The sequence below is a fragment of the Delphinapterus leucas genome, chromosome 10 (genome assembly GCF_059928025.1).
Source record: "Delphinapterus leucas isolate spDelLeu-1000000601 "Yukka" chromosome 10, BTC_Dleu_Yukka2, whole genome shotgun sequence".
Lineage (NCBI taxonomy): Eukaryota > Metazoa > Chordata > Mammalia > Artiodactyla > Monodontidae > Delphinapterus > Delphinapterus leucas.
Genome location: NC_143138.1, coordinates 37,200,450 through 37,343,668, shown reverse-complemented (window position 1 = coordinate 37,343,668; position 143,219 = coordinate 37,200,450). Strand labels below are relative to the sequence as shown.

General features: G+C 50.5%; 1 protein-coding gene across 1 annotated transcript; it reads right to left on the bottom strand.

Annotated features, from left to right (window-relative positions):
• Positions 1–59,651: 59,651 nt before the first annotated feature.
• Positions 59,652–117,542, bottom strand: MDGA1 (MAM domain containing glycosylphosphatidylinositol anchor 1). Its single transcript, XM_022581802.2, has 17 exons — positions 117,372–117,542; positions 88,501–88,640; positions 84,356–84,530; positions 83,058–83,254; positions 82,154–82,286; positions 81,643–81,912; positions 79,412–79,741; positions 76,246–76,539; positions 75,123–75,407; positions 73,342–73,493; positions 72,310–72,487; positions 72,043–72,066; positions 70,888–71,040; positions 70,397–70,531; positions 65,646–65,776; positions 65,326–65,434; positions 59,652–64,608 (listed from the first exon to the last, which is right to left on the bottom strand). Exons 1-17 carry the CDS (start codon positions 117,436–117,438, stop codon positions 64,517–64,519), a joined length of 2,865 nt encoding a protein of 954 aa, XP_022437510.1. The 5' UTR covers positions 117,439–117,542; the 3' UTR covers positions 59,652–64,516.
• Between the last annotated feature and the right edge of the window lie 25,677 nt (positions 117,543–143,219).

Here is a 143,219-nt window from a genome sequence, read left to right as displayed (position 1 = left end):
GCCCCCGCGCGGCCACCAGAGGCTCAGCACCTTGCCACGCAGGGGCTGCACCCAGGGGCCTGGGAGCCCAGCTCAGGGCCAAGGGAGGCCAAGGGGAGAAGCGATGAGCGTCTTGACCTATGGGCCTGCCCATCTGTTCATCTCTTGGCACATTCATCACCCGTCCACGTGTCCAGGCTCCTTCAGCTCACCCCCTGTATCCTGCGATCCACCATGGTTACCTGGGCAGCAACAGCGTCTGCGGGTGTAAGGCTCTGCCCATTGTCTTTTCTTTAGTCCCCTCTGTTCAGGAAGCCCTTCCCTGTGTCTATCCATCTGCCTTGTCTCACTAGGTACCGATCCTTCCTCTTATTTCCCTGCCTATCTAGGGTCAAGGCATCTATCACAGATCCTGGATCCTTCCATCCTCCCCTGTGTTGTCTCTGAAACTGTCTCTCTCCATCAATCTATATGTATCTACACATCTATTACTTGGGCGGCTGCCTATACATGATGTGGTCCCCATTATCCATCATTTATCTGCATATGTAACATTCATGCTTCCAGCCATCTATTATCCATCACCTCTCTTGCCATCTCTTTGATGTCATGCATTCCACCATCAGGGGTTAACATTGTCAGACCTGTTTTCCCCAGCCCCAGAGAACAAGGGGACGTGGAGGGAACAGAGAGGCCACTGGGAGGTGGTTAAGAGAGCCGGGGGCTCAGAGTTTAGAGGGGAGTGGAAAGAAGTGGATATGCATCGGATGAGACTGTTCTGCTGGGAATTCTGTTCATTGTCTCTCTGTCCCTCTCTCCTACCTCCCAAAAGATCAAGAGGACATGGGTTTGATTTGTAGTAGGAGAGACCTAGGCTAGACATGGGTGTACTTGCTACTGAAAGGGTGGATGGAGCTCTCTGGAGGGAAGGCTGAATGGAGACGGTCCAGGCTTGGTGAGTCATGGGGTCAGGTGGAGATGGAGCTGTGACCGAGGCCAAGAGGACCTCACCCCCACCCCACACTTCTGGGGTCACAGGATTTTGCAGGAGGAGGCGCTTTCCTTTGGCTGAGGAATCATGACTTAATCACAGCAGCGCAAATCCCTGCGGGGCCAGTGTCTCACATTGGTTTTATGAGCATCACTCCTCATGTTGTTGGTGATACTGCATCTTTTCCCTTTAGCATGGTTTCCTGGAGGAACTGGTAGACTGCGGCTCCTTTGCTCCTCTGGTTTTCACACATCCTGTTTCCTCCCCCGCCCCTTGCCTCCCTGGGCCCCCTCACGCACACACAGAAATTGCAGAAAGGGAAGCAGGAGGGCCCTGTGGACACCTTCAGTTGAGCTCTGTCACATCCATTTCTGTATATTCTGTTCTTAGCTCAACTTTGGCTAGAAACTCACTCAAGGCCAGTTATAGGACTGAAATTTCCCCCAGAGTTTTCTAGCAGCCATCTGACCCTCAGGGCACTTGTCCAGGCCCTGGACCTCCTGAGGTGGTCAGGAATACCTTGTGAGTGAAGAATGGGTGATACTATCACTTCTGTAATCTTCCTTGGGGGTTCTTGGTAGGGAGATACCCCAGGGCTGGGTTTCCAGGGGAGGCTGGTGTGAGGGCCAGATATTATGAGGATGATTTCGCAGCTCACCAACTTCAGACAGGGAGGAGAATGTACCTGTTCCTTTTACCCGGCGGGAAACTGAACACCTCAGCTCCCTAAGCTGCTTTAGTTTATGGGGTTATTGGCATCCAAATTTGCCAGGAATGGAGGGCCTGGGGATGAGAGATGCAGGGGATGGCCTCCTGTGGGCCTCCCTCCTCACAGCTCCAAGGGTTAAAAAGCACTTAGCAGCAGCACATAATAAAAGCAAATGTAAGAGAGAGAATATCCTAAGGATTTAATAAACTGTAAACAAAATTATCACGATTCTTTTCCTAGCCAGTTGAGTTTTCAGTGATTAAGAAAATACAATTTCCTGTAATTAAATCTTAACAAGAAATGTTATTAAAAACACTCTGTCCCAGCTCCTGTAATAATTGCATGCTCTCCTAGAACAGTAAACAGAATTAGACTTTGCAGCGTACATGCTAATCCATGTGTCATTTTGATCAAATTTGTACTAATAACCTGTCTGCTTATTCTGAGACAGAGAAAGGAAACAAGAAGAAGCCAGGCTCAGGGGGCTAAAGCAAATCCTGGTTGGGGAGTGGGAAGCCAGGAGTGCTGGGTTGGGCCCCAATGATAAGTGTTAAATTTATTGAGCACATACTATGTGCCATACTCTCTGCTAAGCATGTTACACATATAATTTCACTCATTCCGCACACAACCTAGAACCATAGTTGCCATCACTTATAGACAACGAGACTGAGGCTCAGAGAGGTTTAGTAACTTACCCAAGATCACTGACAGCTGGGTTAGAACCCTCACAGCCCAGACCCTCAGAGCCATTTGTGTGATATGGCTCTGGAGTGTGGCTAGGGCTCTCCTGGGACCTGAGCTGTACCGTCAGATGGGAACATTCTTTGTCCATGGGAACTGGCCTGCCTGATTTTGCAGGGGATTGTTGCTAGCTAGGAGGAAGAAGTTCCTCACACTGGGACATGCGGGCTGTGGAAGCAAGGGAGACTGTGGCATCTGCTTTGAGAAGTTTCTTTTCCTTTCAAAAAAGCCAAGCAGAGGGAGAGGAGCTTGTGGAGGGCCTGGGTATGAGGGCAGAGGGCTGGTGTGTGTTTGGTGCAGGGTGCCAGCTCTGCCAATGGCCCTGGAGCACAGCTGAGGACATTCTAGCACAGTTAAGAGCTGGGTGTGGAGCCATGGAGGTCAGAACTGCACCTCCTGCACCTGTGCATGCATGCGTGTGTGTACACGAGGGCACAGGAAATGTGGGGGGGGGCAAGTGTGTGAATATGTATGTGAGTGTATGTGTGTGGGTGTGTAAGTGTGTGACACTGGTGTGAATGTGTGTGCATTAGTGTGTGTGTGCATGTGCACAACCCTGGGGCCTGTGGCTGGTGGAGGGGGATGGAGCCAGTCCAGCGCAGGAGCCCTGGCTCTTGTCTGACCACAGCAGCCTCATCCCCGGCAGGCTTCATTCCCCTCGGAAGACCAGCCTGAAGTTATCCTCAGCGCACACACAGGCGCCAGTGCCTCCATCTCTCACTCCCGGTCCACTAATTAGCTCTCCTAATTAACTTCCTGCTGGGATGGAAGGGGAGGGCTTTCCCTTTCCCTGATTCTCTGGGGACCAGGTTATGCTGACCTAGAAGTCTCCACCCGTTACTGGCATTCCCCATTCCCATCCCACAGCCCTCACTCCTGCTCCGAGGAGCATGGATCCCGGGAAGAGGGCGAGGAAGAGGGGTCTCCATGTGTAGGACCCAGCTCAGCGAACACATACAGCCCAACGGCTCCGTGCCCAGCACTGTGCTAGGCGTTACGGGGGAGGAAGTGGGGATAACAGTGGCCAAGACAAGGGGACTTCCCTATTTTAAGCCTCCTTCTCCCAATCCCTCCAGCTCTGAACCTTGGCCACATCCTCCATCTTATCCCTCCTACCACCTCCGGGGCAGCAAACTGCCTCTCCCATCTTATCTCTCTTGTTTCACTGCAGAGACTCCCACTTTGCCAGATGGCCCATGCCTTGGACCACCTGAGCCCTAGCTCATTCCTCCGGCCTCCTTCCTGCTTCTGGAAGTTTTAATCAGGCTGGTGTCTTCTTCAGGGAGCCCTCCCTGACTGCAGCTTGATCTCCCTTCTCTGCACGCCTGCTGGACTCTTGTCTGCTGAGGCCAACCGTTGGGCTTTGGCGTATGCTGTTCACTATGACCGTTTCCCTTTTTACAGGCATTTCCTGCCTTGCTAACTAGAATTTAAACCCTTTGAAATCAGAGGCCCTGTCTTGTGCCTCTTCTTGCAGAGCCCAGCAGCGTGTATAGCGCAGGCAGGGTGCTCCGAGAATCTCTGCGCAGCGACTGGAGAAGGAGGAAGATGGACGGGACAGGGTTCCTGCTCACTTTTCTCACCCCTGGGGAGCTCTGTGCGATGGAGAACTCCTGGCCCCTGAATCTCAGAGTGGATGGGCCTTAGATGTCTTGTCTAAGGTCTCCCCGCAAGTGGAGACTAAGATAGGAATTCTTTGTGGGTGACTTACTGTGAGAGTAGGAGAGCAGGCGAAGCCAAGGTCAGGAGAAAAAGCCAGGTCAGGATGAGGTCTAACCCACAGGAGACTCTGGAGCACAACCAGCACCGCGGAGCTGACCCCTGGGCAAGAGATCAGCTTTTTAAAATTATTATTATTATTTGGCTGTGCCATGTGGCATGTGGGATCCTAGTTCCCCACGAGGGATCAAGCCTGCACCCCCTGCACTTGAAGCACGGAGTCTTAACCACTGAACCGCCAGGGCAGTCCCAGGATCAGCTTTTTATCACCTCCTCCCTGCCCCCAAGCAGGCGGTCATTGGCAGCCCAGGGTGGGGAGGGGAGTAAATGTCAGATATCTGGGCCAGGTGGATCTATTGGCTGAGAGTAATTCTCCTGAAAAAGGGGCAGCTGTGAGCCCTTAGCAGCTGGGGCTGGATGTACCAGCCTGATAAAAACAATCTGGGTGCGCCAATAGCACCCACTGCATCCCCAGAATGCCCTTCATACTAGGTAGCCATGGTTTGAGTCTGTCCCAGAGGTGTGTAGAAGGGAGGACAGAGGGACACTGGTCCCAGACTGTCAGCCTATGGGGGCACCAGTCTGGAGAGTTTTTATGTCAATTTTGCACTGAATTACCCTCTTCCAAATGCATGAATACACCCTATTTCATTATGCATTTGCCCACATCTGGGTAAATTCTATCCCATTACTTTGCCCCAGCTTCATTTGCCCTCACCTGACCTCTGCATGGACCCTTGTAAGGGACAGTGTCCCCACCCTCAGCCCCTGTTGCCTTTGTGCTGTCTGGACCCATGATCCCACCCCTGAGCTTTAGCTACAGTAGGGCTTTGCACTGAAACAGAAGGGGCTGGAGAAGCTAAGGTTTGGGGGAGGGAAGTCATGAGTAGGCGGAGGAATCTGTCAGAGACAGGAGTGCAGGGAAGAGAGAAGCAGTTCCTGGCCAAGAGGAGACCATGCAGTGCAGAGAGGTTGGCTCGGAGGAGCAGTGGTCCATCCAGAGCCCCAGCTGATTCTAGTTCCCTGAGCACTTGGGTTCCTGTGAGATACCCGGGGCTTCCCCGGGGAAAGTAAAAAAAGCCTGTGGCCCATATGGCTGATTACCTACCTGGCACCATCCCGCCTTCTTCCTTAGACTGTAGAACCCTGATTTTGTTGGGGGAAAAACATGCTCAAGGAAGTGGACCCAATCTCTGGCCCCAGGAGATGGAACATGGTTGGTCTAAGCCAACCAAGCTAATCCTATACACTTTTACCAGTTTTTTGTTCAAGGGTAAGCATGTGACCAAGTTCTGGCCAATGAGATGGAGGGGGAAGATTGCTGGGGGCAGGGAGCCTTTTGTGAATGATCCTACTCCTTGATTAAAGGAGATAGGTAAGGAAGCATGCACCTTCTTCCTGTCTTGAATGTGGCTGAGTAAGGGGGTAATGTCTGGAGCTATGGAAGCCATTTTGTGACCATGAGGGAACAAACCTAAGGATTAAAAAGCCTACCATCGTGAGGATGGTGAGGTGAAAAAGTGTAGAAAGCCTGGTCCTCAATGACATCACTGAGCCCACTCAAGACACTGTGACTGCCTACAGCCTCCTCATATGTGACATAATTAAATGTCATTATTGCTTAGGCCTCTGTTTTGTGTGTGTGTATGTGTGTGTGTGTTGTCTGTGCCAGATATCTTCCTCCCTGTCTAGATCCATTGTATATCACTTCCCCCTCCTCCTCTTTGCCTCAGGAGACTTCTGATTGTGTTTGGCCAATAGTGAGTCCTGGCAAAAGACCAGAAAGAGAGAGAATAGTGACAATGGGGTTGTTTATTTCCCTCGCTCTCTACCTGTATGTCAACTTGGGCTGCTTGACGGTCACCGCTCCTCTCAAGGTGACATGTTCTCCATGACTCTCTCTTCTCTGAGTTCCAGTAACCCTCATCCCTTTGAGCTTTGGGGTGGTGACAGCTCCATTGCTGCCAGCCCTGGGTTTCTTCATTTTCCCCTGTGGTCTCCCTAAATCCCACCCATACCTTTGTAATGAATCCCTTTGTAAATAAGCCCTCCTCGAATTATCCTAGCTTGAGTGAGTTACCTACTTCTGTTGAGATCTTGACTAACAGTTTTAATAGCCACAAGCATTCTTAACCGATATGACCCTTTATTCTTGAGTTAACGTTAATGGCTCTCATAACCAGCAGAGCCTGGCTGGAACTTTCTCTACAATAGCTGACCTTCCAGGATCCCCATGAGTCCCTCCCGTGATGGCTGTTCACAGGTGTTGTGGGTGGAGCATCTACTTCGGACGTAGACAGACTTGGACATGAATCCCATCCTTTTTGGGTTTTAGTTGCAGGACTCTCTCTTGGCAAGTCATATATTCTCTTTGGACCCCATATTCACAAAATGCATACCTTGAAGAATTGCTGTATGGTTTGGAGATACTGTTTATAAAAAGACTATCTAGAAAAAGAAGAATCTTTAAATATATCAATCTCTCTCTCTTTCAATGGACAGATCTTTAGGATATACTATGAAGTTTTAAAATCACAGTATCTGGCATTCAGGAAAAATTTGTAGGCATACCAAGAGACAGGACCAGATCACCTTAGTCAAGGAAAAAAAATAGACAATAGAAACAGACCCACAAGTGATTCAGATATTGAGGACTTAAAAACAGCTATGATTAATATGTTCAAGAAACCTGAAGAAAAGACGAAAACTCATTTAAAATGGAATATTTCATCAGATAACAGAATCTATTAAAAATCAAATGGAAATTGTAGAACTAAAAGATAAAATAACTGAAATTAAGAACTCAATATATGGGTTTAATCAGAGGATTAACAATAGAAAGAGAAATATAACAGGCCAATAGAAAATATCCAGACTGAAGCAAATACATAGTCACGTGTATCCTATGTTACGTTTTAGGTAAAGCCAGGTAGGGATAAGAACATATACATATATATTTGTTGTTGTTGTTAATATCTGTCACCATACACAAAAAATTTTTCTTGTGATGAGAACTTTAAAGCAACTTTCAAATATGCTATACAGTATTATTAATTATAGTCACCATGCTACACATTCATCCCCATGACTTATTTATTTTATAACTGGAAGTTTTAACCACCTTCACCCATTTTGCCTACTCCTCACCCGGCCTCTGGCAACCACCAACTAGTTCTCTGTGTCTATGAGCTTGTTTTATTTTGTTTTTTTTAAGATCCCACATATAAGTGGGATTGTACGGTATTTGCCTTTCTCTGTCTGACATATTTCACTTAGCACAATGCCCCCAAGTTCTATCTGTCTTGTCACAAATGGCAAGATTTCATTCTTTTCATGGCTGAATAATATTGCATTATAATATGTATATATATACCACATTTTCTTTATCCATTCATCCATCGATGGTATTAGGATAAGAACATATGTTTTTATTTACATATGAAAGGTTTGGAAGGATGAAAAGCTGTATGCATGAGGATAGGATAACTTGGGATAGGAACAAGCCTTTTCACCATAAACCTTTCTGTGTTGCGTTGCTTTTTGAGCCATGTGTATGTATTACCTGTTCAAAATAAATAAAAATAAGTGCCTTCACTTATTTTTCAATAAACTATAGCTAGCATAATTTCTTTTTGAGGAAGTCTAGTTTGATAACTAGTTTGGTTCCTTATGTTAAACCCAAACCTACCTTTCTATAAGTTACATGCATGATCCTTGCTCATCCCTAAAGAATGGCAGAATACAAGTCCACTCAACCTTCCATGTGACAGTTACATGGCTCCCAGCAATATCTTCTGTGCTCTGGTTAAATACTCTCAGATATTTCTGTTGTTCTCAATCTGACACAGTTTCTAGGAGCTTATATTTCTGACCACTTTCTTCTGACCTGGTTAATGTTTGCCAGTGTACTTATATTAGGCCCAGAACAGAACACAACAGGTGAGCTGGGTTCTCACCACATTGGGACTATCACCTCCTTTGACCCAGTGGTTTTAGTTCTTTTAATGTAATCTAAGAAAGAGTAAGCTTTTATGGCTATCACATCAAATGTTTAGCAGCTGTTAAACTTATGGTAAGCTAAAGCTGGGTCTTTTTCACACAAACTTTTATTGAACTTAACACCCTCACCCTCTTCTGAATTTATGTAGATATTAAACACCAGATCACTTTTTCCCCAATCTTTTTCATCTTTTACATTTCAGCCTGTCAAAGTCTTTTCAAAACTGGATTCTGGCAGCTCTCAGTTCTGAGCAGGTTGGACGAGCTGCTTGAACAAGGTAGCGTGTATCTAAGTGGTGTGATGAACGAATACTGAAACTTTTTATTAACGTGTCCCAGAGTCTCTTTCAAATTTATTCAGTGGGGGTTATCTTCCCCTGACACAAATGAAAACACCGGCAGGCCTATGATTTTTTTCTGCTTTCTTAGGTAAGTGATGGTTCCACAGTCACTTTTTTTTTAAATGACAGCTTTACCGAGATATAATTCACACATCATAAAAGTCACCCTTTTAGAGTGTACGATTCAGTGGTTTTTAGTATATTCAAAGAGTTGTGAAACCATCACCATGATCAATTCTGGAACACTGTCGTCACCCCAAAAAGAAACCCTGTCCCCATTAGCAGTCACTCCTCATTCCCCTTGTCCCACCCCATCCCCTAGGCCACTATTACTCTAATCTACTTTCTACCTTTATGGATTTGCCTACTCTGGGTGTTTCATATAAATGGAATCATACAGTATGTTGACTTTTGTGTCTGTCTTCTTTGACTCAGCATAACATTTTCAAGGTTCATCCGTGATGTAGCATGGATCAATATTTCATTCCTTTTTATGGCTGAATAATATTCCGTCATAAGGATATACTACATTCTTTGTCCATGCATCAGTGATGGACATTTGGGTTGTTTCACTTTTTGGATACTATAAATAATGATACAATGAACATTCATGTACAGGTTTTTGCATGTACATGTTTTCATTTCTCTTGGGAGTATACCTAGGAGTAGAACTGTTGGGTCAAATGGTAACTAACTTTTTGAGGAGCTGCCAGGCTATTTTACAAAGCAGGTACACAATTTTACATTGGCTCTACCAGAGTATGAGGGTTTCAATTTCTCCACATCCTCACCAACCCTTGGTTTTACCTGTTTCTTTTTTTTTTTGCGGTACGCGGACCTCTCACTGTTGCGGCCTCTCCTGTTGCGGAGCACAGGCTCTGGACGCACAGGCTCAGCGGCCATGGCTCACAGGCCCAGCCGCTCCGCGGCATGTGGAATCTTCCCAGACAGGGGCATGAACCCGCGTCCCCTGCATCGGCAGGCGGACTCCCAACCACTGCGCCACCAGGGAAGCCCCTGTTTCTTTTTTTTTTATTATAGTCATCATAGTGGGTGTGACCTGGGGTCTACGGCATAGCAAGAGGCCTCTCCAAAGTAATCTCTTCAACAAATCCTCTCTTTTCTACTATCTGTCCTCTTGACTTGGCTGAGGGTGCTACAAGTTATGAAACATTGAACATTTCCTTGGTAAATTCTGTATGTAAGATCTGACTTTGGAATATCACCTCTAATGTATGTTGGTGACTCCACTGAAAACTCAGTTTTAATATTTTGGTATGTGTGCAGTGCCCAGTGCATGGCAGGCACTTTATAATGGTCTCTTGTCTTCCCTAAGGTTTCTGCCAGCCCAGATAAAAACTGGAAGCAAATGGAGGACAGCTCTCTGTGGTCCACACTCCCACCCATCTCAGTAGATGGGACCGCATGAAAGGCTGTGTCAGAGTCCTTGCCACTGGCAGGATGAGTATGTCTCTGGCGTTGCCCTCATCTGTCCCTGGGGTGGCAAAATAAAATAGAATAACATCAGGGACTCCATTCTGGCTCTGCCACTAGCTCACTGTGGGACCCTGAGAAAGCCAGTTTTTCCTCTCTGTGTTTCTGTTGTTATGTTTACAAAATATAGGGGAGGATTGGATTTGATGAGTGATAAAATTTTAGCTATAAAATACAATCTCTTATACCTGTATTCCAAAAGAAATAAAGATAAACTTGATCCTGGCTTCTAAAAAAGCCTGGTCACGTGGGGCAGGAGTGGGGCTGTGGGGACAGGGCTGCAGGCTGCAGATACAATGCCATAGAGGGGGCGGGATGAACAGAGTGTGCCAGTCAGCTTGGGAGGAATCCAGCGGGGAGCAGTACGTGGGAGGCGGGTGGACACTAGTGGAAGAGTCTCCTAGGATCCTGCAGTCACACAGGCCTCCTTGACCTCAATTCCACCATGGCTTCTTGGGCTCCTGGGTCTCACCTCTGTCCACTGTAGGTGCCATTATGTCACCCAGAGGCATGCTGCCGACCCAGCTGAGGACCAGCTTTTACAGTCTGGAATTGATTGTTAATGTTTCCTTGCCTGGTGATACCACTCACCTGCTGGCAAAGTATGGGAACCCATGGGGAGTTGTCCTGGGCAAAGTATGGGAACCCATGGGGATTTGTCTGTGTGTGTGTGTGTGTGTGTGTGTGTGTGTGTGTGTGTGTGTGTTGTTTCCACCCTTCTTCCAGGACAGTTTTATTCACCCTTGACCTCATCCTATTGCCTTTTGGGAGATACCCCAATGACCTCAGGATACCCCCTACTTTATGTCCCCAGTATTCCCTGAAGTGACAAATTTCAAATTCATCACACTCCGAGCTATGCAGCATCTGCTCAGCTGCTGGGGAGGAATCTGGGGGTCCAAACAGGCAAGTGAGGTCACAAACAGGCCACAGATGGGAGACCGAGAAGAAACTAATGTTTATTGTGCAACTATTATGTGCTGGCCACTGCACAAGGTCCTTCTCATGCTTACTCACTTAATCCTCACAGCAGTTCTATAGAAAGATATAATTCATGTCATTTCTCCAGTGGGGGAAATTGGGCTCAAAAAGCTCAGGATGGGCTTCCCTAGTGGCTCAGTTGTTGAGTCCGCCTGCCGATGCAGGGGATGCCAGTTCGTGCCCCGGTCCGGGAAGATCCCACATGGCAAAATATCCCTGCTATCATGGAGCTCACATTTTAGTGGAGAAAAGCTGATAGGGACAAAAAAATGATTGTGTTACATCATACATTAAAGGCTATGAGTGCTTTAAAAAATAAAGCAGGGTAAGAGGGATAAGAAAGTCTGAATTGGGGTGGAATTACAATTTTAAATAGGATCATAGAGGGTGACACAGACCAAAGACCTGAAGGAGGTAAGGGAGTGAACTCTGCAGATATCTGGAGAAAAAAGCTTTCTAGGCATGGGGGGGGGGGAACAGTGAGTGCAAAGGCCCTGTGGTAGGAAAGCACCTGTGTGTTTGGGGAACAATCAGGGAGGCCAGGGAAGCTGAAGTGGAGTGAATGAGGGGAAGAGTGCAAGGATGTAAAGTCAGAGAGATGATGAGGGGCCAGATTGTATAGAGCTTGTGGCCCATTGTGATGGCTTGTGCTTTCACTCAGCGTGAACTGAGCAGCCCTTCTGAGCAGAGGAAGGACATGACCTAACTTGTGTTTTTAAAGACTACCTCTAGCTGCTGTGTTGAGAGCCGACGGTAGGCAGTATGGAACAGAAGCAGGGAGACCAGGGAGGAGGCTTCTGGAGTCCTCTAGGGCAGAGATGGTGGGGGCTGGACCACGGGTGAAGGGCAGCGGTGAAGGTGTGAGAAGTGGGTGGCTTCTGGATCGGTGTTGTAGGTAGAGCCTGTAGAATTTGCTGACGGGTTGAGGGGGCTGTAAGAGATGATAGAGTCAAGGGCGGTTCCACAGACTTTTGCAATGAGCAGTGGAAGGATGTTGCTGCCATTTACTGAGTAGGGAGAGACTCTGGGCACAGGAGGTTTGTGGAGGAAAGACCAGGGGCTCAGTTTTGGACACGTTGAATTTGAAATGTCCATTAGACATCCTCGTGGAGAGGTAGAGTAATAGGCAGACACGCATATGAGTCTGGAGTTCAGGGAAGAGGTCTGAGCAGTGGCAATCAATTTAATAGTTGTTGATAAACATTTACAGTAAGAGACTGCTGGGACCACTGAGGGAGTGCAGACAGAGCAGGCAAAGGCTTCAGTGACTGAGCCCAGCACTGGAACTTCCAGAGGGCCAGGAGGTGGCGACACGTGGCAAAGGAGGCTTAGAAGGGGCACCCGGGGAGGCGGGAGGAGAAGCCAAGGGAAGGGATTGATGGATTGATACCAACAGGGCCCCTTGCCGCTCAGACCCTGAGTTGCTAATTGGCTGTGGGCCTCACTTCCCTCCTTCCAGGAGTCAGGTCAGAGCTGCCCCCCTTTATTTATTTATTTATTTTTATTTTTTCGGCACGCGGGCCTCTCACTGTTGTGGCCTCTCCCGTTGCGGAGCACAGGCTCTGGACACGCAGGCTCAGCGGCCATGGCCCACGGGCCCAGCCGCTCCGCGGCATGTGGGATCTTCCCGGACCGGGACACGAACTGGCGTCCCCTGCATCGGCAGGCGGGCTCTCAACCACTGCGCCACCAGGGAAGCCCCCCCCCTTTATTTTTATTTATTTATTTCTAATTTTTTTCTTTTCCATTATGGTTTATTGCAGGATATTGAGTATAGCTCCCTGTGCTATACAACAGGACCTTGTAGTTTACCCATTCTATGTATAATAGTCTGCAGGGCTTTGTCATGCTCTAGTCAGCCTGTCCTGACCTTTCTGTTCTTAACTCTCTGTTCCTGCCCCCAGCTCTCCTGGAACCACTCGCCCGTCCCATCCCTCTGAAGTGTTTGCATGGGGCTTGTTGTTCACACAGTCTCAGTCTTAGAGTTAGAGGGGAGCCCTCGGGTGCCCGACAGCAGAGTAGCCAGGTTTGAGAGCCCAGGCTTAGCTCCTTCATGCCAAGTGGGGTCACAACCCCTCACCTCAGCTTCCTCAGCTGTAAATTTGAGTGTGAGACTAGCCACTCACCTTACAGGGCAGTGGATTCTTATGAAATTAGTTAAGTGGGAGGGTCCTGTAAACTGAGTGAGGGTGGGGAGAAGTTGGCCAGGGAGGCTGGGGTCTCATGGACACCCACTGACTTCCCAGTGCCACCTTTCCAAGGCCACCAGCCTCAGTGACTGGAGCAAGGCACCCCAGACCCTCCAGTAACAGGCCTGTCTGTGCCTCCTTTCCTGGGTCCCAGACTCCACCTCCACCCCTGTCCCACCTCTCTGGGGTAAGGGAAAGAGTGGCAGTGCCGACTCTAACTCTAGAGTTAGAGTCCGTATACTCAATCCTCACCTGCAAGTCCACAATGAACCTGTGCGTGTTCACGCTCAGCCCAGGTTTGAGACCCAGGAGAACACAGTGACAGTGCAGTGCACACACCGATGGGCAGACCAGACTCCCTGCGGCCCACTCCTCTCCAAGGACCCCACCCACGCTGCCCGTGCCCCAAGAGTCAGTGCCCCTCCTTCCCCACACCCCACCCCAGCCTCCTAAACTGCCCCAGTATTTATTACTGCATTTTCCATCAGAGTTGGGAGGAGCCTTAGAGGAGATCTGCTCCACCCCGTCTACTCTGCTTGTGGGGAAACTGAGGCCCAGAGAGAGGAAGCAGCTTGCACAAAGACGCGGGGGTTAGTCAGGCCAAACCTCACCTAGGGAGGCCCACAATTCCCCACGCAGTGGTTTCCCGCCATACCTCAGCATCCGTTGCATTCCTGCTTTATTAGTTAAACAGGTCCTGTTTATAGGAGCACTGGGCTAGGTGTCAGAACTCAGGGCCTGTCCTGGCTCTGTCGTAATTGGCGCATGGCTTCAGCCTAAGGGCCTCAGTTTTCTCAGCTCTAAAATGGGCTTTTAAGTTTCCCTTGCAGTTGTCAAAAAACAGTTGCTATTTGAGAAAATACAGATGGTAAACCAGCCCAGGCCCAAACCTCAGCTGGCCGCTAATGAATGACATGAAGACAAAAATATCCTTAAACAACACACCTATTAAATCAGTAAAAATACATTAAAATTGCACCAGCTGATGTTGGTTGGGAGGAAAGAGGAACACTGGCTTATAAATTCCCCCATGGCTCTATTGTTTGGGCTGATGTTTGGGAGTCCAGTCCAGCAAGAGGTAACAGCCGCTATTGCCGGAGAGAACGAGTCACACCCTTCAGCCTGGCAGGTTATCGCACATTTGGAAATAAGTCTCAAGGAAATAACACAAAGGGAGAAAAGCAATTTGCACTAATGTGGTTATCTGGAATGTTGAAAAGCATTAGAAAAGGTCCAAAGTGGTCATTAAACCATGGAATTTATATGTGACGGAGTACCATCCTGTACTGTGGCAGTGACCGCTAGTTGCCTCCCTGGAACCACTTCTCTTTCTACTTTAGAAAAAAAAAATTAGCAGGGTACATGGCTGCCCAGAATAAGTATTTCATTTCCCAACCTCCTTTGCAACTAGATGTGGCCTTGTGACCAAGTTCTAGCCAATGGGATATCATCAGAACAATCAGATGTGATGTCGTTACAGAGAAGGAGCTTCTCCCCTCCCTTGACCCCATGACTTCCTCCTTCCCTCTGGCTGGGATGCAGATATGATCATTTGAGTCTCAGCAGCCATCTTAAGCCATTTGGGGGAAGCCATCTGATGCGAATGGCAGAGTAACACGAAAGGAGCCTAGATTTCTCATTATCACGGGGTCACCATAGCAGCCCCCAGCTGCCTCCCTCTAGGGTTTTTGGGTCTTTAAGCCATTCTTAGTTTGGGTTTTCTGTTGTTAGTAGCCAAAGTGAATTCCCGCTGATGCATACGCGTAGGGAGAAAATATTAAGTGGAAAAGTAGGACAAAAGAGTGGATGCTCTTCATGGGTCACAACTATGTAAGCTGTATGTTAGTGCAGAGATCATGAGTGGGGACTCATCAATGACAGTGTGATGGTGCTGACTGGGTTTTTCCTCTACACCAGTTCAGTTGCTGAATCGGTCAGAGGTTATGCTGAGGTGACAAGTAACTCCTAAATTGCAAGGGCTTAAAACAGCCAAACTTAATTTTCACTCGCTCTTCACGTTCATCAGGAGGTTCTGCTCACTGCAGTCACTGGGAGAGTCAGGCTGAATGAGAAGCTGTGCCAGGGGCAAAGAGCCAATTCTGGAGGGTCTTGCACCAGTAATTAAATGCTCAGGGGCCTGGAAGTGACACTTTCACTTCTGCTCCCAACTCACTGACCAGAACCAGTCCCAGAATCCCACTCACCCACCCTCCCACACTGAGGCCTCCAAGTGCAATTCAACCATGTATCCAGAAGGCAGATAACTGGAAAAATTTGGCCACAGCTGCACTAAGGACTATCACAGATGCATCATGAAGAAACTTCAACAGCATAAACATTCGTGAAATAATTTTTAGAAGCTGTCCTTCCAGATGAAAAAGTTCTATGTTTCTGTAAGTCTTTGTGTTCTCAGTTAGATTGTAAATTCTTTGAGAACAAGCTGTGTTCCTACCTTCTGCATTAGCTCCCGCCTGCCTGTCACAGGGCTGAGCCCATCAGAAGCTCGATAATAGGAATTACAGTCATAACGATGTCAGCTGACGTGCTCAGTATGTGCTATGCACTGTACACTCTGATCACAGCATTTATTAACACACAGGAGAGGTTCTCTGCACCTTATATGAATTAAGACATTGAATGCTCACACACAAAAAAAAAACGCTTTGAGGCTGGTACTGCTATTATTCCCATTTTACAGATGAAGACACTGAGGCACAGAGACGTTAAGTTGACTTGCCCAAGATCACTACTAGGAAGAGGCAGGAATGAATCCAGGTAGCTCCAGAGCCCATGCGATCCTGTGATCCTGCACAAACTCTGGAGGGAGTTTGTGCAGGATCAGCAGCAAGAAAAGACAGGCTTCCCGTCTCAGGGACCTCACAGTCTGGTGCCTGCAGTAGGATACCCTCTGTGGGGCCCTGTGGTAGCTGAATGACGGCACTCGAAGGCAGCTCATTGTCTCTGCTGAGCCACCAGGGGAAGCAGTGGGTGTACCAGCCAGGAGGACAGAGTCACAGGGAGACATTTCAGATACTAGCCCAAGAGGTGGGCAGAGGTAAGGAGCAAGAGAGATGGGAATAGGTGAGGGCAGAGACTCAGAGAGTCAGAGCTGGGGGGAGGCAGCAGCAGGAGGAGGAACTAAGGAGCCTAGACACAAAACAAGCATGTTTGTCTCCTTTATCCACAAACAAGCATGTTTGTCTCCTTTATCCACAACAGAAATGGCGGTGTGTGCAGGCAGAGAGTTAAGTGCACAGCTGGCTTACTAATTCCTGGTCCAGTTGGCTTGTGGCAACAACAAGCGTTCCACATCACAGCAAAAAACCCACGCTCCTTCCGTGGCCTGCAAGGGCTGACTTGCTCTGGACCCTGGCTCTGCCTGGATCTCATTTCCTGTGCCCACCTCTTCACCCACCCACAGTGCTCCAGCCACTCTGGCCTCCGAGAAAGCCCAAGTGCGTTCCCATCTCAAGCCTTTGCAGCTGCATTCCCTCTGCCGTCATGCCCTTCCCCATGACACGTGGCTCTCTTCCTCCTTTCACTCAGGTCTCTGCACAGGTCACCTCCTTAGAGGGGCCTTCTCTGACCACCTTTCTAGAACAGCAGCCCACTACATCACTCTGTAACTTGATTCTTCTCCATAGCACTGGTCATAACCTAGACTGCATAGCTATTTGTTTAATGTCTGTCTCTCCAACTGGAGTATAATATCACGGATGTATCCCAGTGTCTCCAGTGGCCAGGAGGCCCAGGTGCCTATTTACATTTACATTTAACTTGCATTAAAATGAAATGGAACTTAAAGCCCAGCTCATCAGTCACACCAGTCACATCTCCAGTGCTCAGAAGCCACGTGTGGCTAGTGGCTACCCGACTGAGCGGGGCAGATCTAGAACATTTCCAGCATCCTTTGTGACAAAAATCAGCTAATATGAAGCAGGTGGAAACACTGCCTAGGGCACACAAGCAGCTTCATACTGAGCAGGTCTAATTCTGAAGCGCTCCCCTTCCCAGCCTCCCAGGTGCCCCCCGCTCTCCCTCCCGCCTGCCTCCCTTGACTCTTCCCCAGTCTGCCTCCTGCCCTCCTGGGTGTCCCTCCTGGACGTTCTCACACCCTGAGCTCACCCTCCCAACTGTACTCACTGGATTTTTTTTTTTTTTTTTTTTTTTTTTGTAGTGGCTTCTCTTGTTGCGGAGCACGGGCTCTAGGCGTGTGGGCTTCAGTAGTTGTGGCACGCGGGCTCAGTAGTTGTGACTTGTGGGCTGTAGAGCGCAGGCTCAGTATTTGTGGCACACAGGCTTAGTTGCTCCACGGCATGTGGGATCTTCCCGGACCAGGGCTTGAACCTGTGTCCCCTGCATTTGTAGGCGGATTTTTAACCACTGTGCCACCAGGGAAGTCCCTCAACATGTGACCTTTAAAATTGTGGAAAAGATTTTTTGGTGCATATACTCCTGGAAGCCCTGTGCTGCCCCATGGCACGTCCCCCTCACCTCCTGCCATAAAGGACAGGGCCCCTTGGAGAGCCCTGCTGTCTTCCCTCCCTACCTCCTCTCTGGGGTCCTGGCCCAGGTAGCAGAGCTCCAGGTGGGGGCAGGGCAGCAGGGAGACAGCAGGGCCCAGGGTCACATGAAGGGAGGAGAGGAGGCATTACATGGATTATGTGCCCCCCACACCCTCCACTGCCCTCCCCCCCGTCCCTCCCCAGCCTGCTCTATCCCGATTCTGGGCCACCTGGTCCAGCTCCTCAGACCTGAGCAGGAAGCTGCTTTGTAGCTGTTTCCCTGGCCTTCAGCCTCCCCAGATACTCCCACCTAGAGCCCTGGGGGTGGGGGGGATGCCAGCAGGGACAGCTGAGGGCTGAGCAGGTTGGGAACCCCTCTCTCCCTGCTGCACCATGTGCGAACTTAGAGTCAGGAATTACATTTTTCCAGGGAGGGCATTGTCCACAAGCCTTCGAGAACCTCCTGGTTGGAAAGCAGAATAGGCTCGCACGCCAGACACAGGTAGAATTGGTGGAGGTTAGTGAGGGCCAGGGGAGCACCACTGGGGGAGGACTGCGGGGGCTTCCCTCCCTGAGTCCCTGAGATACTGGGAGTTGGAGTGTGTGAGGCTCAGTGCTGGGCTGTCCTACGTGCCTTAATAAAGACACTCCAATACCCTGGAGAGCTGGGTCTCAGGGGATACAGCCTCTCTTGGGCCCAGCCTGGGGAAGGCACTGCACTTGCCCCTCCCCGCCCAGGCTACCAGAGAAGCTCCAGAGCACTGGCTCCTAGGACAGGCACTGCCTGGCATTGCATTCCTATAGCTGGAGCAAGAGGGTCCTCCCTGTCACCAGAGCCTCCTCCTTTGACATGAGAGTGCTCCTTTGCAGGGGAGTCCTCAGGGGGTTTCTCCGTGACATGGGGTCATTCTCTCTCCACCCCACTATAGTCCAGGACAGTAGCAGGACAGACTCAAACCAGAAACCCAGGCTTCCTAAGAGCAGTTCCATTAATTCTCCAGCCTCCTTGCTCATGGCAGAGCTGGACAGCACCTCGGAGAAGCCCCCATTCTACAGATGAGGTGGCTTAGCCCAGAGGGAAGAGGGACTCATGCAAGATCATGCAGTAAGTTAGGTCAAAGTCTCCCTCTGATCAAACTAGTGATAGGGGCTTTAGAAGCATGTGCTGAAACCCGAGTGTGTGTCTTCCTCCTGCATTTGTGTGCGGGGTGTGTGTGTGCTTGTTCGAATGGGTGACTGTGCTCTCCTGTGTCCACTGCATCAGAAACTTGCTTTCTCCCCTCCTTCAGGAGCTTCTGGTCTGACTGAAGTGGGGGCCGTTGAGGAAGCTCCCAAGCACCCAAATGCTTCTCCGGGGAAGTGGATATCACCCATCTGCTGGCCGCCGGGCACCCAAACTCCCTACCTCTTCATGGAATCTTCCAGTGTGAGTCTGGCTGGGAGGCAGAGCCCTGACCCATTGTGGAAGCCAAAGGGGTGCAAACAGGTCCCCTCCCCTGTCCCCGGCAGCTGGGCTGTGGGCACACAGGCCATCTTGGCCAGAGGGTGTTTTTGTCCAGGATTTTATTTTTTACATTAACATGCATGAAATTGATTTAACTTTTTTGGTGTACAGTTCTATGAATTTTAACACAGGTATAGATTCGTGTGACCACCATCACCATCAGGAGAAGTGGGGACCATTACACATTGTTCACAATGTGCCGGGGCCCCGACATGCTGCCGTCCGTAGGTGGCCAGTGGCCAGAGGCAGCAGTGTCCCCTGCCTTAGCTGCGCTGCCCCTGGGTGTGACTCTGCCTGCCTCCCCTTCACCAGCCTTTCTTTCTTCTGGCCAGTTTTCTCAGCCTTCTCATCAATTTAAGAAGCTATGATGTATCCTCCCAATAAATTCCCTCCTTACTTGAGGTGGACAGTTTTCTTGCTTTTTTACAGTTTGCAATGTGATCCTTGATGAGTTCAGGTGGGATTGGGGTCTGGGGTCTGGGGACGGAAACTCCCCGGAGATATACAGGGCCAGAGAGAAACGGGATCTTCTGAGATTTCCTGGGAAGGTGAGATCCTACTCCCGGGCCCTCCCTAGGGACTGGTTTCCTGGGCAGTCATTTCAGGAAGGCAGAACTTGCCCTAGCATCCCGCCCCCAACCCCCGCCTCCAAAGCCCCATTTCTCTCTTGCCTAGGTCTTAGTGTCCCCCTTCTAGTCCTCAGCCAAGAGACAATACCACCTGCTGTCTCCTGAGTGAAGAAGTGGAGCCCTTGCTGGGAAAATGTGAGGGAGGGGGATTATTTTCAGCTTGGGGGCCCCCTGCAGGCTGGAGCAGGGGCGGTGTAGGGGGCAGTGGCGGCTGCCCAGCTCCTCCTTCCCGAGGTTGGTGGGGGAAGGTTTCCATGGAAACAGCAGCTCCGGAGTCTCCGGAGATTTGGGGGAAAACTGGCTTTAAAAAATCACTGCACAGGAAGATCAGCTCGGTGGTTTGTGACCACCTAGAGGGGTGGGATAGGGAGGGTGGGAGGGAGGGAGACGTAAGAGGGAGGAGATATGGGAACATATGTATATTGTATAACTGATTCACTTTGTTATAAAGCAGATACTAACACACCATTGTAAAGCAATTATACTCCAGTAAAGACGTTAAAAAGGGCTTGCCTGGTGGTGCAGTGGTTGAGAGTCCGCCTGCCGATGCAGGGGACACGGGTTCGTGCCCCGGTCCGGCCCGCAGACCGCCAAAAAAAAAATATATATATATATATATGGCAAGTAACAAATAATCGATTATAATAATACACTTGCCATTTGTAACAAAGGAAATATATATGTGATATAAATCGCTAAATGGGAAGATGATTATAAAATATTTTACTATGTTTCAAAAAAAAAAAAATCGCTGTCTTTCTTTCAGGCGGGGAGGGCAGCAGAGCTCCGTGGAGAGGAGAGGAGCTTGAGGGTGACAGGGTCCTGGAAGAAGAGCTGGTGCCCCCCCCTCAGGCCCACTGCTGCCCCCATCAGTTCCTGAACCCCCTCTCCAGGAGGGGAGAACCAGGAAGCCCCTGGTTCTCTCTCTGCATTTCCTGCTGCCCCAAAGAGAGACCTGCCTCCTTCCCTACCCACGGCGCTGATTCCTCACACCACCTCCCTGTTATCTCTCCACCCAGCCCCTCTCCATCTCTTCCTGGTGGGGCAGAGCACTGTCCCTTGTCCCAGAAATGCTCTTCAGTGCCCCCCTCCCTCATGGGCCACAGCTCCCCCTTCTCACACACTGTGAAGATGCCCCCCCCCCGCCAGCTCCCAGCTTCAGTGCACTGCCCCCCATTCCAGCCTTGGGGACAGAGGAGACAGGCGTGGGGACTCTTGCTGGGAGTTAATCAAAGTGTCCACAGCTTCTCGTGTTCCTGTTCCCTCCCTTGGGAGAACGGGGAGGAGGGGTGGCCACCAGTCTGTGTGTGACCGATGGAGGGGCAGCATCAAATACGCCAGCCCCGAGGCATGCACAGACATGAAATCAACTGGAACACTCGCTTTTAAAATGACTTTTCCAGCAGTTTTCTTCTCTGGCCAGGGTCCCTCATCTCTGCCAAGAATCTTCCTGAATTCCTGGTGTCAAAGCGGACCTTGCCAGCCTGTTCCCAGGAAAGGAAATCACCCCTGTCCTTTCCACATCCAGACCCCATCCCACACAAATAGTCATTCATTCATTCATTCAACAATGATCAACTCTGTGCTAATTTTGTGCCAGGCTGTGTTCTAGTGCCTCAGACACAGACGAGATATTGACGGTTGGGGCAGGGACAGGGAGGAAGCAGACAAAAACCCCAGCCCTGTGGAGCTTATACTTTGCAGAGAGACAGAGACAGAGAACAAACAAATAAATAAGTAAAACACATCATAAGTCAAATGTGATGAAATGCTCTGGAAAAAAAAAAGCAGGAAGAGAGATAGAGAAAGTTTGTGTCAGGGTGGGTGGCTTGCATTTTTCAATGAGGTGCTCAGGGAGAGTCTTACTGAAGGGTGATGCTTGCTCATGACCTCCAGAAGGTGAGAGTGAGCCATACAAATTTCTGAGGAAGGAGCACTCCAACCAGAAGGAACAGCACATGCAATGGCCCTGGGGTGGGGGTGTGCCTGGTGTTTGCAAGGAGTAGCAAGGAGACCAGTGTGGCTGGAGTGGAGCAAAGGGGAGAGGAGTCAGAGATGAGGTGTAGGTAGTGGGGCGGGATGGGTGAGACAGATGCTCCAGGCTCTGCAATCCACAGGAAGTGTACTTTGCTAGATTATCAACAGCCCTCTACCATGCAACCATATTTTGTGCATGCTATGGGGCTCCTAAGCTCAGATGGGAAGGACTATAACGATGATATCAGCCTTCCCACATTCTGATCTCCCCAAGTGAAGAAGCATGGACCTCTGCTTAATTCCCTGTATCCCCCTTCCCATTTGGAATGGGACTCTGAAAGCTCAGTATGGGTATGTCTGTTGATCACAATCCAGAGAGGCCCGGGGGCTGTCCCAAGGCCACACGGCCAGGCCGCCTGCCCACCAGTGGGCCTCTACCCTTTATTTTCTCCCTGCCCTCACTGGCACCTGTGGCATTGTGATGCTGGGCGCTGCAGCAGCGTCTGTATAATTACGGTGATGATTTCACATGTGACTTTCCCTTCTCTTATCACCTCCCAGTGCAAAATAAACCGTTCAGTAAATAATTGACAAAGATGAACTTGTTGTCCTCAGCCGGGCTGGGGGGAGGGTGTGGGATGGCCACAGCCTCCACAGGCAGATGCTGTGAGAAGTAATTGCCCTAGGAGAGGAGGCGAGAGGTATTAAGATCAGATTTGCAAGGTCCCTTCCAAGAGCCCGTGGGCACCAGGCGACAGCAACTGCTGGGATTTGTGTTGCTAATTCATCACTAATTAATGTTCCAAATCGGGCCTGACAGGAGGAGAAATAAATGTGGAGGCATCCGCAGAGATAGGGAGACCGAGGCTGGGAACAGAGAGAGACAAAGTAGGGAGGAGACACACAATCAAACACTCAAGTGGTGGAGAGAGATGTTGGAGCAAGTGCACAGGAGCAGAGGTGCTGAGACTGGATTCCAGGTCTATGTTCCCAATGGTGTGTGTGTGTGTGTGTGTGTGTGTGTGTCTACACATGCTCCTTTGCTACCACCCTGTCCAGGCTGCCATTGTCTCTTGCCTGGATTATTGCAACTGCTTCTACCCCATCCCCTCTCTAGTCTACTCTCCACACAGCAGCCAGAGGGATCTTTTCAAACAAGCCAGTTCAAGCCTGTGTCTTTGTAAACCCTTTCATCTCACCAGGGTAAAAACCAAAGCTGTGGTGGAGGTTCAGAAGCCCTACACCTTGTGGCTGCTGTTGTCCACCACAGCCGCACCAGCCTCCTTACTCTTTTTGGAACATGCCAGCCTCTCCCGCCTCAGGACCTTTGCACTTGCTGTTCTCTTGGCCTGAAAACTTCTTCCTCCACATGTCCACATGGTCACTCCTCTTTGTTCAGGTCTCTGTTCTTCTCATCAGAGAAGCCTTCCTTGACCACCCTGTTTAAATGATCAGCCCTCTCCCCTTGCTACCATAGCACTTATCACCATGTGACTATCACTTCTCTCTGTTTGGAGTCCATTACTCCACTCTGGACTGTCAGCTTTCTGAGCAGGGATGTTGTCTCTTTTGTTCACGGCTGCATCCCCAGCACCTGGATCAGGACTGGGCACCAGGTAGGCACTCAGTGAATGTTATGGAAAGAATTCCAGAATTCTGTTTCAGAGAAGGACGGGCAAGACGAGAGAGTGACGGATAAGAGCAGGATGAGAGGGGACAGGGAGTAGGCCATGTGGGAGCTCCGTCCTTTGTTCCCTTGAGGGGGTCAGCAAAAGTGAGCAGGGACTAAGGACAGAACTCGAGGGTGACCACGGACAGGATGACACCTCCTGAGACCAGGCCTGTCCCCAGGCGTCTCCCCAGCTCACTGCTGCTGCCAGTGGCACAGAGATGTTCTTCCTAGGCCGGTTCCTTTAGAAGCCACCACCAGCACAGCACAGGCATCCCGGACGCCTCCCCCTAGTTTAGGAGAGGATGAGAAACCATCCAATTGCTACACAATAGGGGCCAGTTAAGTAAAATGGAGTCTGTCAATAGAGTGGAAAACTAGGCAGGCCTTTAGCAGGCTGAGATGAGAATTCTGTCAAAACCTAGAGCAGTGTATGAAATGTTGTTATGAGACCCAAGGAGGCCGCCACGTTGGAGGCACATGTAGGTCACTCTTCCCACCACATTTATGGAGCGCCTGCTGTGTGCTCGGCACCCTGCGGGGCACCCACAGCCTGGCTGGTAGACTGATGTGCACATGGGCATGCGTCTGTCTCTAGGAGACAGAAGGCCCTACATCAAATCCTGGGCTGGCCTCTCACCAACAAGGAGCCTGGCAAGCCCCTGAGGCCGCTGGAAGATTTCTTCGCCCCTCAGTGCTGTGGGAGGCATCAGCACTGAGTCCAGAGCCTGGAGTAATACTGTGGGTCTTCGTTCAGTATTACTACTGATAATTAATACTGCAAGGATATCTAGGCCCGTGGTTAAAAATGCAGGCTCTGGGGCCAGATGGCCTGAGTCTGTATCTTGGCTCTACCACTTACACAGCTTTAAGCCTCAATTTCCCAAAGTGTAAATGAAGGCGCTAGCACCCAGCTTGCAGCGTCCCAGCAATGCACTCACTCATCCTTGCGAGGAGCTTAATATCCGTCTGTGCTCACTGAGAGCTTAGTGGGGGCATTAGTGTCCTAGGGCTGCAGTTACAAAGTACCACAGACTGGGTGGTTTAAACAACAGAAATTTATTCTCTCACAGTTCTGGAGGCTGGAAGTCTGAGATCAAGGTGTCAGCAGGGTTGATGCCTTCTGAGGACTGTGAGGGAGAGTCTGATCCAGGCCTCTCTCCTAGCTTCGGGTGGTTTACTGGCAACCCTTGGCTTTCCTGGAAGATGGTACTTTCACATCATCTCTCTGCATGTGGCAGTTTTTTATAAGGACACCAGTCACGTTGGATTAGGGACCCATCTTATTCCAGCATGACCTCATCTTAACTATATCTGCAATGACCCTATTTCCAAATAAGGTCACATTCTGAGGTACTGGTGGTTAGGACTTCAATATACAAATTTAGGGGGACACAATTCAACCTATAACACTGAGTGTGAGTAGTGGTTACTGGGGTCTGTGGCGGGGGGAGCAGAGTCCCCTGGGAAGATGGGGGAGGGCTTCCTAAAGGAGGCGGTGCCTGGGTGAGGGCTGGAGGATGAAGAGGACACATCTGCAGGGTGGAAGAGGAAGGGAGATGGGAAGCCTGTCCAGTCGGAAGGCTCATATTAAGATATAGCCGTCAGGCTCCAGAGGATAGCTGGGCTCTTATAAATGGTTAGAAAGGTGATTTTAGTGCATGAGGTTATTTTCATACAGTCTGAAAATCAGGTAGAGATTTGAGACATTTGGGAGAGGTTGCACATGGCCTTCATGTTACTCTGAACTACTTTCTCTCGGGCATCTGACAGCTTCAGTGGCCTTCAGAGTTTGAGAAGTAGGGGAAGGTCAGGCGAGAAGATGGAGGGCTGGGCCAGACTGGGGCACTTTGGGGGACATCAGAGAAGGGCGGGGGCCTAACTAGGAGGTCCTGCTAACTCTGCCTTCCCCTCACCCTCTCGTGTATGTATTTTTCCTGCAGTTTCCTCCCCCATCACCCTTTCCTGCAGTCCCCAGAGGAAGCGAACATGTCAGCATCCCCATGTTGGGTGTAAACAAGGATGACCCTGTCTTCGCTGTGCTGGCTGCCTCATCTTGGGCAAGCAGCCCCCTGCCCCCACCCCCAGCCTCCCAGCTGCAAAGCATTGGATTTTCTGTCCTGCTTGCTGCATAGGAATGCTGGAAAACCCTATGTGACCATCTGCACAAGAGCGCCTCTAACCTGGGTCAGGTGGAAGGGCTCCATTCAGGATGCTTATGGACTCCAGTTGCGTCCATATTCTTTTGTTCTGTCCTTTGAAATTACGTTGAAATCTACCCAAATTATAAGCACATTGGTCCTTTAATTCCCTAACTAGAAAATCATCCTACTAACAGCCTTTCTGTCTTTGATTGGGTTCCCTGGAAACAAACAGTCTCTGAGGCAGAACTTTTCACGCAGGAGGTTTTCTGGGGGAACATTCTGGGGAATGACACCTGTAGGGGAGTGAGAGAGGCAGGATGGGCAGAGGGTGGAGTTGAACTTCCATGCAGATCCCATGGGAGCTCTGGGCTGGGATGGCCCTGCAGAGATGTCCCAGATTGGGGCAGGGGGCTCTTACGATCCAGTTAGTGGGTGTTTATGCCCCGGGCAGGGGCATAGCCTTGGGTGAGGGTCACCTGAGGGCAGTGCCTGAGGAGGTTTGCAGGTGTGAGCTGTTAGCGATCCATGCTCCAGGCAGCTGGGGCAATGAGTGCCCAGTCCCGTTCCTGAAGGAGTCTGAGCAGTGCCTCCTAATATCCACTCCACTTGCCTTCATGAGAAGTGACACATGCATGGGGATGTCTATTGCAGCAATTTATTTAGCAAAAGATTGGACAATGTCCTTCAATAAAAACTTTGTTGCAATAATGATGGTATATCCACACAGTGGAATTCTATGCAGCCAGAAAGAAAGCAGAAGCTACTAGAATACTGATGTGGAACAACCCCCAAGATACAGTCTGAAGTGACAAAAGCAAGGTGTAGAACAGTATAAAGAGTATGCTAGCATTTGCATAAAAATGGGGATATGGGAACCTCACGTAAACCTATTTTTGTGTAAGGATAAAATATCTCTGGTAACAGTGGGTGTTTCCAGCTTGGGGAACCTGGTGGCTGGGGTCAGCAGAGAGCCAGACTTCACCGTATACCATTTCATATCTTCTGAATGTTGAAACATGCACTTGTGTTACCTACTTAAATAAGTTAAATTATATTACCTAATTAAACATGTTCCGTTAAATACTGTAAAAGAAAGCCACTGAAGAGCTCTAGAAGAAGGGATGGGGCCTTCCAGAACCCAGGCACCAGGGTGAGTAGGGTATTTTGGAGGCCAGTGGAGGCCCAGTCAGGGACCTTCCCCTTGCAGTGAGCAGCGAGGTCAGTGGACCCAGTGAGAAGAGGCAATGAGCATCTCTCTCTGAATCTGTGAATCAAGGCTAGTTCCTTACTGGCTGTGTGACCCTGGGCAAGGTTGTCTAGGTTCTCTGAGACTCAGTTACCTCACCTGTGAAGTGGGGACACCATAGAATGCTAAGTTGTAATGAAAAACAACACGCTAGATGTACAGACAGATACAGGGATAGATATTAAACATCTAGTGTTGAGTGGGAAAAAAGAAACAGAATTAAGGTCCATAGCACAATATCATATATGGAAATTAGAAACACGTTGTCGGGCAAACCAATACTACATATTTAACAAGGATAGACATACATATTCAAAGACACCTCAAGCGCATCAGAATGTGTGCTGGTGTCAGGCAGTGAATGAGAGTGGGGGCTAGGGATGAAGGAGAGAAAAGAAAATGAAGATGGGGGGGTCCTTGCACAGACCAACGAAAGTACACCATGAACTGAGGGGTGATTTTCCCTTGCCTTGGCCCCAGGGTCCCCTCCCCAGGGATGTTGCAAGGGCTTCCTGAGAGAATCTCTGAAGAATGAGCACAGAGTAGGTACTTAAGTAAATCTTTCAAAAAATAGGAATCCTTCCATGGGTGTTTTGTTATCTTGCTTTTCATTTTTTTAACTTCAGTAGCAAGACACAAGCCAAAGACTTAGGTGTGAGCATTGGCCCCAGGAAAACAAAAATGACTACAGGCAGTGAGTAGCAGGGCTAGAGTTTACCCCTGGACCACCAGACTCCAAAGCCAGGACTCTTTCCCACCAAACCCACCAACCCCCTCAATCTATTACCAGTGGAAAACCTGAGACTCAGTGGTTAAATTGGGCTCATGATGGTAGAGGCTTGGGCCTTATGGGACTTGGGTCTGGCAGAAGAGGTTGTACATGCTCATCTACAGGGAACTGACATTATAAGGAGGCATGACATGAGGTCTGTCTTCTCTTTGGCTGCTGTTAGGATTTTCTCCTTCTGTTTGATATTCTGTCAGTGAGTTTCTCTTAATAGCCAAGGGCCATCTCCAGGAAGTCAGTTAACCCCAAAAGTTACTAAGGTGAATTCAGTCCTTTAAAAAAACTACCTTGTCTGGGCTTCCCTGGTGGCGCAGTGGTTGGAGTCCGCCTGCCGATGCAGGGGACACGGGTTCGTGCCCCGGTCCAGGAAAATCCCACATGCTCTTCCCACATGCTGCGGATCGGCTAGGCCCGTGAGCCATGGCCGCTGAGCCTGCGTGTCCGGAGCCTGTGCTCCACAACGGGAGAGGCCACAGCAGTGAGGGACCTGCGTACCACCCCCCCCCCAAAAAAAATTGCCTTGTCATTTTTAGACTTTTGTTGCATGATTGTCTTTGCCATTCAACTTTAAATTAAAAAAATTTTTATGCTATTCTTTTGAAACCAGTGTCTAATTATCCTAGTATCTGAACTTCTTGGGAATTCACATCTGTTGCTTATTGTTTCTGCTGGCTCTCACTATGATGGTTCATTTTTGTAAGTGTTTGGTGAACTTTGATCATGAGATTTTTTTTTTTCCTAACCCTAATCTGTGGAAATCCTTGGGGACTAAGTTGATATATTTTCTTTCAGAGAGGATTTGCAGTAGGTTTTTCTGGAAGTCAGGGGATGTGGGCTTGAAGCACTGAGTCTCTACTTTTTTTTTTTTCTTTTTTCTTGCAGGTCAAGTCTGTACTTAAAGCAAGAGTGCCGGGTCAGTTTCCTTGCCTTCCCAGCTGTGGAGCTAATATCAGCATGTTCCCTCAGGGCAGTCTTGAAGAGTCCCCTGACTTCTCCCAAGTCCCACATCATTACATAAGGTTTATTAAGGATTTGAGTGTTTTATAGTCAGAGAGCCCTTTGGCATGTCTAGTCCATCACGTTTCTGCAAGTGGCGTATCTAGATGAGAGGTCCAGGACAAGTGCTACAGGGGTTCAGAGCAGGACAGGTCTACCAAAATCTGGGGCAGTGGCACAGGATGGGGTGAGGGTGTGGGTTATTAAATGAGCAAAGTCCCAGACATCCTCTCCCCCACAGAGTCTTGTCCAATAGATCCAGAGTGGAGTCCATAAATCAGCATTTAAAACCCACTGCCTGGGCTTCCCTGGTGGCGCAGTGGTTGAGAGTCCACCTGCAGATGCAGGGGACACGGGTTTGTGCCCTGGTCTGGGAAGATCCCACATGCCGCGGAGCGGCTGGGCCTGTGAGCCATGGCCGCTGAGCCTGCACGTCCGGAGCCTGTGCTCTGCAACGGGAGAGGCCACAACAGTGAGAGGCCCGCGTACCACAAAAAAAAAAAAAAAAAAAACCCACTGCCTTCTATACATTTCATGTGATTCTGATGCTGATGGTGTAAGCCACTTCAAGAAACTCTAGGCTCTAGTAATCAAGGAAGGCTTTGTGGAGGAAACTGGATTTGACCAGAGTCTTTAAGGGGCTAAGGTGAAGAAGACAGAGACAAGGACAGGGAATAGACAGCCTAGTTTTCCAGAATGTAGAGTCCTGTAGCGAGGCAGGGACGTAGAGAGGGCCCAGATGGTGGAGGTCCCAAAATCTCAGAACTAGGATTTTGGGGTTTATCCTACGCAATCTTGGGAGCCACTGAAAGCTCTTAGGGGAGAAGATGAAGTGAAAAGAGCAAAGAGGGACTTTAGGAAACTCAGTCAAGCATCAGGGAGCTGGATGAATGTATTTCTACAGTCACCCACTTACTATGGAGAATAATTAACTAAATCACGCTCTTGGGACTTCCCTGATGGCGCAGTGGTTAAGAATCCTCCTGGCAACGCAGGGGACATGGATTCGAGCCCTGGTCCAGGAAGATCCCACATGCCGCTGAGCAGCTAAGCCTGTACGCCACAACTATTGAGCCTGTGTGCCACAATTACTGAGGCCCACGTGCCTAGAGCCCATGCTCCACAACAAGAGAAGACATCACAGTGAGAAGCCCACGCACCGCAACGAAGAGTAGTCCCCACTCGCCGCAACTAGAGAAAGCCCGCGCACAGCAACGAAGACCCAACGCAGCCAAAAATCAATCAATCAATGAATTTAGTTAAAAAAAAAAATCACACTGTTATTTTAATAGAGTTGTGTTTTTTTAGAAAGAGGAACCGTGACTAGCTAATGCTCAGTGTTCTGGGCTGTCAGCTCCCGGGGCCTGGGGGACCGGCTGAACAGGCAGAGTGACATGACCTCCACAGGCCCCACCATCCATCTGGCCAGGCTGCATGAACCTTTGGGGATTGGCCCCAGTGGGTTCTAAATGGCTTCCTGAAGATGAGCCTTGGCTCTTAAGAGGAACACATACATTAAGGCCTGTGTTCCTGCCTTGGACTCTGCAACCCCAGAGGGCAGGCAACTGTCATGTCACCCTTGACCAGAGACCCAGGGTGCTACCACCACAGTGAGGTACGTGATAACAGTTAAACTGTAGTAGTAGGCCATTGTGCTTTCTCAGTGATTTTAGGCCTACCAGCTGCTTTCACTGACAGTCTCATCTAACCCTTACAACAATGCCAGGTGCTGGGCTCTCTTCCCTCTGTGATGGATGAGACTCAGAGAAGTTCACTGACTTGCCAGGGGTCACACAGCAAACCAGCAGAGCTAGGACTTGAACCTAGGCCTCCTGGTGGTAGCCCAGAGCTCTGGCCATCGCACTGCTGGTGGTGGAGGAAATGGTGAGGGGCCTTCTCAGTTAGGGTGCTGCTGACGAGGGCAGTAGTGTTCAGGGGAGTGGGGGGAGTTCTATTTTTCCTGAACACCTGGGCAGGGGTTCTTGCTAGACACTCTTCATTTTCAAGGATGGCACTTCCTCAGAATAAAGAAGTTTTGAAAAGTGGCCTGGCCCTCCCGCTTCCGCCATGTGGGATGGCAACTGAGCCTCAAGGGTAAACATCCAGTCAGGGGAGAGGCCCTGCAGCTTGGGCAGATCTCCCCGGGACCAAACCCCACCGTCCCAGTGCCTTCATTTCTCCTGGGTAGGAACTCTTTCCTGCTGTCTGCCTCCAGTTCTCCTGCCATTTCAGTACATTCCCAGCAGAAGCAGAAATCAATGGTTTTCACAAGTTACAATAATCTCCATAGACCTTAGGTCTAGAACCAGGGATCTTTCATATCCCAGCATCTTTAGTTTCTACCTTGTGCAGAGTGACAATCAGCCAAGCTGGGAGCTCCTCTCCCTCAGACTGGGGGCTCCCCAGCATTCTCTCCTCAGTCCAATTCACAGGGGCCAGTTCACAGGGCTCAGTACACCCTGAATGCACTTGGAGCAGAAAACTCTCAGTGTTATCCCTCCGCCCGGGGGCCTGGATCTTCTTCCTACCTAAGCATTTAGACTGTGCTGGGGCAGCTAGGCCAAGAGCGAACAGTGGGAGATTGTCCCTCATCAACAAGGGGGCCGCTGAGTGATTTAACTATAGGGGTGTGTGTGTGTATGTGCCACAGTAAGTGGGCTGACACTGGGGCTGAGAGGCCACCTCTAGGCTATTTCGCCTCCTCTCTGCTGCAGAGCAGGTGCCCTAGACGTGGTGTCCTGTGAGCAGAGAGACTTGCTTCTCCGCTTCTGGAGGTAGAAAGGGCTCCTCAACACCAGCACACCTCCCACCATCGGCCTGCGCTACCCCTACAGCAAGCGCCTGTCTACATCCTCAGCTTGGCCATCGCAGGGGGGAAGGCAGGGTGCTTCCGGCGCTTCTTCTTTGGTATGGGCAGCTGAGGAGTGCTGTACCTGCCCTGGACTATGCAGAGTGCGGGGCAAAGCGGGGCCCACGTTCTAATTCACCGTGCGGCCTTGAGCCCATCCATTTGCCTCCTTGGGCCCCTGAGCTTGAAGCAGTGGACAAGAGCCTTGCTCCCCAAAGAGTGGCTCACTGACCGGCAGCATCAGCATCGTGCGGGGATGGTTAGAAACGCAGAATCTCGGGCCTCACCCCTGACTCACTGGATCAGAATCTGCATTTTAATAGGGCCCCAGGTGATTCCTGTGCACGTTCAAATAGGCAAAGTCCTGGATTCCATAGTCTTGAGGTATCCTCCCAACTCTGCTTATAGAAGTTCCTGGAAGATGGCTTTAGAGACTATAATGAAGAAAGCTCCCGGATTTCTCCTTCTGGCTTCAGAGAACTCTTATTTGGGGGTGGGAAAGGCCCTAAACTGGGAAAGGAGCAGCAGACTGAACCCAGGGGTGGGGCTTGGTTCTGGAGTGGCAGAGAGATTTCTCCAACCCCTAAAATTCCAGAGGCAAGTGGTCTGCCAGGAGTGGCTGTGTTTCCAGGATGCTCACCCACTGCCTTTCCCTGAGGGCAGCTTCTCCACCTATCCATCCAGGTCCGGCTGCCACTTCAGCAGCTCAGTGCAAGTGCAGACAGGCCAAGACAAGCCCTTCTGCCTGGTCACAAGGAGGCCCAGGTTGACGGGACCCAAATGGCCAGAGATGTTGCCCACACCCCAGGCCAGCTCAGAGTGCCCCAGCCTTCCTGTAACAGCAAGGTGTGTTTCGGTGGAGGGGAATCACTGCCTTTGAGGAGAGAGGACATGCTCCCCACCCCCTCAGCAGGTCTACGGACAGCCTGGCCAGCAACTGCAGCCTCTCTCCACACCACCAGGCCAGCTCTGCACCACTCTGCCCTCAACTCACTCTGGGAGACCAGGCTCCAGAGGAAGTTTGTGGGCTCAGAGATTTGTTTCTGTTCCCTGGGGAGAATACTGCTCTCCATTACCCCCTCTCATTCGTGTTCTCCATCACCCCCTTAGGTCACATCTGTACCTCCCGTTATGTTTACCTGCCCTTCCCAGGGACCCATGGGAGCCAGTGATAAGTGCAGTGAGAGACGTGCCCTTGCAGGAGCAGACAACAGGTTGCAGCCCAGGAGCAGAGGGGTGGGAAGGCGATCCCCATGAGATTCTCCGTTTCCCCTCACCAGCCTCTGCAGTAAAGCTATACTGAGTTCCTCCTGTATGCACCCAACCCAGTACCGGGCTCCTTGGACATAGAAGAAGGGGCTGTAGCCATCCAGGAGACAGGACGGACTGAAGAAGAAAGTTGGACATCAGTGCAAAAGGATTGGAAACAACCCAAATATGCATACGTGGTATGATGCTTACATAAAGTATGATACACCCATGTTCCAGTTATCTGTTGCTGTGTAATTAACCACCGTAAGACTTAGTGGCTTAAGACGACAGCAATCAGTTATTTTTCCCACGTATCTGCAATTTGGGCAGGGCTCAGCAAGGCAGCTGTGTTCTCTACTGGCACCAGTTGGGACAGATTGATTAAGGCTGGATGAGTCGCTTAAAAGCGACTTCTTCACCTGGCAAGTTGGTACTGGCTGCCAACTAGGAGCTCAGCTGGGGCTGTGGTTCCCAGGGCCTCTGCTCCTCTCATGACCCTCTCCATGGACTTCCTCACAGCATGGTGGCTGGTTCCAAAAGCCAGCATTCCAAGAGGACAGGGTGGAAATTTTTTGACTAATCCCACAGTGTTTAGTGGTCAAGGCAGTCACAAAGGTCAGCCCAGGTTCCAGGGGACGGGGCGCAGACTCCACTTATTGAAGGGAGCTTGTGAGATGGGAGATGCTGTTCTAACCACCTTTGGAAAATACGATCTGCCACAGCCCATAACGTGGGATGCCGTTCACTCATTTAGAGACTTCTAACGCATATTATCAAATGAAAGACACAAGTTATGGAAAAGAGAAAAGCATGTGCGTATTTATGAGAAAAATACTGGAAGGGTATATACCAAAATGTAATTTTCCCTCTGTGCTTTCTACTTTGTGTTTGCTCTAATGCATTATCAAACTTTTTTTTTTTTTTTGCAATTGGGCACGCATAAATTTCCTAATTAAGAAAACACAAACTATTTCTATGTTAAAAAACAAATAATGACACAAAACTCACAATTAGGAAGTAAATGATATGAAACAAGTGAAGGGTCCCAAACAGGAGGGAGTGGGATTCTTTCATGCCCAACTTCTAGAAGCCTTTGATATTCTGATGTGCACTGGGAACCTACAGGGAAGGGTCAGGGGATAAAGCAATTCCCACTTTTATCTGACCAGGAAAGAGTGTGTGTGTACCCACACATGGGGTGTGTGTATGTGTTACATGTGTATCACTGTGTGCACATGTATTTTGCTGTGTACACAGGGGTGTGTGCTGTATGTGTGTTTCTATACATGTGTATCTGTGTGCATGGTGTGTGTGCTTGCTTATATGGGTGTGTGTGTGTTATGAGTGTGCATGTGTTGTGGCATCTCAGGAAACGTGTGATGCTCACATACACTTTGGGTAATGCTGGCCCAGGCAGAAGTTCTCCTGAACTCCATGGAGGAAGAGGGCATTTCCCCTCGCCTGCATTGCTCCTTTCCTTCTGTTTCTGCCTCTTCTGTTTCTCTGTCAGTGGCTTGACACTGTTTCTTCAGCCCTGGCAGCTCCCAACCCCTCACTCATGGCAAAGATTGGGGATGAGGACCTCTCTTTTCCTTTCCCATCTGCTCTTGACAAAAGTTGCAGGACTGGGATAGGGAAAGTGAGAAAGAAGCTACACAGGCAAGGCAGGAGTTAAGAGAGAGACAGAAATTCCCAAGGAAGTTTGACAAATAGCATCTAAATCCCCTTCCAACAGAGACATTCTATGGTACGTACTTCAAGCGCTTGGTTCAGGTACAGAGACAAGGCTCAGTGACTCCTGGTCATGGTCGTTCATTGTTACAGTATGACTCTTTCTCCCCAACCCTCATAAATACACACTCATCACACACTTGGATTGTGACCACTTCATTATGGACTCTGGGAGAAGCCTTAACACCCAAGGATTAGACCAAGCTTTTCCCCTCCCTAGAGAAATTTCCATATTTTCACACACATACACAAGAAGGTTCCCAGCAACCTGGGAAAGGCAAAAAAAAGGGAAACAAATTAAAAGTCCATTATAATACAAGACTGGATAAATAAACTGTGGCATAATCCTGCAGTGGAATACTATAAGCAGTAAGGACGAATGAATAAGATCTATGCACATAACATGGATGAATATCACAATACATTATTGAGAAGAATAAGTAACAGAGGAATTGCAGACAGTGTGATACCATTTATATATAAAAACATTAAAATAAACCACGTATGGTTTGGTCGTATATACACGTTAAGTAAAAGTATTTTTTAAAGCATGGGAAAGATAACACATTCAGGATAGTGGTTCCCTAGAGGTTACCAAAATATTTTCTCTGGGGGTATGAGATGGGTGGGAGAAGAAATACAGAAGAAATAGATAGGTTGCTAATATTAATATTAACTGTGTTGCTAATATTAATTATCTATCGCTGAGTATCAAATTATCATAAAACTCAGCCGCTTAAAACCACGTAAATTTATTATCTCAGTTTGAAATGATCATGTGGATTTTCTTCTTTTGTCTGTTAATATGATGGATTACATCGAATTCTTTTTGAATATTTAATTTTTTTATTATTTATTTTTGGCTGCGCTGGGTCTTTGTTGCTGCGTGCGGGTTTTCTCTAGTTGTGGTGAGTGAGGCCTACTCTTCGTTGCAGTGCACAGGCTTCTCATTGCCGTGGCTTCTCTTGTTGCGGGGCACAGGCTCTAGGTGCGCAGGCTTCAGTAGTTGTGGCTCACGGGCTTAGTTGCTCCACGGCATGTGGGATTTTCCCGACCCAGGGCTCGAACCCATGTCCCCTGCATTGGCAGGCTGATTCCTAACCACTGAGCCACCAGGGAAGTCCCGATTTTTGAATATTGAACCAGTCTGGCTTTATTCCTGGAATAAACTTCACTTGGTCATGGGGTATTCTTTTTTATATGTATTGTTGTATTCAACTTTCTAGTACTTTGTTTAAGATTTTTGTTTGAGGGATATTGGTCTGTAGTTTTCTTCTTTATCTGCTTTGGGCAATCTGACAATGCTAACCTCATAAAATGGGTTGGGGAGTTTTCCCTTTTCTGTTCTCTGGAAGAGATTGTGTAGAATTGGTGTTTTTTCTTCTTTAAGTGTCTGTTAGAATTTACTAGAGAAACCATTCAGGCCAGGAGATTTTTTGGAAGTTTTTAAACTATGAATCAATTCCTTTAATAGGCATGGGATTATTCTGGTTATTTTTTTTTATTGGGTGCATTTGGTAAATTGTGGCTTTTAAGGATTTGTTTTATTTCGTCTACATCAAAGGTCATCAAACTTTTTCTGTAAATGGATAGATAGAAAATATTGTTGGCTTTTGTGCCATACAGACTCTGTTACAACTATTCAGCTCTGTCACTGTAGTATAAAAGCAACCATAGACAATATATAAATGAATGAGCATGGCTGTGGTATTTGTTTCCTGGGGCTGCCATAACAAAATGGGTGGCTCAAAACAACAGAAGTTTATTCTCCCACAGTTTGTGAGGTTAGAAGTCCAAAATCCAAGTGTTACAGGGCTATGCTCCCTCTGAAGACTCTAGGGAAGGATCATTCCATGTTTCTTCCAGTCCCAGAAGAAGCATCATGGCAGCATACCTCCCATCTTTAATTCAGTCTTCACCTGGCCTTCTTCCGTCCGTGTCTCTCTGTATCTCTGTATCCAAATCTTCCTTCCTGTATCCACTCCTCTTCTCATAAAGACATCAGTCATATTTGATTTAGGGCCCATCCTAATCCAGTATGACCTCATCTTAACTAATTACACTTGCAAAAACTCTAATCTCAAATAAAGTCACATTCTGAGGTTCTAGGTAAACATGAATTTGAGGGTGGGGTACTATTCAGACCAGTGGAGCCATGTTCCAAGAAAACTTTAGTTAAAAAACACAGGTCAGGGCTTCCCTGGTGGCGCAGTGGTTGAGAGTCCGCCTGCCGATGCAGGCGACGCGGGTTCGTGCCCCGGTCTGGGAGGATCCCACATGCCGCGGAGCGGCTGGGCCCGTGAGCCGTGGCCGCTGAGCCTGCGCGAGCGGAGCCGGTGGTCGGTAACGGGAGAGGCCACAGCAGTGAGAGGCCCGCGCAAAAAAAAACAAAACAAAACATAGGTGGGCCAGATTTGGTCCATGGGCCATGATTTGCTGACCTTTCACCAAGGTTGTTAAACTTATGGACATAGAGATGTTTGCAGTATTCTCTTTTTGATGTCTGTGAGATGGGTGGTTACATTCCCTCTTTCATTCCTGATATTGGTAATTTGCATCTTTTCTCTTTTTTTTGTCAATCTAGCAATAGGCTTATCAATTTTATTGATCTTTTCAAAGAACTAGATTTTAATCTTATTGATTCTTTTCTATTTTCTTCCTGGTTTCAATTTCATTGATTTCTGTTCTGATCTTTATTATTTACTCCTTCTGCTTACTTTGAGTTTAATTTGTACTCCCCACTGTCCCCCCACCCAGTTTCTTAAGGAAAAAGCTTAGATTGTCAATTTGAGACTTTTCTTCTTCTCTAATGTAAGTATTTAATATTATAAATTTTCCTCTAAGCATTTCTTTAACTGCATGCTACACATTTTCATATGTTTTATTTTCATTTTCATTCAGTTCAAAATATTTTCTTTTTAAGATTTCCTCTTTGATCCATGAGTTACTTATAAGTATGTTGTTTAATTTCAAAGTGTTTGGAGATATTCCAATTATCTTTCTGTTATTGATTTTTAGTTTAATTTATTATGGTCAGAAAACATACTTTGAATTCGATTTTTCAGAATTTGTTAATGCAAATGTTCAACTTTTGGTATTGTCCCACAGATCCCTGAATTTCTAATCATCTTTTTTTCAAAACTTTTTTCTGTCTGTTTTTCAAAATGAATAGCTATCAGTCACCCAAGTTCATTCATTCTTCCCTCTGTCATCTTCACTCTGCTATTGGGCCCATCCAGTGAATTTTTAATTCAGTTATTGTATTTTTCAGTTCTAAAATTTCTGTTTGGTTCTTCTTCTTTATATCTTCTGTTTCTTTGCTGAGTCTTTCTAACTTTCTATCTACTTCAATAGTGTTCACTCTGACTTCTTGGAGCATGGTTATAACAGCTGCTTTGAAGTCTTTTTCTGATAATCCAACATCTGTGTCATCTTGGGGTTGGCATTTGTTCCTTTTCTTTTCCCTTGTGAGTTAAGATTTTCCTTGTTCTTAACATGCCAAGCAATTTTGGATTTTATCCTAGCTATTTTGGATCTTATTTAAATCCTAAGAAGTGTGTTGGGTTTTTTTGTTTTTGTTTTTGTTTTTTTTGTTAGCAGGTAATCAACCAAATTAGGTTTAGGCTGCAAGTTCTGCCCTGCCTTCTGTGGGTTGTGGTTCCAATACCAGTTTAGTTTTCAAAGTGTTTGCAGTGCTTTGAGGAACAGTCTCACGTGTGTGCAACCCACTGGCCAGTCTGAAATCTAGGTGGTAATCTGCACTGTAGCTCAGTTCTCAAAGCCTGGATCAGCTGTTTAGCATCAGATCCAGGCATACACAGCTCAGAGGTGAGGCCTGAGATTCACACACAGGAACAAGTAACGGGAGAACAAGAAGAAGAAGAAAGTAGTGGGGATTTGCCCTATGCCCTTGGGATCACAGCTACTCTGGTGAGAGATAAGAGTTTCCCTCTCTCAGAGATTTAGACACCTGCTCTGCTGACCAAATCTCCATCACTGTGCAACCATCACCACTGCCACTACAGTATTGCCTGGGGGCTTGGGCCAGAAAAAAGGGGAAAAAAATAAAAGCAACAGGGGATGTCCCCTACTCTCAATAACCCATAGGGGTCCCCTTTCCCACTCCTTGGTCCAGAAATAGAAAGCTTCTCATGGAGCTCTTTCTGTCCACACCCAATGAGCACTTCTGAGTTTCAGGCTGCCTTTAAGTCCAGGATGGGCAATACCAGAGGGGTGAAACTTGTCATTCTTCCTTAATCCGCCTGCCACCATTTATTTTTCAGAATCCTTTGATACCTGCTCCAAGAATTCAAGATTTATAGTTTTATGCAGTGGGAGACAAGGTGGGGGTATACCTACTCCATCTCCTCAGAACCAGAACTCAAAATCTTATAAAAGAGGAAACACCCACCTCCTTTTGTTGATGTCTGAAACTGCACCATCAGAGACCCCCTTCACGATGGCAGTCATTTTGTCAGCCTACTTCTAAGGACCAGGTTGCCCGTAACTCACCCAACAACAACCCAAGACACAATCTGCTGCAAACACCCAGGTCTCTCCTCTTCCTCACCCAGGCTCTTCCTAACCCACCTGTGTGCTCACAGGGAAAGTTCCCCTCACTTTGAGACAGAATAGGAGAACCCTCCCCTGCTAATGACGCTCCCTGATTGATGGCAGGGCCCGCACGGCAGGAGCGGCGGACCCAAGTCAGTACCTTGGAGAGCTCCCACTACTCTCCTGGGGAGGAGGAAGACAGAGCTGTAAACCTGGCTGACACTGTGAGGCAGGGCTTTCCACTCTATCATGATTTAATCGCTTGTTTACTTGTCTGTCTCTATGGGTGGGGAACTTCTTCAAAGGGGCCAGAGCCTTGTCCCCTGTTTATCTCCAGAGTCCAGCACTGTACCTGGCATGCCAATAAAGAGATGATGAGTGGATGCCTGCACGATGTTATGATCTAATTCTTTCCCCTTGGCCCCTCTTCTCCCAGTCCTTTCTTGCCTCTCAAGGGCTAAATTAATTTACCATTTATTGGGCATCCTCTATGTGCCAGACATTTTGCATTTAATATCTCATTTAATCCCCCAATGGGGGAGGTAGTATCATTCTCTTTAACTAATTAAAAGCTTAGGCTAAGAAACTTACTTGACTAAATCACATAACAAGTAAAATGGAGAACCCAGGATTTGAACCCAGGACAGTTTGTTTCAGTTGTTCATCATTCTTGGTCCTCCCTTTGCTTCTCCAATCTCAGCACCACCCCTGGGGCTTAGGCACCACCACGCCCATGGCAGAGACTGTTTATTATCCCTCCAAATCCATTCTCCTCATATTCCCAATTTTAGCTGGGCATCTGGAGTCACGTAGAATAAAAACTAAATTTTCCAGTCTCCTTTGCTGCTACGTGTGGTGAATATGTAAGTAGAATCGATACGTGCAACTTTGTGGAGTGTACTCGAAGGGAGGGGGCACTCCCTTCCTTGCCCCTTTCTTCTTCCTGTTGACTAGGAAGTGGATGTGACTCGCTGCTGGTATCCAAGCAGCCATCTCTTTCCATGACACAGAAGCCATCTACTAAAGATGGCAGAGCAAAAAGACAAAAGGGGTCTGAGGATCAGCCCTAGACTGATACACTAAGATTTCTTTTATGTGAAAGAAATAAATATTCCTTTGATTTAGCCACTGTTATTTGGGGTTTTCTGTCAACCTGAACTTAATCCTATTTAATAACACCCCTTACCTGGATGACCACAAGAGGCTTTACATAGCCTTCCCTCTTCTTTCATTGCAACCTAAGCTATCCTACAAACCACCTCCCCTTTAAACACTACTTTTCTCATGTCTTTCCCCAACTTATAGACTTTAAGTGGCTCCCTATTTCTTACTGAAAGTAATTCCATATTTATTACCCTGACATTCAAGGTCCCACTAGTAACTGGATTCATCTTGTCTCACAGTCTTCACACATGCTTACTCTGCTAAACAGACTGGCTTCCTTGAGGTCTCCATCACACACTGTCTTGGTCAGGGTACGCCAGCTGCTGTAATAAATAACCCCCAAATCTCAGTGACTTATCATAAGCAAGGTTAATTCTCCCGCATGTCACAATCTGATGGGTGAGAGGTAAAGTTCTGTTCCACACAGTCATTCAGGGACCCAGGCTCTCTCATCTGGTAACATCGCTATCCTCAAGTTGCAGACTCCAAGGTTATCATGCAAGAGGAGGAACGAGTATGGAGGATCAAGCAGAAGAATTTATGGGAAGCCTAGAAGCAGTGCTCATTAGTTTCATCCATAGTCTGTTGTCCAGATCTCGGTCACATGGGCCAACTGAACTGCAAAGGTGCCTGTGTCTGGGAAATGTAGTTTTTCTGAATACCCAAGAGAGAAATGACAGTGCTTTGTTGAATACATAACATTGTCTCTGTCACACATGCCTTACTCTTCTTAGCTCTGAGCCTTTGCATATACTTTTCCTCCTACCTTGGAGTGCTTGCCTTCAGTCCCTGCCAAATCCTCCCCATTCTTGGAGGCCATACAAAACCTCTTCCTTGAAGCTCTCCCTGATTGCTCTCTCCCCTGAATGAACAAACCATGGAATTTCTCGAAACATGCAATTTGGCACAGTTTGTTTTTATGTGTGAGGGTCCAGACAGCAGCTAGAGGACACTGAGAAGTCAAAGACAATGATTTATATACACATGTTCAAAAAATGTTTGTTGGAAGTGAACGTTATCAGAAATTGTACATATTGAAACCTGATAGGATGCAATAAGAACACAGAATCACTTTGTTGATGTTTTTGGCCAAAGATGCATAACTTGAATCTAATTATGAGGAAAGCAACTGAAATTGAGGGACATTGTACAAAATAACTGGCCTGTAATCTTTAAACATGTTGAAGTTATAAAAGTCAAGGAAAAATCAAAGCACCATTTTGGAGTGAAAGAAGCTTCACGTGACAGAAACATGACAACTAAATACAACACGTGATTCTAGACTGCATCTTTATGCTATAAAAGATATTATAGGGACAGCTGTCAAAACGTGAACAGAGTCTGAGGCTCAAATGGTAGTAATATATTAATTTTAATTTCCTGATTTTGATGGTTGTATTGTGGCAATGCAGGAGAATGCTCTCGTGTGTAGGAAATATTAACGTATTTGGGAGTGATCGGACATTAGGTCTGCAACTTACTTTCAAATGGTTCAGAAAATACATAGTTATTTGTAACATACTTCCAGCTCTTCTGTGAGTTTGTTGTTGTCTCAAAAAATAAAATACTTGTTGGAGGAAAATATCAATAAATCTCCAAGTTCAGGCAAAAAGGCACATTTCACAGGCAAGCCTCCTCTCTTGTCCCCTGGGCCCTGCCCTCGGGATTTCAGCAATAATTATCACTGCTTTGGTGTGGGTTGCGGATGGCCCACACTGCAGCCACTCCCCCTTCTCCTTCTCTCAGTGAACCCTAACTTTGTTGGGGCTCAGCCGTGTGCCCAGCCTCTGGCGTGAGTCACTGGTCTAAGCCAAGTGTGACAGACCACTCCTCTTTGTCAGACGCTGCAGTTCCTGTTCCAGGCAATGACTTGTTAGGTCTTTCAGATCAACCCTTCTTCTAAAAACAACAAAAAGCACTGGAAAAATACATTTTAAGAAGTAAACTTAAAAGCTTCAAAAAAGATGAAAAGACAGCAGGGAATACCAAGCTAATTTGGGGATGGAATCTCATAACCCGAGAGGTAAGCACCAATGCTGCTTATCCTGAGGTTCTTTGCAGACACTGTTCATTGGGCTTTTGTTTAGGGGATGTTCCAGATGAGAGGCACAGAAGTCAAAGTCCGCCAAGGCCCAGGTGGGGGGATCTTCCAGGAGGCCCCCCCTACATCAAGCTGGAGCCCCACCCCGAAGGGTGCACCATTGGGGTAAGGGTGCCAGAGGCTGGCTTTCCCATACTCCCTTGCAGTTCGGGACGACTGTATGTATGACTCAATCCTAACCAATGAGACATAGGGGAAATCTGTGGGACAAGTTCTGGGAATGACTTTTCTCCCTGATGAAAGGAGAGAGGGCATGAGGGGAGTCCCCTTCTTCTCTCTCCTTCCTTGCAGCTCTGGATGCTGTCTTTGGAAGTTGTGATGTGGTGCTCTAGCAGCCATCTTGTGACCATGAGGTGGATACTATGAACATGCTGAAGGTGGCAGAGCTGAGGGATCTGTGAAGAGCCAGGTCATTGACCAACACTGGAACCACTTCCAGACTTTTAGCTCTTTGAGAAAAACCATTTAAAGCTACTTTGGGTCTAGTATTCTATTCCTTCTAGTGGAAGACATCTCTCTTATTTGAGAAAACCAAGTACACACCACAACTGTGTGGCAGGGGGCTTGTCTGCTCTCACTTCCATCACTTATATACCCTCAGAGTCTCAGGGGCACCCCCTCTGTGAATTCACTGGGATCTCAGGAAGAACAAGGAAGGTGGGGGAAGAGTAAATATCCAAACCCCTCACCCTCATAGGCTCAGAAAGTCCACAGCTGTTTATACTCGACCCTCATCTCCTCTGCCACAAGGTTGCTGAATTCAAGGTTAAGAGGGAGATCCCAGTCCCAGTCTCTGTTTCATCTCCCTGCAGGATTTGAATACATATCTGGGGCTCATTTGTTTGCTCTGTGAAGTGGAGAGATTGATCCCTGCTATACCTGTGTCTCAGGGTTGACACTAGGGTTGGCTGAGAAAACCCCTTATCCTGCTTAATTAAGCCTCTTATCCCTTGCTGGTGCTTTACATACTTCATCTCCTTTAGTGTAATCCACCCACATCCTGAGGGGTGGGTATTATTAATACCCAGTTTACAGACAAGGAAACAGAGGTTCACTGAGCTTACATGACTTGCCCAAATCACACAGCTCTTAAGTGAGTTAATACTCTTAACTCAGATCTGTCCAACTTCAAATCATTGCCTTTTCCCAGCCCCCACCCCACCTCACCATGATGGGCAGCTTGGGGCTGGGGGCATATATAAGGTCAGAGGCAATCAGGGAAGACTTCCTGGAAGAGGTAGGGAAGGCCAGACCTCGAATTCTGGGGAGAAATTAGAGACAGATGAAAAGCCAAACACCCTTGAAGGAACTGAGTTAGAGCTTCAGAGCTTGGGAGGGAGGGAGTTCCAGGGAGATGGGGCTGGGGCTGGGAGGGGGCCAGTGGGCATAACTTCGAGGGACAGGGAGTAGAGCCTGAGGCTAAGCACCTAAACTCAAGAGGCAAAGGGCTAGATTACCTCCCAGCTCTGCTACTTACCAGGTATGTGACTCAGGGCAAGTTTTCTAATGTCTCTGTGCCTAGTTTTCTCATCTGGAAAGTGAGTTTGATAATAGTAGATACCTTATTGCTTTTAGCTACAATGATGTCCAGTACTTGACAAGTGTTATTATCATAGCTCTCCCTTTCCCCTCCTGCAGATTTGTTTGGCCAGTCGGGGTGCCACAGAGAGCGCCTGGATGTGCTCTACCCCTCAAGGCCTTGGTCCTTCTGCTGAAGATGCCCACTGCCCCCAGAACTCCACCAACATGGGCTTCCTCTAACCCCAGCTGTCCTCCTCCCTCCCCTCTTCTATGTGGGAGAATGAGAGAGATAAGAACCAGAAGCTTCAATTAAAACCGAGTCGCTTGAACAATAATGGAAAAGTAATTGAGCTAAATTGAAATGTAATTGGAAAAAAAAAACCAACAATCATGGCTTAACATGGATTTAGAAACCAGGTTGGGGGCAGGGGACTTTCTACTCTCTCGTCTCCAAATCTCCTTCTTTCTTCCCCATCCCTCAGGGGACCCCATCACCTCTCAGTCCAGGGTCCCCACGAGCTCCTCCCTATCTTCCTGCAGCTCCTCTCTACCCTCATCCTCACCCCCAGGCATCCTAGACAGTGCTTCTCAATCGGGACAATTTTGCACACATACACGATCCAAGAGACATTTGCCAATGTCTGGAGATATTTTTGGTTGTCACGATGGATGGTGGGTCAGTGCTACTGGCACCTAGTAGGTAGAGACCAGGGACACAAGGCACAGGACAGTCCCCCACAGCAAAGAATTATCCAGCCCCAGATGTTAACAGTGCTGAGGTTGAGAAAGTGCCCTGCTCCAGCTCTCCACCCTGCCTAGGCCCAGCCCTCAACAAAAGGACCTCTAGTTTCCTCTCCCCTTTCCAGCATCAGGAGGCACCCTCTTTTTTATGTGTCCCCTGTAAATTTCAAGACCTTCACCCTCAGCAGAGACAAGGGCAGATGTCTTTACTTTATGGGGACCACTTATATCCCCCCTGGGGAATTCACCCTGACTTCCTTCCTCTCTTCCCATACCTTTTCCCCTCTCCCCTTCTTCTTCTTTTCTCCCTCTGTCCAACTCCCTTGCATGGGCCCATCTGGAGACCAAGCAGTGGACAGGATGACCTTTCAAATCTCCCTGCCATCCCTATCACCCAAAAAGCCCTCCACGGCCAGTCCTTGGAGAGACCCATCACCACGCTAGGATGTGGAAGCCAGAAGTGTCCTAGAGATCATCTTCATGGGTGGAAGGGGAGGGCATGCCCCCTCCAGACTCCCTGCCCCCACTCTAGCCACTGTGCTACCTGGGCATCAGGAGTGAGGAGCTCCCCGTCCTCAGGCCCCCTTCCCCTCTGTCCACATCGAAAAGTGGACCTGCCACTCATAGAAACAGGGCCTGCCCTCCCCCACCCCTCCATCTCCTCCCATCTCTCCCCCTTCCTGGCCAACTTCTGAGCTCTGGTGTGTGACTCCAGTCGGGGGGGCAGCGGGGGGGCGGGGAGGTGAGCTGGAGGTGCCAGTTTGGGCTCCTGATAAACTCAGAAGTCAGCCGGCGTGAAATGAAGAAATATGGCTCCCGGTAAATGTTTATTTTCTATCAGAAATTAGCAAACCAAATGTAATTAAAAACAACTCTGTGTGTGCCTTCTCCACTCCCACCCCCAACCCCAAGTCTAGAAAATGACACCTCAAAGTACTGAGTCATAAAGACCGTGTCCTAATTAGCAGGCTGCCCCTGCGGCTAAGGCCACCTCCCTCAGACTCCCCAGGAAGTGGCTGGTACCCCACAGGGGCCAGACCTATGAAGCCTCTGCTGGTCCCTTCTCTCCTTTGGCCCTCATCCAGGTCTGAAGAGCTTGAACCCTGAGCAGGGTCCAACAAGGGTGGAGGGACAGCAAAACACACCTCTCATCAGTGAGTCTGATGGGAGAGGCAGGACCCCAACCTCCTCCTCTGCCTGGCAACCACCTGTCCCTGGGGAAGGAGCTGGGGTTGCTCATTGAAAAAATAGCTTTGAGAAATCAGCAGAACCTGATTCCCTCACTTTCTAGCCCTGTGACCTTGGATAAGTCCCTTTAATTCTCTGAGCCTCAGTTTCTCTATTTGTAAAATGAGGGGTTGTGAGGCCCCCTTGCAGATTCACCAGATGTGTAGTGAGCCCCTACTATGTGCAGGACACATACAAAACAAACATACAAAATCCCTGCTCTCAGGATTTACCTTCTGCAGAATGTGGTAAAGTGTGTAGCACACAGTAGGTGCTCAGTAGTCGAGAGTGTTCTCTCTCATGGTCTCCATTCATCATCAGGCTGACAGAGTAGTCCTGGCAGCGTTGTCACCACCTAGTCTGGGTAATAGTTACCACTCTTTATTGAGTGCCTACTGTGTGCCTGGCACTGTGCTAGGCGCTGCTCCTCCAGTGTGGCTCAGCTAAAGGGCTGGCTTCCAAGACTAAGGCCTGTGCTGCCGCAGGATGGGCACCAGCCCAACTCCCAACTGCCAGCGCCTGCAGCTCTTTGCCTGCTTACTCTCTGGAGCAGCCCAAACCATCCTGCTATGCTCACAAATGACACCTCCTCTGGGAAGCCTATCCTGATTGCTAGAGCCTGCTCAACTCTGCCCCATGGAATCTGGCTTCCTTCAGCTCTGTGTAGACTCTGCTTTGACACTTGGCACAGACCTCCTGGTATTAGAAGTTCTATTTCACATGTCCAACTTCAGCTCATCATATGGATTGATTCTTCCTTCCTCCCCCACTTGTGCCACCCAAAGTTTGGGGTTCAAATTGTGGCTCTCTCACTTAACAGCTGCGTGACCTGGGCCAAGTGATTTAACTTCACTGAGCCTCAGTTTCCTCATCTGAATACCATGGATGATAATAATAGGAATTTATTTCATGCCTGTTTCAAGAAATAAAGGAGATGAGGCAGATAAACGATTTGACAAGTTACCAGGCACATTGTGAGGGAAGGAGACAGCTGTGCCCTCCTAACTGATAATTCTTATATGGTCTTCCCAGCCCCCACCACTCTCCTGGGACTGGCATACCCCTTCTTGTGGGAGATGGACCCCACCTGTCCAGCTCTGAGATCCTGGTAGAAAGCATCTATCAGGCACCTCCCCCCACCATTGGCCATAGATGACCAGTTGAGGAGTTAGCCTGTGCCCAAAGCGGGGCCAATCAGAATTCTTCCCTGGGATTCTTCAAATTGAAGCTGCGAGACACGAGGGAGAAAGCCACAGTGCCTGCCATGTGGAGGAAGATGGTCTGAGAGACTTCAGTCAACAGGCAGAGAGGTAGAAACCAGAGGGAAACATGACAGAAAGTTTTGGCAGCGTTTGAGTCCTGGGATCCAGTTGTCACCAAGGCTCTCCTGCCTGCTCGGCCCTCCCTTCCTTTGATTATGAGAGATATTCTGAATCCTTCTCATAAGTCCCCCCCCCTCTCCTTTTTAATTTTTTTCCCCTTAGTTCAGTAATTTAAGCTGGGTTTCTGTCATTTGCTCCCCATCCAGTAGTTCTGGCCAACAGAGAACTCCCAGGAAACCATCGTTCTGGAATCTGCCCGAGAACAAAAGGGACAGGACTTTGTGAATGGAGAAGGGGAGGTGAGAGGGCCTCTGGGCATGTCCTCAGAGTACTTCCTGTTTTCCAGCCCCAAAGAAGGCTGATTAGTGATCAAGAAAAACTCCCCAATGCCATGAGCATGAAGTTCAGAAGCTGAGAGTGTATATTTATTGCCATGATAAGTTAGTGGAGGGCAGCATGGCGGGGGGCTGGTCATGAAGTACTCTAGAACCTTGACCTCAGGTGGGGCGTCATTGCCCCTTTCTACCCACTGGCCGCAACTGAGTGGCTGGGGGCACTCCTAGGAGGCAAGGGGGTGGGCAGGGGCCTCCATGGAGCCAGCCCAGGAGAGGCTGCTGGTTGATTGTCTGCGTATCTTTTCACTCCATTCTCCAGACTGCTCAAGGAAAATTGCTTCCCTAATTGGCTCTTCTCTCAAACAAGCTGTAATGAGGCTAAGCTTCATTCCAAGGGTGCTTAACCACCCTCTACCATCACTGGATGCCATCTGCAGCCCCTGTCACAGTCACTGCCCAAATTAGAGGGGGTTAGGAGCAGGGGGGAAGACCAAATATTCTTGCCTGCTCTGGTATCAGAAGCCAGGCACTGCTCTGGTCCTGAGAAAATAAAGGGACCAGGAGACTTGCCCTCAGGGGATTCCAGATTTAAGAAGGCTGGGCGGGAGGAAGAGACACAGCCTTGCCTTACAGAAGCCCCGGTCTAGGGGGGGAGATACATCGCAGCCCTCAGAAAGCCCCAGTATGACGGGGAGACAAAATTCTGCACTCAATAATTTCCAGACAGGGTGGGGGAGACAGCCCCGCCCTCAGGGAGCCCCAGTTTGAGGGGAGACACAGCCCTGCCCTCAGGGAGCCCCAGTCTGAGGGGAGACACAGCCCTGCCCTCAGGGGGCCCTGGTCTAAGGGGAGACACAGCCCCGCCCTCAGGGAGCCCCAGTCTGAAGAGGCCATATAAGCACTGTCCTTGGATTAGCAACTACTATTTTTTCCTTGGGTCACTTACCCATTGGACAAGTACTTATTGAGCATCTACTGGGTGTCATGCTGCATTTCCAGCACTGCATTGAAGAAATAAGTCTAAAGAAAAAGAATAAAGGCCCTGCCCTTATGGAGCTCACACTGTATTACGAAGGAAGCATTACCCACTTTCCCACAACCTCCATTGCCAGACCCAGCTCCAAGTATTGAGACTTGGGCTGCTGCAGGCCACCTTGCAGGAGAGGCTGGTTTTATTAAATAGGATAAAACTAAACTCCTATAACAGAGAATCCAAAATGCAAGTAAGAGAATTATAATTTCCTCGATGCAGTTTGAGTGCCAGGGTGGTAAGAAGCTCTTCTCTAAAGGGGATGTGGAGACCCTGACTATACGCTCGTAGTCTGCTGGCCTCCATCACTTCCCACCACATCTCACAGAGAGAGCTTAGTCCCATGGTTCGTGGGTGCAAGGGAGGTTGAGAAAAATGTGCAGCTGGGCAGCCATGTGCTGCTGGGCTACTATCCCATCACCGAGGGAGAATGGTTTGGGTTGTCAGCTAGCAATCTACTCCAGTATGAGACTTCATTTTCCCTGACATTCAGCTACGTAGTCAGCTCCGGGGGTCAACGATCTCATCCACTTTACCTGTGCCCACACCTGGTACAGCACCGGGCACTCAAAATACCTCTCAATTCATATGTTGATTCAGAAATAGGAAGCTGATATTATCAATTATCTACTGGTATGTGCCAAACTCAAGGGCTTAAAGTAAGAACCATGTTATTTACTCTCAATCCTGGGAGTCAGCAATCTGGGCTGGGTTCTTACCAGGGATTCCTCATGTGGCTGCGGTCAGTGGCTTGACTGGGGCAGGATGTTTTCAGGTGAACTCACTTACACATGTCTGGAGGTTGGTGCTGGCCGTCAGCTGGGCCTTGTTGTCTCCAGCATCTAGCAGGATAGCTCAGCAAGAAAGCGAGAAGAGAAGTTGCAAGGCCCTTGAGGCTTAGGCTTGGCCATTGCACATGACTTCTGCTGTATTCTACTGAGCAAAGCCAGCCCAGATTCAAAGGCCGGGGAAGAAGTCTCTGTCTCTTGATGGGAGGAGTGGCAAAGAATTTGTGGCCAGTTAAAACCTGGTTGTCTGGGACTTCCCTGGTGGTCCAGTGGTGAAGAATTTGCCTTCCAATTCAGGGGACGTGGGTTCGAGCCCTGGTTGGGGAACTAAGATCCCACATCCTGCGGGGCAACTGAAACCTGCACACCACAACTACTGAGCCCACATGCCGCAAACTGTAGAGCCCGTGCACTCAGGACCCGGGGCGCCACAACTAGAGAGAGACAACCCGCACGCCACAAATAGAGAGAAGCCCGCACTGCAACGAAAGATCCTCACATCTCAGTGAAGACTCCGCATGCCGCAGCTAAGACACGATGCAGGCTAAGTAATCAAAGAAAATAAATAAATAAATAAAATCTGGTTGTCTATTGCTGCATAACAAACCACTCCAAAACTAAGGGGCTTAAAACAATGATGGTATTTCTTTTGCTCATGAATCTTCAAATTGGACAGGGTTTGTGGGGACAGATCATCTCTACTCCACCAGCACTTCAAGCTAGGGTGGCTTGAAGGATGGGGGTGAACTGATCTGAAACTCACTCAGGTGACTGGGGGCTGATGTTGGCTCTCAGCTGACACCTCACCTGGGGCTGCCGTCCTGGACACCTATATGTGGTCCCTCTCTGCGGCTTGTGCTTTCTCCCAGCATGGAGATGGGTTCCCAGGGAGATTATCGAGAGTCGGACAGAAAGAGAGTGGCAGATAGATGGACCCAGGCAGAGCTGTATCACATTCTCTTGGTGGAGGCAGTCACAATCTACCCAATTTCGAGAGGAGAGAAAATAGATTCACTTTTACATATATATATTTTTTTTAATTTATTTTTGGCTGCGTTGGGTCTTTGTTGCTGTGTGCGGGCTTTCTCTAGTTGTGGCGAGCAGGGGCTACTCTTCGTTGCGGTGCACGGGCTTCTCACTGCGATGGCTTCTCTTGTTGCGGAGCACGGGCTCTAGGCACGTGGGCTTCAGTAGTTGCAGCGCGTGGGCTCAGTAGTTGTGGCGTACGGGCTTAGTTGCTCCGCGGCATGTGGAATCTCCCAGACCAGGGCTTGAACCCGTGTCCCCTGCATTGGCAGGCAGATTCTTAGCCACTGCGCCACCAGGGAAGTCCCAAAAATAGATTCACTTTTGATGAGGAGTGTTCGGGTCCTGGAAGAAATATTGCTGAGGCCAATTTTGCAAAATACAATCGAGCACACACTCCTGATTCTTCATCCATGTACCAAACTCCTGTGGTGCCCAGGAGTGCCAAACACAGAGTGAGGACCATTCACACAGAGTCTCTGCTTCCCAAAGGAAGTGAGTCACTTTGAAACCCCAAGCGTGGGAGACTGACAGCCTATCTTCAGAGGCATCAGAAGGGGGCCTGGGTGAGATGCCAGTACTGATGCCTGTCACACCCAAGAACAAAGAGAGAGTTCACATTTCAGCAGGCAGGATTCTCATTAGAACCTAAGAAGGATTTTTTAAATTAATTAATTAATTAATTTATTTAGGTTGTGCTGGGTCTCGCTGCGGCACATGGGATCTTTGTTGTGGGACATGGGCTTCTTAGTATGTGGCATGCGTACTTCTTAATTGTGGCACGCATGCGGGATCTAGTTCCCTGACCAGGGATTGAACCCAAGCCCCCTGTATTGGGAGCACAGAGTCTTACCCACTGGACCACCAGGGAAGTCCCCAAGAAGGGTTTTTCTAAGCACAGATTTGTTCTGAGAGACATGCTCTCACTTGCCATCGTCACTGTTCTCCCTTCCTTCATTCTACATCACTGGTTCAGTAGGGGTAGTCCACGTGAGAGGACAGGTGGGCCAACACACAGCCCCCCAAATGTAATGTCATTGGTGATCTTTGCTTTTTGGTTTGGATGCATGTCTGGGCAGAGGAGGTGCTCACAAAAGTGTGTTGGATGTGAATGTCTAGACTTGCCTTATTCTCCCACTAGATCATGAGCTCCTGAAATCTGGGGCCTTGGCACATGGCACAGTGCTTTCTACAAAGTATGTGTTTATACATGTTTGATGAATAAACAAGTGAATGAATGAATGAATGAGTGAAAAAATCAATGACTGCTAATTGCCCCCCATATCTTTTCTCACTTTCTTTTACAGTAAAACAAAAATTATAATTTATTGCTAGACACATAGCAACGTAGAATAGAGCATGCGTTTCCCACTCTCCTTTGTATCTTGGAGGGGCCAGAACTTTGTAGCTAGTTCTGGCCAATGACATGTGAACAAAAAAGTGTGGGATATGTTAACTTCCAGATCACACCTTCAAAAGAGAGAACAAGGCCCTCTTGCCTTTCTCCCTTCCCTCAAGCTGAGATGTGATGCAGTGGGGACACCTTGAAGCAGGTGGTGAAGCAATGAGCTAGACGGATCCTGGGTCTCTGACATCTCAGAGCTGCCACCCCAGCCCTTGACTACTTATACTCAGACTATTTTGTGAGAAAGAAATCAATTCCTATTTAACTTAGCCACTGTTACATGGGGTCTCTGTTAGAACATCTGAACCACTATCCTAATCAATTCAGTAAGAAGGTGAATACATGCATGAGTGAATTTGTGAGTAAGTAAATGACCAACTGAATGAATGTCTAAATTGTGCTGTTATGGTGACAGCAAAATAATAATATTTATAAAGCTTTAACAATTATGACACTTGTTTACTTAACAAGTAGTATGAAGGGGTCATGGCGTGGTTTCAGGAATGACTCAACAGCTCAAACAATCATTAAGGACCCCAGGTTCATTCTACTTTTCCACTCCACCATCTTCAGAGTGTTGGTTTTTATCATTGTGCTTGGTGCCTCATGGTCACAATATGGCTACCACTGTGCCAGACATCATGAGCTCACACAATCATGCCCACGGGCAGGAAGCAGGATGAGGGCCAGGGTGGTGAGATACGATTATTCTCCGGAGTTTCCTTCTTTCAACAGGGAGGAAAACCTTTCCCAAAAGCTCGCAGCAGACTTCCTCTCGTATCTATTGGTCATAACTGGGTCACATAAGCCAGCTCTAGCTGCAAGGGAGGCTGAGAAATGAGTACCTCAGTTTTTCAAGCTCTATGGTGGGAGGTGGGCAAAAAAGAAGGGAGTTACTGTGACATCAGTAACCAGCAATGTCTGCAACAGTGACTAAGTGGGTGAATGAGTGAATAAATGAACAAATACTACATAGTAAAAATAAATGCTACTATGTCCTCTCAGGGTCAGAATCCAAGAAGGGAGAAGCAGACAATGGAGGGAAAGGGATAGAGATGCTCCCGTTTTTTTTTTTAATTGGGGTATAACGATTTACAATGTTGTACCAGTTTCAGGTGTACAGCAAAGTGAATTTGCCATACAAATACATATAACCACTCTTTTTCTCCTTGGGCTTAGAGGAAAGAAGGAGGTCAGAGTTTCTGCAGTCAGAGTGGGTGGAGAGGGTGGTAGGCTCAGAAATGACGAGATGGATCCAGAGTGGACAGGGAACCTGGAAGCTGGGCGGGGTGACCCACATGACAACAGGGGAGAGAGAGAAATCCACCCTGGCCTGAAGATGTTGTAATTCCTGGAAAAGGGAACAGGGCTCAGTCAGACTTAAGAACCTGGACAGAGCCTGGGGGACAGACAAGGGTGCTGCGTCCCAGATGTGGGCAGTGGCCCTCAGATTAAATGTGTGTTGCAGGAATCTATCCTCTGCTAACCCAGAGAGACAAACAAACAATGATTCTGGCTACTAGTGATGGTCCTTCATGCCCAATTCTTTACCCTAATAGCAAATAACACTGGAAGTCTGAGCTTTAGGACCCTAAGAAAATCAATCAATCCAAACTCCTTCCATTTTACAGGTGGGAAGATTGAGGCTCAGAGACAGGAACTAAAGAAAGTCCATGGCAAAGCCTGGGCCAGAACCCAGGTGCCAGGACCCCAGTGTCTGCCCCTCCCATTGGGCATTACATCGCTTCTCAAGGCAGAGCCACAGCCTCAATGGAGTGACTCAAGGGAGACAGCCTGGGGTTCCCCAGCCCATTCTGAAATGTTGGAGTGGGGAACAGAGCCCTCACCCCCATTCTGCCACAGCCTTCCCCCCACCATCACACAAGATGCAGAGGGTTGGTAGGGGACAATGGCTGGCCAAGAGGGGGTGACCTGCCTGCAAAGTACTGAGCTCCTGGCCACTGGCACAGTTTGGGCAGGGCTGGAGGGGTATTGTAGGGAAGACTCTGGCCAGCCATGGAGGGGGTGACCAGAGGTTCTCTTCAGCGCTGAATCTCCAGACTGAGTCAGTTCTCACCAGCCAAGAGGGGCCGGGCCCTGCTCAGGTCTGGAGGCAGCAGACACCTCTGCCAGCCCTGGAGGCTGTCCCCATGGTGACAGGTAGGTGAGAGAGAGGCAAGAGGAGAGATGTTTGGAGGCTTCTAAAGGCGTGACTCTGTGCCAGCAGGGGTGTGGTTAAGGCCACAGCGGAGGGGGCTCCCACAGAGGCAGGCTTCTCACTTCCCTCAGAGACTGGGGGGTCTGGACAGAGGGTCGGAGACAAGGACTCCCACCTCACCACCCCACCATCACTACTCCACAGGCCAGAAGGCACCAGACGCTGAACTTGCCTCCTGCCAGAGTCCCCACAGCGGTAGCAGCCTGTGTGTGGGGGGGAGATTGACCTGCTCTGCTTCTCAAGTTTTAGACAAAGAAAAAGGGCCTCAGATTCCCATTTCAGCGGGAGGGGAAATGGGGAATTTTCACCACCCCCCTCCCCGATCTTGTCCCCATCTCTGGACCTAGGGTGAAGAGGTGAAGGGACATCTCTGAGACCCAGTTAGGTCCTGCCTCCCACCCACTTCCACCCTCGCTCCAGGAGAGGATGTCCAGGGTTGGCCAGTGACCTCCTGGAAGACTTCTGGATTTACTATGCTGTCCCCACCACCAGGGTAGAAAGGCCAGGCTGAAGAGGGCTTTTCTGATGCCTCTGGGGAGCCATGGAGGGGAGGAGCTCCTCCCCGCATCCTTGTAGCTGCCACCACCCAACCCCCCAAGTCCACCTGTAGCCACCTCCCACGCAGAAGCCATCCTCCCTGAGGACTGTCCCTCTTTCCTCCTCTGTCTTTGGCTCAACCCTGATGTCACCCACCCTGCTAAGAACCCCTGCTTTAGGTCTCAGCCAGACCCCAGTGGGTCCCACTCATCTCCTACCACACCACTGGCACAGCCGGCATCTGCCCGCCAGTGCCCCACAAGGACCCTGGCCTGCCCCTTGGCAGGGGTGGGGCCCAGTTCAGGGATTGGGGGTGCGCCTGGGTAACAGGGGTCCCCAGTGCTGGGAAAGGGGACATAGAAAGATGCTCAGTCCCACAAACAGAAACAGGGCTATGTTGCTGGGGTTCCCATTGACCCCTTTGGGGGAGCCCCCTTTCTCAGGAACACCCCACCCCCTCACTTCATTCAATCCTAGAGCTGGAAGACCCTTTAAGTTTAAACTTCCCCATCCTGTCCCCCAATTTACAGGGAAACGGAGGCCCAGATGGGGCTGGCTTACTGGAGGTCACAAGCCAAAATTTGGGTCCAGGCATCCCTGTCCATCCTCTCAGTGCTCTTTCCACTTCCTGGGCTCGATCTCTGTCTCTCTCCACCTCTCCTCAACTCCTCTCTCTCCCTCTCTCCCGTGGAAGCAGGACACCTTCTCTGACTCCAGTCTTGAGGCAGAGATCAGCACAGGCCTGGATGCTTCTAGTCAAGGGTCTGAGAGTTTCCAAGGGGCTTTCTGTCACCTGGGTTGGGAAGGAGTCTGGGAAGGGCCCAGAGGCAGTTCTTGCCCATCCCCTCCAAGCCCTGTCCAGGCCACACAGGCCAGCCCTCCCACTCCCCGCCCCCCCCCCCCACCCAGTGGGTGTGTTTGTCCACACACTCACCTTGGCTGGAGTGAAGCCTCATTAAATGGCCCTGCATTCATGAGAGGGAGGGAGATGCCAGCACTGCACGGGGGCTGCCAACACCACGGCGTCCAAAAGAGGGCATGCACACGCACTCACCCACGTGCCAACACCCATGCACGCGTTCACACACTCACACATGCGCAGGGCTTGGGCATACCTCAAATGTTAGTGTTTGTTGCTGCGAGCAGTGTTATTCTTTCTCCTTGGGATTTCTCTTAGTCAAAACCTGGCTTAACATCCCACCTCCTCACTCCCGATCAACGCAGGCCAATTCTTCTCCCTTTCTTTCCGACTCTCTGTTTTTATTTGAATACATCAGCAGGAAAAAGGTTTCGAGGCCTAAGTTCAAAGCCCTTTCCCAATCTTTGTGATGTGTAGTTATAAAAATAATGCTAAGAACAGAAAGTGACCTTTATGTATAATCTATAGTCCTTGATGACTTCTGGCTTTTCTTTTCTCGAGAAAATAGATTTTTTTTCCTGGTTATTAAAAATAATACATGTTCTTGTAAAAGTATTCAGACAATACAGAAAAGTCTAAAGATATGAGTCAGAAGCATCTGAAATTTCACCACTGAGAGAACAACAGATAACCTGGTGAATATTCTTCTGGACTTAAAAAAAAAAATGCACACACACACACACAAGTACACACAGATATTTTTATATAAAAAATGCCAGAGTAATAAGCATGCTCTTTTCTAGTCTGCCTTTCTCTCTCAACAATACATTATAGACATCTCTAAATGGCAGCAGCGACGCTCACTGCGTGGACATTTGGCACTCGCAGCCTCTCTGACTCACGCTCTACTCTACTTCTCACCACCTCACAGTTGAGAGTGAATTGGTGGGTGTCCTGGGAGGTGGGGACACTGAGAGTGGGGCTCTACTTAGGACAGCATGTGTAGGTGGAATGGGGCCTTGCAGAGTGCTGAATCCATTCGGCCGAGCTCTGGCTGGCCTCATGAGGCCTCAGAGAAATGGGAAACTCAAAGTATTTTTAAAGACCAGAACTACTAGAGAGACAGGGTGATGGATGGAGTGGTAGGATTTGCATTTGGGGGGGGCCTGCCAAGTTGACCTCACAGCACACAGGCCTGCTGGGTGCTGATAGGGCTCCATGCCCAGGAAAGGTGAATTTGGGAGCAGGCAGTTCAAGAAGCAGTATGGAGGGATACCTCCATGCGGGGTTGGGGTGAATTCAAGAAGAGTTTTGACTTTTTTCTTGGATTTATTTATACCCAACCTCTTTCTAAAAAGGTATTATAGTAGCTTTCCACAAAGGACATATGCAAAAAGGTCAGGCAGCTAGAAATAGAAAATCAGGCCCGGGAACAATTTCCATCTGAAGTGAAGGGCCACACAGGAAAGGGCCCTGCTTCTCCCAGCTCCTGGGGATGAACCGGTGAGAAAAGCAGAATGATCCCAAAGGGGAGGAAGAGGAGAGGATCTGGCTGACATAAACAAACACTGCACCAAAAGTCAAAAATCTTGGGCTTCCCTGGTGGCGCAGTGGTTGGGAGTCCGCCTGCCGATGCAGGGGACATGGGTTTGTGCCCCGGTCCGGGAAGATCCCACACGCCGCAGAGCGGCTAGGCCCGTGAGCCATGGCCGCTGATCCTGCGCGTCCGGAGCCTGTGCTCCGCAGCGGGAGAGGCCACAGCAGTGAGAGGCCTGCGTACCACAAAAAAAAAAAAAAGTCAAAAACCTAGATTCGTCTCCAGGTTCTTCCCCTTCCTAATTGTATGAGCTTGGGTAAACATAGCATCTTTCTGAGCCTCAGTTTCCTCATCTGTAGACACGAAAATAAAAATATCTGAGTCACCACAAGTGCATAACACAAGACTCCGTTCCTGGAAGCTACCTGACCCACCTGTACAATTTGCATTGAGACCCACCCTTGGATGGGATCAACTTCATGGTGCACACGCTGCATAACTGTGCCCCTGGGAATAGATCATCATTAGAGGGGGAAAGAGAGGGAAGAACCAAGGAAGTACGTTTATGGTGCCTGCCAGCCCCTTGCCCTTCTGAAGTGGGTCCACGCACAGTCTCTCTGAAGCAGTGGCCCACAGGCAGCCATGTTTTATATTCATGACCCCCTCCTCCAACCCAGTGGATTGGATCAGGGGTGGCACTTAACCCAAGGGCAACTTATCAACAGGTTTCCCAGGGATGTACGTATGACCGGGCACAAAATGGTGAGCCAGTCGAGTGGGCTCTTTCTCTCGAGAACTTGAGTCTGTGAATGCTGGGAGCTGTCACTGGAAGGTTGTGAGGGAGACTTAGAGCTGGAGATGTCTGGAAAGCAGAAGTCATGAAAGCGCAGACACTATGAGTCAGGAGAGAACTGCGTGGGTAAAAAGAAGCAAATGCTGGAAAGTGGCTGAGTCACGCCAGGGTGGTTATCGATTGCTGTTGTAACAAACCATCGCTAACCTCAGGGACTTAAAACAACACTTATTTTATTTTACCCCATGACTTCATGGGTCAGGAATTTGGGCAAGCTGGGCTGGGCAATACTTCTGTTCCCTGTGGCATCAACAGACGTGTTCAGCTTGTGGATGGGCTGGTCTGGAGGGTGTAAGGCAGCTTCATGCCCATGTCCGGTGCTTTGCAGGAGACGGCTGGAGGTCTGAACTCAGCTGGGATGGTCTACTAGAGCCCTTCACGCAGCCTCTCCAGCATGTCAGTCTTGGGGGAGTTGGATGTCCTACATGCTGGTTCAGGGCTCCCAGAAAGAACATTCCAAGAGGCCTGAGCTGAAGCTGCAAGGCATCTTCAACTCAGAATGTCACATTCTATGGGCCAAACAAGTCACCAAGACCAATACAGATTCAAGGGGAAGGGAATTAGAGTCCTGTTCCCTATAGGTAGGATAACAAAAGATTTGTGGCCATCTTTACTCTGCCAGGTGAGGAGCCATAAACTCCTAAAACTACCTTGAATGCAGAATACCCAGCTGGTTTAAGAAATTCATCCCTGTTATGGCTCTTGTGTTTGGCTTTCTGAGAAAGTCTGTCCCCCTCACTACATAGAGCCTCACAGTAATGCTCCTGTACTTGAGTGAGGTCGAGTCTCTCTTCCTGGTACCCAATGAGCCAACCCAAAGCAGTGGTGGGCTCCAAGCTCCAGAAGAGAAATCCCAGGTGTGGCAGCAACAAGTTACCCAAGGTGTGAGCTGACAAAGGTGGGGCATGGAGCCTGCAGTCTTGTCACCTTTCTGACCCTCAGTTTGCCCATCTGAAACAAGGAAATGAAACTCTCTGCTCTACCTACCTGTTACTACCGAGTAACACGATAAAGTCTCTTCCTGTTCTTTGCCTGATCTCCCGGTAGTTCATATCATGACACATCTGCCCTTGATTTGGGGTCATGTCACAAACCTTCACAAGGAAGTGAACGTTCCCCATCACTGCCTGTCCCCATGATCTTGGCAAGCCTGTTTCTCCCAAGGAAAGTATAGGAGTAGATGATTGAAATAAGTGACTTTAAGGACATCCCAGCTCTGAAATTTTAGCATTCTGAGAGGTCTGGGAAAAGGGAAGGGTTGGCACAAAATGATTTGGGGGCAAGTGGGCAGCTAACTGGTGGTGAATAAGGGAGGCCAAGTAGAGTGCAGAGTGGGGCTTATGGGGCCAGGACAGAAACAGAGATTGGGGGTTGGGGGTGGGCAGTACAAGTGTATAGGAGGGATGGTGGGGCTGGGTGTTGAGAAGGGAAAGGGCAGAGTTCTTACAGGTAGTGGATCAATTTTATTCCTCCTTCTTTGTCTTCCTTCCTCTTCCTTGAGCCTTCTAAGTTTTTTTCACCCCTCTTGGCCTGGGCATACTCTGTTTCCTCTGCTTGGAAGATTCCCTCTGCCCCCAAAGGCTAACTCCAATCATTCTTTAGGTATCTTCTAAATGTCTCTTCTTCAGAGAAGTCTTCCCTGGAGCCCCAACCCAGATAAGACCCTCCTCTTACCTTTTTCCAGAGCACCAATTTCCCTCACAGCATTAATTGTGCTCATAAGGATACATTTCCCAGTGCAATTATGAGCTTAGTGTCCACTAAACAGGAGCTTCCACGAAGGCAGCATTTAGGAGTTAGTTGGGCTGGGCACCAGGCTGCAGGTCCCCACTGTCCACGCCACAGAGCAGGAGCCATGATGTTGGGGCCGAAGGGAAGAAGGGCTCCCTCCAGGGGCCTGAGGGGAATCCCCAGGCTCTCACCCATACCCCCTCCAGGCCCAGCCCACCTGCCGCCAACACACAACGCCTGACCCGGAGCGCTAGAACACCGCAGCTTTATTGATTGAAACAACCGCGTCCGCAACTAGAGGTTACATCTGGGGGGTGTGGGGGGGAAAGGGGAACAAAGAAGGGGCAGAGGCTGGGGCGGAGACAGAGAGCAAGGCAAAGGGGTGAGGATGGGGTCATGTGACTAAAACAACCCCAGTCCCTTTCACCCGTTAATGAGGGTCTCCGGTTGTGCTTTTTACCTTGGTGGTAGGGTGGGCCTGGGCACGGAGGGGTTGGCTTTCTTCCAAGTCTGGAGGCCGCAGGGCTGGAGCAGTCCCCTCCTTCCCCTGCCCTTTCTCCTGGGTTGGAGGTAAAGGCCTTGGTGAGCTGGCTACCCTGGGGCAGGAAGGATGCTTGGAGGCCATGGGTGCAGAGGGGCCAGCAGAGTTGTGCTGAGATGGTGATTATGTGAGCATCTGTGGGGGGATGCCAGGAGGGAGGGCATTCCTAGGGGTGCCCCTGGGAAATGAATGCAGGTGACATGAGGGGAGGGGCTGGTGGTGGGCAAGGGCCATCTCTCTGGACCTCAGCTTTCTCACCTGTACAGTGGGGACACTGGATTAAATGGTCTCTAAGGTCCCTTCCAGCTCTAAGGGTCAAGGGATCCCCAGGAAAGAGTGGTCCTTCTGCCCTAACACACACCCTCACACACACACACTCTTACTCGGGCATGCGCCCTCTCTCTCACACACACACACACCCTCTCATCCACGCACACACACAGAAGCACCGACTCAACAGAGAGGGGGTGCTATCCTGCCTTTGGAATTGAGGAGGGCTCCCCTGAACCCAGAAATTCAACCAGTGGCCCTACAGGGATCCTCCATTGCAGGTTCACCCACCCCATTCCTGAGGACAGACCCTGAAAATACCCCCGTCCCCCTTGAGCTGTCCAGAGAGAGGAAAACACAAGGATTAGCCCTGCTCCCCCAGGTTCCCCTGGTCCTTAGGGGGAAGTCAACAGGATAAGGACACCAGGACACATTGACCTTCATTCCCAGCCCAGGCTCATGTGAAGACAGAGGGGAGGGGAAAGAGAGTCCCTTTCATCTGGGAGCCTGGGGGAGGGCAGCAGCCATAGCCAGTGTGGGCAAAGGGTGTCAGCCTCCATGTGGCACCCAGGCTTGACCTGGGGCAGGAGGGGCCGTGGCCTGGGATGCGGGGCCAGAATTGGGGGCAGGGAGACAGTACCTCTCCCAGTGCAGGGCCCAGTAACATCTGTAACATCTGTACCAGCACCCAGAGACAGGGATGTTTGACCAAGCTCCTCCTTGCTGCCTGGCATGAGCAGTGGCCAGAGGTGTGACAACCCCAGGACTGTAGTACCTGGCTTCCAAGGCTGGCTCCACCTTAACTGTCTGTGTGACCTGGGGCAAGTCCCTCCCCCTCTCTGGGCTTAACTCTCATTCTTACCATGAGAAGTTGGGATCTCTATGCCCCATCCCAGCACCGACAGCCTGAGCCAGGGGCTTTCACTGAGCATAGGGAGAGGGCAAAGTGAATGAGAAAGAAGAGTCAGAGCTATCCCAGAGAGGGCAGAGGCGGAAGGAGCGTCCCAGGAGCAGGGGGCTTGGTCTGCAGGCTTAGCTCGGCACCCCGGGTGGCCGTCTATGGTTCCAGGGGCAGGACAGCCAAGCTGAGGCTCCCTGTCTCTTACCTATACAGCACCTGGCCCCAGGAGTCCCTTTGTCCCCCAGACACCAAGCTGGAAGGGACAGGGGTAGAGGACCCTAACACCCTGAGGGCTGACCCTGGACTCCCTGTTTTAAGGCCACAAAATGCCTCAGCCACCCTGACCCAGAGGGTGAGACTGCCACTGGGGAGATGCACTGGATCCAGCCAGACTGGTCTCCCCCGGGCTGGGGGTCCTCATGGGCCACCAACCAACACATGGACACTGATACCCACTGGCACACAAAGACACGCATGGCACAGGTGACGCTGACACAGAGGTGCTGACTCACAGGCACACAAACACTGACTCACAAGTCACCCAGGGACACACAAAGACACTCATTCCTTGCAGGACCCCCCACCACACACACACACACACACAGGCTAGCACCCCCCTAGGTGCTCGCATCACACACTGTTAATGTCAGCACACACTGACACCCACATCCGCTGCAGGCCTGCTGGCACACGCAGACACACGCAAGGACCAAGGATCTCAGCGGCTCCCTCGGGCACTTTGTTAGCCCAGGTCAAGCCACCCTGGAGTCAGGGCTGCCCCGGTCCCACCCCGACCTCCCTCTGGAAGTGCTCCCTGGTGCTCCCCCACTCCGCACTCTCTGTCCACATGACCATGTCCCCTCTCTCCAAACAGACCAGAACTCAGAGGCCATGTGTATGTGCTTCAGCTCAGCTGACATATGCTGACTCCCTTTTCTGTATCCAGCTCTACAGATGCGGAGGTGAACAAGGGAGAGAGGGTCTCCATTATGGAGCAGCCAGAGCAGGGGACAGATGTATTCAAAGGTCATCTGAGGGCAGTAGGCACGGGGCACCATGGAGCCCCAAGGAGGAAGCGCTCTGATCTCCAGCACCCACGCCAGCCAGGGCACGGGGGAAGCACCTGGCAGGTGATAGGCCAGTGGTTCCTACTCTAGGGTTCTCCTGAGGAGCTTTCAAACATTTCTGATGCCAGGTTGCACTCCAGTCCAATTAAACTGGAATCTCTGGAGCGGGCCCCAAGCATTGGTGCTTTCTAAAAGAATCTCTGGTGGTTCTATTCTGCTGGGAACCACTGATTTCTATAATCCATTCCGCTAGGCAAAGCCCGTTGAGAGATTTCCATAACAGACCCACTTGTGCTGGGCATGAGGGTGGGATGGGGTCAGGGGAGGGTTGGAAGGCTCAGAGGAGGAGCTCACAGTCTAGTTGGGACAACAGACCCTGCACAGATGGGACAATTAAGGAACAATACCCGCAGAAAAATGGCAGCACGTTCTGGGAACCCGGAGCCACTCATTTCGGATAGAGGCCTTGGCTGGGCCGGGAAGGCAGCCACGCTGGTCGGGTATCAGGAGTCCCCACTCCAGCCCTGGCCTGGCCACCCACCAGCTGTTGGTGACGATGATAACACCAGCCTGGCAGAGCTGAGATGGGCAGCGTTTACTCTGGTTTCCCTTCTCTGCAGCTGTCCCCACCAAATGCTCCAGGAGGAGCCCTGTGACACCTCCACCAAAGATGCCTTCATTTCCATAGGGTCATCTGTAAGCTCTTTGTCACCCGTAGGGGATAAAAGGTAGAAATTCAGGTGGTAGCAGGCAGCTTGAGACTACAGAATAGGGCTGAAGTGGCATATTTGGCCAGCACTCCACAAACATTCATGTCACAAATGAAGATGGACATACTGACATACGCAGGCACTCACAAGAGACGGGGGTTAGACCCAGCCTCACATATGGATAACTGCACACGCAGATACATATTTGCACACGCTCCTGCTAGAGATATACCCACAGTGGTACACAGACAACAGATGGGCCCACACATGCTCACACGTGCACACCCACACAGCCACATGCACGCACACGTGATGACTCACCCTGGAAGGGGTTGGGCCTCCTCTCTCCCATGGACTGCTAGGAGGGGGGGCTCAGGGATGACAGTGAGGAGGAGGTCTAGGTCCCATCCTGTCCGTCTCAGTCTCCCAACCCAGGACCAAGGGCATGGAGCCCTTTCCCAGTTTTGGGGCACAAGGCTCAGCTCCCAGGGAACATGGTGACCAGCAACTGCCCCACACACCACCCCCAGGCCTACAAACCCCTCCTCCTTCACTGACCCTGGGCGGGGAAGGGAACAGCCTATTAGACAGTGCTTTGCGGTGGAGGAGGACAGGGCAGCCCCCTACACACACCCCGTCCAGAGCACCCCTTCCTGGCAAGTATATAAGAAATGGAGGTTCCACTCTACCCCTAAGATCAATGTGCAATATGGGGGCATGAAATCATAAAAGCAGGACTTCTCCTCTGCCCCTCTCGGAGCCAAGCCTCACCCCAGAAAATGGCTTGGCCACCACCCCTCCCCCCTGGCTCAGCTGGGGTCTGAGGTCAGGCCAGCCGAGCAGGGCAGGGACTGTGCTCTCAGGAATACAGCTGCTTGTGGGGTGGGGTGCAGTGGGATGGGGACGGTGGGGAAGGGGTCAGTCTCCAGACTGTCCGGGCCCAAGACCCTGCGCTAGGTCCCTTCGAGGGGGGCACAGTGAGGGGCGGGATATGACATCCCAGGAATGAATGGGTCAGGGGATACGGGTGGCCTGGGCTCTCCGGCTTCTGGCCTTCGCTCTGGGAACAGAGTTGTGTGCAGCTGGTGCCTCATGTCCTTTGTCGTTCGCAGAGTCAGTCCCGCTTGGCCCCCGATGACCCCGGCCTCCTCCATTCCAGGGGGCCCCAGAGTCCAGCCAAGGGCAGGGCTCCTGTGTCTGCTCCCCTTCTGGCTCCTTCTGGTAAAGCCACGGGGCTGAGCTCAGCCTTGAGTCAGAGACAGGGGAAGGTCAGAAACACACCGCAGGTGCAGCCAGGACAAGGCCTATGTGGCGCCGAGGTCCCTGGAGTGGTGGATGCCATTCAGGCGAGTCCCCTGTCTCTGCAGCAAAGAAGATGCTGGCGGGTCAGATAGAAACTTGTGCTTTAATTTATCTCTGTGTGTGTGAGTGTGGGTGTGTGTGTGCGTGTGTCGAACAAGCGTCTCCGGGGCCTCAGTGCTGGGCCGCTGTCCTTGTTCTCTGCTCATCCTCACAGCCAATGCAGGCCCCCTCACTGGCGGGCGGCTCTGCCCCTGGGCACCCCGGCTGGCATGGGGTCAGTCTTTGGTACGATGCGGACACTTTGGTGTGCCGGGGGCGGGGTGGGGGGGCCACGAAGCGCTCATCATCTCTGCAACGCCAAGAGGAAGATGGCCATGGGCCCCCAGAGCTGTGGGCGGGACTGCCAGGGGGCTCCACTGCCCGGCATCACCACCACTGTGACGGGAAAGAGAAGGGAGACAGGCCAGGGCTCCGGTCAGCTCAGCAGGGCCAGGGAGGAACAGCCAGCAGGCCACGGGAGGGCTGTTCCTCTGCCCCCTCTCTGTGCTCACAGACACACTCGTAAGACATGAGGTGGTGAGCTCTGCCTGCTGGGTCCAAACCCTGGCTCTGTGGCTCTCACTAACTGAGACGCAGAGCCATTCACTCAACCTCAGCGGCCTCAGCTTCCTTGCTCGTAAGATGAGTCTAATAGGAAGAGCCACCCAGAGGACTGTGAGGAATAAATGACGTCACGCATATACAGGTGTCTGTACCTTGCCTGGTACATCGTAATCACTTGGTAAACTCCAGCTGTTATTATTGCAAACACCTGGCCCCCAGTGGCGGAGGGGGAGGGGTACACATTCACACCTGGACACACACACACACACGGATGTACCCAGACACAGACGCTGCTACCATAAACTTAGTAAGCTCATAGGAGGGTCTGGTGGCCTCATTGTCCTCCACACGGCCCACAGCCTGAGCCAGGGTGGGGCCCAAGGTGGGTACCAAACACATCAGCAGCTGTTCCCACAGTCACCAGCACATGCATCCCATCACCCAGCCACTCTGAACCCCAATTCAGACAGCAACGCCTCCCCTGACACAGGCACCCACCCACACAGTCCCCCAGAGATTCAGCACCCCCGCCCTCTTTCCATCCTGCACCTTTATTGGGATCCATCTGCTTCCTGGGACACTCTCCCTTCTTCAGTGTGACGTCATCTATGGCGATATCCCCCAGGTAGCCCGAGCCTCGAACCCCCTCAAAAATAATCTGGGGTGGGGTCAGAGAGCAGGGATGAGGGGGGTTCTGCACCACAGACTCCCAGCCCTTAGCCTCCGTCTCCCTGGAAGGCCCCCCATCCCTGCAAGCTTTTCTCCTCAGCTCCCAGGAGCAAGCCCTGGGCCCTCCTGAGGGCTCCCCGGCTGGAGCGATGGCCCAGGGCCTGGAGAGCTGTGAGGAGCCCTGGGCCCAGCAGACTCACCTGGAAGGGCCCACTGGGGTTGATGGGCACATGCGCCTGCTGCCACACGTTGCCCTTATTGCCACTGAGGGACCAGGCGTGCGTGTCCAGTGGCCCTTTGTTCCGGGACCGCACCAGGAGGTTGAGGGAGCCTGTGGTGGGTGTGAGGAGAGGGGGCAGTGAGGGGGCACCCTCACCTTTCCCCATTCACCAGGCTCAACTCCCTACCACTGCCCGCAGCACAGTCCCCGCTGGGCAGGACATTCTCCCCATCGCAGACTGGCTCGGTGTCCTGTTATCCCAGAGGGGACCTCAGCATGGGAAAGAAAGGGGACAGCAATAGGGCAGCAGGGCTTCCACTTATCAGGACGATTGGCAAATCTTCTTTCATTTCTTCCTTTCCATCCTAATCACCTAATTCCCCGCCCACACACACACACACCCACACACAGCACCCTTCCCCCCTCTAGACAGGGGAGTTGTCCCAGGACACTGGGGCCCATATCTGAACACAGAGCAGGATTCCCGAAGCACGTAATGCACACGCTTGGTGGTACACGATACATGCAATGATTTCTGGAGGTACAGGAACGGACTTTAAAAATTTAACACTTGGAGGGTGGCAGGTGGGTGAAATGGGTGAAGGGACTAAAAAGGTACAAACTTCAAGTTATAAAATAAATAAGTTCTGGGGATGTAATGTACAGCATGGTGACTATAGTTAAGAATACTGTATTGCATATTTGAAAGTTGCTAAGAGAGTAGACCTTAAAAGTTCTCATCACAAGAAAAAAAATTCTGGTGATGGTTGGTTGTTAACTAGACTTATTGTGGTGATTGTTTTGCAATATGCACAAATGTCAAATCATTATGTTGTACATATGAAACTAATATAATGTCCATTATACCTCAATGAAAAATTTCATACTTATATATATGTTTTAAGAGGTGAATAAAGCTAGCCTTTCAAACCCACAACTTCTCTAATATTGATGCTTAGGACAAAGCTAAGAAAAAAGGAGTTGATTCAAAGAAAGATATTAGTATATGTGCTACATAGCTGCGGTAAAATGTGAAATTTTGGAATTATTAGCCTAGGGGTGCTGAGCCCCTTCGCCCACAGACCCAGGGGCCTGGCATTGTGGAGATGCTGAGGGGCAATGGAAGAGAAGGAAGGGATCAGGCCTTGATGAAGAGCACCCAGGCAATGTCATGCCCCCTCGCCGGCTCTTCTAGCCTATCTCAAGCCTCCTATGACATAAAGACTTGGCTCAGAGAGGAGGGGAATCAATCTTAGATGGCACCTGGTAGCTGGCATTTCCATGGCACTGCCCCAGACAAAGCCACACCATCTGTGACACCAGATAGACAGACCCCCCAGAGGGGGAGGGCCACCAAATGTTACCTGCCTGAGATTAAAGGAGTTGGCTTGGACCTAGGAGAGCCAGTGAGGCACAAGGACTGGGGACAGCTGGTGCCCAGAGCTGCCAGGTGGGGTAGGAGGGGAGGGGAGAGGAGGGACCTGGACAGCAAGAAACACCCACCCCTCCCCAGCAGCAGACCCAGGCCTGGGGGAGGAGCAAACAAAGGTTCAAGGCATGTGGAGAACCCTCACCAGCAGATGGGGCCCTGAGAGGGCTGAAGCCAGCACCCAGTGGGCCGGGAGATGCCACACTGGCTTAGGCAGGGCCCAAGCCCCAGAGACTTTTGGGCTTCTCACCAGCCCCAAAGGGACCTCCCTCTCTTCCCCTTCCTGAAGATCTTCCCCGGTTCCAATCCCCCAACCTCCAGGGTCCAACCTCAATCTCCAAACCGTTTCTTCCTCCTCCACCACCCTGCCCCAAGGACCCCAATGGGGGAACCCCACCTTTTCACTACTCAAACCAAAATTGAATTTCTGCCCCCTTCCCTGATCATCCCACCAGCTCCAAGATCTCCCCTCTTCCTGACAGTGTTTCACAGGGTCAGCCAGGGCCTTAAGGGTGCCTGCTCACTACATTCTTCCCTATCTTCCTGTCACCTCCAAAGCCACACTGAGCTACATGCTGCAGGCTGGACACAGTCCAGCTTTCCAGACTCTGGGCTTTTGCCTGGGCTGTTCCCACTGCTTGAGATGCCCTCCCCTACTATGTTCCCCTGACCGAATCCTTTTTGTGCTTCAAGCCCTCTCTGAAATGTCACCTCCTCCAAGAAGTTTTCCCAGGCTTCAGCCGGGAGCCCTCTGTGCTTCCTGTGAACTCTGAGACCTTAAACTGCAGTTCCCCATGCCCAGATCACTCCCTGCTCTACAGTGTGGCAGTTACTGGGATTCACATCCTCTCTCCCGATTTGGCTCCTGAGGGAAAGTCCCCATCAAATTCCTATCTGTTCTCGATATTTGAATGCTCAGTGAAGAACTTTCCATCACTGTCATCAGGGCTGACTGAAAAGAGGCTTCTCAGGGTAAGAAGTTATCTCAGGGTTCATCAAGCCCAGCCCTCCCTACCTCCCCATCATTCATCCATTCATTCATCTAATTGAGCAGGCACTATTCTAGACACCAGAGACACATCCATGAATAAGATAAAGAACTCTGCTTCCTGAAGCTTATGCTCTTTTGGCAGTAAGCACTATAAAGAAAATAATGCAGGAAAGGGATACAGAGGTGTTTTACATGGGGCTGTCGGAGACCTCTCCAAGGAAGCCTGAATGAGGGGAAGGGAAGAACATTCTAGGCGGGGGAAAATATCACAAGCAAAGGCTTCTAAGGCCTCAAGTACTTAAAGAAAAGCAAGGAGACCGGTGTGCTTGAACTGAGTAGAGTCAGGGGAGAGCAGCAGAAAATGAGGTCAGAGAAGCAGGCAGGGGCAGATCGGTACGGGAGGCCTGGAGAAGATGGTGATGGAAGGGGGCCGAGCAGGGGAGTAACATGACCTGGGACAGGGGTCACCTCCACAGCACCCCTGCTGGACAGTCCTCCTGTCCAGGCACAGGATAGCCCATTCCTTTGCTGGGAAGATCTGATACTTATAGGATCTTCCTCAGGTGGAATTCAAACCTGCCTCCCAGAGGCTTTCAGTGACTGGTGTTTGTCCCACCTGCTGGGGGACACCAAGCAAGCTCTGGAGCACAGATGGCTCCCTCAGGGCTTTTTCTGCTCCCAGGCACCTGAGCATCCCAGCTCTTAAGGCTTGATCTCCCAGGGCCCTACTGTGTCCAACATGCTCTTCTTGCCCGTTGGGTCTCCCGTGCCCCTCCTGAGCTGAGGATAAAATGACCAACTGTCCCGGTTTGCCTGGGACGTGGGACTTCTAGTGTTAAAAGTGGGAAAGGCTGGGGCAAACCAGGATTGGTTTGAAGTGGTTACTCTAGCTGGGCAGGGAGGTCCTGGTCACCCTCACCCCCACCTACCCCACAGGAAGCTTCTCACGAAGTCCAGACCCAGGTCATGGGTGAATTGGATTGTGTGGATGGCCCGGGGGACCCCAGTGGCTGCAGAAGGTTCCATCCCACCTCATTCCAGTTCATTAGTTCGGCCCGACCCATCACTCTAGCTGTGGACACTTCACAATGAGCCTTTAGGTCCACACTTGCTTAAAGTCACTTCCTCTACCATGTCGCTGAGGAAAACAATGAAGCTTTCTATGGTCTGTTAAGGCCTGATCACCAAGATGCACAGTTTAGAGGGAAAAGCAAGGCACGGAACAGTGTAAAATGGAGGGAAAGAGAATATATGTGTACTGGCTTCTACATGCTTAAAGCATTTCTGGAAGTTTGCCCCAAAATCTAATACATTGATTGCCTCCGGGAAGGGACTCTAGGTGGCAGGAGGACTGGGATGGGAGAGGGACTCTCCTTATGCACGCTTTTGTACCTTCTGACCTGTGCAAAATACACTACCTTTCCCATAAATATGTAAACAAACAAACAAATAAAATTAAAATTGTCATTTCCTCAGCAGAGTCTTCCATAACCAGCCCCCAGAGGCAGTCGGCTATTCCTTTTATCAGCTGTCTTGGCCTCTGTCCTTCTGCTGCAGACACACATCACAGTGGTCACCAAATCCTATCTGGTGCAATTAATTATTTAACGTCTGTCTCTCCCACTTGACTGTAGGTGCCAAGAGGATGAGGGATTTGTCCATCCTGTTCACTGCAGCACTAGATGCCTGGCACAGAGCAGGGGCTCTGGAAATGACGGCTGAACTGATGAGTTCATTGACTAATGTGGCACTCCTACCAGTGCCATCTCTTACCAAAGGGCACTCCTTAGGTTCATGGTCATGCTTACGAAGTAGTACTTCCCCTCACTGCTCACAGAGCAGCTCCCTTCCAACCCTGCGTTTAGGGCTTGGGAGAGTCAGACAGACTTGGGTTGCTGTGTGATCTTGGGCAAATGCTTAACCTCTCTGGTCTATATGGTAACACCTCCCACACGTGGTGGTTGTGAGGGTTAATAAGACCACAGATGCATCCCTAACCCAGGATGTCACCTGGCACCTGGCAGGCACTCAATACATGCAACCTTTTAGCTGATTTCTCCATCCCCTCCAAGACTCATCCTGGTGGATCCATTTTCTTTGCACCCTCAGAAAGCCTTGATCATCTCAAAACCTCAGACAAGCTGGCTCTGGACTTCCCCCTTGCCCGATTCTGCTCATATTCCCTATAAGGATCTGTGATTCAGCCAACTTGGGACGCCCAGGCCTTACCCGGGCCAGTCCCCAGCTTCCTGTGGACACCCCTCCCTGCCCCAGCACACACTCGTGCAGCTTACCTGGTCCCTCGACTCACCGATATGCTTCCCGTACATGTGGTAGAAGAAGGAGACGCAGTAGAACTTGGCGCTAGCGTTGTACAGGGGACTCACCAACCTCGCGCGGTCCCCCAACTCCCGGGGCCTTGATGTCTCAATGAACATGTAGTAGCCTGCAGGGAAGGGGGAGATGTGCCAACAGCCTCCCCCTCACCCCTCCCAGGCCTCTTTCCATCTGATTCCTTTTTGGCCGTAGTATCAGCTGCCTGAATCCCAGGTGCCTCACCCCACCCCACCCGGTCCTCCCTGCCTCACGGCACAACACAGGAGTCTGGGCCAGCAATTGTGAGTGCTTAGCTCTGCTGCAGTTTCTCTTCTTCCCAATCCTCTAGCAGCTCAGAGCTGTTTCTCTCCTCTCAGACCGGGGCTCCCTGAGGCCGGGGCTGTGTCTCCTCTCAGACCGGGCTCCCCAGGGCTAGACCCCTCCCTGAAGCTGTTCTCCATTCCTAGCAGCAGGCCATGTCCTCACCCTCAGGGGTGCCACTTATGTCCGTGGGGGGACCAGTGTTGGGGGAGCGCTTGGGGTTCTGGGTGAGGGCATTCTGCCGGGTCCAGTCAAAGTTGTCTGTCAGGTCCTGGGTGTAGCCGCAGATCTTCTCATCCTCAAAGTGGCAGGTGTTGTCTGTATTCAGGGCAGAGTTGGGAGGGAATGAGACAAAGAGAGTCAGCCTCCTCAAGTCCCCTGGTCCAGCTTTGCCTTCCTGGTCACCCATGAGACAGCTCCCATGAGACAGATCCAAGCAGTGGGCCCAGGATCCCAGGGCTTCAGAAACCAGGCAAAGGAACCCCTGACCAATCTATTCCCGGAACAGGACTTCTTAATCTTTTTTGTGCCACAAACCCTTCTGGCGTCTAGTGAAGTTAAGAATCTCATCTCAGAAAAATTATTTAGGTGCATAAAATGAAAAACACAGGGTTACAAAGGAAATCAATTATATTGAAATACAGTTATCAAAATATTTAAAAAATAAATTTGTGATATAGTAGTAAGTGGGCTTCTCTATTATCTAATTAAATCACAGGATCCAGTGTTAGGTCTAACTACTGTAGTTTGAAATACTAATAAATGGAAATGATATTTAGAGATGGCTGCAAAAACTTTTAGGTGATGTGAAAACATTGGATTTCCACTGATGACAGAGTCACAGGTAGTGATTATACCACATTCCTACATTCATCATTGAAGATGTTAAATTTCTAGAAGTTAGGGAAAATAAAGAAGTAATTGTATGCCCTTCCAGGGTCCAGTTTCATGGACCCTCCTCATCCTTTGTAGGGGTGGTCCATGGATCTCAGATTAAGGACCTCTGCCCCAGGGAACAGAGAATGTGGATTAGCCTGGCCTTTCCATTTTTCTTTTGGGGACAGTGAATGGTGCTGAGTGAGGACAAAAGGCCCTGAGTTAGAGAGATGTCCTCCTGACTCCACCCCCACTTCAAGCCTTTAAGCCCCAGAATAAATCCTGGATGCAAATATCTCCAAGCCCAGCCTTGCTCCCTTCTGCTTTTTCTGTCAACTTCTGGCCTCCACACTATTTACTCTCTGGGTTATCTCTTGGGGTCCCTCCCACCCGGGGAGCCTTTGTGTCCCTAAAGGGAAGGGGAAGTGGGTAGGGGTGTCTCACCTGACAGATTGGGAGAGTTGATGGCTGAGAAAGCAAGCAGGAAAACCAAGTCAGAACCAAGGTGTGGAGCTGTGCAGAGGGTGCGTGGGCTTAGGAACAGGGTCCCCAGAGTAGGCCTGGGGGCCAGAGGCTCCTGGCCTGCAGTGACAGGGTAGGACACTGCACATTGGAGAACCCCAAGCTCAGGAACCACGTGGGGAATATGGAGGGGTCCCCTGGGCATGAGATGGGCCCACCTATCCCACCACCACAGCCACCACCACCTACGCTCTGTGTAGTGGATGATGCGGGAGGCCGTATCTCCAGCCCCGAAAGTGGTGTAGGGCGTGAGGCGGACCTCGTAGCTGTGGGGCACTCGAAGGTCGGTCAGGATGTACTCCAGCAGCTGCCCCTTCTCCACACGCCGCACCGGGATGGCCTTCACCATGGCGTTTTGCTGATTCAACTGTAGATACAGGGAGTTCCCAGATGCCCGACACCCTCCACCTAAGCACCAGCCCAGGCCCTGGTGTGACTTTCGGGGGCAGTGCAGGGGAGCAGAAAGAGCAAAGGACTAGGAAGCCAGGCCCTCAGTTTCCTCATCTGTAAGATAGAGCAATCACCCCTTCCATGCCCACCTCCCAGGGCTGTCTTAATAATAAGTGATAGTAACACGTATTGAAAAATTAATGTGTGCTAGGCACTGTTCTAAATGCTTTGCAATTATTAACTCATTTAATCCTCAAAATAATGATCCTATCAGTTGGAACAGTATAATTACCCCCATTTTACAGATGAAGAAACTGAAGCCAAACAGATGTAGCTTGCCCAAGTTAATACAGAACTGAATTTTAGCTTAGGCAGTCTGCCTCAGAGTCACACTCTTACCCTCCACCCAACTACCCCTTAGTCTGGGCAGAACCACATGCAATTAGACTGGACTTGAGACTCGTATAGTGGCTCTGGCCTTGTGTCCTAGAGACCCTGTAGATGAGACTTAAGCTCATGCTTTAAGCTTCTGATATAAGAGTATATATAAGTATATATAAGATTCTCTGTTTTGTGAGCAGGACTGGCTTTACCCCCCTTCCCCCACATGAACCCAGCAGACCCCTGCCTAATTCTCAGGGCTGTGCCCAGAGCATGGGTTCAAAGGGGACAGGTCCCTAGAGCGTCCCAGCTCCTGTGTCCAGAACACTTTTTCCCTGGCTTTGAAGAGTTATCTCTAAGAGGGTCAATGTGTCTCCAACCCCTTCCCCCTGGCTTGATGAGTATTCCCAGGGCCAGCCTGCACCCGAGCCCCTGTCCCCCTTGGCCCACCTGACGGACACTGAGTCTGTAGTTGAGCAAAGGGTCGACAGCGTCAGGCTCCCTCTGGGTCCACTGCAGCACGTAGGAGTAATTCTTGGACAGCTTGTGGCTGCGGGTGGGGTTGGGGGTGTCGAAGTAAAACTCCGGGCTGTAGGCTTTGGCTGAGAGGGCCGGGAGGGGGGCACGGGGCCGTGAGGGGCAGGGGATGAGGAGAGACACAGAGAGAGGAGGTGTGGGAGAGGGCGACAGAAGAGGATGCGTGGTACAGAGAGGTGGGGGGAGACAAAATGAAGGAATATTGTGAGGAGAGGAGATGGTGGGAGAAGAGGAGATTGGGGAGAATGAGGGGTAGGCGGGAAGGTGGGAGATGGAGGAAAGGGAGATTGGGAATCCAAGAGGTGGTGTTGGTGAGAAGGGAGTGGAAAGTCCAAGGAAAGGATGGAAAAGAGAAATGTGGTTAAGACACAGAGAAGGGATATTAGAGAAGACACAGGGGAAGAGAATTGGATAGAAGACACCAAGAAGGGTCATGGATTTTGAGGTAGAAGGAAGGGAAGAGAGATAGAGAGCGGCCAAAAGGTGGGGAGACAGGGAAAGTGTGGGAGAACAGGGGAGGGGGAAGGAGGTGGGAAATGTCACAGGGGCCTCTGGCTGGCAGGGCTGGGTGGGGTGGGGAGGGGCTGGGTAGGTGGCCAGTGACCTGTGGCCCTAGCCCCCCACTGTGAGTGAGGAGATCCAAACAAGAGCTAAGGGGCACCCAGTCAGTCAGAGGCTGTTGGGAGAGCGGGGGCACAGTAAAATGGGGTACAGGCACACCTGGGGCTCTCCTCTGGGGTGCTGCTTCTGACAGGGTACCGGCTCTCTCCAAGGGAGGAAGAGAAGGGAGTGGGTCCGGCCTTTCCCCTCCACTCTCACCACGACCTTCCCTCCTTTCTGACCCACCCACGCCCATCTGCAGCCCCAAAATGCCCACCTGAATGACATGAAGAGATGGGGCTGAAAGGGATTTCGGGGCACCGAGGGGCCTGAACCTCTAGAGTGACAGCTCAGGAAATGTGTGCTGGCTGGCCCAGCGCCACCCACGACGTTCCAGGGAAGCTGTTGAGGCCTTCTTCCCTCCTCTAACAGCTCAGACCCCTCACATTGGGCCCGCAGCCAGGAAGAGATTTCCTATCTACAGCCTCTAGGGCCAAGGACGAAGGAGGAGGGGCTTGAGAAGTGACGGCTGAGATGCGGCGGTGCCCAGGGCTTGAGCGGGTCGGTCTAAACCTGACGTGGACAGGGCTGGAGGGAAAGCGATGCCTGCTACTCAAACAGGTGGAAGCAGAGAGCTGGAAGGGGTGGAGCCTATGCCTCACGTAGGCAGGGCGTAAGCCAGGCTTGAATGGGCCTTTAAAGGCAAGGGCCCATACCTGGTGCTCCTGGGGCTAGAGGGGCGAAGTCTAGGCCTGGTGAAGGGAGCGGGCGTGTCAGATGCCAGGAGCCGGGCAAAGCTAAAACATGCGAGGCTTAGGCCAAGTCGAGGCGGGCCTCGAAAGGGGAAGGCCTAGACCTAGAGTGGGCAAGTGGGGGGTTCAGGGCTGTGAGAGAACGTCCCGGTTATACCCGGGAGGCCTGCGTGGGACCTGTACCTAGCATGGGCGGGTCCGGGAAAGGCAGGGCCCTAAACCAGGCGCAGTGAGGCCGCAAAGGGCGGGGCCCCAGGCGGAGCCTGGGCAGGGCTGGGGTTGGGGCGGAGCCTGGCCCCAGGTGGGCGGGGCTGGCTGGGGCGGGGCAGTCGGGACACTCACCCGAAACCTGGAAGAGGCAGGCAGCGGAGCCCACGTCGTTGGAGATGCTGCACTCGTAGCTGCCGCTGCTGTCGCGGGTGACGGCGTCGAGGCGCAGCTCAGAGTGGTCGGGGGCCTCGGCGGCGACGGGGACGGCAGGCGGCAGAGGCAGCAGTTGCCCTTTGAAGCGCCACACAGCCGAGGAGATGCGCTGGGGGCTGCCTCGAAGCAGCGAGCAGCGCAGCAGCACTGGCCGGCCCAGTGCCTGGCGCACGTCCTGGGAGCTGGGCTCCACCTCCGGCGGGACTGGGGGCGGGGGCGGCGGTCAGCGGGGCCTCTCCCCACCGAGTGGGGTCTGAGGAGCGGCCCCATGGGGAGGCGACGTACTCGCCTCTACTCCCGCCACCCCTCCCCCCACCCCCCAGCATCCTGGAAGGGTCTCAGGGCGGATACATACTCACAACATTCAAAATAGCCACACTTATACCTCCCCGACCTGCAGATACCTACTCCTTCCCGGCCAAAACCTCCAGCCGAGCTTCCCAGACTGGGCCTCTATTCATGCCTCAAATGGTCCCCTCACCCTCCGTGTAATGAAAAGCAGCATAACGTCGGGATTTACAGCATGATCTCCGGAGCTAGATAGCTTAGGTTCAAACCCCAGCTCTGCCTCTAACTAGCTGTGAGATCTTAGGTAAGTTACTTAACATCTGTGTGACTCGGTTTCCCTATTTGTAAAAATGGGTGAATAACAGAATCTATACATAGGACTGTGGAGGGCTAGATGAGTTAGGGCATTAAAACACTCAGTGCTTGGCACGTGGTAAGTTAACTCTCGTCATTTTACTATCAGAAGCAGTGTGTTCCCTTGAAGTTTCCTTCCTCCTTCAAACTCCCAGTTTCACTTGGCAAAATCAGTTATTTCTTTGCTCACTGGGTCCCTGGGAATGAAGATGGAGTAGAAGTGCGGCAAGAGTCATGGACCTCCATGTCTTAGAGCACGGGGGTCAAGGAGGGTTTAGGGGTATCAGCAGAGGGGTTTGGTTGGACTAGGGTGGGTGAAGGGGTGAAGAGGGGGCAGGCCTGACTGTAAACCGGGAGGGACAGCTCTGGACGGTAGTCTGGGTGGGGCGGTGGGACTCACACTGCACGTTCAGCTGCACCTGGGCCTCGCGGGGGCGCACGTTGAAGCCATTATAGCGAGCCGTCTGGCAGCGGTAGGTCCCACTCATGTCGCGGCTCACACGCTCCAGCCGCAGCTTCCCGTCCGAGGTCTCGAGGGGCAGCCCCGAGGGCAGCAACGCAGCGTCCTTGTCCACACGGGACCAAAGCACAGGCGGCCGCGGCTTGCCCCGCACCTCGCACTGCAGCTCGGCGGGCGAGCCCTCGCGCACGGTCACCACGGCCTTGCCCTTGGGCACGCTGATGGTGGGAGGCACTGCGGGGCAGGGAAGAGGTAGGAGCGGGGTTAGAGCTTCCCCTCACCGCCCCCCCCATCCCCCGGCCTCTGCTCTGGGGCTCCTGCTTCCCTCCCACTAAGTGCGAGCCTCCTTTCCCATCCCCAATGTTCCACAGATCCTGCAGTATCTTCAAAGCAGAACTCCCCTCCCCAAATCCTCTCCACCTCCTGGGTCTCTACCTCAAGGTCTCCCAACTCAGAAAGAGTGTTGAAGTCGTCCAGGCCAATTCTTTCTATCCCCTTATCCCCAACATTACTAAGTTTGGGGGATTCCACCTTTTATTTATTTGGGGGGTTCCACTTTTTAAATAGTTCTGCTAAATATCTTCCCCCTCAATCCCTTCCTTCCTGCCTACTGGCCCTGCTCTAGTGAAAGCCTCCATCTTCTCTTTCTGGAGTGTTATCACAGGTTGGTAGTCTGTCCCCCAACATCCTTACCCTTTCTTCAAAAGTGAAAGAATATCTGGGCTTTAGCAGGACACACAGCCAGAATAAAGACTGTATTTCCCAGCCTGCCTTATGGCTAGCTCTGGTCACGTGACTAAATCCTGGCCAAGATGGTGTGAGTCTTTAAATGGAGAGGCAGTGCCTCTCTTCCTCCCTGCAGGCTGGAATGCAGACTGATGGCTGCAGCTGGCACTGCCATCGTGGACGAGGGGGCACATGCTAAAGATAACAGAAAAGCAAGACAAGATGGAGCCTGGGGCTCTGAGGATTTGGTGGAGCCGAGCCACTATTCCAGCCTGGACTGCTCACTTTTACTTAAAGAAGAAATACACATCTAGCTCATTTAAAGGCACCGTTATTTAGGTTTTTTTCTGTTATTCACAGCCAAACCTAATCCAACCCGACACATTGCCCAAATTAAGGGTCTTTTAAAGACTTCCATGGGTCCCATCCCATATCACATCAAACAAATTAAATGTCTACATTAAATATAAATCGTAAATAACTCTACAAGGCAAGCTGAAGTCCAGTTATCTAGTTAGCATAATTTATACTCTGTAAACATTTATACATTTATTGGCTTTAACTCTGCAGTTTTCCCTTTGTATTTTGGAGCCAGTTAATTTTAATTTATTTTTCCAATTTTAAACCGTCTCCACAGGTCCTTAAAAAGCTTCTATGTCCTAGGCATCAAGCTGACGAATGAAATGAAGGAAATGGCCCTGTACCCCATTGATTTCCCTGTTTCTAAAACACCCCAGCTCCCAACCCTTCTTTGCCCCCACAAGATAAAGGGCTGTCCCATTTTGAGGCCATACTGCCCTCAGGTTAAAGCTCAAACTCCTTGGCTCTTCTAACAAGGCCCTTGGGCTCTGGCCTCTGTCAACCCCCAGCCTCATCTTCCTTTCCCATCCTGTGTTGCAGCTGTGGGATCCACTTGTAAGGAACATACTTCCTGGACACAGTAAGTCTCATACACCTTGGGGGCTCCCTGTCCCTCCTCTCATGGGCTTGAGCATGGGCAAATGCTCACATGGAAAATGGCTCCCCTAAGAAGCCTTCCCTGATGACCCCGGGCAGCCTGGTACTCCTCTTGTGCCCCCAGATGCTCTGAAGACCCCACCTTTAGCTCCTGAGTCTTATCTAAGGTTTGTCCTTCCTTTTCCTCCACCTTGCCTGACCCTTCTGCAACAGGTCTATCTCTCTGTCTAGGCAGTGAGCTCTGATGATGGGGCTGTGGCATTCGTGTCTGAGTCCCCAGCTCCTCACCCCAGACATGGCTCTGTGATTTGCAAAATGGATTTGTGGAATCTGTGGAGGCCTAGTCCACTCCCAAAGCCCAGCTCAGGTCTGTCTCCTTCTGGAAGCCTTTCCTGACACCTCCAGCTACACCTGGCCTCTCCCTGTTCAGATGTCAGGATGGGAAGAGCTTCCAAGGCCATCTGGTTCAATGTCTCATAGAGGAGAGACTGAGGCCCAGAGAGTTGAAGAGGCTTAGCCAAAGTCAGCCAGCAACTCAGTGCAAGGTACTGGGGGCTGGAGATGAGATTCCAGAGACCTTCTCCAAAGTCACTCCCTCCAAACTCTTGTAATTTTCAAAGTGTAAACCCTTCACGGGTGGCTGAGAGCAGGTTCTGAAGTCTGGTTGCCTGGGTTTGAATCCCAGCTCCACCATTTATTGATGTGTAACCTTAGGTAAGATTCTTAAACTCTCTTAGCCTAAGTTTCCTCATCTCTAAAAACTGAAGATGAACCATCTACCCCATAAAGTAAATCATGAAGGTGAATGAGATAAATATAAAATCATCAGAACACATAGTAAACACTCAGTAAATGTCGGCCATTATTTCATTATCGTTATTTATTATTATTGGAATAAAGACCCAAATCCTCTGCAAAATCTGGCCCCTACCTACCTCTCCACTCTCATCTCACTCTATTCTCTCAGCCACACTCTCCTTTCAGTGCGCCAAATGCTTCATGTACTTTCCTGCCTCGGTGCCTTTGCATATGCTGATTCCTTGGCCTGCTTTTCTCTTCCACCCTCCCTTTGCTCTCCTTTGCCTACTAAAATCCTGCCCCTCCCTCAGATCTCAGATCAAACCTGCTATCTTAGGAAACTCCTGACTCTCATGCATCACAGTTTGCAGTGATACATTTATTTGTGGGATGATCTGAAAAACATTTGCTACTAAGTTCAGTGTGGCCTGTTTTGCCCACCACTTTACTCCAGTGCGTAGCATAATACCTGGCATATAACAGGTGTTTAATAAATGCATATGGCATGAACAAATGGTATCCTCCTCACTGTGGCCTCCCTTTCCCAAGCTGCTGCCCCCACCTCCCCTCTGTGGGTCTCTCCAGCCCCCTCATACCTCCCTGTTGCCCCCCTCCAGCTGCCCACCTGTCTCAGAGGAGATGTTGACCTCGACGCTCAGGTCGGGCACAGGTGCTCCCGGGAAGGAAGCCACACACAGATAGGTGCCATAGTCGCTGAAGTGTAGGTCAATGAGCTCTAGGCTGCTGGTGACAGCGGGCAACTCAGGGTCATTGCGAGTCACCAGCAGCCTCTTGGACATGCGTGCTGGCTTGCCATTCTTGAACCACTGGTAGGTCACCTTCTCCTGGGGCACTGCATCCACATGGCATGACAGCTTCAGGTCCTGGCCCAGCTGTATGTTCTCGCTCTCTTTGATCACATCTGGGGTGATCTGGAATGTGGCATTCTTCATGGCTATGGGTGGATGGGGAGGGAAAGGTGGCTGGAGCTGGCCCAAAGCCAGGGTTCCCTGTCTCACCACCCCCATCCAGGTGCAGCTTCTACCCTCCAACTGGCCTTCCTGGAGTTTGGGGGCTACGATCCCACTCCCAGGAGAAACCATCACTTTCTCTGCTTGGAAATCGTTCTCCTCTCTCAGACGTGTTTCCAAAAGTTAAAAAAAAAAAGCTCGCTGTAGAAAAGTGGGTTTAGTAATCAATGCAGCCACTGTTGACCAAACATACACTATGAGAGGCCCTGTTCTAAGCACTGTATGTGGGTTTCCTCGTTTAGCCCATCCCACAATCTTTGAGGGAGGCATTTTATTTTCCCTATTTTACAAAGGAGGGAAATGAGGCTCAGACAGTTTAATTCACTTGCTCAAAGAAGTATTGGTAAATAGCCAATCTTGAATTCATACTCAGAGCCTGTGCTCCTAACTACTATGCTGCTTTATTTTTATTGTTGTTTTAAACCCAGAATATACAAAATACAAATTTTGGAAAGAGGCACCAGAATGTAACACTGGTTCTATCTAGAGAATGGGACTGAGGGAAATTAAGGGGAAATTTTTAACTTGCCCTTTTGTGCTGTTTAGCTCTTTGCAACAAGTTTGTGTCATTAAAAAAAAAAAAAAAGACCAATACAATCATTTTACATGCAATTACATAAAAATACAGAGTTTAGAAAGAAAATGGTCTGACCTCCTTTAAAAATCTAAAAATTGTTTTATGTATGCCAAGAATTAGACAGAATTCTTAATATTAGGTGCTCATTGGAAAGGACTCTGCTACAACAGCCATAAATCAGGACTGGGCTGAGTGAAGCAGGCTGTATGTCACCCCGAGAGGTGACCACAAGTATTTGATGAAAATGGCAATCTTATCAACCCAGGTTTTAAAGGGCATATGGATCAGGTGGGGAAGAACAATCTTCTGATGGGAAAAGTACCATCAAAGGAAACAGTAGTCATTAGATAACCACAGTTTGACCATTATCTTTCTCACTACTTAATCATAATTAAGTAAAAAGTCATAGAGAGCTAGCTTCTCTTGGTGAGGAGAGTCAGGGAGAGACTGGTCAGTGACAGATGAACAGAGAAGAGTGTCCATCAGAAGATGCTCAATTGAATTTGACAGAAGCTGTATCTTACTTTCAAGTGCTAAAAAGCTGGAAACAAGCCTGGATCTTTAAAAAAAAATTTTTTTAATAAATTTTTAAACAACCACCTAAAGCTGCACAAGCAGAAGAATTTAAAGTTTCCTCCTTAAAGCAGAGCAGTAAAATCAAGATCTTATCGAGCAGCTAATGATAATTACTGAGGCTGAAATTTAGTTAGGAAAGTATTTGCACTTCTTTATATTGTGCTCCAAGTTTTAATCATTTTTACATTTAGTAATTATCTTTATACTCACTGAAATGCTTTGCTAATAAAGATTTACATATGAGGTATGTGGAAATGTGTGTTATTTTCACTTTAATTCTATTAATCACGTAGAAACCATTGTACAGGGAGAAAGTCAGGAACTTTCTCTTAGAGTCTGGAATGTCCACATTTAGCTTTTTGCAGCCTCAGTTTCCCAGTCTAAAAAAATCTAGGTAATCAACACCAGCCCTTCCTACTTCTTGGGTTGTTGAGGTTATATTTGAAAATGTATTGATTGTAAACTGTAAATAAAACTTTATGCAAATTTTAGTCCTGCCATCTGCTGGCAGACACCTGAATTGCAGGGAAATCAAAGTGCCTGGAACCTGCCTTCTCAGCCTACCTCCCCTACCAAGGAGAAGCAGACAGGCCCCTTTCCCATTTCAGTTCCCAAGGTACAGGGACCCTGTCTGCTTCCCAAGTTTCCTTCCACCCCTCCAGAGCCACGTACATCGCACCAGGAGGTTGACAGTCTTCTTGGCAGGGTTGCCCACATTGTTGGTGGCTGTGCAGTTGTAGTAGCCAGAGTCTTGGGCCTGCACTGAAGGGATGCTGAGGGTGCCACCCTGGGCCAGGGCACCCAGGGGCAGTGGACCTGGTCCATGGGACCACTGCAGCTGGGGCAGAGGATCACCGCCTGTCAGCAGACACTGTACCGTCACATTCTCCCCAGGGTTCACCACCAGAGTTTCGTTCACAGACAGCTTCAGGGCTGGTGGTGCTAGGAGGACAAGAATGGGGTCTTAGGGGACCATGAGGCAGGGCCAGATGTGGGGGAGGAGAATCAGGGAGGGAATGGGGGCCGGGGAAGGCCTGCAGGGGGAGAAGGGAAGGAGCAGGCAGGAAGGAGGAGGGGAAACACTCGTGGTGATGTGCTTGGAGTCTTGCATGAGATGGGCACCACCTCCTGGTTGAGGACTCAGCCCAGGTGGGAAAGGGGATGGGCGGGGAAGTGCCTGTACCCGTGGTGTTGGTGAGCCAGAAGGTGACGGCCTTGTCCGGGATGCCACACACGTTGCGTACAGACACCTGGCAGGTGTAGCTGGCATAGTCCTGGGGCCGCAGGTTCTTCAGCTTCAGGACCTTGGTCTCCCCCTGGGCAGTGACCACTGGGGTGAGGGGCCTGCTTGGGTCTCACACACATTCACCAAGCACCAGAGGCTAAAGCAAATTCCTATTCAGGACTGAGCCTGGGGTGGATGGCACACTCCCCATACCCTGGGCTTCCATGGGTCTGAGGGTGTCCTGGTACACACTGGTCAGGACCAGGCCTCAGTTTCCCCATTCTAGGAAATGGAAGGGTAACGAGGGAATCCTGCTCTGTCTTACAACCCATACAAATATAGGGCTGGCCCTACAGGCCATGGCTACATGTGGAGTTCTGACAGCCACCTAGGAAAGCTGCCTCTGAAAACTCTCTTGCAGGATCAGGATGGCTTCATCACCATCTCCTAGGACTGCAGGAGAGCCATGGGAAGTGACTCATCTTTCTACCCCAACTCCTGCTGTTCCTGCCCGCCGTTCCAAAGACCCTGACAGCCAGCAACAGGCAGGGATGACTTGTCTGCCTCAGGAGGTGCCTCTCCTAACTGGCAAATTTCTTAGAGGACATGTCGCCTTGAGGACTCTCCTGTCCTCACCACTGCTTCCTGACCTTTCTGTCTCAATTCTGTCTGCCCCAGGTGGTCTGAAGCCCAATCAGAATGCTTGCTTCTGATGTCAGAAGAAACTTGTTGGAGTCAGGGCAGTCCCTGGAACTCCAGATGGTGAGGCTTCAGCCCCCCTGGCCCCCTCCCTTGTGGGGTGCAGGAGGAAGAATGTGGGGTGAGCCATGAGGAGACCAAGCCAGCTGCCGCCCATCCTGACCTGGGTGTAGAGGGGCTCATAGATGTCGACCCCATTGTCCTGGCTGTGAGACAAGGTGTCCAAGCCCCGCTTCCAGATGAAGCGGGCAGGTGGGTTGGAGTTCACCGTACAGCGCAGGAACACCGTCTTCTCCTGGTAGAAGTTGCCTCGAACATCGCTCACTGTCTGGTGTACTGTCAGCACTGGCTCGTCCAGGTCTGCAAGGGCACAGCCCCAGTGGAGTCAGATGCGTGACCCCCTAGGTGGAGGGCTTGGGCCCCTGGCAGCTCTCAGGGAAAGTTAAGCTACCCTCATGGGATGCTTCCAGAGAGCAAGATGCTCTCCCAGCCCTGCAGGCTTGAGCAACCTGTCAGAGGCAGGGGACTGGATATGTTGGCTTCTCAGCAGTCCCTCCCCAGGGACCTGCATTGGCTGGGGGGTGGGGAGGGCGGGGGGATGTGTGTGTCTATCTTCACCCTCCTACCATAGGATGGAGGAAGCAGCTGCACACTGGAAATCAGGCCATGCCTGCCAGACACTTCCAGCTGCAATAACTTGAGAAACGACCCTCAGCCCCAGGGTTTGTCAGGCCCCTGGGTGGCTGAAGGGGGACAGAAGAGAGGGCCTGGGGTTCCACCACTCTATCAGGTCCCACTTGGGGCAGGGGGGTGTATTTAATGGATAGGTTCATTGTAGATATTAAGATGGTGGCAGACAGACCTTTGGGCCTGGCCCCACAGCTTCTGGGTACCTAGGTCAGCCTGGATGGCACAGAGGCGGATGGCAAGAAGGGAGATAGCCTCTGAGTGGTCAAGGGAATATCCGTGGATGGCAGGCAGGGACTGAGGGCTTCCCATTCAACCTGTAGCAAGGACTGAGGGGTGCCTGGTCCTGCAGGTGTTGGGATAGGGAAGTTTCAGAGCTTCCCTGGGACAAAAGCAGAGACGTGAGGTACTGTGGGAAGGACACTGGACCATAATGAGAAGAGACCTATGCAGTGAGCAAGTCACAAGCCTTTGGTCTCAGCTTCTTCATCTGTAGAATGGGTATAATCCAACCTGTCCTGCCCTCCCTGACCACTTTGCAGGGATGCTGCAAGGTTCATATGGGATTAAAGACAGAGATGGGTGAATGGTATAAGGTAGTGCACGTCAAAGGAACATCAGGGATGCCCTTCTCTATCCTGGAAAAGAGAAAGTCTCTACAGTTGTTCTACACGGAGGTGCCACTTCTCTACCCTTCTCCCCACTCCTCCTTCCCAGCCTGAGCCCCCAGAAGCAGGCCCCTGGCCCGGGTACTAAGAGGCAGACCCGACTCACACTGCACATCCACCCGGATGGACTTGATGGCAGGCACGCCCACGCCGTTCTCAGCCTTGCAATAGTAGCGGCCGCCCTGCGTGCGCGCGATGCGCTCGATGCGCAGTGTCTCATTGAACACCGATGTTTCCTGGAACTTGTCCGACGCGCTGCCCGCGGTCTTGGTCCAACGCACCTGGGCCAGCCAGGCAGGGCAGAGTCAGACCGCACGGAGGGGGAGGGGGAAGGGGAGGGGGAAGGGGAGGGGGAAGGGGAGGGGGAAGGGGAGGGGGAAGGGGAGGGGGGTCCCCGCCCACCCCCATACTTTTCCACGAGCGCACATAAGGCATACACAGGCCTGCAAAACTAACCCAAACAACCTCATGGGAATGCATGCTGGAGGTAGGACCTCTCAGTGAAGAGCCTGGGGAATCTGGGGTCAGGTGGAAGAGGCTTTTAAAAAGGCAGTATGTGCAGTTGTTAGCATCATGGATTTGCGGGCAAGTTACCCAACCTCTCCTGCCTTCCTTTCCGCATGTGTAAAATGGAAATATTACTCCCTTCCTAGGCTTACTGAGAAGACTAAATGAGTATATAATTCATTCCTGGAAAAGTAAGAATTTGATTAAATTTTTGTTATTCCACTTATTAGCTTAGTGGCCTTGGGTAGGTTACTCATCTCCTAGCTTCAGATTTCTCATCTGTGAAAGAGGTCTATGTGATAGCCAGCCTCCACCATGGCCCCCCGTGGTCCCCACCTCCTGGTATTCACACTTTTCTGTACTTTCCTCCCATTTTGTACCAGGGCTGGTCTGTGTGACCAATAGAATTTGGCAGGAGTGACGGTGTGTCACTGCTGTTCTCATCTCCTCACCACCCTCAACTCTACCCTCATGGACCCAGGGGTTACAAAACTTGGGGAAGGCTACATGCAGTTTCAGGACATTCAGACGTAGATCAGAGGGTGCTCTGGAAAAAGAACAAGACCATGAAAATGTTTTTGCTTTTTGTACTTGACATTTTGCAGTTTTACCATGATTTATCTAGATGGGGTGTGTTTACAAATGCTTAGGACTTGGTTTATCCATCTGAGAGTTCATACCATTCTTCAATTCTACAAAATTCTCAGGCTTTATCTCTTTAAATGTTGCCTCTTCTAAGTTTTCTCTAGTCCTTGTAGAATGCCTAAATTTGTTACAGCTTCTCATTCTATCCTCCGTGTCTCCCAACTTCCTTTTCACATTTTCCATCCCTTTGTCCTCTCCAGACTGCATTGTAGCTGATTTCCTTGGATCTATTATCCAGTTCACCAGTTTCTTCTTTAGCTACTTCTATGGTATTGAGGCCAAATTTTTCTAAAGACTATTATTTTTTATTTCTAGGATTTCTATTTGCTTTTTTCCATATCTTAACTGATCAGGTTTTATAATCTCCCGTCTTATAGATTCTATTCCTTCCATTGTCTCTTTAAACATTTTAAACACATTTATTTTAAAGATCCTTTCATATTGCTCTATCATCTCTGTTTTCTCAGATGTGAATTGTTCAATTATTTGGGTCTATGGACTGGCTCTCCTGGCACTGTATTTTTAGATATGCTTTAAAATTTCACCCCATGGGCTTGTATTCAGTAGGAATTATCTTCCTCAGAACTCCCACTTGGGCACTGACAGGCCTGTCTGTGGTGTAGCTTTATGGTTGCCTATGCCCAAGATATATGCATTCACAGGTTTCAACCAGTTTGGGTATTTTTCGGCCATGCCCCGCGGCATGTGGGATCTTAGTTCCCTGACCAGGGATCGAACCCATACCCGCTGCATTGAAGCACAGAGTCTTAACCACTGGACCGTCAGGGAAGTCCCAGTTTTTATATTAGTTTCTCAGCTTAAGGTCTCCTCACCACTTGGATAGTGCAAGACACAGACTGGATTAGGGTTATTCCCTCATAGGTGACTCTGTTTGCACCCACACCCTGAAGCAGAAAGTCTGCTCCCTGCTGTGACTCTGGGCTATGGGGCAGAGATCTTCTGGTCCCCATTCATAGGTGGTATCGCTCTTATCAAGCTTCCAGCTTTAGGTAAGAAGTCCAGTTCTAGCTCCAGTCATAGATGGGCCTGTGGCCTCAGCGCTTACCCCCCATGTGTGTATTAATACAACTACCCCTGAGGTGAGTATGCAGTTAAGTCCCTCAAAGTACCAGTTTCTTCAGCTTTTGCTCACTACCATCGCTATAGATTTCTTCTTCATTTTAACCATAGAGAGTCCCTCTCTCTTGCTACTTGTTTGGAGTAGGGAATTCCATGCCCACTCATTCTTCCATCTGACAACAAACTGGGCTATGAGATGATACTTGCTCCACCCCTAGACTGGATGCTCCATGACAACAGGAACTGCAGCTGTATCCTCAGGACCCATCACAGTACTTGGCACATAGCAGGTGCTCAATAAATATTTATTGTAATGAAATGAGCAAAAGGCACTAGAAGGCATTTCAGGACAGGTAAAGAGCAGTGGCTAAAGCAAGAATGAACAGGGTGTATTTGGACAGGTTCACTGAAGACGGGGTGTGAGGAGGATGGCCGTGGGAGATCAGACAGGACAGGCAGGTGGGGGCTGGATTGTGGGGGGGGGGTCTTTAGTTCCACCCCTATGAGCCTGAACTGGGTCTGGTAGGTAATGTGGAGTCATCGAAGGTTTCTGAGCAGGGGAGTGATATAATGTAGCAGGTCTAAGGATGATGATTCTGGGAGCAGGGTGCAGGAATGGATTGGAGGGGGAGATGTAGGAGAATGGGAGGCCAGTTAGAGTCTACTGCAGTGGTCCAAGGGACAAGAATAAAGGTCTGACCTCAAGGGGTAATGAGGAATAGAAGGAGACCCATGCAAGAGACGTAAAAAGGAAGGCCTCAGAGCCTGGCTAGGTGTGGGGAATGATATGCGGCTGAGTCAAATATGAGCCCAAGGGTTTGAGCCTAGGTAGCAGGAAGAATAATGAAACTACAAATGGAAATAGAAAATGGGTGCATGGACTCACAGCCACAGCCACAAATGACGCCTACATGTGATGCACAAGGGGACACACACAGATGGCCAGTGCAGCCTGAGGGAGAGGTGGCCCAGCTGCCTCCCTGGCTTTAGGGAGCATCATGCCTAAAGTCACACCTATGCAAACACCAACCTGAAGACTGGCAGCATTGTTTACACTTCCAAAAAACAACCGTTAAGAAGGAGGAAGCAGTGATGACAGTTTCAGTTTGAAAAAGTCTTTAGGAGTTTTCTTGTCCATCTGCTTGTCTCAAGACCAAACCTACTAAAGCTGTCCCTGTTCCCAAAGTTGTCCCCCCAAAAAAGGATTTTGCAATCACTGCGCTTCCTAGGATCCAATCAAAACCTTTTCTGTTGCTTTTAAAGGTCACCGCAGCTCGCCAGCAAATTTTACCCATCCCTCCAGCCCACCCTCCTGCCTCCACCTGTCAGCTCTCAGTGATAACCAGCCAATACTTCCTGCCTGAACCAAACACTTAGTCTGGGACAAAATTCACCCAGATTTTCCAGATACGCATCTTCTGTTACTTTCTAATAGCTTTGAGTCTCTTAATGTCAAAAGTGTGGGGCTTGCCTACTGGAAGCCTCCTGAAGTAGGAGGAAGTGTACCAAGTTACAGAGAATGCTGGTTCTGGATTTGAATTCTGCTCCCACCCTCACAAGAGCTGGGGACCTTGGGAGTTTACCCAACCTCTCTGAACCTCGATTTCCTCAGCTTAAAATGGAGGCCCTGATGCCTTCCTCACAGCACGGTTGCGAGGCTCCAAAGAGAAAACACTGGAGAAAGTAACGAGCATAGTGCTTGGCGCGTGGTCTGCCTTCAAACAGTGGTTGAAGGTATATATCTGATAGAGCGTCTGCTCAACAGATACAGGGATTGGAGCGGAACTGAACAACTGACATTCAGTTTTTGCCCTCAGTCATCAATATTTCCAGGTGAGTAAGCCCACAGCCTCTAGCCCTTCCCCACAGGGTTTATTTTCCAGCTATTTCCCCAGCCCCAGGCTCCTGTCTTCTGTTGACTTGCTGCTGTCTGTCTCTAGTCACAGCTCCCACTGCCTCTTCTGATCCCAGAGCGGGGTGGGTCAGGAGGGGCCTGCTCAAGCCAGGCCAGGGGCTTACCTGGGGCCGAGGGTGCCCGGTGACAAGGCACTGCAGCACCAAGGTGTCCCCCTCCCGGATGGTGTAGACGCGCTCACTGATGTTGTCCTCTTTCACCACACACGCCTGGCCCGCGTGCACGATCTGAGCCTGGGCTGGAGCTGGCGGGAGATGGGGAGGTTTAGACAGGAGGCACCAAGGCCAGAGGGGGTCTAAGGCTCCCTCCTGAGTGTGTCAGGGGGAGGGGTCAGCCCAGACTTCTCCATGACATCCCTCAGAGGCCTGATCCCATCGAGCTCAGGAAAGAATGCTCCTAGGACCCCGGGCCAGAGCAGAAGGGCCAGGGACTCAGGACAGGGGCAATTCCTCCCCATCCCACGGCCCTTGCAAGAGATCTGTGCTCTTCAATGAGCTGAGGACTGTGAGGGGGCTTTGTAATCTGTACAGAGTGGTTATCACCCAGTGAGCATCATGTCTTAGCAGCCCCCTGTCGTGCAGGCTGCTGGTGCTCTGCCCAGCTCCCTGTATCTGGCAGGTGCCTCCATTCCCAGCTGCTGTGTTAGCTGCTAGGCAGGCAGAGCTCACCTGCCCCAGGGAATTGCCCTCAACCAGTGGGAGCTGCCTGGACCAGACATGCCTATAGGAGGTCATCCCTTCCCCAATACATACACACCCCAATGACTGGTGGACATGATGCAAAAGCCCAGCCACCTTGCCTCAAGCTGGGGTGACCGCGGTTCTGTTCATGTTCCAGAGGCCCCCTACCCCCACCCCAGGGAACAGGCTGAGACTAAGTCGACTAAACCACACTTTCACCTGGCTGTTTCCCTTGTCCCCTTTCAGTTGGTCCTTAGAGCACTTTCTCAGCAAATCACTTGCCTGAACTCACTGCCACCAACCATCCAAGGCTCAACCTTCAGCGAACCTAACTAAGATAGCCCCCAGCCCCGGGGACTGCACGTTCCCCTCACCCAAATGCCTGTTACTTTTCCCTCATTGCTCTCTGAACCTATGCCAGCCTCCTCTCCAAGTGAGAGAAGTTCTCACCGGGGGCCTGGGAGCTCTCACAAGACTTTGGATCCTCCCTAACCTCTCTCACAGTGGCCAGGGCTGGGATCTGACCAGGGCTGGGGGACCAGAGCTGCGATATGGCTGGGGCACCCAAAGGGAAAATGATTGAACCAGAAAAGTTCATGGCCCTCCTTCAGTGTCTTAGCCCCACTGTCCTGAAGGCAAACCAGCCCCCAGCCCACCAGTACTTGGGCTCTGGGAAGGAGGGCAAGGCCCCCAATTTCAAACCTGTCTGCTCACATATGAGGGTGGAGGGAGTGGAGGCAGGAGAGCTAATCCAGGGCACGAGGGACACAAGGGGGTGAAAACTCAGTCCTTGCCCTAAAGAGGTGCAGGGAGGTGAGATAAAACCTGTTCATAAAATGTGTAATTTCCTCTAGGAAGCATTCCATGATTGACCTACATCCTCCCTCCTTCTGTATCCATCACTTTTCCAGTGCAACAGCAAAGCATCAATCTGCGTGTCTACCAAATTCAGCATTCTTATCTTTCTGCCTACCAGACCATGAGCTTCACACCTTGGTATCCCCAGCGCAAAGCCTTGAATATAGCAGGTACTCAGTGAACACTGAATGAATGAATTTATAGGAATATGCCATGGTGAAGTTGCTAAGCATTGTTAAGAAAGGTAAAGAGGAGGTGAGAGGAGAGAGACGTCACTGTCTGCTGGAGAAAGAATCACAGAAGGCTCTATGGAAGAGGCAGCTTTTGAACCAGCCCTCAGAAAACAGGGGGGCTTCCTGCAGGTTGATAGGGCAGTCTTATATTCCATATTACCCGGGGTAAAACATTAGTGATTTTTAGACCTTCATTTTCTCATCTCTAAGATGGAGAGAATGCTACCAACCCTGAGAACTCACAAGGGTGGATGTGATCATCACACAGGATAAGTGAGAAGTGCTGAGTAGAACTCTGATGTGTTCTACTGTTGCCACAAATAGCACCTTAACAGAGTCTCTCCAACCAACACTGATGGGACAGTCATGAACTCATTACAGAGGTGGGTCCACAGAGGCAGCCCGGCCACACATCAAGAAGTTTGTGGGGCAGCCATCTGGGGGTGATGTAGGCTGTGTTTAACCATGAGAGTCTCTGCAAACAGCAGCGAGTTCTGCAAACAGTGGCAGCTGCTACCAACCCAGAGTCTGAGTGTCCAGTCTGGCTGCCATGGAGGAATGAACCTAGGCTAGCTGTCAGGAGACAAGCTGTGTGACCTTGGGCAAGTCAAACCTCATGGGCCTCAGTTTCCCCACCTATAGGAGGGGAGTGTATTAGATGACTTCCGAGGTCTTTTTTCAACTCCTACTTTCTATGAATTTTATAAACAGCACGTGGGCCCTGTATAAGATGCACCCTGGAATCTAGGGAATGGGTCTGAACTATCAACCCCTGCAATGAAAATGCTTTGGAAAAGGTAGCCATCTGTGGCCAAGGTCCTCAGGAAACAACCCACCAATGTGTGATGTGTGTGCCAGTTGTTGATAAGCCCAGAAGGCTGCATGGATGTCTGCAAGAGGCCTGGGGTGCCTCTCAACAAGGAAGACATTGATTTAACAGGCTCCAATGGAAGATAAGCTGTAATCTTGGACACTGTGGCTTGCCCGTAGCCAGGCAGTGTTGTAACGATAGACACTTTGGTGACTGATAAGGAATACTGAAAAAGAGCTGGAGAGCTGAACTTTCTCAGGGCCTGGCCAGCCCAAGCCAGAAAAGATGGGGCCTGGCCAGCAGACACCAGGCCTCTGGCCCCCTGACAGGTACTCTTCCTCATTGGACATTGGGCTATGAGCTGGCATCATGGGTGATGACATCATTCAGGTTATCTAACGCCCTTTAATGACATTAACTCCTAAGACTATCCAACTCTAAAATAGTAGAACCACCTTGGAAGAGATTTTGGCAGCACCTACTCAGGCTAAACAAGTGTACACCCCATGATGCAGGGATTCCACTCCTGGGTATGTACCCAATAGAAATTAGTGCTATGACAACCAAACAATAGGTCCGAAAATATTCATAGCAGCTTTATTCATTATAGCTAAAAACAAGAAAGAACCCACATGTCCATCAAGAGCAGCAAGGATGAATAAATTCTGGCATATTCATACAATGGAATATTACACAGAAGTGAAAAAAAGAGCTACAGATAGACACAACAACCCTGTTGAATCTCACAGCACAATTTGAGGGAAAGAGCTCAGACATAAAAGAGGAAATAGTGTATGATTTCATACATTTGAAATTCGAGACTGGAAAAACCAACCTTATAGTAACAGAGATCTAAACAGTGGTTGCCCTTGGGTGGAGGTGGGCGATTATTTACTGGGAAGGGCACAAGAGAAGTTTCTGGGGAGGAGGTGGGATCCCATCTAGTGAGATGGGAATGTTCATAGTCTTAATCTGAGCGGCTGTTACACGGGTGGATGTACATGTAAAAATGCATCAAGGTATTTGCTTAAGATTTTACTATATCACTTTACACTTCAATTAGATAAAAAAAAAAAGAGCATCCACCCCACCCCCCCTTTGATGACACTGTCTGTTGATGTCATCCAGCTTCCTCAGTTGACACTAACCATTACAATTACCCACTCCCTTTACTCTGAGTCCTACTTGATGAGCCACTTCCCATGGCTGACTTCTTCCCGGTTCAGATTTGCCTTCTGGTGCAAGTGCTGCCTAATTGCAAAGCACTCAGACCCCCTTGGCATAGACATTCCAATTTGCCCATCACCCCCACTGAGTTTCGTTAACATGAGTCAGCCTCCCCCACTCTGCTCACCCCTGGAATGGCTGGAACTGCTCTCTGACCCTAAACCAACGGAGATCCCACCAAGTTACAGACCCCCAAAGGGGTTCTGTCCCACTGAGCCTCAGCCTCTCACTCTACACACCCCAGGAAGTCACTACCAGCGGCAACATTTTCTGATTCTAAAGGCAACCAGGCCAGGGCCTGAGTCAAGAGGCACCATGACATAATCCCTTCATTCAGTCTATCAAACAACAAAAGCAGGCCGCTGCACTGGATGCTAGAGAGACTGTCATGAAAAGCAAACAAAGACCAGCTCTGAAAGAGCATTGTTGGGGAGATGGATGGCAAACAAGGAAACAGAAATGAACGGATGGTTTCAGAGTGTGTTAAGTGCTAAGATGACCCTAAAGCAGGGCGTCGTGAAAAAAGGAACAGTGGGCGGAGAAGGGATCTGCTGGAGAGAGGTGGAAAGAGCAGACAATCTGGGACTAATTTCTGGCTCTGCTACCCACTAGCTGGGTGACATTGGGCAAGTTACTTAACCTCTCTGAGCCTCAGCCTCTTCATTTGTAAAATGGGAACAATAATGCCTTCTCCCAGGGCTAGTGTGAGGGTTGAATACAATATATGTAAAACATCTGGCCAAACAGTATGTGTTCTGTCAATAAATGACAGCTCCTGAGATGATTAAATAGGAGCAAGATGTGGGGACAGATGACCACCCTCTGTGGCCCCCTCTATATCTCAGGGGTGGAGCCGCTCAAAGCAGACACTAAACCATTAGGGGTGTTTCATGAACATGTTCAGAGTTCATGTTGAGGACTGTGCAGGGAGTCGGAAAACCAGAGGGGAGGGATGGAATGGAGCCCTTTCTGAGCATCCCTCTTACACACTTAACTTTCAGCAAGTTACCTTGTGACTTTTAGCAAGTTATTTAAGCCGTAGTTTTCTCATTTGTAAAATGGGGTTGTGGAGAGGAATAAATAAGTCAACTCAGGTAAAGTGTTTAAAACTGTCTGGTACACAGTAAGCCATCAAGCATGTCAGCCAGCATTGTTATTCCGTAAGTGACCCTGCACTCCTCTTAAAACCCCACCTCCCCAGGGGACTGCAAGGCCTTCGCATGAAAGGACGACGTCTTATCTGCCACAGATGGTGAGGCCTGATACATTCCTGGGGTCCACTGGATATTTGCAAGCTCCTTGCCTCAGTTCTGAGCCAGAAAGGGCACGTCCTATTTAGCCTCCTTTGGCAGAGAAGGAGACTGAGGCCTGGAGAAGGGAACACCCTGTCCACCCACAGACACAGGACAGTAGCAGAGCTGGGGCTCGAACCCAGGCCTTCTTCCCACTAGCTTGGAACTCAGTTCACTGCCCTCCACAGACTCCTTTACCCCCGCCTTGTGTCACTAGGGGAGCCCTTTGCAATGCTTGCAATGCATATTCCCAGGCCCATGCAGAACCACTAGCCCTGACTCTTCAGGGGCGGGCCTCAGAGGTTGTATTTGTAACACGCTCCCTTTGAATTTCAGAGGCACTGCTGGATTTGTTTATCTCTGCTTGACGCCATGTTGGTGGATAGAAAATAGGAAGGATTGTGGAACAATTTCCCTGCTTCTGGCCTATGAGACTTCTGCTATTTCACTCTCCCAATATTTAGCAACAAACCCCATGGAAAAGGAAAACACTGTCTGCCAAACCTGTGCGCCATAAAATGCTCACAGATAGCCCATCGCCAAATAAGGATGCTGCATCTTCTCCCTCTCAGAGTCTCAGCACACAAGAGTATACTATTAAAGGCCCTGAAAAGTCCTGCAGTAAACACATCCATGTAACTTGGTTTAATCGAGTGCTTTCCACTTGACCATAAAGCTCTTTCCTAACAGAGTATAATGGCTGTGGAGCCAAGTAACATTCCCCTCCCCAGCCCCTTGGTTGAGAGTAACCAAGCGGCATGAGACATGTCACCAATGAGGCAGCATCCTAAGGAGGGCAACTGAGCAGAAATGGCAAGTCCCTGGCACATGCTTCTGGTCTATCAGCTCACTCCTTTCTACCTCCAAAAGTGTACACCCCAAACCGTAGGTAGGGGTGGGGACTGCCAGCACCCAGGAGGCCCAGTGAGGAAGCCACAAACTCTCAAGGACGCATGTTAAGGCAAATTCCAGCTTGCTCCGTGGCCTTCTGAAGAGAATTCTCACTGGAACCTAGAAGGGGAATTTCATCAAGGATCTCCATCCCCCATCAGAGAATTTTCTCCCCAGCTGCGAGCCAAGGGGGTGGGGGACACTGGCAAAGTACATGAGGATGCAACAGTAGGATGTGGAGCCAAACAAGGCTGACAGACAGCAAAGGGAATGAAAACCCTTGATTAAAAGCCCCATCACATCAGCTTTCCTGCAGCTTTCTTCCCCACCCTAAATTTTAAAAGGTTAATCATGACCAAGTGGGATCTGGTGTTCTGCTTCCCCCTCCTGACTCTTTCAGGGGAAGTGTGTCTGCAGGCTGCGGAAACTTCCAAACAGAGCAGAGTGGTGGGAAGGCAAGGAGAGAAAAGAAGAAGGGGGTGCTGCCGACTCCCCCACCTGAAGTTGGTTCTATCTCCCAGTTACTGGATGGCAGGGCAAGTACCATCACCCTAACCACCTCCTGGAAGCATCACTGAGTGTTCCGGGCCAGGCGATATGGAAACAGAATCTGTGGTCTGGTCCTAGCTTCTATCAGATAGTCATTCAACAAATCCTTATAAGTGTGACGTGCTGAGCTTGGTGCTGGGGGTACAGAGAGCTATGGCACTCAGGCCCTGCACTAGGGAAGTGCATAGTCTAGAAGAGGTGGGATAAGAATGATGCCTATAAAGGCCTGCTGAGAGGCAGAAAGGAAACAAGGAGGGATTACTGGGAGCTGGAGTTATGTCTCAGGTCTCCCTCCCATCACCATGATATAACGATCACATAATAATATATACATAATAATTATATTTCTCTGCGCAGGCGTTTTATTGAGTGTTTTATATCTATTATCTTATTTATTGCCCACAACAAGCCTATTATTGTTCCCACTAGTCAGATAAGGAAGCTGAGGCTCAGCAAGTTTAAGTAACTTGCCCAAGGACACCCTGCTGATTTGGAGTCCATCTGACTCTGACTTTTGTGCTAAGCCCCATGCATTTCCAGTTTGCAAGTGCCGGGCACAGTGCTGAGGACACAGGGCTCCAGGTGCAGGACATAGTCTCTGAGTCACTGGTTGGGCCTGTCCCACGTGGCATCCTTAGAAACTACTCCTCCCTCATTCTCCCAGCTCCTGGTACACACATGTTTATCGATCCTTTTGTGTATGTAATGCAAATGGACACTTAATAATTTAGCAGAGTTAACAGTGCTGAAATATTAACAGGCTTTTCTCTTTTAATTAGCTGCTCAGAGAATGGCGGCCGAGGCCTGAAAGGAGGCTCTCAGGGCAGGCGCTCGGCTGGCTCCTCCTGGGCCTCCTTCTGCCAGAGATGATGCTACACACCTCTCCTGCGGACCACAGGCCATCAAATGTGTACCTCTCGGGAAAATTAACCCTGCTCTCTGTGCTCTCCACAGTGGGGCTTCGCCCTGCCCTCCCCACAGCCCTGTCTGCAGAGCTGGCTGAAGTCTGCCCTCTATTTCGGCCGCTGGCCAGGAGGCAGGCCAGGTGGCTTCTCAGGAGTTCTGGAGTCTAGGGGAGGTGCCAATTCCATGCTGGGAAAACAAGTTTGAACCAGTTCCCCCACCACCTCCCCTGGCTTCTCCTTAGTGTCAGTCATCTTGAGGGGAAGCATCAGCACACCCTGCCCCGTCCACCTCTGGTCACTGTCTCAGGGCATTAGACCTTGGTCCAGGATGATTCTCTCTCCATCTTCCCTCTTGCTCCCTGGCCTCCCAGCCCTTCAAAGGCACATACGATCACCTGTTAACTTACCATTGATTCATGGACCCCTTCTGTAACATTTCCTGAGCACCTGTTGTCCTGCCCTCGGCTCTAGAATGCAGAGGCAGTCAGGCACATCCCCCTCCCTGAAGCACCTCTGCCCTCCCCTTGCTGCCGACTCTATTAAAGTCTGCTCTCAGCAATACGTCTTTTTTGCTTACCAAAACCAGATCCACATTCAGCCGACCTCCCCTTTGGCTTCAAAAATCTCTCCCCAACCTGAGTATGTATGTATCTATCTCTGACCTCCGGGTCCAAGAGCACTGTTACTGAGTGTGGAAAGCAGCCACAGCTGAAAGATCAGGGCACAGGCTGCCAGCCTGTCACCATGATTGAGCATGAAAACAAGCTCTGCTCTCATAGTCAGAGGCAGGGCCTGGTAGGGCTCGCAGGGTCTGCCGCTGTGTGTAAGGCCTGGTTCCATTTTCAGGAGCTGATACTGTTTGCAGAGCCTGATGCTTCTGGCAGAGCCTGGCACTGCTGAAAGTGGTGGCCAGTCCATCTGGGCCCCCGTCCCTGGGAAGGTTTGGCACCACTGCACCTACATCCTGGCCCCATCAGAAGGCACACAGGTTTTGAGAGGGCCAGGTTCTACTCCTAGAATCTTCACTGTCTGCATACCAGTGGAAGTCTAACCTGCACACAACTAATGAACTCAGGGATGTTAGGACAGGCCACCAGAAAGCCCTCTAAAGTGGGGGCTCTGAGGTCCCCTGGGGGAAACTATAAAGGGACTTTCTCCCTGGTGGGCAGGGAGATCAAAACTGTCAACAAATGAGGTGCCCTAGTACAGTGCTAACATTATAGGCAGGACACTCGGGGAAGAGAGATCAGAAAGGCACATGCCTCAAGTTGGGCACTACTTGAGCCGAAGCTGTAAATTCAAGTCTGAGGGGCTGCCCAGATGGTGTAGTATGAGGGGCAGGAGGTAGGGCTCTATCTCTCCTCTAATAACTATGTGACCTTGGGCAAGTTATTTAACTTCTCGAAGCCTCAGTCTCTTCATCTGTAAAATGGGGATAATACTACATCTCAGCTCTAGTGAAAATAACTTCTGGGTTGTGAGGATGAAACGAGATAATGCACATTTGGTACAGAGCATAATCACTAGTATCTAGTAAGTGCTCAATAAATTTCAGTTCCCTTTCTATTTGATCATATAGCCTGGGACCCTTTGGGAACCTGTTCCAAGGGCCTGTAAGAGGAAAATGTAAAACTGAATGAAGAGGTCTACTTTGGGGGGATGCCAAGAGCCATAATCCCGAGAGACCAGAACATCAATATGGACAGAAAGAGGTAATCACTGGAAGGAAAGCTCTCCCCAGAAGAACATCCAGGATGATGGAGAGAGAGAGGGGCTACCACCTATCAGAGCAGAGAATGATTTCTGGAACCCAGGACCTGAACCTGCCTGGCCCAGGGCTGTGGGGCCCATGGACATAGGGTTTCTCGTGTAAAAATTTTCTGCTGGGGTCCCGCTATGCAGCCCCACCAAGATCTGCAGTCCTGGAGACCCCATCACTGCAGTTCACTTGGCCCTGGACCCTGGCAGTGGGCCAAATTCTGGAGGTGACCAAGCTTCCAACTGACAAAGCATACCTATTGAACCAAGCCCATGGGAGGAGCAGGGCTGGAGTAGACACAGCGTTCTCATTCAGATTGTTTGCAATAATTGCTATGTGACCTGGGGCAAATCATTTAACTCTCTAGTCTACAGCCTCAGTTTCCTGCCTATAAAATGGGCATAAGAATTCTCCCTATTGAGAGTGTTAAATACAATAAGAATGGAATCCACCAATCACAGCACATGCTGCCTAGTAGATGCTCTAGAAGTATAGTTAGAAGGGAGCAGAATAAAACCGAACTCATGGGGCTTCCCTGGTGGTGCAGTGGTTGAGAGTCCGCCTGCCGATGCAGGGGACACGGGTTCGTGCCCCGGTCCGGGAAGATCCCACATGCCACGGAGCGGCTAGGCCCGTGAGCCATGGCCGCTGAGCCTGCGCGTCCGGAGCCTGTGCTCCGCAACAGGAGAGGCCACAACAGTGAGAGGCTCTCGTACCGCAAAAACAAACAAACAAACAAACAAACTCATACCTAAGGGTGTGTCCACCCTGAGAAGGTCCCCCTAGTCTGAGAGTTGAAGCCTCCAGTGTTGAGCCTGACAGGCCCCTGAGTAACCCTGTTTATTGGAGCCTGAGGCTCAGTCACCTGGGCACCAGTGTACCTGTGACCAACACTATGGATGGGGCACATCCTGGGTGGGACCAGAGACACACTGCCAGGTCCAGGCCCCCAACCCAGAATGCAGAGCCTTGGCCAACCCTGGGCCAGGGAATGGAGGGAGCAGTGGCCTCGCTAAAGCAAAGAACCCTCAAAAGGCCCCTATGACCCAAAAGCCCAGTGTTTTCCTCCCACCCCCCGAGCTGAGACCCAAACCTGAAGCACAGGGCACAGCTTGCAGCCTGACACAGGCCTGGCTGTGGGAACCGAGGGAGACAGGGGGCTGAGGCACTGGACTGGGGCTGAAATGAGCATCTGGGGACCTGGGTCCTCAGAAAGAACAGGATGGTGGGGGGGCGAGGCTTGGGCCCCCTGAAAGAACGGGATGGTGGCAAGTGGGTGGGAGTTCTTTCCAACCAAACCTGCAAGAACTGGCTGGAAGTTCCACTCCAGCGCTTAACTTGACTAAACCCCCATTTCACCATACAAAACAGAGGCCAATAATATTAGGCTCATCGTGTCTCACTTGATATGTCATCTCAAGTGAGATGACATATCAGAAAGTGCCATGTAAACTGTAAAGTTCTGCACAGATCAGGTCTTATTATTATTAGGTGTTCAAAAGATCCAAATATAGCTTCTGGAAGTTAAGAAGCAGGCCATAATGCACCTATTAAACCAGTGAAAATAAATTAAAATGATAAAAGTCCATTGTGGCTGGGCTGCGCACAAGCCCGGCTCAAACTTTTTGTAGCACGGGCCGGCAGTGCGAAATGAGAGCCATAAAACTGTTCCTATCCTATGACCTATTAGGCAATCTCACTTTGGGGAATAGGCCCCAAGGAAATAATTTAAAAGGAAAAAGTAATTCACATAAGGATATTCATGGCAGAGCTATTTAGAAGAAGAAATTGGCATCTGCCCAAATGCCCAGCACTGGAGAAATGGTGACCAAACTCCAGTGCATCAATGCAGGGGGTGCCCTGCGGCCATTAAGCTGACAGGTCTGAGGGCTCAGTCAATACCAGGAGATGTGTGTAGGAGATAAAGTCAGCCAAGAGAGCCAAATGGACCACTGTTTACTGCTATGTAAAACTATATTGACAGGTATGGGCAGGGAATTTAGAATGAATGGTTAATGTTTGATGGTCACTGGGTTCCGTTTTTTTCCTATGAAGTTGTTTAAGTGGATAATAACAACCCTGAAAGCAAAATCAATCTTGAAGCTTAACAGCAGGTGGGGCCTTAGACGCCAGGACAGGACAGGGGACAGAAGGACAGTGTTTCTGCAGAGCTTACCACCGCCACTCTGGCTGGGCAGCACTCTGCCCCCCCCACCCCCACCCCAGGCTACTGTGGGTTCCTGGGCATCATCCCACCCATCTGGGGGTAGAATTATGGGTGTCACAACCTGACGGCTTGAAACCTCTTAAAGCAGCCCCTGTGTAGTTCCTCCAGGCTGGACCTTCACCCCAGCTCAGGAGGCAGGAGGAGGATTGCCTCTGAAGGTTTAAAAACCAGGGATCAGAGATGCAAGGGCCTGATTAACTTTATGCCTCTGTCCACATCCACTGACCTCAGGAGGACAGCACTTAGTGACCCCGCCACACCCCCAAGGCCTGAGAGCCATTCCTCACCCTCCGTCACTGAAAACACACTGGCAGCCAGAAACCTGGGAGTCATCCCTGCCTTCTCTCTGTCCACATCCCATGCCCAGTCCACCAGCTCAACCTCCGGAACTGATCGTGCATCTGACCCCTGAAACGCCAACCTGGTCTTAGAAACCACTACCACGATGCCCTGCCTGGATTTTTACAGCAGCCTCCAGAGAGCTCTACCCTGCTTCCTCCCTTGCCTGGCACAGTCTGTTCTCCACAAGCAGCCAGAGGGATCCCTTTACAACATTAGGTCAGATCCTGTCCCTTCTCTTCTCAAAACCCTACCGTGGGTCTCCTCTCACTTTGAGTCAAAGCCATAGCTTTTTCAATAGCCTGCCACACCCTGCATGTGCCCTCCTCCCAGCTGTGGCCACACTGCTGTCTTTGCTCTTCTTCAAGCAGACCAAGCCCACTTCCACCTCAGGGCCTTTGCACTTGCAGCTCCCCCTGCTGGATTGCTCTTCCCTGGATTTCCAGAGCTCACCCCATTGCTTCCTTCAGCTCTCTTCTGAGACAGGCCTTCCCTGACCACCCTTTTTAAGACAGCATTCCTGCCCCCACCGCCATCAATCTCAATCCCCTTACCTGCTTTGTGTGTTCTTCATACCACTCATCAACACCAGCATATTAAATAGTCACTTGCGGGTTTCCCTGGTGGTGCAGTGGTTAAGAATCTGCCTGCCAATGCCGGGGACACGGGTTTGTAGCCCTGGCCCGGGAAGATGCCACATGCTGCGGAGTAACTAAGCCTGCGCGCCACAACTACTGAGCCTGTGTGCCGCAACTACTGAGGCCCGCGTGCCTAGAGCCCCCGCTCCACAACAAGAGAAGCCACCGCAATGAGAAGCCCGCGCACCACAACAAAGAGTAGCCCCTGCTCGCCACAACTAGAGAAAGCCCGCGTGCAGCAACAAAGGCCCAACGCTGCCAAAAAATAAATAAATAAAATTTTAAAATAAATAAATAAATAAATAGTCACTTGTGCATTCTCTTTCTGTGTCCCTTTCAAAAGGAGAACATCCCTGGGAGGGAAAGCACGTTAAATTTCTGAAAGGGATGACCAATCTTTTTTTTCTTTTTTTTTTCAAGAGTCAATTCCAGAAGCATAAAGTTTGGGAACATATTTTCTTTTAGCATCAGGTATATTTATAAATTGGGAAATGTAATACTTGCCCCCCTGCTAAGTATTCTCATTATTTTTTTCTTCCATCACTGAAGGGTTTCTCTCCTTTTTTGGCTGAAATTTAAGAATCCACATAAGTGGCATGCACTGTAGGATCTCAGCATGCCAAGTCTCTGAACAACTTGTAAATGAGTTGAAACCCAGTCGGCTGGGGGAGAAAAGTGAAGGATCTGTGGATGGGGGAGGCCAATTGGACCTAAGTTCAATCACAACCAGGGACAGAAAAGTCACTGCCATTAGGAGGCTCCTGGGGGCTAAGGACAGGAGGTGGGGGGCACTGCCTCTTAGGAGGAAAGTGAGGTCTGGAATGGGCAGCCATGTGGGTTGCAGTAAAGGGCTGGGTGCAAAACACACCTGTCTCCCAACTCATAAAGTAGCTCATAGGGAATATTCTTACTATAAATTTCCCCAAGAGGAAGATGGGAGGAGGGGTGGAATTCTGCCACACTTTCTCCAGCACCAGGGTCTCGGCCTTTCCTCCAATATTGTGTCACATGCCTGTACATAGAGCCTCACATGCCACTTCCCTGGTGGCAGCTTCTGTGATTCATCAGAGCAGGCCTGAGCAGGCCTGGGCGCTGGAATCACTCACTTAGCAGTGCCTCCTCTGAAAAGCCCCAGGCACTGGGCCCAGAATGGTTTTCCACAAGTTCCCATTTCCTCTTCACCACAGCCCCCTGAGGGGAGCGCTATTATTATCATTTGCTTGTGCACAGGGAAACTGAGACACAGAGTATACCCTGCCCAAGATCACACAGCCAGTGAATGACTGGGGCAGGACTTGAACCCAGACCTGTTGCAGAAGCCTCTGCTACGAGCCTGCAGGCCACACTGCTTCCCACACTCCCACCTGAGCGAGAGAGATGACTTTGATATATTTAGTTACTTGCTTCTGAAATTAGACCTCGGTGGTGTCATGGAGCCTGGCAAGTCATGTGCGACAGCTGACCTGAGAGCTGCTAATCACTGACACCTTGGTGTGAAGAACTTCTCTGGTTACTCTCCTCCCTGGGGCACTGAGGCATGAGGGAAGGAAACAGTGGAGAGCAGGGGTTGGGGGCAAAGCTGCAGGACCACTTGGCTGACCCTTCCCAGAATCCTCCTCTCTGGTTGCCATGGAGCCACCTCTGCAGAGGCTTGGGCCCTGGCGGGGAGCGGAAGACCAGGTAGCGCCAAAGAAAGTGATCCAGAAGAAAGGAAGCTGGCCTGTCTGTGGAGGCCCTTGGAAAAGGGGGGCTGCAGGGGCATCAGTCCTGAGACCCTAGGTCACTAGGGCCAGCCGCAGGTGGAAGGGAGAAGTGATTCCCAGGAGAAACTGAAAACACTGAGCAGAGACGGCTGACGGAGGTGACAGAAGTATGCCGAAGGTTGAGGAAAGTGAGGTGCAGGAGGACGCCTGGACCCTGCCAAAACTGGGTGCTTGGCAGCACTAGCCCAGTGCCCAGCAAGTAGTTGGTAGTTAATAAATGTCAGCCAGAGCTATCGTTATCCTAGGTGCTCAAAAGAGACTCCCTGGTTAGGACACCCGTGAGCTCCAGTCTGCTCAGGCCAGGAATGAAGCGTGAGCGCTGTGTCAGGCAGATGTGCTCAGGGCTCCCGCCGTGAGGGGCCCCCTGCCCTGCAAGGGGACTCTCCAAGGTGCCAGCTCCCCTCTGAGCCTGGGCAGTTCTGCTCCTGCGAGGATGGCTGGGGAGGGCTTCAGGAGAAGAAGAGGCCCCCTGCCACTCAGCCCAGCTAGGGCCACTGTGCCCATGCGTTCAGCCCAGCCCCTACCCTGGCACGGGCACAGCGGGTGAGCGCACGCCTGGCACAGGCCCCAGTGCGGGGAGAGAGGCTCCAAGCAGGCAGCTTTGTATTTTGTGAAAACCACATCCACAACTGAGCTTTCCAGCCAAGCAGGGCCTGCTGGGAAGGGTCTCTCTTCCCATCCCCCTGCTGGGGCCCACCCTCCCCTCCTCAGCCCTCACCCCCAGGAGCCATAGGGAGTACCAGCTGCCACCCTGGCTGGCATGGGGGGCTGAGGGGGATGGCCTGGGCCCAGCTCTGGCCGTGCCAGGGTTCCCCGTTCCCCCATCCTGACCCCCTTCCTGCCTGGAATAAATTGGAATACAAATCAGAGGGAAATGCTTTCCTCTGTTTGAACAAATTGCTATGGATTCCTCCCTGTCTCAGGTCAGGGCTTGAAATGGGGGATATTTTCACTCGCCGACTGCTAATAGACTCAGGAGAAGTTTCTGGATCGATGGAGGCCGGGAAAATTAGCCAGGAGCTTCAGGCCAGCCTCAGCCTCTCCCTGCCCCCCACTTCAGGTCTCCCAGAAGTGGTGGTGGGCAGTTATAACCCAGGCTGGACATAGCGTTGGGCTGACGGTCCAGAGAGCTGGATGCCCATTCCCGCCCCCTGCCTGGGGACCAAGGCAAGGATGACCAGGGGCTGCCCAGAGGAGCAGTTGGATAAAGGTGGACCCAAAGAAGCCCCCAAAGAGGTCTGCAGTCCCCCCACACATACATACATGACTCCCTGCACATAAACCCATGTTCTTGTGGGCATGATCACATATATGCACACTTTCAGCACATGCATGCCCACGTATATTTACGTGTGCACGAAAAATACTGATGAAGTGTACATGCCCAGCATAGAGAGGACTTGGGGAATGTATTTCAGCTCCGGCTGAGGTACCCAGTGAGAACAGCTTATCTCCTGCCAATGGTTCTCCATACACAAACAGACAGACAGAAAGACACACACACTGATCTCCACCAGCAGCCAGGGCTCCCCACCAATCACTCCTTTCACCCCTCAGCCCCGCATCCCTGGCTCTATAATTCTGCAAGGGAGCCTGAAGGAGCCACTGGCTTCACCGGCCCCAGCTCCGCCAGAATGAAGGGCAGGAGACTGTGGGGAGATGCAGCCCACCCTCGCCCTGGACAGCCTCACAGCCCCTGCTCCCTCAGCTCCCGAGAAGGTGAGGGAGTGAGCCAGGCAGGGTGTCGGTGCTTCAAGCAGATTAGGGCATCCCTCAGGGCTGAGCCCTCCCAGCACCCCCGAGGCCACTGTGCCAGTGGGCAACGCCAGGGGCCATGGCTGTATGGGGAACTGGAGGAAGCCAGGAGCGGGGGCGAGAACTCACTGTAGCCTCTGAATGCCCCAGAAGGAGGTGGGTGGCTTGATCTGGAGAAAGCCTCTTACGTCTCCTGCCTGCTGCCCCTGGCACATTAAGCCACACATGCACACGCACGTGTACACACGCACACACTCCTCTCGGTATCCTAGAGCCCAGATATGACTTGGGAGATAGAAGTGGGAGAGAAGGGTGTATTCAATGGCAGGTAGAGCTTGGAGTGACCCTTCACCTCTGACCACTGGTTTCTGCCTCTAAAAGCTGACCAGTTAGGGCCAGGTAACCTCTAAGCCCATTACCTGTGACCTTCCATGATTCCCAGCTGGGCTGCCTGTTTGCTCTGTGGTCTGGGGACTTCTCTTGCCCTCTCTAGGCCTCAGGTTTCTTTTCTAACACATTATTATATTTGATCTAAGTTCCCTCCTGGCTCTGACAATGCCAGTGCAGTTTTGAACTTCATGGGAGCTTATAAATGCCATGCAGATGTGTCCTTGCTTCTCCTGAGCCCACAGGATAATATAGGAGAATGAGAAAGATCCAGCTGGAAAGTCCTTTGACGTGACTTTTAACTTCAGCCTTGGCACCTAATTGCTGTGTGACCTTGACCTTACCTTCTCTGGTCTCAGTCTCTTCCTGCACAAACTCCTTGAGATTCAAGTGCCTCTGGGTCAGTTAAGACCACTGTATCACAGCTGAGCTCACTTCTTACCACACCCTCAAGCTCCAACTCCTGGCCTTCTCTGTGTCTGGAATACATGGCCTTATTCCATAAAGGAGAGTAAAGCCAGGTCTTGTGATGGCACAGACCTTCAGCTTGCCTTGTGGGCTTATGTATTTTGCTAGAGATAAACTGACCTCCCCAGAGGCCCCCTGCATTTTACTGGAACACCAGAATCCAGCTCCCTCTCCAAGTCTACCCTCCGGATGTCCCTCTCAGTGATGGGATAAGTGCCTTCATTTAGAGTTTCACATAGGAAAAGTCTCAGGGCTAAGGAGATATTCAAGTTCAGGTCAGAGGCCTCAGCTTCTGAATCTTTCTGATAAGAGATTATGTTACAACAAGCTGAAATAAGGTTAGACAATGAGAAGAACTTCCCGACAAAGGATTAGACATTGAGCCAACAGCAGTGGGGTTGCCTGGGCTCATGCGGGTATGGGCTTGCTGAGAGGCAGAAAGATGAGGTAGATCATGGTTTCTAGCACAGTCCCTCAGTTTCTGGTTCCCCCAAACCAGGAGGGTCCACAGAGCTCTCCTGCGGCTGGGACTGAAAGGAGCCACCTGCTAGTGGAGGGAGGTACCAACCAGTGGAAATGAACAACCTCACGGAAATGTGAATGAACAGTGTGCTGGGGTGAGGGGGAGCAAACGAGCATTAGCAGATGGGAAGCTGGACCCGCACATGAACGTCTGGGTTGCCCCAAGCAAGCCTTTTCCCTGCTCTGGTTCTCTGTCTTCTCTAAGGTTCCTTCTGGCCATACTCAGAGCCACCAGAGCACCCCACCCAACCCGAGCTAGGCTGGCAGGGTAGAGTGAGGTGGGGAGAAGAACAGCTGTTCACATCCATCTAAATCCTTTCATTTCAAGAAATGCCAACTGATCCTGAGGTGGGGATTTGTGGTAAAGACTGCTCATGACCTATCCAACTTCCATTCTCCCCTTCTATCTAAATAAACCCTGATATTCTCTTAGTTGAGAATATGTCCATCTAAAAGGCTACATTTATCAGCCTCCCTTCATCTAAGAATGGCCAGTAAGGGACTTCCCAGGTAATCCAGTGGTTGAGAATCCGCCTTCCAATGCAGGGGACACGGGTTGGATCCCCGGTCAGGGAACTAAGATCCCACATTCCGCAGGGCAACTGGAGCCCGCACGTCGCAACTACAGAGCCCTCACACCACAACTAGAGAGAATCCTGCGTGCCACAACAAAAGATCCCATGTGACACAACTAAGACCCGACTAAGCCAAAAAAAAAACAAAACAGAATGGCCAGTAAGATGTAAGCAGACATCATTGGGAGGGGGCTTCTGGAAAAGCTGACTCAACTGGTAAATGACTCAGCCTTTTAAGTGTTCCTCCCTTCTTCCTGCCTGGAATGTGTCATGATGGCTGAGCCCCAGCAGCCCCTTGGTGACGTTAAGGCAAAATGCTCTAAGGCAGGGGTTCCCGAACTTTGCTGCACATCTGAATCATCTCGGGATCTTTCTTTTTTTTAAAAAAAAAAAAAAATGCTGATCCCTGGTTCTCACTCCCAGACATTCTGACTTAGTTGATGTGAGGTATGACCGAAGCATCACAAATTTTAAACACCCCCAGGGAATTCTAATATGCAGCAAGGTTTGAGAAGCACCACTGTGAGGAGATCAGAACAGCAAGATGAAGGGAGCCTGGATCTCTAGTGACCAAGGAGCCACCAGAGCAGCCGTGGATAGCCTGCTTCTAGACTTAAGAAAGTCACTTTAATTTGTTGGAGACTCTGTAGTCAGGTCTTTGGTTCTGGCAACAGAATGTGATTCCTAACTGATATAGGACTGAGGGTCCTCGTGCTGCTCCCATCAGCAACCCATTCTCCACAGCACAGTCTAGGGAAAAAAAAAAAAAAAGGTCAGATCCTGCCCTCAGGAATTTCACACTGCGGGCAGTAGGCAAGTACCAGACTTGGTATTGGGCAGGCTTGAGTTCAAATCCTGACTCCACTACCTGCTAACTTCAGGGGCTTGGGCAAGTCCCTCAAGCTGAGCCTCAGCTTCGTCATCTGGAAAATGAGGACGCTGGAAAAGGCTGCGTTCTCCTGCACCACTGCGAGCTCCTTGGGGGCAGGTATCCTTCAGCCCTCCCTGCAGTCACAGCGCCCACCTCCCTTCCAGACACTTAGCAACTGCCCATTAAACATTTGCTCAGTTTACATTTGAATTGAATTGCTACGATGGGGCCCTGCTCTGAAATTTTCATTTTCTCTAAACCAAAAAGAGAAGAGAATAAACAAAAGGGCCACATTTCAAAAAGGTAACAGAATTTACCTATTGAAAATCAATGAAAACAACATTTCTGGAGCAGTTTCTTTCAGTCTCTTTAGGTTCAGGTCTGGAAATTCCCTGGCTAGAAGAGTGAGAGAGGCTACTCTCCCAAGCTCCTGACCTTTCCAGTTAGACTACTAAACTAGAAAGTCCCCTGGCTCATAATTTAAACAATGGTAAGTGCGTTTTTTTTAAGACCCGAGGGTCTAGATGAGCATGGCTGAAACAAAGCTTGGGCGGTGACCTGGAAAACCCAGAAATGCCCTCAGAAAGCCCAAGGGAAGAAGGCATCTGTTTGGGCCTGACTCATTCAGATGCACTGTCTACACCAGCTGTGCCTGAGAATCAACTGGAGAGCTTCTGACCACAGCTGCCTTGATGCCACCTGCAGAGTTTCTGATTCAGGAGGTCTGGGGGTGGAGTCAGGCATCTGTTCTTGAAAAAGCTCTCCAGGTGGTTCTGACATGCCCGCCGGGCTGAGAAACACTTCTCTACACAGCTCCCAACCCTCCAGATAATCAAAGTCAATCCCTGCTGAGTTTCTGGGACTGGAAAGGAACCAAGAAGAGCCTGGGGTGGAATCTCCAAAGCTGGCCAAGCAGCGGCCTCACGCCCGCCCACATCACTCTCTCTCTCTCTCTCTCTCTCTCTCTCACATGCACACACACACACACACACACACACACTGAGGTCACCCACCCCTGCAGCCCCAGCTTCCCACAGGCAGAAGGCCCGGCCTGGGTAGGGGAACTGCGGCTCCAGCCCTCCCTGGCCTGCGACATCTCTCAAAAGAGCAGCCTGAGCCTCCTGCTTCCGTACACCACCCACACCCAGGGCTCCCTGCCATCTGCCTGCCATCTCCTCTGCTCTCATGAACAAAGTCCACATAGATTGCCTTAGAGTTTACGAAGTGCTGTCACCCTCGGCTCCTCTGTAATCCCAAGAGGCGGGAGCGCCTGAACCAGCCTTCCAGACGAGGACACAGCTCAGAGGGGAGAGGCTCCTGGGCCAGGCTCTCTCAGAGGCAGCAAGCTGCCCACTGACCCTCCAACCCAAGCCTTCCCATTTGAGTCCAATCCTCTTCCCTGTCTGCCCTTGCTGTTCAAAGGGCAATCTGTGGGCTGGCAGCGTCAGCATCACCCAGGAGTTGGTTGGAAATGCACAATCTCTGCTCAGCTCCAGACCCACTGAGTCAGAATTTTGCATTTTCACAAAATCCCCAGGGGACTCCTTGGGAAGTCCCCTTGAGAAGGAGCCCCGCTCTGTGCTGCAGCCGCATCCCCACCAACCTTCCAGTCCCCAGACGGCCCTTACTCTGTCTCCTCCCCCACCTCAGATGGCCCTTCCTCCCATGGACTTCATCCCTTCCCTGCCTTTCTGGTCCCTGTCCCCTCCTGGGTCTCCTCCTACCTCCCTGATGCCACCTGCTCTGTCTCCTCTTTCTCCTTCCACCCCCAGGGCACTGGTCTCAGCCCAGTCTCCTCTCTCACTCTACTCTCTCTTCCTTGGCAATTTTATCCCACCTCGTGGTCTCACCTCACATCATTGTGTAGACATAAATCCAGATGTGCAAGTCCACCACTCAGAACAGATCTCTCCCCTGAGCACCGCCACTCATGTCCATCAACATCTCTCCCAGACATCCCAGCACCAGAATCCCATGAAGTTCAAAACTGCACTGGCATTGTCATTCAAATAAAACTATTCACCGAGGCCTTGCTAAGTGCCAAGAACAGTGCTCAGGGCTTTCCAGGTACGGTTTATTGCATGCTTATCACAAACCCATCTGACAAGCAGAAGAGCCATGGCTTTGAAAGCAGATGTAATTTCTCGGGCTCTCACAGCTGGTTCAAACACGGGTTCCTTACCCAGAAGGCCAGGCATTTAACTGCTTCACTCCACTGCCCCAGACCTGTCTGACTTCCCATGGCCTTCGCTCCATCTCATTGCCATTGTGTGTCAAGCCTCCCAACACCAAACTTCAGAGCCGTTTTCAGCTCCCATCCCTTGCCCAAGCTCTGAAATACTGTCAGGACCCAATGATTGTACAGTCTCACTTCTCGCCTTTTGTAACAGTCTCTGACTGGATCCTTCCCCCATCCCCAACCTCCTACGGTCTATGCTGTACATGGCAGCCAGAGGGATTCTATTAAAAAGGTGTCAGTTCATGTCTGTCCTCTGCTCAAAACCCTCCCATGGCCCCCACCTCTCTCAGGATAAAATCCAAAGTCCTGGGCTTCACTGGTGGCGCAGTGGTTGAGAATCTGCCTGCCAATGCAGGGGACACGGGTTCAAGCCCTGGTCCGGGAAGATCCCACATGCCGCGGAGCAACTAAGCCCGTGCGCCACAACTACTGAGCCTGCGCTCTAGAGCCCACGAGCCACAACTACTGAGCCCGCGTGCCACAACTACTGAAGCCCGCGCGCCTAGAGCCCCTGCTCCGCAACAAGAGAAGCCACTGCAATGAGAAGCCTGCGCACCACAACAAAGAGTAGCCCCCGCTCGCCACAGCTAGAGAAAGCCCGTGCGCAGCAATGAAGACCCAACGCAGCCAAAAATAAATTAATTAAATAAATAAATTAATTAAAAAGAAAATCCAAAGTCCTTACTTAGCCTTCAAGGCTGCAAACAACCTGCCCCCATTAACTCTCTAACCCCACCTCCTACTCCCTTCCCCATGGCTCACTCTGCTCCAGCCATACTGGACTCCTCGTTGTTACTAAGTAGTCCAGGCATGTTTCTACCCCAGGGCCTTTGCACTGGCTATTCTCCCGCCTGGATCACACTTCCTGCAGACATCCACGGGGCTTCCTCCCTCCTCCCTCGGGCATCTTCAGGTCTCTGCGCTGGTGGCACCTACTCAAGGAGCACTTCTACCCCCAACTAATGGGTATGAACTTGAACCACAGCCTACCACACCTTGTCCCCTTAGCTGCTTTACCCTTTTTTTATAAAATTCATCACCATAGAATGCATTACTTATTCACTGACTTGTTTACTGCCTGTCTCCCCTCAACTTGAACTTAAACTCTAGGAGAATAAGAGCATGTTTATTTCATCAAATATCTCAAGTGCCACTTACAGAGGCTTCACTTACATGTTTGTTGGTTGGCTGCAGTTCTTGTACCCACTCCCTCCTGTCCATTCTCACAGCCACCACCCTGGATCAAGCTCTCATTACGACTTCCCCAGACAACTTCTGGATCTCCTGACCAGTCTCCCTCCACCTGACCGCAGCCAGTTCAAACACACAGCTGCACGGCTACCCAGCCTGATATGAGGTACCTGGGCTCATATCAACCCATTCCCCTGCTCAACACCCTCACAAACCCAAGATTCCAGCCTACTCCCCACAGGCACAGGCTTTATAATCAGCAAATCTGGGTTCAAACCCAGCTCTGCCCCTTGGACAAGTAACTTCATCCTTCTGAGCCCTCAGTTTACTCATTGGTAAAATGGGCTGATGAGTGACTCTCTCTTAAGGGATTATGGTAAGGATTAAAGAAGACAATACATATTCCTTATCTCAGCCTGGGCAGCAAATGTTAGCAGTTTTTATTATTATTCCTTTACTGTTCAACCCTAACTGCCCTGACTCCCTTTCAGCCTACGCTCCAGCCCAAATCAACGACTCACAACTCCCCACACACACCCAGGTTCTTTATGCTCCATGCCTTTGCCATAATGAGTCCTCCACCTGGGATGCCCTTCTCACTCCTTACTTCTATTTGTCAAGGCTGGTTCAAATGCCCCCTCCTCTACCAGGCCTTGGAAGTAATTTCCTCCCTCTTCAAATTCCCACAGTCCTTTATCTGCCCTTGTCACATGGCATTTATCAAGATCGTCCGGGAACCACCATCTTGTATGTGATTCCTCTCCCCTTCTCCTTGAGAGCATCTTATTTATCTCAGTAGCCCTGTCAATGCTCAGAACAGGGCCTTGCTCAAGGGAAGTGCTCAGTAAATATTTAATGAATGGCAAGAGGGACACCGTACTGTTTTCCAACCCCCAAATCAGAAGATCCACTGGGATCGAGTCTACAAGCCACTTCTTACCAGCTGTGTAACCTTAAGCAAGTTCTTAAACGCTTAGAACCTTGGTTTTCCCATCTGTTAAATAGGGACAATAGGACCCCCTGTTCTGACCTCTCAGAATGTTATGGAATCAAAGGAGTTAGACACATGAAAATGCTTGGCAATGCACGTGGTACTTACACACCTATAAGATATGGTCGTCATAACCAACGATTCTTCCCTAAAAAGTTCATTCCTATTTGCCCAAAAAGATGCCTGAAAGAATCATCATCGAATGCAAGGCAGGATGTCAAGTGAGTTTTACTTTCTTCCTTATACTTTTATGTTTACTCTGATTGTTTCTGCAAAGAACACGTGTTACTCATAGACTTGGGAAAAGGGAGATTGCATTGCTTAAGAAAAAAGATTCATTCCTTTGGGTTAAGCATTGCTTTTGCCTTCCATATCAGCATTTAAATGCAGTAGGGGCCCCTTAATACCTAGTATCAGCCGTCAGCAGATGTGTGCCTGCAAAGCAGGGTCTCTGACTATGGGGAGGAAGATGCAGAAGAGGGGCCATACCCAGGTTCACAAAGAGGCAGCTCTGCCAAGGCACAAGCCCCTGCTCTGCACACAACCCAGCCAAGCCCCACCAGAGAGCTCTCCTCCAGCCTAGGGTTCAGGAAGTGTGGCTTTGGCCACAGGCGAATGTCCTGGGACACTGGGGTGGGGACACAGGAGGTGGAGGGCGGCCTGGGGCTTCAGAAGGCCCTAAGGGGCTCCCGTGGGCCCCAGGCTAAGCTCATCCTACTGGGAGTCTTGAGGCCAAGGGAGCCCAGGAAAGGCAAGAGGCAATGTGACAGCCAAGCCCTCCCCCTGCTGGCCATTTCTGGAGTGGCAGTGCAGGGCCAGCAGCACAGGGCAGGGTCCCCAGGCACACACCCTCACACCTGGAGCCTAGTCAGGTTCAGGTGTCCAGAGGCATGTCAGAGCTGGGGAGCGCTCTTCCAGCACTGAGTGGCCCAAGGTCCCATCTCCCAGGCCCCCTGTTTTTGCCAGGTGGGGCATCTCCTGGCCCATCCTCCCTGAGCCCAGCCACAAGGAGATGAAAGGGAGGAGTGGGGGAGAGGAAGGCAGATGAAGGGGAGGGGGGAGGGTGTGGGGGAGAGGAGGGTCCTCACACTGCTGCCTCTGTCTCACTCCTCCCAGGCCCACCTGCGCCTCCTGGGCAGCGGGAGAAGCCATGGCTGCTACCACTGCCCGGATTTCCACTCCCGCCCCCAGGTATTGATTTCCTGCATCATTCATTTGTTGGCCTTGGCAGCTGTGATTAGCTCCCTCCATTCTCCCTATGGAGCCCTCACCCGTCCCTCCATGTTCCAGCAAAGCAGAGCTAATACCAGGCTCTAATCGAGGCTTTGCCACCCTGGCCCCAGCAGCTCACAGCTAGGCCTGGCCAATTACAAGTAGGCTCTTGGCATGTCCCCAGCCCGCCTCTCGAAGGTGCCTTCCTGGCTAACAAACTCATCCTCTCTAACCACCCCCAGCCCCATTCCCCAGAGCCCCCTTCCAGGCAGGAAGCACAGGTTTGCAGCCTGCAGTGTACGATGGGACATTATGGGGCTCTTGACCTGAAGGAGGACTCTCCGGCCCGACGTCAGGCCTGGGAGCCCTCAGACTAGCACAGGGGTCAACTTAAACTCGGTGGGGCAGGGGTGCAGACGATGCTGACAAAGTAAACAAAACAGCCTGGATTTGTGGACACAAGGCCCTCTTTCTCCCTCACGTAGTTTCTATAACTGAGAAGGAAGAAGGGACAGAGGCAGGGATCTTCTTGAGGACATTTAGAAACCCCCAAGCCTTCTGCTTGCCCTGGGAGGCCAGAGTTTTCTGATGCGATGCCTTCCTTCTCCAGGGGACAGCCAGTTTCAAGGCATGGGGTAGAAATGCCAGCGAAAAATCCCAAGGGTGCCCACACTCAGATCAACACCCAGAAGACGGCACTGGGAGACACACTTCCTGAAATTCCCTCTCCGCACCCCTCAGAGGAGGGGAAAAAACCTGACTTGGTGACAATTCTGTAAGCTATGTTGCTCCTGTCAAATTATTCAACATCTGTCTTCATGTTCCCACGAAAATTAGCAAAGGGTAGTAGTTTCCGATGACACCTTTGGTGAAACATTTTGACTTCCACCAGTAAGCTGCAAACAACCTGTCTTAAGGATAATGTCAATTCGCACTCCTGCATGTTAAATAATCCAGGGGTTTGTTGTGTTTTTGTAAAGGAGAGGAGTCCCACTGACCTGCCCCTGGCTGGAAGTCCAGCAGCTATGGAAGGAAGAGAGGAAGACAGGATGGAGGAGGGGGTGTTTTCTGATGCTATCCACACATAGATTATTCCTCCTCCATCACCTAGCTACTGTCTTTGCCCCAGAACTAGGCGTCTGGGGCCAGCCCACCCCCCTGGCTTGCCAGAAAGCAGATTACAGGATCCACTGGGAGCACAACAAACTGGGCCAGGAGATTGGGAGGTAGGAGGGAAGAGGGGACAGGCTCCAAATGGACCATCTGGTCCAGTACTCAGCTCCTGTAGCATCTGTGCCCCCAAGAAGAGCAAAACCACCTGACCAGACTGACAGCACCTCCCCAGCCCTACTGTAGACAGCGGACCTCAGAGACGACAAGAGCACACTCAGAGGGAAGCCAGGCATAGGGCTCCAGGCACCTGCCTCCCACCAGCCTCATCGGAGACCCACAGCCCAGGCCAGATCCTGACGGGTTTATCCTACACAGCCTGCTCTTCCTCCCTCTCCTCAATTCAGCTTCCATGTTAATCTGCCCCTCCCTCAGCCACACAGGCTGGGGTTCCCTCCCTCCGGCACACTTTTTCTTTTGTGCCTTGAGTAAAACCTGCCTCCCTTCTCACTGCCAGGTAAGCTGAGGTCCCCTCCGGCTGCCAGCCTAGGACTCCATGACTCTCCCTAAGCAGAGACTCTCAGAGAGACCCCACTACGCTGCTGGAAACCATCCTAGACAGAGTTCTTGGAGAGAAAGAATTTCAAGAAGCATTTCCTCAACTTCCCCCCAACAATGGCCCTTCATTCGTGCAACAAGTACTTGCCAGCTCCTGCTGTGTGCCGGGCACCGTGCTAGGTGCTGACATACAATGATGGGCATGAGTGGCCATCCCTCACCCCTGCACTCTACTCTTTCTCAAACTGCTTCATCTGCTTTGGGGGGGAGTGGAGCAGAAGAACTAGCTCACCATATGATTTCTTTTTTTTTTTTTAAGAACTAATATTTTTAATTAATTAATTTATTTTTGGCTGCGTTGGGTTTTCGTTGCTGCACGCGGGCTTTCTCTAGTTGCGGTGAGTGGGGGCTATTCTTCATTGCGGTGCACGGGCTTCTCATTGCGGTAGCTTCTCTTGTTGTGGACATGGGCTCTAGGTACGCGGGCTTCAGTAGTTGTGGCTCGCGGGCTCAGTACGTGTGGCTCGCGGGCTCTAGAACGCAGGCTCAGTAGTTGTGGTGCACGGGCGCAGTTGCTCCGCGGCATGTGGGATCTTCCGGGACCAGGGCTCAAACCCGTGTACCCTGCATTGGCAGGTGGATTCGTAACCACTGCGCCACCAGGGAAGCCCCTCCCCATACTATTTCTTTAACCCAGACCCGGTGATACCATAGTTCTCCCTTCTGCTATATCTGGCCAAAGCTTCTAGCATCACAAGGAACTCGGCAGCCTCTTGTGGTCCTCCTCCTCACTAGATCCTCCACTCTCCATCCACCTCGATTAAGACTTCTCACCGTGCAGTTCCCCTGAGGCCTTCCTTGGAGTCATGCTCTCAAAGGGCAAGTGGAAAGAATGTCACCCAAGAGCTCCGGGTTGGCCCCAGTGCACAGCAACACACCTTGATGTGCTCTGAGTGACAGCAGCTGGGACCCAGGCACATGAGGGAGTGGAGAAAATACAGAGAAAGGGGGACTTACAAGCCGACAGCTAAATTCTGGCCCCAAAGTACTCTGAATCAGGGTCCACAGGAACTACTGCCCCACCCCCTGCCTTCATTGCTGGGGTTTCCAGGCTAGGCTCAGGGGAGCCTCTTCAAGATGGGTCCCACGCAGCCCCGGATAAGGTTGAAGAAACTGGAGGGGATAGAGAAGAGCAATGGCCAGGAGATGGGCCTGCCAGATCTGCCCAAGGGCACTCAGTGGGAGGAGCAGGGTGGAGGATAGCAGCAGAGGCGGAGGGCTCCCCATCACTCTCCAGAGCCCCTGGGGTGTGGTGAGAAGGCAAAGACCTCAGCAGGTCCCTCCTTAGGCCACCTCTTAAGGAGACAGTGAAGCTGTAGGGAAACCTTGAGGAGAAAAAAGAAAGAGGACCCCCCAGTACACCCTGATGTCTTCCCCTACCCTGGGGAGGCCAAGGCCTTTGGAAGACGCTCAGTGGCCTCCTCTCCACAATGCAGCCTCTCTCAGTCCCTGCTGCATTCTTCCTCCTTCTTTCCCTTTCTGGCCTATGTAAAGGGCCAGGCAGTAAGAGACACACAAACTAATTAAGAGGCAGAGTTTGGCCAGATGCCTGGGCCAGCCTCCCCAGGGAATTAAGCCCAAGCCAGCTAGCTGTGTAGAGCCAGGAGGATGTCACCTCCCAGATACCCCCAGGACACCCCTCCCTCTTGCCAGGCTCAGGGAGACAGGCCAGGCATCCCCAGAAGGAAGCATTTAGCAGCTGCACTTGAGGCTGGCAGCTGAGGGACAATGCCTCTGCCCCCACCCCCTCAACAGAATAGGTCAAACCCTCTCCCGATCTAAAGGTGAATAATTAGGTCCTCAACCCTAGAGAAAGAAGGAAAGAGAATCTTCCTCACTCCAGCTACACATCATTAAAAAAGTGACCTATACAGACCACCCTGCAGTTAGAAGAAGGTAAAGTAAGGGCCACCGAGCCCCAAAGACTTTTTGTGCTGTGGGTCAGGGCATTGCTGGCTGCCAGAACTCAGAGGGGAAGTCCCTGAGAGGAATGAGCCCTCGTCATCCTGAATGGATGATGCCCACTCCCGGGATCTTTCTCCGGGAAAACCCACGAGGGAGAAGGAAGAAGGGGTAACCAGAGTTCCCTTGGCGCCTGAGAGTTTTGGGTGCGGACGCGGGAGCAAAGCTGCGTGGCAGGAGGCAGAGTTTCGACACGTAGCCTGATGGGTGCGTGCAGTGTTTGCTTTTCTGGGGACTGTGGCTGAATGTGTGCGCGCAGGCAGAAGGAAGGTGGGGCTGGGGTTTTGTAGCTGGGAACCGGGGACAGGAAGAACTAACTGGCTCAGGAGAGGTCCGAAAAGGGATTCTGGGGTCTGGGGAGCCGGATCTGGGGGATGCCTGCATCCGCTTGGGCTGTCAAGAAGCGAAGCAGCGAAGCCCAGCGAGAGCCGGGAAGGCGAGCCAGCCGCCGGGCCGCGGTACTGACAGCCAGCTCGCTCGCCAGCCGGGCGCAACTCCGCATCGTGCATCGCTCGGCTTCCACTCCGGAGGCCGAGCCAGGGCGGGATGAGGTTTCGGTGCAAGTTGTTTTCCCAGCCCCCGGTGTGCGGTCTGTCAGGGTCTCCCGAGCCAACTGGGTGCTCTCAAGGGTTCCGATTCACTCCCGCCCCTGGCAGGGTTTGGGAAAGTGGGTACTACCTCCCCCTGGCATCCCTGGCTTCACGCCAGACCCTACAACCTGTCTCCGTGCTCTGAAGCAGCTAGCTCGATCTCCTCGCTCTCTGGAAAAGGGCGGGGACCCGGGCATCCACTCCAGAGTCCGAGCCGGGGTACCCACCAAACCCGGGCAGCGCGCACTTTGCGCCTTTTGCAAAGTTTCCGCGCGGTGCTAAGCCGGCATGGAGCGGGACGCGGGCTCTTACCGTAGACTCCTTGTCCCTGGCAGTGTAAGGGGATCAGCGCCAGAAGTAGAAGGCAGGTCACCTCCATCTTCACGGCCCGTGCTTCATCCCCGCGAGGCGGCACAGCCCGAGAGGCGGTGGGGGGCGCCTCCGCCGGGGCCCTGCGATGCCCCTTGCGTCTTCCCCTTCCCCGAGAGGCGACGGAGGGGGCGGCGGCGGCGGCAACGGAAATCAGGAGGCTGAGGAGTCGGCGGTGGCGGCGGCAGCGACCTGGGTTTCTCCTCCGGCGGGGCCGCTGCCCGCGTGGGAACGCAGGGGGCGCTGGCCCGGCCCCGGGTGCCTCGGCGCGCCCGGCGCAGCAGCCAGCGCCCCGGCCCGAGAAGTCCGGCCGCCGAGCCTCTCCGGGTTCCCAGGGATGTCCGCTCGGGGTTCTGGGCGCCAGGGACCCCTTTGCGGAGGCGGAGGCGCTTCGATCCAACAGGCCACCGACGACTGACAAACTTGTCGTTTCCCCGCCCAGGGGACGCCCCTCCGCGGAGCTGGGGCGGGGAGGCCGGGGCTCCGCTGGGGTTAATCCGCTGTCTCCAGTTCTGCGGCTGGTGCTGGGGGCTCAGTGGCCCGACCCAAGGGAGCCGGGCTGGGCGTCCTCTCGGAGGCGAAAAGCCCCGGCTCTGGCCCTCCTGAGCAGGGGAGAAGCGCGGGCTAGGCTCCGCGGAGGGGCGAGAGTCACGGGTCCACGGGTCCGCGAAGTTAGCCGAGCCACCGAGGAACCCCGGGGAGGAATCGCGCCCCAGCGCCCCGCGGGAATCAGGAGAGCAATTCCATCCAAGAGAGACCCCAGAACGCGGGGAAAGAAGGAAAGTTTGAGTCGTTTGAAAAATATTCGCGCTCTCGCCAAGGCCTGGGCTGCGGCGCGGGAGTCGCTCGCCGCCTCTGCTCGCCTCGCTCCGCTCCCGCCGTCTGGCCGTGGCGGTGGCGCTCCCGGGCTCGGCGCTCTCGGGAGAGCCGGGATGCGCCGCGACCCAAGTTGGTCGTCTCCGTCCCCGCCCCCGCCCGGCGGCCTCCGCCGGCGGGGGCCCAGAGCAGGCGGGGCCGGGCCGGGCTGCCGGGCGCGGCTGCAGCTGGGCTCCGGGCCGCGAGAGCGCTCCGCTCGCTCGGCAACTTGGGCTTCGCTGTGCTGCTTTTTCCCCGCTCCGAGCTTTTCATTCCGCGCTCCCCCCGCCTCCCCCTCTCCTCCCTCCTCCTCGCGTCTCCTCGTTCGGTCTCTCGCTCTCCCACCCTTTGTCGCTCGCTCTCCTGTTTGATTCCCCTCCAGTTAAAAAAAAAGGAGCCAATTAAAGGCAGCGCAGCTCGCCGGGTCCAGCCTCTGTCCAATTTCCTCGCCTCCCCCAGGACCAATTAGAGAAAACAAAACAGGGCTGGGGGAAGCAGACTGCCTTTCTCTCTCTCTCTCCCTCTCTCCCTCTCCCTCTCTCTCTCTCTCCCCCCTCCCCCTCCCTCTCTCTCCCCTCCCCTCCCCCTCTCTGCACCCCCCCCTTCTCTCCCTCTCTTCGCCCCCCATCCCCCCAGCAGGAAAATGTCAGAAAGCAGAAATGGATCCATCTATCCCGAGGACAGAGGCGAAGAGACGTGGGTTTCGGCGCGGGCTCTGCAGCGCGCTCGCACACTCGCTCTTCGCCCGCCCTTGCACACCCAGACCGGCTGCCCGAGCCGGGTGCACCGATCCCAGTACTCTCGCTGGGCAAGCACGGCCGTTCGCCCCGGGGACTCTAGCCTGGCCTGCGGGGCACTGCCCACTTTGTAAATGTTTTGTACTTCTGGGGGGGCGGGACTGAAGCGGGGATCGAAGGGAAAGGCCGGGGGCCGGGGCGCCCGCGGCTCTTGGGGTCCTGCAGGCTCGCAAGCCGGTCGCCTGCTGTGGGTCTGCAGGGTTGTCTGCGCGGCCCTGGAGTCCCTCCGCCCCTGGCCGAGCCCCGCCCCTTTCTAGGCAGCCTCGGCCTCTCCCGGCGTCCGGCTTGGGGGCCACCGCCGGAGCAGCTGGCTGAGCCCGGGGCGAAAAGGGTGCGATCAGAGCTCCTGCCCTTGCCTCGGCCCGCAGGTTGCCAACAGGTTTGTCCGCAGGACCCCGCAGCCAGAGCTTCCCCAGGCCACCTTCCATTATCCCCAGCTCGCCCCTCTCTCCGTCCTGCCTCCCCTCAAGACCTCAGGCGCCCCAGGGGCGCCCTCTCTTTCAGCAGCCAAGCCAGGGGCCAGCTCCACCTGCGGGGTCCCGCACTCCCGGACTCCGCTACCTCAAACCGGCCCTCCGAGAGCAGGGATGGGGAGAGTGCTCCTCCCAAACGCCGGTAGGGAGAGGTAAAGGCTAGGAAGCAAGGCGGGCGGCCTCCCCCGCACCTCCGATCGTTTTCCTCTACCCAGGTCTTGCTAATCTCACCTGCTCCACCTGTCGCCGTTATTTATCTCGGCGTGTGCGCAAGGATTGTATTAGGGCTGCCCGTGGGAGCGCGGAAAACCGCAGCAACTAACAAGCGGGGAGATTACAAACCCTCCTCCCCCACCCCCCGGAACTGCGTAATATCTTGGTTGTGATGGTAGTCCACGACTCCAAGCATTTGTCAAAACTCAAAGACTGTATACCAAAAAAGACTTTATTTTTCAGTACGCAAATTAAAACAAAATTAAAAAAAAAAAAAGCCACCCCTTTCCCAGGCGCATGTCCTGCTGGTTCCCTCCTCTCCTGACCCTCCAGAGGCTAACCCTCACAGGAGCACGTGCCCCCAGCTTCGGAGGTGGGGTGGCAGGAATGTGAGGTGTCTAGAGAAATTCCAGGCAGCATGGGGGGGTCGTGCCATCAGGTAACATCTCAGCTTCCTTCTGTCCATCTCAGAAAGTCCGAGACCATCGGAAGAATCTTTTTTTTAAATTTATCTTATTGGAGTATAGGTGATTTACAATGTTGTGCTAATTTCTGCTGTACAGCAAACTGATTCAGTTATACATATAACATCTTACGGAAAAACCTGAATGAACTTTTTGGCCAACCCAATACATACATTCTTTTTCATATTCTTTTATCGGAAGAATCTTATTCTTCAGCCCACCCTCCACTTGATCTCTCCTCTTTCAACCCCTCCTTTTTTTCCTCTCCTTCCTTACCTGTGGGTCCAAGGCTGAATAAGGTGAACCAGATCCAACTTAGTTTGGGGCACCCAGCAGATGCCAACTGAAGACTTGTTAAATGAATGAGTGATTCCCATCATAGGCCAGATACCACAGACCTAGGATACCCTCAATGCCACCATCTTTTCTACGCAAATTAAAACAAAATTTAAAAAATTTCACTCCCCACTACCACCCCCCCAAACCAAAGAGAAAAGTCCATTTTCTGCCTCACAGAGATACAGAGCTATCAGGCTCTGTATCTTCCCACCAACCTCCCCCACCCAGTCTGAAAAGGAAGTGGCACCAACTGAGGGTGTGATGGTGAGTAGCTTCTTTTATTGTCATCTTTCTCCCATTTTTCAAAAATCGTCACCTCCTCCAGGAAGCTCTCAGGGAGTGATCACAGTGATTCCCACCCTCCTTGGCTTTGCCCATTTTGAGTTGAATGAGCACTTGTCCATGTCATTGGAAACTGCCTTCCTATTTTTCAATTAGCTAGTCCAACCCCAAATAGTTAATTGATCCTCTTTGGCTTTGGGGTGCATTACTGGTGAACAAGGAACCCCACTGACTCAGCTGACAGTCACTTGAATATACCATCTCTGAATACCTACACTGGCCTAGAGAGAGAAGAGTTGTGATGGGGGAGGGATAAAAGGGAGGGGGAGCAGAGAATCAAATTCTAGCCAGGCTGGGATTGAACATTTGCTGTAGCTAATCCACTTGTGAATACTCTGCAGCTAATTGTATGCAGTGTAAATACCCTGACAGCCTGCTTGCGCGTGCCTGTAAATTCAGTCATCTCCTCCACTAGGTGTGCCTTGCCTGTTGCCTCTGACAGAGCCCTGAGTCTGACAATGGGAGGCAGCCTGGAGAAGGAAAAGAGCACTAGGCTTGGGAGCCATCTGTCCTGAGCTCCAGTCTTAACCTCTCTAGGCCTCAGGTTCCCCAGCTGTAAAGTGAGTAGGGTCCCTATTTCGGAGAGTGGTCGAGGGAAGCGAGTGGTAATAGTAATAGCTGACACCACATGCCAGGCACTGGTCTAAGCCCTTCACGTGTATTAACTATTTAATCCTCATAACAACTATGTGAGATAGGACTGTTATTCCCATAGAATAACATAGAAAGAGTCAGCGAGTCACGCAGCTGCTAAGTGGCTGAAGTGGGCTCTGCGGCCTTGCTCTTTCCCACTGTTCGGTAGAGAAGAGACGGAAGGGCCTGGGTATTTAGTAAATATTTTCACAAGAAGTGCTCCTATTCTCTTCTCGAATAGAGAACAGTCCTCTGGGCCCCAAATTGGGCTCTTGTGGGGCGGGGGATGAGAGCTAGATCACTGGACCTGAGGCATCCATGAAGCGGACCACTGGGCACAGGCTGTCTGGAGGCTTGATGGTCAGCACCCAACTGCCAACTCTTGGGTTCCACCCATGATATTCTAAGAAAAACCCCATTATTTTGCCCTAGAGAAAGCCCAGCCTGCCACCTCCAGGAAGACTAAGTAACCAGCTGCTGAGTGGGGGGGGGGGGGGTACGCGAGAGGCCAGCGAACCAGGAGCCCCAGATCTCAGCCAAGCAGTGCAGCTTCGGGCTTCTGTTGTGAGAGTGCCTTACTAGAAAGCTCTCCCATCTCCTCCCGCCTCTCGCTCACTCGCTTGTCTCCAGCAAGGCAGAGCCTGGGAGAGGAAAAAGGGAGAGAGAGAGAGTCTTTGCGGGAATAGCGTCATCACCTTGCAAGGGAAATTGTCTCTGAAAATCGTGCAGTGAGAGGTATTGATTCAATCTAGGGGCAAGCCACTTTCTGGTCAGGTAGGGGAGGGCTGGCTGGGAGGAGTGAGGAACGGGGAGAGTTATGACCCCACTGAAAGACCAGTTTATTAATTCCAGCTCTAACAAATAGCCAATTTAACGGTTCCAGCTGCTAATTAGTAAGCAGTTAACTCCTGTTATAAATCGTGCTGCTCGAAACTAGTAATATTGCAATCCTGCAATGACATCCTCAGAAAGCAAGGGCCATAGAGACTTCTGTTGTTCAAAGGGTCTGTAGCCCCCTCCACTGCCCCCTCACCCCATACCCCCAGCAGGTTCTCTGCTCATGGAATGCAGGATTCAGAGCAGGGACCCTGACCATATGTTCACCATTTAAGAAATATTTAATAGGCTCCTGCTATGTGCCAGGCACTACCCTAGGCACTGCAAATTCAACGTGAACAAAACAGACAAGACCCCCTCCTCTCATGGAGGTGACATTCTAGTGAAGAGACAGACAATACAGTCTATAAATAGTATTTAGATAGTAAGGAAAATACCAAAAGCTAGGAAGAGGAGCAGGAAATGTGAGGCCTGAAATGTTAGAGAAGGTGTCCAGAGAAGACCCCATTGACACTTGAGTCATGACCTTAAAGAGAAGAGGGATCAAACCGTGCCAATGTCTGGGGGAAGAACATTGCAGGGAGAGGGGGCAGCAAGTGCAAAGGCCCTGCGGTGGTGAGGAGTGTTTGGCTGTAGCTGAGTAGATGAGGGAAGAGTAGTAGGAGCTGAGATCAGAGAAGTTAAGGGGGCAGGTCATTTGGGTTTTGCGTTCATTGCAGGATGCTGGACTTTACTCTGAGTAAGATGGGAGTTATGACAGCGTTATGAAGAAAAGAGGGACAGGATCTGACTTTAATTTAGCAGGCTTGTTCTGGCTCTGTGTGAGGAATTGATTGAAGGGGGTGCCACAGCATCCCTAGCACCTGACACGGTGCCTGGCACTTAGTGGGTGCTCAATAAATACTTGTCATAAAATGACAAATGAAAATTCATGGGGCTAGATTGTGAGAATGGGAACCATGATCACTTTTGAAAGTCCAATTTATTTGGATTCTCTTGTAAATTATTTTACAACCCTACAAGAATGCCTGCACATTTGAATTTTTCAAGGAATTCCACATCCACCATCCTACTTGGTCCTTAAAATATGAGGTAAGTGAAGTACATGTGGCCCTCACCATTTTACAGATGTGAAAACTGAGGCAAAGAGACATTCACTGACTGGCTTAACAGTGTGTTACTAAACTACCAGTCCTAGAATGGTGGGGTTGGGGGATGCAAAAGAGACAGGAGTCTCTCCCCCGCATTTCTGGCCACTGTCATGATTGCACCCTGCCTCACTGTGAGATCTTCCCTCTCTGGCTTCCAGCTTCTCATTTCCACAATAAGCAGATGTGCCTCAACTCCAAAGCCTTATGAGCTGTGTCAGAGACCTGGATGCTACCATTTCTCAAGTGAGGGTCACATGGTCTGTCTCAAGCTCCCTTTGTCCACACTAATGTTAGAACAGGGGAAGTTTTAACTTTTTTGAGCTGACAGTTCAGTGGACCAGAAGTAATTTGGTTTTAGCACCAGCTTGGAAACACATGGTCTTCCCACTCTGAGGAGGCGTAAGGAGCACTGATTTACCCAGCTCTACTTCCCTACTGGGTGGGTCTAGGAAGGGGGTGAATAGGCTGGAAAAGTCAGGTTCTCTTGACTATTTATTCATTAATTCAATAAATATTTATTAATCCAGGCATTGTGCCTGCATCATACTGAGCATCCTGGTGGAGACATCCAACAAGTAAAGTCCCTCAGGAAGCCCCAGTCCCCAGAGACACAGCCCTGCCCTCAGGTAGCCCCAGGCTGAGGGGAGACACATCCGTGCCCTCAGGGAGCCCCGGTCTGAAGGAGGAGACACAGCTCTACCCTCAGGCCCCCCACCTGGAGTGGGGAGACTGCTACTAAAGGTTCATAGATCCTGGCATAAAAAAGGAGCCAGGATATAGACACAGGAACAGATACACTGATAACAGCAATAAACTATCCACTACACGGGTAAATGCTAATGGCATAAGGAACAAGGACAGCACGAAGTGTGGTTACTCTGACTCTTGGCTCTACTGCAAGATTGTTTCATACCCCTAAGCCTGGTTGCCTGCAGCCTTCCAAGTCTCAACCAAGCCCAAGGGAAGCAGCCTGGTGTTTTATTTGGGTGTTTCTCCCAATGCAAATGTCTCTCTGGGCTCCTGGGAACCCGGCCTGCTTGAAGGCGAAACTGTGAAGCTGGCATGCAGCATCAACACCCACTGGGAGGAGAACCCACTCTCTCTGGGGGCCAGGCGCCACCCCAGCCAGAAGCCTCACCCCTGCCTCACTCCATTAACCTCCCTAGGAAGACACACCTGGCTAAGGGGGCTGCAGAGCATCTGGAGACCAGCTCCCCCCTGAAGGCCCCGCCTGTTACTCTGGTCTCATGGATGTCACCTCCCACCCCAGGCTTAGAGTGGCATCTGTGCGGTGTGCTCGGTTTCCACATGTGCTGTGAGCTCAAGGACAGGGTGGGCGTCCTGCTCCTGTTTGGATCACTCGTAGACAGCACCCTGTGCAGGACTGAGCATATAGCAGCCACTCAATGTCTGCTCATTAAAATGAACTGAGTCGGGTTACCCTGACTGAAACAGAAGTAGGCTCTGGGCAAGACCTGAACTATCAGGATAAGGGAGGCCCAAATTGTCCAGACAATGTGTAGATTAGGGACAAATAGACATAGTGAATATATAAGAAGACATGTTTGAGTTATGTGCAGGCTGAGGGGAAGCAAATTCTTAGGGAAGGGAAGTAGGCAAGTGAAGGGACAGAACGTTCTGGGAAAATCATTGTGTACACAAGTGGGGGGGGGATGTGACCCTCCACTGCTGCCTCATTCTAGGATGCTTTCTAGGAGGGGAGGTGTGGGTCAGGTGAGTTTCCTGAAGTGGGGGGGTGTGGGACAGGCTGAGGGTGGCTCTGTCCTCTGGCATCTGCCCCCAGGGCACCAGTGAAAGGCATCAGATTTCGCTGAGCTGGTCTTTCTCACCTTCTCCAGGGCAGCTCTTCTTAAGCGGGATCAAATGTCCTCAGGCTTGAAAACACAGGCTGGGATATGAGGGGAAAGGAGGAAAGGGAGGAGGGGAGTGAAGCTGAAGTTACGGGAGGGGAGGGGGCCAGGGCTGGGCCCAGGGCCAGGGCCCGTGATTCTCCCAGGTACCTTTCCGTTTAAGTTCTCCAGCAAATTCCTTTTCCTTTAACCATCACCTCTTTTTGAGCCCTTCAAAGTGGTGGTGGAGGTGAGGCTAGCGAGAAATCTGGAGCAGAATGATCGCAGGCACACACACCGACAGAACCGCTGCGTGGCATAAACTCCAGGGGGCGCCATTCACATAGAATATGACAGGAACGGCGCCCATCTCCCACCCCCAGTGGGTGCGACATGGAGGCCCAGCTGCAGCTCCCTCCGCTCTGTCCCGACCCCGGGACAAGCTGATGTCGTCCTACTCTGTACCTCATACCCACCCCGACCCCCTGCACCACGCTCCTTCTCTTCCCAATCCACCGCAGCCCCCAGCCCCTCTGGCCCCCAGCACGATGCGCTAGGGGATGGGAGGGGTCCCGGGCCGTGTCCCACAAGCTCCTTGTTCCAAACACACTACAAGCCCTGGGGACTCGCTGCCTTTTTGATTAACTCGCCTCATTATCTGGCCCTCCCGGCTCTCCTTGGGGATCCGCCACTTCCCGGGGGCCTTCGGGAGCCACATCTGGCCCTGAGTAAGCGTGGGAGGGGGACCCCGAGGGACCTTCCCACTCAGCCCTTTGAAAGCAGTCTAGCCCCACCTCTTACCGTTTCCACCCCCTAACCCAGGGCTTATCTGAAAGAGTAAGTAGGCAATCGCATAAGCATAAAATGCTCAGCCTAAAGGCCACTTGCCCTCACAACCACCCAGTAGGTAGGTAGTTTTATCATCGTTTTAGAGATGAGGAATTAAGGAACAGAGAGGTTCAGTTACTCCCCCAAAGTCACACAGCTAGTAAGTGGCGACGCTGGTTTTCCAATCAGAGAATCTGGCTCCAGAAACTAGAGTCTATACTCTTCTCCACTACTTGGTGCTGCCTCTCACATAGAAGAGGGGCCAAAAGCTGACTTAATACAGCTGTGCTGGCCAAATACACAGCCTCTGGCTACTAGTATTTACATAAGTTTAAATCAAGTCAAATTTAAAATTCAGTTTCTCAGTCACACTAGCCGCGTTTCAAGCGCTCAACTCAACAGTCACAAAGAGCAAGTGACTACCGTTCTGGACCATGCAGATAGAGAACACTTCTATCATCATAGGAGTTCTGTAGACGGCAGTGCTCAGGAGTCTTTAATCTCACCCCAGCTCTACTGCTTACTAGCTGAGTAACTGTGGGCAAGTTACTTAAACTCTTTGTGTCTCAGTTTCCTCATCCAAAAAAATGGTGATAAGGATAGTGCCAACAGGGGCTTCCCTGGTGGCACAGCGGTTAAGAATCCGCCTGCCAATGCAGGGGACACGGGTTCGAGCCCTGGTCTGCGAAGATCCCACATGCTGCAGAGCAACTAAGCCCGTGCGCCACAATTACTGAGCCTGCACTCCAGAGCCTGCGAGCCACAACTCCTGAAGCCCGGGCGCCTAGAGCCCGCAATGAGAAGCCCGCGTACCGCAACGAAGAGTAGCCCCCGCTCATGGCAACTAGAGAAAGCCCGCGCACAGCAACAAAGACCCAATGCAGCCAAAAATACATAAATAAAATAAATAATAATAAAATTTAAAAAAAAAGATGAATAGTGCCAACTTCACAGGACTGTTAGGGGGATTAAATGAGGAAATGCATATGAAGTGCTCCATACTGTGCCTAACACATAGTAAGCCTTCTAAAAATTATTATTTTTTAAATTATTTATTTGGTTGCACTGGGGGTTAGTCGTGGCAGGCAGGCTCCTTAGTTGCAGCTCACAGGCTCCTTAGTTGTGGCATGCAAACTCTTAGTTACGGCATGTATGTGGGATCTAGTTCCCTGACCAGGGATCGAGCCCGGGCCCCCTGCATTGGGAGCACGTAGTCTTATCCACTGTGCCACCAGGGAAGTCCCTAAAAATTATTTTTATTATTAGGAATTCTAGTCCAGTCCTTCCTTTAACTCAGTAGGTAGTTAAGAAGCAGAGAAATCAAGGAATTGTTTCAAAGCCACACAGCAAATTAAATGCCAAAAGCTAGGGCTCCTGGTTCTTTTTATCACGGCCTAATGATACCACTACAGTTGATAAAGAACTTTCACATTTGACCCTCTCCAAAGTGCCAGGAGGCAATTAAATGAGGTTTCATCAACCCCATTTTACAGATTAAGAAACTGAGGCACAGAGAGGGTGAAGTAAATTCTTCAGGTTCATGATGCTGTTTAGTAGCAGGGTGGGGAATTATTACTCTTCAGTGTTCTGCCCCCAGCTCTATTCTCCACTGTCTGTGCAACTTAACATGTGACTATGTGTGTTTGTGTTTTTTATTTGTTTACCATGCAGAGCACAGGGACCTTTGTCCCCTATAGATAGAATATAAATCATATAAATAATATTAATATGGTCTCAATTATGTAAAAGCTGTATATAGAATAAAGGTGAGGACAGATAGTTCCATTTTAGTGATTATTGTGGGTGATGGAATTATGGGTGATTTGCATTTCTGTCCTCATATGCTTCTATTTCCCCCATTTTATTTTTGCAAGCAGTATGTATTATTTTTTAATGTAAATTTATTTATTTCTTTTTTGGCTGCATTGGGGCTTTGTTGCTGCGTGTGGGCTTTCTCTAGATGCGGCGAGCGGGGGCTACTCTTGGTTGCAGCGTGCGGGCTTCTCATTGTGGTGGCTTCCCTTGCTGCGCAGCACAGGCTCTAGGAACACGGGCTTCAGTAGTTGTGGCTCACAGGCTCTAGAGCGCAGGCTCAGTAGTTGTGGCTCACGGGCTTAGTTGTTCTGCAGCATGTGGGATCTTCCCAGACCAGGGCTCGAACCCGTGTCCCCTGCATTGGCAGAAGGATTCTTAACCATTGTGCCACCAGGGAAGTCCTAAGCAGTATGTATTATTTTCATAACCAGAAATAAACAAATGTGATTTTCAAATACATTAAGAAAAATATAAAGTTCTTCCAGTGTTTCCTCTGTGATCTCCTCTGCCCTCCAAGCAGTTAGGAGGTCTGACCCAGGGGTTGGCTTTGCCTGGCCAGGTTTCCTAGCAGAAAGGAAGCTGGTGTTGTGCCTCTCAGCTCAGTCCCCTTCATCCACAGGCCCTCAGGTCCCTCTGCACTGGAGTGGGTTTGAATTTACTCAGCAACATCCACATGCAATAAATGTCATACCGTTTTATTTTTTCAAGTCAAATAAATTCTGACCCCAAGTCTCCCCAGTTGCCAGAGTGCTGAGAAATCAGCCTTAGTTATGTTTGGGGGGAGTCTCCAGGGTCATAGAAGAATCTGGGACCCAGGAAAGAGCCCTTGGGCCTTGTGGTTGCCATGGTAATTGACTCCTGTTGCCTTGGCTCCTGAACCCTGGACCAGACCTCAGTTGGCCGGCTGCCCTGGACAGGCTGTGAGAGCTCTCCACAGCAGCCCTCTCAGTGACCACATTGGGCCCTGGAGACCCTCAGGGCCTCAGCACTTGTCATCCAGCCTCCACACATATCCCCATCTGGCACTGCAGGCCAGAGGGACACAAGGCCCCAGACAAAAACCCCCAAATGTCTGTCCCTTCCTGGGCCGGAGAGGCCTTTCTAGTCAGTCACTTTTTCCTCATCGCTTGTCTAGTCCACTCTTCACTACCCCGCAAGAGACCTCTACTTCCAAACCGAACTGGATGGGGGTGTCCCTGTTGCATTGATAACAAAACCCAAAACTCCTTGAGGCAAGAAAGCCCAGACACTGACCTTGGTTCCTTTCTTGGGATGGAGGAGGGGGAAATGTCACTCATTATTCCAAGCGAAATGGGAAAACACAAAATAACATCTCAGTGTAGATCCCGGCTATATAACTCATGCCTGAACTTCAACTGACGACTTCTTAGACCTCTCCCTGCCAGGTCAGGCAGAGGGGCATTTATGCGCCAGGGGGTGTGGAATGGAGTTCAGGATGTCCCATCTCCCCCTCACTATGACCCTGGCTGGGGGAGGGCATGACTAGGGGGAAACCCAGCAATTGGAGTCAGAGAATAAAGTGCTAGACCCAAAGTAGGTACTCAGTAAATACTTCCGTTGTGGATGAATCTATTCTGGGCACAGTCCTTCACGTCTCTGAGCCTCAACAACTTTATCTGTAAAATGGGCATCCATTCATTCGATAACTATGTCATGATTACCAGACACTGTTCCAGGGACAGAGGTTGTACCAGTGAACATGACAAAGTCCCTCCCTTCCATTTTACTGGATGAGACAAACATAACATTGTTATGTCAGCCCATATCCTATTATACTAACTTCACTGCCCTCGGGCTGACTTCTAATTGCCTTTGCCCAAGGCCTTCTTTGCCTGCCCACATAGTGGCCAGAAGAGCCAGGAACCCCCAGCTCCCCGGGAGCAGCCCTCAGCAATGACTCACAGAGCTGGTGCATAAACACCCCAGCTCCCTCACCTCTCAGGCAGGATGTCCCCAAGGTATGTGTCCCACACTAGCTCCCAGAGTTCCCCAGCAGGGTTGGGGTCCAGTCCCCCTCCCTCTGCAGTAACTGGATAAATAACTGCACCCTTTATTGGCTGCCTCCCCTCCCCTGTATCACTTCCCCATCCTCCCCTGGGTGTTTGCTGGAGTCACTGAATACTATTGCCCTCAAATCCTTATCTTGGGGTCTGCTTCTGCCAGTCCAAGACATCAGATTATGACTGGTGCTATCAAAACAAAATTCAAGTAGGACAAGAGAGTGGAGACCAAGGGTAGGTGCCACTTTAGACAAGGTAGTCAGGGAAGGCCGCTCTGAGGAGGTAACGTTCAGTTCAATCAAGGACCTGAGTGAATGGAAGGAGGGAGACAAGTGGATACCTGGCAGCAAAGGTGTTCCAGTCAGAGGGAACAGCGGGTACAAAGGCCCTGAGGTGGAAACACCTGGGAACAGAGGGATGTTAATGACACCTGCCCAGTAGCTTGCAGAGAAGGATTCCTTGAGATAGTCTGTGTGGACTGGAAAGCCCTGGACACATATGAGCCATTAGGGCTTTTTAAATTCCCTCTCTCGAGCTGGCAAGCTCTCTTCAGGGAATAGCTCAGCCTCCTGCCCCATCTGGGCTGCCGGGCTCCGCACCTCCCCCTCTGTGCTCACCCAGCCTCTCGGACCCGGAGCGGGGCTTGGTTTTTCCAATAACTCATTAGTGCAGCTTTTGTCACGATTGAAGAAACAAAAGTCCCAGCAAGAAAACCCCTTTCAGAGGCATTACGGGTTATTTATAAGAGAAGGCAAGGCAGCCTCTGCACTGGGGGAAGCCTGGGGGGAGGCAGGAAGGCCCTCTGGATGGGGGACTGGGATACCTTGCATTTGCCTGGTGCTGGCCACCAATGCCCCTGCCCAGAGCAGAACAACCTCTTCTCTCCTCCCACCTGCCCCTGCCAAAGTTGCCATGAGTCACCACTGCCCAAGCCTCTTGATTTCCTCCCACCCACTCGTCCAGCTCTTGGTCTATTCATTTATTTATGTATTCATTTATTCATTCATTCATTCAAACATGTATCGAGGCCTACTATGTGCCAGGCACTAGGTGGTGTTGACATTTCTGGAGCGTAGGCATGAATCAGCAATTGTGTGCTGGAACAAGCTCATACATGCTCACAGCTGACTGTACATATCTCTTCTCAACTGCTCCTTCAGTAGCATCACGTCGGTAGCTTTAGGTCAGCCATGGTGGGAGTATTTATATCCCGGAAATTGGCAAGTGGTACAAATCAGGGCCTTTTCCCCAGAGAGCTGGTTGTTAAACATTTACTAACCCACCACTATACAGGCCTCGGTATACGGGGCCACACAAAGCTGAACCCCCAGAACTTACAGTCTAAACCAGAGAAGGACATTGACCCAATTTCCAATGTAACCTTTAGCCCACCCAGATTCGTTGGCCTCAGAGCCACACAGGACTCCTACAACGGTTGTCTTTGCAACCTAGGAGTACCAAGAACAGAGAATTTAATTCTATCATGCAAGACATAAGAAGGCGTGATAAAGGAGGTGTATTTGAGCTGAGCCTTTAGGGATGGGTGAGATGTCACCTTGAATGGAAGGTGTTTTGAATGGTGGGAGCAGTCTCAGCAAAGTTTTGGAGGAAGGGCCAGGTACAGTGTGTTCACTCCACTTAAATAAAAATGCTATGGCAGGGTGCTGCTCCCACCTATTACCTTCCCAATCATACAGCAAAAGTGAACTGCTTTCTGGAAGGAAAAATTGATATTGCAAGAGCTGGATTATTAGGGAGAAGCTGCTGGTTGGATACTGAGGGGTGAGGATGCCCCTCCTCCTTCCTCCTCTATTCCTTCTTAAATATTTACAGTGTGTGAAAGGGGCAGCCAAGAGGCCACCATCAACCCACCCTCAACACCACCGCCATTGCTACCACAGTGTTCGTCATGGTATATAACCCCCCAGGCTGGCCCCACTGTCACCACTGACCCCATCATTACTTCCCACGTGGCTCACTGGCCCTGTTAAGCAGCGCAGACAGACACGCGTGCGCATGCTTGGCTTAAAGATATCAGGATAGACACCCAAACAAACTCAAATGCTCCCGGTACTTCAACTATCTCCATCCCACATAAGAGGAAGCTTCTCAGAGATTTAATACTTGCCACCTCCTTACTCTGGGAGACAGCTGAGCCTCCCCCAGACATATACACACATGCATATGTGCAATGGCAAGTATACATCCAGGATGCAGCACCGTTGATGCCAAACCATTAGGCAGGTGTTGGGGAGGCTACAGTCCACTAGCCTTAACAATCCCTCCTGGACCTGGTAAGCCAGTGGTGGCGATGCCTGACCCACGTCCTCCCAGCTACCCTACCTGCCTCACCCCACTTGTCTGACAAGGAACTGAGCTTCCTACTAGTTCAAGGCAGCCTCCCCATCACTGTCCCTGGTCTGCTGCCAGCCGCATCCCAGGAAGGGAGGCAGAGCATGACTGTGCACTGCATCTGTAGAACACTCCACAGTCCTCAAAATACAGATTTGTATTCGCTCATTTAATTCTGGGAAGCCTGTGAGGTGGGGATTGGTGACCCTAGCCTGCAGGTGAGGAAACTGAGACTCTGAGTGACTCGTCCAAGGAGAAGGTAGAACGAGAACCAAGGTGCTCTGATTCAGACATTCATTCCACAAGTGTTTGTTAAGTCCTAGAGGCTGTGCTAAACCCTGGAGATTCAATAACAATGACGATAATGGTGAGTAATAATAATAATGACTAAGCTTAATGGAGTACATGTACAACACCATCTCAACCTTCACCACTTTAAGACATACCACATTTACACCTGCACTGCAGTGGAGGACACGAAGCATCGTTCCTGTGCAGAAGGAATTCACTGTGAGCCCCGGGGTCTCTCAAGGTTGGCCCAGGACCTCAACTCTCCTAGAAAGACTGAAGGAGAAGTTCTTGGGTGGGACACAGGAATATATTGCGAATGTATTGTTCAAAAACATCCAGAGGTGAGCAGTACATTCATTAAAGCACGGGCACCATAGGGGCCCCAAGGGCACACAATTGGCCAAGGGTCTTTGGGGACGGTTTTTCAGCGCTCCCCGGGCTCTTGGCCCGCACCTTTATCCCTTTCACGCGCCCCCTGTGTGAGCTCATCTACTGCCCCTCCTCTGATCACCACCCACAGAGTGTATGAGGTCAGGGGCGCTCCCTGGAGTCAGACTGCAGCTTCTTTCCTGTGTGACCTTGGACAGGTTACCTCACCTCTTTAAGCCCCCGTTTCCCTGTCTGTAAAACAAAGCTACTAATAGTATTAACAGTAGTTTCTTCCAGATTGCTTTCTTTGTGAGAGGCACTATTCTGAACTCCTCATACGTGTAAATTCACATAACCTTCGAATGTCCCTGTGAGGTTGGCTCTTAACACCAGGCCTAGCGTGTTACATGCACTTAGTAATCGTTAGCTGTTATTAGCTGCACCTTCAGCTCCGGGCTGCTCTGAGGCTGCCCATCTCTCTGCTTAGCACTTACAACCTCATTCTTCCTCCTGCATTTCTCCTCTCAGTGAACGGCTCACCATTTCCACATCACCCAGGCAGACACCTGGGACCAAACCCTGAACTCCTCCTTCTTTAAATCCACATTCAAGTCCTGCAGCTTCTACCTCCTCCCACATCTCTCACATCCATCTCCTCCATCCACTTCCTCTTCCCATCACCACTACTTTTGTGGTGTGACCCTGCTCATTTCTCACCTGGATTATGCAAAGGCCTCCTGATAGCTCCTTGCTTGCAACCTACACGCCCTGCAAACCACCCTCTTGCTCTGCCTGAGACTTCCGAATTGCAAATCCACTGAAAATCCCACTGTGACTCACCACAGACTCCAGGATCAAGTACAGACTCTTTAGCTTAGCACACGGCGCTACGGCGCTCTGCAGGATCCGGACCCTGCCTTCCCACCCTCTGCTCTCCCGACACACTGCAATATGGCCCGTCCGGTCATGCCAATTCATTCCTCTGGCCCTTTGCACATGCGGTTCCCACAGTCTGGAGTGTCCTGCCCATCCTCCTTTGTCTAACCAGTTCCCCACATCCCTCATGACTCAGCTCAGGCAACATCTCTTCCCAAAAGTCTTCCTGGATCTCTATTAAGTTCTCCTCCTCCATGCTCTTAGAGTATAACCTTTAATACAATGAAATTATAATGGCTTTATCTGTGTGTTCTCTCACCAAACACAGATATCACCTGGAGGCAGATGGTTAAAATTAGAACAGCCACCATAGTCAGACGGCCCCAGTTCCACCACTTACTGATTAATTTCAGCTCCACCATTTACTAGCTGTGTGATCTTGGACAAGTGACTTAACTTCACTCAGTCTCAGTTTCCTTGTCTCCAATATGAGGCTAATGATAGTACTTACCACATAAAGTAGTTGTGAGAATTGAGATATAGAAGGAAAAGTACTTAGCACAGTGTCTGGTGCAATCCAAGTACTCAATAAACGTTAGCTATTAAGTTACATACTGGGTGCAAGGCATCCTGGGAAAGTGAGCTCTGGCTTCTGCTTAGGGGAAAGGCAAGCACACAAGATATGAAGTCCCAAACAAAGGAAGAAGGTTTAAAGGCCCTAGGCAGCCAGGAAGAATAACAAATGCCCACTACAATCCACCTCCTGACTGCCTAAGGTCAACATACGCCCTTCTTCCATTCTTAAGCTCATCCACCACCACCACTACCACCAAAACCTGCTTCCACCTGACATAATTATTCCTCACTAATGAAAACTTACCCTTTTGCCCAAAGGGATTCAACCCAAATTCATATTGGTAATTACACCAGGATAACTAGCATGACCATTCTCTTTCCAGTTCCATCATGATCCCATGCTGATATCCTATAATCCATTCAACAAATTGCAAATATAACCATCCAGAAAATCCCTATATACAAATAATAGGGAATGGGGATGGGAGAAAGAAGGGAAATTTTTAAAAAGCAGATCAATATATCCATCACAAATGGGGGTGGGTACAATATGGGTAGAAACGATAGTTCTTGTTTCTGCATCTACTCACAAGACCATAGCTGGTATTTGTCATCTCATCCCATGTCCTGTTTGCACTTCACAAGTACCTCAGTTGGTCATGGTTCTTTATGTAATGGGACAGTTGTAATCTTCCATCTGAAGAAGGCTGAGCCTTTGATGGTGTTGCTTGTTTGGGGTCGCTCTGGTCTTCCATTAACTTTTTTTTTTTTAAAGAATTTTTTTGATGTGGACCATTTTTAAAGTCTTTATTGAATTTGTTACAATATCGCTTCTGCTTTATGTTTTGTTTTTTTGGCCCCGAGGCATGTGGGATCTTAGCTCCCCGACCAGGGATCAAACCTGCACCCCCTGCATTGGAAGGCGAAGTCTTAACCACTGGACCACCAGGGAAGTCCCCCTTCCATTAACTTTTATCACTTGATGTAGAATTACTAGGAGATGCCCCATATACCTTCCTGCCCCATTGTTTCCCATTGGTTATTAAGGTCAATCACCCCAGTCAACACTATAATCCCCCTTTTAGCACGAGAAGCCAAAAGGTCTTGGTGACAAACCCACTTTTCAGTTCAATGGAACCATTTTGTCCCCTGCTAGAAGTATTCCTATCGTGGATATTCAGACTTCTAAAGTAGCAAAGTCTGGAGAAATGCGGCTGGAAAGCAAAAACCTTACAAATGTGTATTTAGGTAAAAGAGTGAGAGATCTGGGTTGGAGACATGAATTTGGGTTTCATCAGTGCATTGAAACCATGATCAGAGATGGAGTGTCCCAAATAAGCATGAAGCTGAAGACAAGAAAGGAGCTAAAAACAAGTCTCTGGGGAACATTGCCTTGTAAGAGTTCAGCAGGGGAGGCAGAGAACTTGGGAGCCAGTGAGGTTGGGTGTTCTTTCTACTGAAGTCCAGCTCTCTCTTTAATGAACCTCTGTGCAACAGAATCCCATCCAAGGGCAGGCATGTCAAGAGTTCACGCTCCTTGGATAAAGCTCATGTCCCTCAAGCCATGCTGTAGACCTAGTGTTACAATGCAGCAATGTCTTTTCTGCGTTTCTAGAAATTCTCTTTCTCAAATCCCAAGTCTCAAGAAAAGTCAGTCAAGAAAACTGAAAGATGGGAAAAAGTATTATAATTCTCCTGCGAAAATTAAAGCTTCATAATGAACATAGAGATGTTACTGGTTTGAAGGGATCAACTGATGATGTCAAGTTGAAAGCAAAAGCTGAAAACCCCAATACATGGAGTTGAATGTTAAGGTCAATGTCTCTGGGAATTTGGTCAGGAGCTCATAGGTGGGAATTTTACCATCTAATCTGTCAATCTTGCTTGTAGCTGTTGCTATTATATCAGTGTATGTTGGGAGCCCTGTCTGTTCCCAAGGGTGAGTCATTCTTACAAATAAAATAAATATTAATAAGTTTATATGCATAGTATATTTTATACAAATCCTCTGAATGATATTCCAAGAAATAAGCTTTGGAAGCAAAATAAGCCCTTAAATTGGCGATTTGGTATTTGTAGTCCTGTTAACTTTGCTGGGATCTGAATGTTACATTCTTCAAGTACTACCCAGTCATGATCACTGGCATCTTCCAGTGCTTGAATATTCTCTGTGGAAGAAATGCAAAGAGAAGGAAATAGGAATGTTGTAGAATTCTCAGACGCAAAATCGGATACTGATCTAAAATCTGAATGAGCAAAGACAATATCAATTTCAGGGGCAAAAAGAAAATCAGGGAAAGCAGACAAAACACTTCCGTTGTTAAACAAAAAATGAGCTTATATGAAGCAATGTGCATCCTGACACTCAGACTGAAGGTGCTTTTGGACATTTGCTTGACAATTCCAACAGTGTCAACACAAAGGATTTTTTTCTATGTCTGGAATATTTGTTGCAAAACAAAGATCAAAATTGTCAGGTCAATTAATGTTTTGTGGGTTTAAAAAACTTTTATTTTAAGAATAAAAATTTTTAAATATTTGTGTCTTTCAATTTTTAATGAGTTTTGTCATTAATTTTGTGTTAATGTTCCTTTCTTTTAATGTTTTCTCTTTCAAATGTCTATATCCGGAAGGCAGCAAATCTATGTTATTGAAATATATAGTCTTGGGGCTTCCCTGGTGGCGCAGTGGTTGAGAATCCGCCTTCCAATGCAGGGGACATGGGTTCGAGCCCTGGTCCAGGAAGATCCCACATGCCGTGGAGCAACTAAGCCTGTGTGCCACAACAACTGAGCCTGCGCTCCAGAGCCCGCGAGCCACAACTACTCAGCCCATGTGCCACAACTACTGAAGCCCACACGCCTAGAACCCATGCTCTGCAACAAAAGAAGCCACCACAATGAGAAGCCTGCACACTGAAATGAAGAGTAGCCCCTGCTCACCGCAACTAGAGAAAGCCCGCGCACAGCAACGAAGACCCAAAGCAGCCAAAAATTAATTAATTAATTTAAAAAGCACTTTATTGTTAAAAAATGCTGACCATCTTCTGAGCCTTCATTGAGTCATAGTAGTAACATCAAAGATCACTGATCACAGATCCCCATAACAAGTATAATGACGAAAAAGCTTGAAATATTGCAAGAATTACCAAAATGTGACAAAGAGAAATGAGGCAAACAAAGGCTGTTGGAGAAACATCGCTGATAGACTTGCTCCACGCAGGGTTGCCACAAACCTTCCTTCAATTTGTAAAAAATGCGATATCTTTTTTATCCATTCGTCTGTCAATGGACACTTAGGTTGCTTCCATGTCCTGGCTATTGTAAATAGAGCTGCAACGAACATTGTGGTGTATGTCTCTCTTTTTTTTTTTTTTTTTGCGGTACGCGGGCCTCTCACTGTTGTGGCCTCTCCCGTTGCGGAGCACAGGCTCCGGACGCGCAGGCTCAGCGGCCATGGCTCATGGGCCCAGCCACTCCGTGGCATGTGGGATCTTCCTGGACCGGGGTACGAACCCGTGTCCCCTGCATCGGCAGGCAGACTCTCAACCATTGCGCCACCAGGGAAGCCCGCATGTCTCTTTTTGAATTATGGTTTTCTCTGGGTATATGCCCAGTAGTGGGATTGCTGGGTCATATGGTAGTTCTAGGGTACATATATGCAATGGAATATTACTCAGCCATAAAAAGAAATGAAACTGAGTTACTTGCAGTGAGGTGGATGGACCTAGAGTCTGTCATACAGAGTGAAGTAAGTCAGAAAGAGAAAAACAAATACCGTATGCTAACACATATATATGGAATCTAAAAAAAAAAAAAATGGCTCTGACAAACCTAGGGGCAGGACAGGAATAAAGACGCAGACATAGAGAATGGATTTGAGGACACGGGGAGGGGGAAGGTTAAGCTGGGACAAAGTGTGAGAGAGTGGCATGGACTTATATATACACCACCAAATGTAAAATAGCTAGCTAGTGGGAAGCAGCTGCATAGCACAGGGAGATCAGCTCGGTGCTTTGTGACCACCTAGAGGGGTGGGATAGGGAGGGTGGGAGGGAGACACAAGAGGGAGGGGATATGGGGATATATGTATACATATAGCTGATTCACTTTGTTATACAGCAGTAACTAACCCGACATTGTAAAACAGTTGTACTCCAATAAAGATGCTTTAAAAAAATAATAAAAGTAAATTAAGGAGAGAAAAAAAACGCAATATCTGTGAAGCACAACAAAGCGAAGAGGAATAAAGTGAGGTGTGCCTGTAATAATGAACCATGTGTTTAACATTTTTTTTTTTTTCTTCTTGCAGTACGCGGGCCTCTCACTGTTGTGGCCTCTCCCGTTGCGGAGCACAGGCTCCGGACGCGCAGGCTCAGCGGCCATGGCTCACGGGCCCAGCCGCTCCATGGCATGTGGGATCCTCCCGGACCGGGGCACGAACCCGTGTTCCCAGCATCGGCAGGCGGACTCTCAACCACTGCGCCACCAGGGAAGCCCTAACATTATTTTTTTAAACAAAAAAACCTCTGAAACTTTTAGAAACTATTACAGAAAAATTATTCACCGTTTATTATTTATGGTCACTCATTTTAAAAAACACACAAATATACTGTTATGCAAAGTACAAAATACAGAATGATTTCAGGAATTTCCAAGAATTCTCCGGATTCCAATTTCTTATTTCCAAATCCACCAAATTAGTAGCTGTTAGGAATTCGGAAACACTGCAGACTAGTAGGATCAACCCTGGTCGGGAACACTGGATATACCCAGCCTCAGCGGTGCTGGAATGGCACGGAGAGGGCAGTCTTGCCCCATACCAGTCCCAGGTAAGCTCCACTGCAGGATGCTAAGCCCACCAGCAGCAGCCCCCTTCAGCCTGCAGTGACCTCATGCCCAGCACTCCAGCGCCCTCACCAAACTTGAAACAATCTGAACCCTGGGTCAGCCTCTCTCTTCCTTGATCCCCAGGAGAAGAGAAGAGTAACATTTACTTTCCTCCTAATTTTGTCCTTTTCAAATGTCAACAGGGAAGGGAGGGGGCTCTGTTCCTCTCTCAGCTCCACACCAGCCTTCCCAGCAGAATCCCTCACTCCACATCTCCTTATCTGTTTATATGGGGTGGGGGAGGGGTGTGAGTGGGGGATGCCCCCTGAGATCCCTGGAAGATCAGGGTGACTCAGGGGCAAATAAGGCCACCCCTGTTGGGGTGTGGAATGCTGGGCACCTCTCCTTTGGGCTTCCTGGAACCCAGGAAATGTGGAAGGGGATGAAAAGCCACACAATGAAGAGAGTGTCTGGCTCTTTGCCTCAGGGTGGACAGCAGTTCTATTCATGGATGCATCCTGAAACCCCAAGACTTAATGGTTTAAAACAATACGTCCTTCATTTGATCACAACTCTGTGGGTCAGAAATTCAGACAGGTAGTTCCCTGATTGTCCAGTGGTTAGGACTCCACGCTTCTGCTGCAGGGGGCACGGGTTCGATCCCTGGTCTGGGAACTAAAATCCCGAAAGCCATTCAGCCAAAACAAACAAAAACCAAACCAAAAAAAAAGACAGAAAGAAGGAATGCAGACAGGTTACAGCCAGGACAGCTCATCTCTGACCCGTTTGATGATGTCTCCTGAGGCTGGAATGTCCATGGCCTCTCCATTCACAGGTTGGAAACCTCAGCGAGGAGGGCACAGAGGCTGCGGGCTGGCTGGAGTGACCCAACTGGGTCATTTATCCAGGTTCCTTGGTTCTCCTCTATGTAGTCCCAGGGCCTCTCTCTCCTCATGCGGCTTTTCCACGTGATGGTCTTTCCTGAAAGGTGGCTGAACTTCTAATGTGGTGGTTCAGGGTTCACAAAAGTTCTAAAGTGGGAGCTGCCAAGCAGTGGGGTGCTGGTAACTGGCTCTACAGGAGAAAAAAGAAAAAGGAAGGAAGGGAGGGAGGGAAGAAGGGGAGGAAGAAAAGAAGGAAGGATCCTGCTTTGTAGTATTTGCCAATTTCCATAGGGTAAATATTTCCATCAAGACTAACTTTAAGCTACCAACTTGAGGTCAATCAGTCCATAAAATTCCTGAAGATTTAACAATCCGCTCTTGCAAGCAGGTATGAGCAAGCTCCAGCATACCAGGGCTGCCAGGCCTCCTTAAGGTTTAGGCCAGGAATTGACCCAAAGCACTTCCACCATATTCTATTGATTAAAGCAGGTCTCAGGCCAGCCCAGCATCAATGTGGGTGGGAGGGGAGTACACAGGCCATGATTCCTGGAGGTGTGTTTCATTGGGAGCTACCAAAGTAACAGATTACTAGGGACAATAACACTGATCACAGCTATCATTACATTATGCCCACGGGTAAGAGATTCTTGGGCCAGACATCTTACATATATTACCTCTTTTCAGCCTGATGAGGTAGGTGTTATTAACCCCATTTTAAAGGTGAGGACCCTGAGATCAGAGAGGGTGACAGAGTCTGTAACTTCAGATCCTATTTGCCTCTAGCAGTGAGGCATCTCCTCTGCAGGAAGGTAGGGGCATTACGTATATTATATAAGATGTTACGGAAAAACCCAAACGAACTTTTTGGCCAACCCATAGTTTTTGGATGGTATTGAGGAGTTCAAGAGTATTGGGGAGCACAGGAAATCAAATCTTATTAAATGAGTGTTCATCAAGTCTGGGAGCCTGGTGGGAAAGAACTTGAATGAACATGAAGAGGAAGGGCAAAGAGAGTAACTCACCAAAATCCTAAAATGTTAGTAATAACACAGCCATCGAGCACTTACTTTGTGCTAGGGACACTGATAAGAATTTCGCACCTGATCTCATGTGATCCCTACAATCCTGTATGGGAGGCTCAGTGGTTACCCCCATCTTACCTATGAGGAAACAGGCTCAGAGAAGTAACCCGAGTGTGTTACTCTGCTCGGGCTGCTATAACAGAATTCCATAGACTGGGAGATTTAAACAACAGAAATTTATTTTCTCACAGTTCTGGAGGCTGGAAGTCCAGGATCAAGGTATCAGCTGGGCTGTTTTGCAGTTAGGAGGCCTCTCTTCCTGGCTTGCAGACAGCTGCCTTCTCAATGTATCCTCACATGGCCTTTCCTCCAGGTGCACTTGGGAGAAAGACAGAGAGAGAGAGAGAGATCTGGTGTCTCTTCCCCTTTTTATTAGGACACCAGTCCTATCAGATTAGGGCCCCACCCTTATGACCTCCTTTAACCTTAATTACCTCCTTAAATGCCCTGTCTCCAAACGATCCATGGCCCAGAAAAGGTTAAGAATCCCTGTTTAAAAGCAAGTAAAAGGCAGTGCTCTGCTGGCATGTGGTACCCAAAGAGGGGATGCTGGCTGAGAAAAGACACAAAACTGGTTACAATGAGCTCCTGGGTGAGGATGAGGGTTTGGGGACCTGGTTCTTATCCTGAAGGCTGATGCTGCCACCCCATGCTCCATATCCACGTCAGGGACCACGAAGCTGACCCAGACCAAGTATTCTGACCTGGTGGCGCTCGTCAGTGAGCAGGGAGGATTGATTCTAAAGGCAAGCCAGTCTACCCTTGATCCCTGTGACTGCAACCTCAGCCTTCACGCCAGCTCTTCACCCCCTTCCCCGCCACGTGTGGGCAGGCTGGGCATTGCCGGGAGCCAGGTGCCTGCTGCACCAAGAGGCAATTTATGAACCGTGGGTATTTTGTCTGTTTGCTTGAAAGCACAAAAATTTGTCACTTGTGTGGGTAATTTGCTGCTAATTACGAGCTTACAATCTGCAGATAAGAAAATCAGGGCCAACGTGCGCTTCTTGAGGAAGAGGAAAATTACCCCAAGTAGTGTGTAATTATACACTTAGCGGGCACCGCACTCCCAACCCTCACCCTTCCCACGGAGGGCTGACGGTGCAGGGTGAGTTTGCATCCATACCCACTGGAGCTCCCTCCCGGGGAGGGGAGGGCCCACCTGCTGCTGCTGTGTCCCAAGACACGGGGCCACTAGGCCTTAGCCCTTCCCTCCTCCACTGAGCAAAGAAGGAAGGAGAGGAAAAAGAAGTCAGTCACCTCCCTCAGGGAGCATCCAGTCTGAGTGGAGAGACATAGCCTCTGCCCTCAGGGGCTCCCAAGTCCAATGGAAAAGACATAGACCAAGACCGCAGGTAGACCCCAGTCTAATGGAACAGACAGTTGCTGCCTACAGGGCCCAATTCTGATCGGGAGTACAGAATGCCTGCCCTCCAGGAACCCCTGCTCTGACATCAGGGCAGACGTCGGATCATGCCCACGCCATCAGGGAGCCTGCCGGAGAGGCACAGCCCACCCCTACCCCACCCCACCCCTGCAGTGGAGAGGAAGTGTTCTTGCCCTTGGGGAGCTCTTTGATGAGGGAGGCCTAGGCCCTGGCCTTGGGAGCCCCCAGTTTCATGGGGGGAGACACAGTTCCTGCCTACTAGGGTTCTGATTCTGATGGAGGAGACATAGCTGCTGCTGTCAGGAAGCCCTTGGTCTGATGGGAGAGACAAGCCCCTGTACTCCGAGTACCTCTCTATTCGATGAGGAGACATAGCCCCTGATTTCTGGTTGTCTCTGAGCTTCTGTTGGTCCGTCTCCATATAAAAGGAACAATTTGACAGTGAGACTCAGGTTAGCATGCTAATCACCCTGTCCTGCTGTGGAAGTTGGGCCTCAGCCCCCAAAGCCTTCCTGTAGGTATGCCTAGCA

Coding starts and splice junctions, on each gene's coding strand:
- MDGA1 (XM_022581802.2), bottom strand. CDS start 117,438: ATGGAGGTGACCTGCCTTCTACTTCTGGCGCTGATCCCCTTACACTGC. Junction 71,041..72,042: donor CAACTCTCCCAATCTGTCAG/GTGAGACACCCC, acceptor CCCTGAATACAG/ACAACACCTGCCACTTTGAG. Junction 70,532..70,887: donor CATAAGTGGCACCCCTGAGG/GTGAGGACATGG, acceptor CCTTCCCTGCAG/GCTACTACATGTTCATTGAG.